The 121,231-nt window shown below is 51.5% G+C and overlaps 2 protein-coding genes across 9 annotated transcripts; one reads left to right on the forward strand and one right to left on the reverse strand.

Moving 5' to 3' along the window:
* Window positions 1-1,879: 1,879 nt before the first annotated feature.
* On the forward strand, window positions 1,880-59,842 carry PAX8 (paired box 8). Of its 5 annotated transcripts, none has more exons than XM_004609255.2 (12): window positions 1,880-1,961; window positions 2,321-2,428; window positions 34,066-34,231; window positions 36,224-36,421; window positions 37,835-37,923; window positions 38,187-38,312; window positions 38,549-38,724; window positions 42,666-42,786; window positions 43,243-43,449; window positions 50,959-51,060; window positions 57,281-57,367; window positions 58,720-59,842. In XM_004609255.2, the coding sequence occupies exons 2-12, from the start codon at window positions 2,404-2,406 to the stop codon at window positions 58,794-58,796; spliced, it is 1,374 nt and encodes a 457-aa protein (XP_004609312.1). In that variant the 5' UTR covers window positions 1,880-1,961; window positions 2,321-2,403; the 3' UTR covers window positions 58,797-59,842. The 5 variants fall into 5 exon arrangements, with proteins under 5 accessions (XP_004609312.1, XP_054977975.1, XP_004609313.1 ...); XM_055122000.1 differs by having other exon boundaries at window positions 36,221-36,421; window positions 43,322-43,449; window positions 58,720-58,858; XM_004609256.2 differs by having other exon boundaries at window positions 43,322-43,449; window positions 58,720-58,858.
* Window positions 59,843-72,909: 13,067 nt separating this feature from the next.
* PSD4 (pleckstrin and Sec7 domain containing 4) lies at window positions 72,910-105,507 on the reverse strand. 4 transcript variants are annotated; one of them, XM_055121479.1, is made up of 17 exons: window positions 105,194-105,485; window positions 96,838-96,957; window positions 87,564-88,515; window positions 86,400-86,481; window positions 85,350-85,710; window positions 81,530-81,706; window positions 81,143-81,223; window positions 80,873-80,985; window positions 80,304-80,362; window positions 80,067-80,156; window positions 78,952-78,995; window positions 78,445-78,605; window positions 77,545-77,615; window positions 77,242-77,405; window positions 76,691-76,835; window positions 76,218-76,361; window positions 72,911-73,595 (listed from the first exon to the last, which is right to left on the reverse strand). In XM_055121479.1, exons 3-17 carry the CDS (start codon window positions 88,392-88,394, stop codon window positions 73,338-73,340), a joined length of 2,781 nt encoding a protein of 926 aa, XP_054977454.1. In that variant the 5' UTR covers window positions 88,395-88,515; window positions 96,838-96,957; window positions 105,194-105,485; the 3' UTR covers window positions 72,911-73,337. The 4 variants fall into 4 exon arrangements, with proteins under 4 accessions (XP_054977453.1, XP_054977454.1, XP_054977451.1 ...); XM_055121476.1 differs by lacking the exons at window positions 96,838-96,957; window positions 105,194-105,485 and adding exons at window positions 103,071-103,100; window positions 103,202-103,209; XM_055121478.1 differs by lacking the exon at window positions 96,838-96,957 and having other exon boundaries at window positions 72,910-73,595; window positions 105,194-105,507.
* Window positions 105,508-121,231: the final 15,724 nt, after the last annotated feature.

A 121,231-nucleotide genomic window follows, 5' to 3' on the forward strand; every position in this document is an offset into this window, starting at 1 on the left:
ACTAACTTGAAAGATTAAAAACATTTTAATTAAAAAAAATTATGCATGTGGCATGTGGGTACATGTGTGTGTGCACACACAAGCACACACACACACAGGTCCCTGAAAAAAGGAGGGTGAACCAGTTTCTTTAGCCCTTTGCCCCCCTCTCTCTTCAGCCTCAGTATTCTCTTATTCTCGGTCCTCTCTGACTCTCTTATTCCCAGTATTCTCAGGCTATCTCTCTTCAGCACCTTTAATTTCAGTATTCCAGAACAGTTCCTCCTGGTGGCCCTGGCCTTCCAAGAACTCATCACCATCTCCTACCATAGTCCTCAGATCACAGCTAGACCTCTAGCCTGAGGGAGACGGGGACCATACAGTCCTTGTCTCACCCACTTGCTGCTACTCTAGGACATTTGCACTGAATGCTCTAGGACATTCCCCGAACGCTCCCCTACCCCTACAGAAGAGAAGCCTGGTGAGTGAGGAAGACTTGCCTTGGCCACCTCTAAGAGATTTTGTTGCTGTTTGGGGGCCATTTCTGGAAGTGCTCAGAGCTTACTCTGGATTCTGTGTACAGGGATCACTGCTGAAAGTGCTCAGGGAACCACATGGGGTTCCAGCAATTGAACCCAGGTCAACTGCATACAAGGTAAGTGCTTTATCCACAGTACTCTTGCTGTTGCATCCCTAAGAGCTTTTCTACCTCAAAGGCTAGAGAAAGCAGAGGTCAACGCAGAGTCAACTCAGCCCTGACCACCTCTTTTTCCTTTCCTTTCCTTTCCTTTCCTTTCCTTTCCTTTCCTTTCCTTTCCTTTCCTTTCCTTTCCTTTCCTTTCTTTTCCTTTTCTTTTCTCTTCGTTTCTTTCTTTCTCTCTTTTTTTGCCTGTGTGCAGGCTATTTTTCCCTACAACTTACCTTTTGCTTTTTTGATTTTTGGGGCCACACCAGCTATGCTCCGGGCTTGCTCCTGCCTTTGTGTTCAGGGATGCTGGAGGTGCTCCAAGGACTCTATATGGTACTGGAGTTGACTACATGCAAGACAAGCTCCTTACAGTACAGTGGGTAGAGTATTTGCCTTGCACACAGCCAACTGGGGTTTGATCTCGGACATCTGATATGGCCCCCCAAGCACAGCCAGGAGTAACCCCTGAGCATCTCCGGGTGTGTCCCAGAGTTTAAAAAATAGAGACCCTCCTTAATCTTAGTCCCTCTGGCCTCAAGCCCTGCCCCTTTCTAAGATCCTTCCATATAGAGGGAAAATTTAGGCCCTTCCTACCTGTTCTCTGAATTCTTCTGAATTCATCATCTTCAAGAGCAAGAAAGTAGGCTGGAAACTGCAGGGCAAGAGTAGCCCTCCTGGAAGAGACCACATGGCCTAGGTGCTGTGAAGGGATGGGAACCAAGGGCCTGCTTAGGGCTCTGCCCTGAAAGATGTTCACACCACCTACAGGGTAGGACTTTCTAAAAGGCATAAACAAAGAAGTTCTATCACATTAAAAAAAAATTAAGCTGTCCCCACAGCGCAGACAAGGGGGGCAAGAGATGGACGCAATGATGTCTCTCACTGCTGGTGGCCTGGAGGACTTAGACACCATCCTCCATCCTCAGACCCCAAGACCTCCGTCTCCCCGTTCCTAGAATATTTTCATATTCAATGCGCGCCCTCCGAGTTGGGGCTCAGCTGCCTCCTTCTCTTTTCCGCTGGAAACAGAAGCTCCAGCAAATGTTTCTAACTCCTGAGTCCACTCAGCCATGTCCCCCTTGCAAAATCCTCCCCTTCCCGCACCACCCTGCACCCAGCCAGCCAATCCGAGGCCTGCCAGCCTCTCCAGACCCATCTCTCAGGGCCCTGGCGGGATAAAACCGGTCGGCGATGCCGGGTGGATGGGAACAAACTTCAGAAGCAGCAGAGACACCCGGCCCAGGGCACCCTCCGGAGCGGACGCCAGCAGTGAGCGCTGCGGCCTGCCTGTCAGGTATGCGGCGCAGAGGATGGCCAGAGAGCGGACCCGGGGAGCGAGTGATTCCAGAAGGGAGAGGGTCCCAGCAAACCTGGCGGCCCTTCCTCTCCCAAGTTAAACTGGGTATGGCTGGACCCTGTAATCCTCTGAGCTGGAGTTGGGGTGGGGGGCTCCTTAGCTCACCCCCAATCCAGGGTCTCCCAGATAGGCATATTTTCCTAAGGCCAGCCTGAGGTCGGTACCATTTTACCTAAAATTTTAAAAAAAAATCCTCCAACTCTTGCCACGCGATGCGCGCCCTCAGGATGGGCCATACGGAGGGGGTGTAAGGCAGCCGCCTTCCAATCTCATGCCCCTTCCCCGGATCTGTGCAGGGCAGCGGCGTGGCGACGGGTGCGGCGGGGACCAGCGCAACGAAGCCCCGAGCCCTGTGCGGGCGGTGAGCGAATCCCCGGCGATGCCTCACAACTCCATTCGATCGGGTAAGGACGCGGCGTGGCCGGGACCCCCGAGCTCCCGCTTCGCCCGCCGTGCGTCGATGCGTGCTCTGGGCTCACCGGGGCCAGGGAGTCTTGGCTGCGGACTCACGGAGCGCCCCTCCCTAGCGTGGGGACGTATCTGGGGGCGCCCGGGGCCGCGCTCCAGCTCTGAGGACCCCTGGCCAGGAACCCTCCGCCCTCCCGAGGCCTTGATCTCTGAGGACTGCACGAGCGGTGAGGAGCCCCCGTGGGGGATCGGAGTGATGCCCTCGCGCCCTGGCACAGTCTCCGTGTAACGTGGCTAAGGAGGGTGCGCAGCCTGTGCGCCCCCCGACCCCTAACCCACGTCCCAGGGCGCGCGCAGCCCTGGCCCATGGCGTCCTGGCGGGACCTGGAACTCCGCGCGCCCCTTCTCCAGCCAACGGGAACGAGCATTTGATCCGGGGCCTGGAAGCCAGGGGCGCATTCGGTGCTCAGGAACCCCCAGCCCAGCACAAACAGGTGGAGTCACCGCGCGGTGCGGGTATTCGAGCACCGCACAACCCGCGGGGCCCGATCCCCTTTCCACCGGCGGCCCGGCCCAGAGCCTCCAGGAAGGATGGGGACGCCTGGCCTCTGCACCTGCTTCCCCTCACCTCGGGGTCAGGCCGGGAAAAGTGGGGGGAGGGTCTATGCTCGGAAGGACCCCCAGGGTCAGGCCGGCTGGCGCGCAGCAGCGTGCGGGCACGGGCAGAAGCGACGCCCGGCCTGCGGTGATGGATGGAGCCGGGCCGGCCGCGGGGAAGGCGATTTATGGGGCCAGGGCGCAGCGCTATCGATCGGGCCGGCGAAGTGAGAGGAAATCAATATTTCAGATGGATTCTCGACGAATATGAAGTCCCGTTCGGCAAACGGGACATTTGTTATAATAAGGAGGGTCGGCTCGGGCGCGGCTTGAGGCTGAGATCTCTATTGAGCCGACAGCGCCGGGAGCTTCGCGGCGCGGCCCCTGGTACCGAGGTTCCCTGCGGGGCGTGCGGCGACCCTCCGTCCCGGGCGGAGGAAGGGTCCTATTTCCGCCGCCGACTCTGGGGCCGGGGCAGCGGCCCCGGCAGTGCCTGCAGACCTTTGCGGGTGCGCGGCCGCTGCGCGGGGATCAGAGTGACCGCCTCCGGCCCTTCCTTAGGGGCCAGAGAAAAACACCTTCGCGTCCTTCACCCAGCGCGCCCCGGCTTTATTTTGATCACATTCCCGGGCCAAAACCGATTTTCAGCCCCCTTTTCTGGAGCCCAATCGGGGTTCGATGTTGCACTTCGTTCCCACCTCGACATCCGAGCGCTCTCGCGCCAGCCTGGGGCCGCCCCCGCCAGGTCCGGCTGGTCCAGCCGCTTGCACTCCCGCATCTTCCTTCGAGGTCGATCTTTCCCTTGGCCCCGACCCTTTCCCCGGACCTTTCCCGGAGTGGGGTGCGCTCGGACCTCGCTTTTACTGTGCGGGACCAGACCCCGCGCGCCCCTGTAGCGGCTGGCGCGGGTCCTCGGGTGGCTGTGTTTTGTTTTCGCCACTTATTTTCGTTCTAGAAGCACTCCTTAGCAGCAAGGGGAGTAAAGGAAGAAAAGGGAGAAAGAAAAGAGCACAATTGATTTTCACTTTATTTCTAAAAAGCAGAGGCCGAGTGTTGAGTCGCGAGCTAGCCATCTGTTGGGACGCAGATCACCCTTGGCCTTGGGAAAGGCAGCCGAAGGCAAGGGGTGCAGCGACTTGTCCCACCGGGGTAGTCAGAGGGGCTCCTTCGGCTTCTGCTGTCCGCCCTACCAATAAGGAAATCAGGCTTCGAGAGGGTGAGTGAGGGACAATGCTAAGGGAACAGAAGGAAATTACCTCTACAACCCAGGTTCAAAGTTTCCATGCTGTCCCGGAATTCTTTCGAAAATCTGCTCTTGGCAAATTTGAGGGAGAGGGATTCTCTTTAGCTGGGGTTGTGGCCTGTTTCTCGCGAAATTCGTGACCTCGCAGATCACTTCTGTTTCTGTTAGCCCGTTTGCCCTCTGGTTTGGGCCAGACCCCCGTCTTCTGCAGGCACTTCCATTTCTGCCTGCAGAACTCCTGCTTGAGGTTTTTCTGGGTTCCCCCTCCCAGAACTCCCCCCTCCCCGCCCCAACCAGGTACAAGCCACTGGGGATTTTCTCGGGATCGAGACCGAAGGTACCGTTTTAAAAAATAACCCGCGGCGGGCGCTGGAGAAAAGTTTCTGTAAGCCGCTTCTGTCCAGGCCGCTGCGATTCAGAGTTGGCTCTATTTTGGCTAAACTTGTTTGTAGAGAAAGCTTAGTATTTTCCCCGCTAAGGTTCTATTCTACAGAGCTGTGAAAAAGAACCTCAATTTTTTTCTGATAGGCGTGGGTTCGGAAAAATCCATTAGGAATTTTGTAGCATGGGGGAACAAAATTCCTTGAAAACAAAAAGATTTAAAAAAATGTTCAACAGTGTGTGTGTGTGTGTGTGTGTGTGTGTGTGTGTGAGAGAGAGAGAGAGAGAGAGAGAGAGAGAGAGAGAGAGAGAATGCCACATTCATATTAAAATGTAAGTATATGTAAGTATTACTGTACTGAGGAAGAGAGTTTGGAAAAAAAATGAGCTGGTTGTTGAAAGTTGTGTGCGATAACTTGCTGCTCCTGAAAATAGAGTATTCATGGTAAGATGCAAGGGAACATCAAGGAGGAGCGTGCCTGCTTCTAACTTCCCAGATCCGAGATGTATGTAGCAGGGGCCCTGGCTTTTAGAGACATGCTTGCTTTAGAAAGAAGCAAAAGGAATGATGGGTTTGGAAAGGATTATTTTCTTCCTCCGTTTCTCTTCTGACTTAACAATAACATAACGTCTTCTGGGGTTGAACAACAATCTTGAGGTGCATAAAGAGGTATTGGGGTAACTCAATTCATCTTTGTTTCAGTATGGTCCATCCTCCCACCCAAGTTAATTAGGAGATAATTTAGCTACCTTGTGAATTAGCTTTAAGATAAGTATCTTTTCAAGCTTTGTCACTTTAATTGCCCCACTGATTGATAAGAAGTAGTTATTTCTAATTGACACTTTTTTTGATGTCTACTAGAAGCATTTATTTGGAACTTTTGGGGGTTGGAAGAAAAGTTAATTAATTTTATCAGTGTACCTCCCCAAAGAACTCTAATTTTACTGGAAAGGACAAAAAAGGAAGTAAAAGAAAACACACATGAATCAATACTGTGGAATTTTAGTTATTAAGTGATATTTCGGTTCAAAGGAAAGCATTAACTAATATTGTAATATATCAAAGTTTTTTACATTTATAAATAAAATATCTCATTTGAACGGGCTACACATATTTTGGCTATGTATTTTCCGATTGTTATACTCCTTTATGTACAGACTTAATTTTAGAGTACTATACTCTGCTTAGTAAATAATTTGGGGGCACAGTAAAATCAATAGAATTTAGTGTGCTTGAAATAAATGGCGTTTTGTATGAGCTAATTGTAAAAAAGCTCTGATGACTAATAGTCATCGTGTCCTGTAATAATTGATAGAGTTGGGTATAAAGGTGAAACTTTACTTACGGTGACATGCCTTTTCATACCTAAATCTCTAAACCTCAGAGTAAACAGCTTAATCATTCACATCCTCCAGAATATTTTACTCTGAAAGAAAAAGAAGGGAGAGAAGAAAACAGAAAAAAATTAAGACGTGAAAAGAAGGCAATGGGCAGGGAAAGAGAAAGAAAGAATGTGGCTGGACAGAATAAGAATGAAAGAGCTTACTTCAGAAATGAAGATAGCCAGGTACACAGCACTATACTGTTTCATATGGGGGGGAAAAGGAAATCTTCCTTCAAAACACATTCTTTTGGATTCGTCCCCTGCCACCGCTCCTAAGCAACCCTTAACCAGTTCTGGAAATGCACTTTTCTCTATAGAGAAGGAGGCAGGATCTTCACAGCAGCTGTTCTAGCTTTGGGGTGTCTAAGTATCAAAGTCTTGATTAGGGGTCCATGAATAAGAAGGCATGAAAATACACATTGTGCTGTGAGGTTTAGAATGCTGTTTATTTTTTATCATCAGAGCCCCAGCGTTCTTTATACCCAGTTGTGTACCCACAGTCTTTTCATGGATAGATTTGTGACTCACTGACATAGGAAAACATTACACATTAACCCCAAGTGGAGACACGCTTTTGCACACTCCTGCCTGAGAGGAGAATGACCCAATCAGGAGACATGTCTTCTGTCAGGTCGCTTTCATCCATGCTTTCTTTCAGTCACTGCTGTATAAAATCTTTTCTGCTTATAATGATTTTTCTCCCAGATTATGTAGAGCTCCAAGAATGAGGAAAACATTTTTAATGAAAATGAAATTTAAGACATACAAACAGCAGATAATATCACATACCAACCTCACTATTAATGAAACTGAAAAAAATATATAAATAATGCAAAAAACATCAGCAAGGGAGAGTTAGTAATGGAAAATTCCTCTGCAATTAAATGAAACAGTAATTTGGTGGGGATATGCCTGAATGAATTAGCATTTATTAATTGGTTCTCATAAAAAAAAACTATTTGTGTGCGCGTGTTTAGAAGCAAGTGTTTAACATATAATTTTCCATCAAAAGTTTCTCAAATTTGTATGGCAAATTGTATAATTATTAGAGTTTTTAAGCGAAAGATCCCAGTTGTCTCACTGGAAAATTACATCTGCACACAGAGAGGGTGCGTACAGAAAGGGAGTAAGGGAGAGGAAGATACCCTTTAAAGCAGGGGGATGACGCTATTCCCTCTTCTTTGGGGGCATTTCCAAGTGTAGAACCAAGAGTGGGGACATGCGCAGCAGAGTCCATATTACTTAGGATCAGCCACATATGTCCTGAACAGGTTCCCAGGTAACCGTTTTTTAGGAGAAGGCAAAGAAGTCTGCTGCGGGGCACTCCCCCACCAACCTGTACCAAGCATCCTCTCAGCAGCCTAGACAGGAACTGCAGTTTGTAATCTCAGCGAGGAGCTCGCTAGGGTTGACTGGTGCCTGGATGTGTTTACTTTCTCTCGCCACAGTTGGTCTGTTTTCAGTTCTAAGCATTTTAAATCTGCTCTATTTATCAGCCCAAGAAGTGCCCAGTTCTTCCGTCTTGCTTTGAGCTTTGAGCTTTGTGGTTCTGAGTACACCCCAAACTGAAAGATAAAAGAAGCCATTTCCTTTTAGAAAAGAAGAAGGCTAAGAGGAGGGGGCAGGGAGGATGCGAAATTTGCTTTTATTTTTGTTGAGATTTGGGAAAAGACTGAGCCAGGGCACCCACTGGCCCTCACTCCTTTCAGAGATCAAAATTATGGGTGTCAAACATCTTTGAGCAGAGGGGAGTGTTCTCTACGGCCAGTTCTTTGGAGAAGAGATATTTTTCTGGCTTCAGACCGAAACTCCTTAATGTAGCTCAGGTTCTTTTGTGGATGGAGTTAAAAAAGACATTCTGTCAAAGAAATGTGGCCAACAAGCACTTCCAATGGGTGCCCAAGGTGGAGTAAAAAGAACAACAATCCAGGGAATCCTAGCTTCTTGAACCCCATCGATTATGCAAATTCCAGTTCACCCCTAGCTTAGTGAATGAATGGCTCTGGGAGAGGATTCATCCCAGGGATGGCAGAGGCTTCCAGCCCTCTTTCATTTCCTGAGCTCATAGAAGAATTCAGTAGCTCTTTGAGGATTTGTCATCATTTCTTCACCTGGTGTTGGGGCTGAATAGCTTCTAGGTTTTTTGAAAACCCTTCCAGATCCTACCACCCGCCCTTGGCCACGTAGGGAACTTTGGAAGTGCTAATGTCTCCTCGGGATCATTAGTCAGAAAGAGTCTTGGGAATGTTTCTACTTTACCCGACTCAGCTCATGTCATCACGTCTGGAACTGGCCTTCCCAACAACTCCTAACTCAGGCATCGGTCAGCAACTCTGCGCTGAGGTGATGCCATGACACAGGGGAGAAAGTGTGGGGACCCAAGAATGTTTGGGTCGTGCTTCTGGGAATCCTCCTATCAGCCTGGCTGTCAGGAAAGATGTTGAGTGTAGCTGAGATTCAGTCAGAGGCCCTCCAGCTCTGCCGTACCACGTTTATATCCACAGCAAGGGCACCCATACTCTAAGAGCTAAGCATGCCTCTGCATACGATAGCTAGCTGTTAAGATCATTGTTTGAGAATGTGATTTTCTGGTGGGAGACGTTACAAGATTTCAGATCCCAGTTAAATTTCAGAACTTGACCAGGCAGGTATTTGGTTTGAGACTTCTTTTTTTTTTCTATTTTGGGCCACACCTGTCAATACTCAGGAGTTGCTCCTGGCTCTGCACTCAGGAATTATTCCTGGACATGCACAGGGGACAATATGGGATGCCAGGGATAGAATCCCGGTCATCTGTGTGCAAGGCAAGTGCCCTACCTGCTGTACTATCTCTTTGGGCCTGAACAGGCAGGTATTGTAATTGGAGTATTCACAGAAGAGAAGAGAGATCTGCTCAGGGAGGCAGATCTGACGGTTTGCCACCCCAAAGGCCACTCATCCAAACTACAAGGGGCAGGTGAAGTTTGTCACTCCACAGAGAACTTGGGATAGGCATTTTGTGGAAAGGCACAGGGTCTGGAATGTGTTGACAGGCAGGGACTTAAGTCTGTCAGTTTGTTTTCTTCCTTGGTGTCTCGGGATCTACAGCTCAGCTCAAACAGCCTCCTATTGAGTTGGCTCTTACCCATCTTCAAGCGAGAGACAAGGTCCCTCTTCCTGAAGATCAGAATGGGACATGATACTTCTCACAAAGATTGAGAGAAGGGCCTCAATACAGTCCCCCAAAGCTGCCATGTCTACACTTGTTTCCATTAAACACCCCAAAATGGCAACTCATGAAGGGTTTCCTCAGCAAACCATGGTCCAGCCAGGAACTTGCTTTCTTGGCATCTCCAAATCACAGGTGGTCTCCTGCTAGGGTTCTTTTCAGAGACTGACACCTGACACCTGTTCTTGGGGCCTGGGGCTGGCCTCAGACTGACCGGAAAGTCTTTCTCCCTAAAACAGGGGCCACTTCCCGAGGATACTCAAGGTGTGAGATGCTGTGGCCCAAGTTCTGTTTCCTCTCTCCTGCTGCTTCCTCTGGCATCTGCCTTTAGAAATCCAAAAGGTCCTCAATGCCGCTGCCCAGGTTCCACCAGGAAAAGTAGTTGGCAAAGGGCCTAATTTTAATGGTCTGTTTCTTCTTGTGGAGGTTCTTCACATATGTCTATTTCTTAGATGAATACCTGTCTTTGATTTAAGGGGAGAAAGAGAAGAGAGAAAGAGACAGAGACAGAGACAGACTGGGGTTGTAGTTCAGTGGTATAACACTTGCCTTGCATGAGAAGACCTGGGTTTGACACCTGGTACCACAAAAAAAGGAGGAAGTGAAGGAGGAAGAAGAGTAGGAGGAGAAAAATCTCAAGACTATAGCATATCTTGTCTCCATTCTTTTAACTCTTTTTATCTTCTGCCATTAACCACAAAGCTCATCTATGTTGTCATTTGAACTCATTCTCCAAAGTGGCCTTGGAGTGACCTGAATAGTTTGTGCTAATTATCCCATTGGGATATATTGTTGCCCTCACACTGGCCTAGAGGAGCTATTTGGGGAGCTGACTGGGTGACACACCCCAAGGAGAAATGCCCTTACAGCGGATTTCAGGAGACTTCTCCTTGCACACCCTGTAGGGCTTGCAGATTGGATTCCTTGGCTTCTCTGGGAGGACAGAAGAAGCACTCCTAGTATAAACTCGGGGGCAGCAAAGTATCAAGAGGGTAAGGAACTTTTGAATTCACAGTCAAGCCAGGGCCATGTGGCATGGCCCCCAGCCCCATCCCTGTAAGCAGCAGGCTGGGGCTCAGCCTCAGAGACCTTGACATTGATCTGGACATTGCTGCTTTCTTTCTTCCTGTGCGGCCTTGGGCTCATCACCTGTCTCTCAAACTAGGGTTTCCTTCTCAATGTATAATGTGATGCTTCTGCAGGGCTTCTAGGCAGGGCTGAAAGTAAGAGTAATATTCTCCTGGAACAAAGCAGCTGCTCAAGAAAATGTATCCTGTTGCCTGTAGTGCTCACCTGGGAAGAGAGTCTCCAGCAGTTCTAGCTGTACCTGTAGGGTGGTACCTGCATATTGGGAACTGAGTAGGTCCACATTTTTAGACCCTTTCATTGAACCATCTGATCCAGTTGGATGAGAATTGTGGGAGTGACCCCCAGGTCACTTCTGAAGCCCCCTGGGCACTGCTTCTTCGAGTCCCCCAAATAAATAAAATGTATGACAGATCCTTTACTATTCCACATGGAAAAAACAATGGGCCTGCTATTTTGAGGTATTGGCATAGATGAAAGAAAACATGAAAGGGCTGGCACTGGAGGTCTCACTGCAGCCACCATCAGCTGCTACCCCCAGCCCACCCTGTGAAAAGATTTCTCTTTCATTTCACCAGGAAATCCCATACTAGGGGAAGCAAGAGGATCACAGTAGAACAGGGTGCCTACAGACTTTATGCTGGAATCTCAAACATTCTGAGTTTGAGTAAAGTAAGGGTGGTGCTAAGTGTTGTGTGTGGCTAAGAGGGGACAACCAAATGTCTTGTCCTGGGCACTGGCTCTTCACTGACACAGAATCATCTGTTTATTGTAAAAGAAATAGAGATCAGTTAACCTGGTCTCCTCCCTCCCCTGCTTACTCCCATCTTCTCTTCCCCTACTCTGAATAATAATCCAGCTTTGGCATGGCAGCCAACCATGGTTGACATTTAAAGGCCTATGTGATAGCTAAGCACCAAATTGCTGACTCGACTTCTCTTTTGCTCTTCCACTCTGACCCCGAAACCCTTGTGGGGGATGGTAAATAGATGTGGCAAGAGTGCAAGAATGAGTTGATCTCCTGACATGTTTTGGGCTTCTGGATATGAACCCTAGTTGGGAACAAAAAAGGAAAAATGAGGTTTGAGGGCATCGAGGCAGGAGAGGGACTGGAGTCAAGCCAGGAGGCAGCTGGAATCTGAGGGTCAAGAGTTGAGTCCAATTGTGGTGGATTGCCAGCTGCCGTCTACAGTGTTCATGACCTGAGGAGTTAAGGGTAAGAGCCACTTTCTCAGGGCAGGGAACTGGAGTCTTGTGATTCCCTTTGAGAGGAGAGATCCATTACATCAGGAGGCAAAGTAAGCTACAAGACAATCGAGTGGCAGGGCAAGCACTAATAAATCCAACCCAGCTAGTCAGAGCATCAAACATTATTTTTATCAGCCAACACAACACGACCCAGCCAGGTTTCCTAGTCCCTAGTAGCTGACAGACCTCCTTTGGCTTTCCTGAAGCTAGCTGGAAGTCCAATCAACCTGGTCCTTTATCCAGGAAGCACTCACTACTCCAGAAAGGCAGCGTGCGAGCTGTAGATCAGCCAGCCAGTGCCATCATGGTCTACAATGGAGAACTTGATAGTGGGTAACTATAGCTACCTGACAGCAAAATGTTGCCCAACTGTAGCAATGTTACAAATGCCCAAAATATGGGCCCCTGAACTTGATTTTTTTCTTTTTGTCTTTTTGAGTCACACCCGGTGATGGTCAGAGTTACTCCTGGTTCTGCCCTCAGGAATTACTCGGGGGGATCATATGAGATGTTGGGATCGAACCCAGGTTGGCGGTGTGCAAGGAAAAATACCCTACCTCCTGCTATACTTTGATTCCAGTCACCCCTGCATTTGATATTGCTGGACACTTCTAATGTTTCCATGACTTTATACATTTGAAGACTTAATAGAGACTCCCCCCCACTTTCTCTCTGGCTCCCAAATCCCAAACTGTGAAGGCCTTGGTTTTTCATAGTCCTAGATCTATGATATTAAGTACCCCCCCCAAAACAAAAAAAAACAAAACAGGAAGACTCCATATGCTCAGGGCCACGCGCTCCTACTAGCCATAAAAGCATTTCCATAGGGTGTCAGAGACAGGCTTGCACCAGGCCTGGTGACTCATCCCCCTCCTCTCCTGAGTCCTGCCTGCATTATCACAGCCACTTTCCTACCCGCCAGGCTGGATCCTGCTGGCTGGAAGGTCTCCATCGCCCCCGGAGAGCTGAGACTGGGATCATATCATGCCCCTGCCCACTCTCCTGTGTCCCGAGCTCTCTGGAAATCACTCTCTGTACCGCAGCAGAGACACAATGCATATGGGCTTCTGTTGTGTGCGAGCAGTTTTGTGTGTGTCTCAACCAGTCCCCTGTAGATGTGCCTGTCTCAAGAACAAGGAGCTTGTCTTTTCCCACTGATGGAAGGTAAAAAAAGATTTGAGCTTGGGCTCAGACTTACCTGGTTTAGACTCCCTCTGTTCTACCCCTCACACCTGCTTGATTTTGATCGCAGAATCCCTTTACCTCATCAAACAGACTCATGCTTCCTGCTTCAGTCATGCCCACAAATCAGCATTCTTTCCCACCCCAGCTCAAATGTCACCTTTGCCTGAAAGCCTTCCAGGATTCCTCCCCTCACTCAAGGCTCTTGAGCTTTCTTCATATGGCATGTTTGGCAGTTTACTTTGTGTAGGAATATTTAACTCTGACCCCCATCTTTGGGACTTGAGCTGCCCATCCTGCTGCTTCTGAGGATATGTGTACCTTTCCCATCTCAGGAGCTTCATTGGTTTCTGTTGTGCCACAGTCTGCCAAGCCTCAGAAGTTATTCAGGGCCCTAGTGTCACATTTTACCCAAGAGGAATGATTTACCCTTGAGCTCAGAAGTGTTGTGTCAGGGCATGCTGATCACCAAGTCTTTCTCCATGACATCATGGCAACTTTCAGAGCATGGAATCCAAGCTGAGGAAGCTCTGGCTATGTCCTGTTCAGAGTGAGCACTGACCCAAGAGAATGAGCAGGTCCTCACACACATACTCACAGGCCTGGCCATGCCCTAAGACATTCTAAGATACAGATACACAAATGAACACATAGTTGCATATGCATATACATTCTCACACATATATACTCAATACATACTACCACAGACACAAATATACAGAGATACATGCATATTCCAGGTGTGGCACAAAGTTAATCTGGGTGCAAAATTTAAGAAGTACGGGGCCAGCCCTGAAAGAGAGCACCTCACCTCCTTCAAGTTCATGCCCTGGCTCCTGCGCCTGTATGTAGAATACACATCCACTCACTGGTCCCACACACACACACACACACACACAGAGCTACATACAGTGCCTACCTCCCACTCACATAAACACATAAGAAGAAGCCTTCCAAAGTATGCATGTGTACAGAACACCATTCAGATAAAAAAAAAGAAATTCAGTGAAAATTTTAGTGTCAGAGACCCCGAGAGATGTGCTCCTAAATTGACAGGCATGATGGACAAAACTGTGTAGTCCAGCTGCTGATAAGGTCCTGGACATTAACAGGATAGGGAAAATGAAGTCCAAGAAATTTTGAGAATCTGTCTTGTGCCATAGACCGTGAACCAAGTCCAGTCAGTGTAGGCATGAGGCCGTGAGCTCTGACCCTCCTGCTCTTAGAGCCTATGATTTGAGGTCTGAACGGAGGAACCCCTCGTTCCAGCTATGCACCCAATCCATGCCCTGTTTTAAACTAAGGGACTTCAGTGGGTCTCACTGAGAGCATGTTTTCTCATGAGACCACACAAAGTGCATGGGTCACTCATCTAGTCAGTGTCTGAGCTGTTAGCAATGCTATATTTCTGGGGTTTATGGTAGTTCATCCCATAGGGGGACAGAGTTCCTAAGGGAGTGTGGCAGCAGCAGGACTCAGTCTTTCTTAGTCCCCTGCGCATGACAGAGCTGAAGACAGGTGCTATGAGCGCTGACCCACAGCACACTCCCTCCCCGCTTCATATAGTGAGGTTACCTTCTCTAACATTCCAGAATTTAGGAGGCTCTGTCCTGAGACTCCTGGTCCTCACATATAGCCTCATGAACACGCATGTCAGTACTCACCCACAAAAACTGATTATTACAAACAATGTGGTATCATCATGAATATCCTGTTTGTTTGATCAAAAAATATTTGCATAGCTTTCATCCATCAGTGATCCTCGGCAACACTTTCCTGAAGAGCAGGCACAGAGGTGCTGATTGAGATACTAAAACTAAGCAGTTGTGGCAGGAAAAGTACATCTGTGGATAGAATAGCTTCATATGCAGATGCTGTTTCTTTCTACTGAGGCCACTGCCTCAATTTTCCTTAGTGTCTTGGATCTGACTTAGCAGCAAATTAGAATGGTGACCATGTCAAGCTAACTGCTGTGGTGTCCCTGCTTGTGACTCAGTGTCAGGATCCCTGACAAATATTAGAATAGCTGGTTGATGGGGTTGGAATTACCGAATCACCTGGAATTACTCTAGCACCAATACCTAGGTGTCCTGCACCTGTGAATGGGATAATACACATACCTGTGTCAGAGGCATCTTGAGAATTTTCACTGTAAAGAATTTATATGGTAACCATGAAAAATTGGGGGGGGGATGGGGACTTATCACACCATACCCTTCCTCTCACCTTTACTTTCCCAGACAAAACCCCCTTCTTTCCAAGCATGGGGTAGACCACAAGTATGCAGTCACTTAGGGAGCTTGATTAATTTGTGGATGAGTAAGGTCATGCATAGAAAACGTGGCTCACAGGACCAGGGTCACTGTTACTCAGTGCCTCTAGCATCTGCTTGCTTATCACAGATTGTGTAAGTTGCCTCTTTGTTCATTCTCAGCTTCCCCGGTCGTGACACCTATTCTTAGGATTTGTTTGTTTGTTTGTTTTTGTTTTTGTTTTCTTTTTGAGGAGCCTGTCACTTCACAATTCCTATCCCAGATACCTATCTTGGCCAGCTCAGTCTCTCACAGCAAAATGCCATAGACAAAGTGGTTTAAACAGAAGACAATTTCTGTTGATGGTCTGTGTGCTGGGCCCTGAGGTCGGGGATGGCATGAGTGCCCTCTACCTGGACACCTGCCTGCCTTGTCCTAGAGTGATCCTTCCTCAGCATTTGTGCAGGGTGTCCTCTTCTTATTCTTTTGTTTTTATTTGCAACAGGGGGTGGGACTGAGGGAAGGGGGGAATTGGACAATTCTTATATGGACTCAGGGGTCCTAAGGCCACAACTGATAATACTAGTTGACTTCAGTACTGAGCGCTGAGGATGTGCTGCTGCTCAAACCCTGCAGTGCTAAGGAGCACCAAGGCCACCCCGGCATTGCTCAGGGGCCTCCAGGCCCAGCCAGGTGCTTAGGGACTTTCTGGGCTACATCCAGTGATGTTTGTGGGTCCACATGGTTTGTGGGGGAGGCTCATCGATTTTCTCGAGCGGGTACCAGTAATGCCTCCATTGTGAGACTTGTTGTTATTGTTTCTGGCATATCGAATATGCCAGGGGTAGCTTGCCAGGCTCTCCAAGAGGGGCGGAGGAATCAAATCTGGGTTGGCCGTGTGCAAGGCAAACGCCCTACCCGCTGAGCTAGTAACAGTAAACAATGCATGTATCCTATCTCCCAGTTCTCTTCTTCTTAACAGGAAGAGGAAGTTTGGCGTTACCATGAGGGCCACTCTCTTATAAGCTTATCTGATCCTAATTATTTTCAAGACCCCATCTTTTAGCACCACCACATTAGGAGTTAGTTTCCACACTAGAGGGCTTAGTCCATAACAACAACCATAGACAGCTTTGTTACCTCAGGTGAACAGACCACTCCGTCCACTTACAGAGATGCTTCTATCCAGTTTGATTTTGCCCATGTGAATCTGTTTCCTACCCTCATAGTTTGTTTTTCTCCTAAGTGGGTGCTCAGTCTGGACCATGTCCTGGCTCTCCCAGATATTACTCTAGCTCCTAAGGAACCCACCGGTGTCCCTTTGTTCTGTGACCCCCAATCCTAGTGAGCTTGTAGACCTGGAGGTGCCCTATGCAAGCATCTGTCACACACTCCCCTCCAGTGCCCCTTACCCCAGTTCTTATGCCATGCTCTTACCCAGACATTTATCTCCTGGCCACAAAGATGCAAGTTCTCACTCCAAACTGTTCCAAAGGACAATCACTCTCACATTCACTAAGTAAATATTTCCTGACACCTCCAGTATGGGCCGAATTAGGCCACAAATTAGAAAGAAAAGACTGATCCCAGTAATTGCATGCAAAATACTGTGGTAAAGAAAAGGGGGATGAACTGTGCTGTGATTCTGTGATTAGGGCAGGGTCGGGGTGGATTCTGCCAAGTGACTCCAAAAGGGACGAGTAGGAGCAGACATATGAAGCCTTATATGTAAATTCCAGAAACTACTCAGCTCTAGGCAATAGAAAGAGAGGTGGCTTCAGACAACCTCGGAAAACAGAGAGCAGGCTAAGGAGTTAGTTCTAACTCCACAAGCAGGCACTCAGGGTCAAACCATTCAAAGTACCTGTTAGGGATCCTCTCACTGTGCATAAAGCTTCCATAGTCTCTGTTTTGATTTCACATGCCTATTCATTTTTGTCCTTTTTAACTCTCTTGGCAGAGACACATACTTAAACATTTGGTCTTCTTTGGACTCGGTGTTATTTTCATTAAGTAGGAGTGATAGCACAGCGGGTAGGGCAAACGCCCTTGCACGTGGCCTACCTGGGTTCAATTCCTCTGCCCCTCTCGGAGAGCCTGGCAAGCTACCAAGAGTATCCCACCCACATGGCAGAGCCTGGCAAGCTACCTGTGGTATATTCGATTTGCCAAAAACAGTAACATCAAGCCTCACAATGGAGACGTTACTGGTGCCCACTCAAGCAAATCAATGAACAATGGGACAACAGTGCTACAGTGCAGAATATAACCCTGAAAATAATCTGTAACAGCTGTATTCCTTATATAATCAAAATCAAGATTTCTCTTCTCCAGTCCTGTTTGAAGGAACCTGAGCCTAGTGATTTTCCAAAATAATCTTAGTGTCCTGCTTGTACTTCCTTTTAATCTAATCATTAACAGCCATTTGCAGGCAAGTGACTGGTGTACAATCAGAGAAGATTCCATCCCACCTCCCTGGCTCTATTTCCCACTATTCCTGTATGCAGCCCATGTTCCAGCCAACTAATCTTTGTTTGCAAAACATACCACGTACAATTACACCTCCATGAGTTTGCTCATTCAATGGCAACTTTCTGGAACACCATCTCCACTTCCATCCTCTTGAAGCTTCGTTCCAGTTCCACCTCATGAGACATACCCCAGCTGCACCCCTACCTTTAATGACCGTCATGTTGGATTCCCAGTGCTGCCCTTCTGTCCCTTGCACTTGGTATGTTACCACCAGATGTCACTTAGATGCTATATTTTTTTTGTTTGTTCATTTTTTGCTTTTTGGGTCACAACTGGCAATGCACAGGGGTTACTCCTGGCTCTGCACTCAGAAATTACTCCTGGCAGTTCTCAGGGAACCATATGGGATGCTGGGAATTGAACCTGGGTTGGCCGCGTGCAAGACAAACGCCCTACCCGCTGTGCTATCGCTCCAGCCCCTAGGTGCTACATTGAAGTCCTACTCTAAGCTAAGAACAAGCACTCAGTTCTTTCAGTTTCTCCAGTGCTTGACATCAATCTTATAGACAGTGAGGACTCCACAAGTGCCCTCGATGGCACTTTTACATATAACTCTCCAATAATGTTTTATGGCTTTACTGCTTGACCTAACTTGAGCATTCAAGTTTTGGAAACGAAGTTTTCCCATGACAAAGTATGATTGTTTCACACAAGATTTCTATAATTACTCTTCTGCTTCCTTTACAATAAGTGCCCATGATGGGGCTGAGAGAACAAGGTGTGCAGCTCTGGAGAAATCTAATGAAGCTATGGAGAGCTGAACTATCCCCTGCAACATTGGCCCTAGTCCAGGTGGCATCTTACCTGCCTGGGCTTAAATGCATCCTCCTTTGGTTGCGTGAACCCTGGAACATAGCAAACCAGCACTGGCCAGACACAACTGGCCCAATAGAAACCTTCCTGGTGAATGTTGAGTGTCAGTTTGACACAGTGATCATATTTAGGAAGTCCAACAGTTATAAGCTTCTACGATTGGCACTAGAATTCCCCAGAAAATATCTACTACAGAGTGAGTATACATGAGGAACTTCAGAAATATCTGGCAAATTAAAGAGCCCTTAAAAAAAACCCAAAGCAGAGAGAGAGTGAGAAGGAAATTGTCTGCCATAGAGGTAGGGGGTGTGGGGCTGGAGCGATAGCACAGCGTGTAGGGCATTTGTCGCATGGGTTCGATTCCCAGCATCCCATATAAGTCCCCCAAGCACTGTCAGGAGTAATTCCTGAGTAATTCCTGAGCCAGGAGCAACCCCTGTACATCGCTGGGTGTGACCCAAAAAGCAAAAAAAAAAAAAAAAGAGGTAGGGGGTGGGATGGGATGGGGGAGGGAGAGGGATATTGGGGGTATTGGGGGTAGAAAATGTACACTGGTGGAGGCATGGGTGTTCAATCATTGTATGACTGAAACACAAACATGAAAGCTTTCTAAGCGTATTTCAGTGATTCAGTTAAAAAACTGTTTCTAAAGGTTTCTAATGATTCTAAAGTGTGGCCTTAAGAATCAGAGTTCATGGGGCTCTACGTGGAGACTTGGAAGCTGCATTCTTCACTAACTCACAGTGATTCTACTTTAGACCAGCATTTAAGGCCCATTCAAAGGAAAAATCAGGGGCTGGAGTGATAGCACAGTGGGTAGGGCGTTTGCCTTGCACGCGGCCAACCCGGGTTCGATTCCCAGCATCCCATATGGTCCCCTGAGCATTGCCAGGCTTAATTCCTGAGAGCAGAGCCAGGAGTAATCCCTGAGCATCGCTGGGTATGACCCAAAAAGAAACAAAAAAAGGAAAAATCAAATATGAATAACTGAACTGGAACTAGGGAGATAGTACAGTGGGCAGGGTGCTCACCTTGCATGTGACGGACCTGGATTCATTTGCCAGTACCCCGTATGATTTCCCAAGCTCACCAGAGCCAGGAGTATGTCTTGAGTACTGCTAGGTATGACCTCCAAACAAACAGACATACAACAACAAAAGAAAAAAATAACTAAATAAAACTCAGAGAAGAGTGTAGTTCTTTGTCAGGGGACAGAAGGGCTGGGGGGTGATGCAGAGTGGGAGGGTGATCAAGAGGAAAAGAGTCAATTGTAAAATAAATAAATGACAGGATGTAATGCTTAGCATGGGACTGGTAATACTATGTTGCAAAGCTAAATGTTGTTAAGAAAAAAATTACTCTTCGAAAAGATGACTGTTCGTAAATAGAGATATGCTAATGATCTCACAATGTAGACACGTTAGATCACAGTATTGTATACCCAAAACTAACAGTATTGTTATACAAAGTATTGTATGTCTTAATATTATTAAGCATAATATTGTATATCTTAATATTATTAAGCATAATATTGCTTTAGTTTAGAGAAATTTAAAAAAAAGTGTAGGTCAGAAATAGACCCTGTCTTAGGACCCAGTCAGCAAACCCTTCTGTGTGGAGCTTCTAATGCCCACAGACAAAACAGCCTTCTCTCTGGACGACATCCCTGACTCCCAGAGATGGACGGTCTGATGGGAGGGAGTGGATCTAACGTGGCAAGGAAAGAAGCTGTGGTGCCAGTGGACCTCCCGGGATGTGGACGTCACTGGAACAGGAATCAGAAAATTTAAGCTCAGTTCTGGCTGCACCATGATGTGAGTCTATGACATAAGACAGGTCTCCTGCCTTTTCTGATTCGGGATGCCCTCAATCATATGCCACAACCCCAGTCACATGTCTCTGAAGCGTGTGTGAGCCAGAGCAGCTCACTGGGCTACCGTCTGACCACATAGCAGCCATCACTCTTCCTCTCGGACCCAGCCTCTGCGCCACCCACCACTGGGGCTTTTCTGCTTGGGAAAGTCACGATGTTTTCCCACAGAGTTCTCTGCACCCGTTTCTGGAAGTTTCCCACTGCTGTTCCCAAGTCTGAGGGCAGTCCCAGAGTTGTAAATATTAGGACTGGGGGGAGGGTCAGAAGTCTCTTGTCTCTTCTAGGTGAGAGGGTAGGTGGAGAAACAGTCATGGGCAGGCAAAGAAAGGCAGAGGCCACAGGACCCGTCTCCTAGTTTTCCTTGCTGACCCACACACTGTGTTGGTTCCCCTCTATCCCCTCCGGTTTCCTGAGACCTCGGTGAGTGGATGTGAGTTTTCAAGTGGATAATCTGCTTCCCACTGCTTTCAGGCTCATGGGGATTGGTCATTGATAGGTGTGAAAATGACAGATTCATGATATTGTCACAAATTTTTCTTGGTATGTCAGGCTGAAAGAGGCACTTTTTCTTCAGATATTCAGTTTAGTTTCTTGGGACAACCAGCCAGGCTCCCTCCAAGTGCCTCTGTGGGTTGTGCAACACCCGCCCCCCACCCCTGACAGACATGCACACACACATACCTCCAAAGACACACGCAGACATATGCACATGCGCATGCACACTCCCACGTGGCCTTTTCCAACTATATGCCTCAGACATCGGCCAAAGTTCACCCTTCCCAACGGCCTGCTTGTGGAGCTGGTCAGTCACCTCTTGTTTTAGTTAAGATCTCTGCAAAATAGAGCTCCAGAGTTAGAAGCAAAAGGTCATTGAGTTTAACCATCAGGGTGACGCAAGAATCTCATCTCAGCTAGTTCATGTCATTTCACTTATATTCCAGAAACCCTTGATCTTCCTGTTGTTCAGATTAGCTGTTGCCCATTTTCCCTGCTTTTTCCATCCCTCTCCTGACCACCTCACCTTCCTTGCTTCTTCCTCCCCTGCCACACTCCCCACCCCTCCCTGGTCCTGTTAATATTTTCCCTTCCTCACCAGGAATCCTTCCACTTACCTCTCTGTCTCCTCCCCTCCCTATCTCTGTGCGATTTTCAAATCATACAAGTTTATGATCGTGTGACTTTAGCTCAAGAACCTGGCAGTGTGTTATGTTAAGGGGATAGATATTATTTATGACCCAGCTCATCCCCAGCACACACACACACACACACACACACACACACACACATTTCCACAGTCAGTATTCCACAGGACTGTAGGAGATATTGAAGGAGATAGTGCATGTGAATGGATTTAGAAACTTTAAGGTTCTATAATGTGTCGGGGGTTATTAACTCGTACCTTTCTCAAGGGCAAGGACTGTGTCTTCTACTCAGAAACCGTCTCCCCACATCCGTACAGGCTGGAATATTATTAGATAGAGAGTGGGTGCTCATTGAATTCAAATCTAATGAAGTGAAAATTGCTTTAATGTATACCCATTTTTTTTAAAAGACAGCGTTAATCTCCCCAAGCCTCTGACCCCAGGGGGAGTGGGAGGGGGACTCTCCTCCCATCTTCACCTCCATCAGTGCCGAGGCCCCGGCTCCTGCAGCCCACTTGTGTGATGCTGGGAGTCTGGAGGAACTAAGAAGCCCTGGAAGAGAGCTGTGACTCTAATAAACCTCTAACAAGTGCTGCAAAGTGCCACGTGTAGCCTCTGACCAGAGGTTCATGCAACATCAATTAATTAATGCTTTCAACAGATATTTCTAGCCCATCTACTGAGTAGATATAAGCCCGAGGGGAGATTTTTTCAAAAACAGATTTGTGGCTACATGCCCTGTGACTCTGGTTGAACTGATCCTCTGCAGCTAGGAAGCTTCTGGCTGCAATGAGCCTCTGGTGTAACCAGAGTGAAACATTGTTCTCTCCCCAGCCAGGTAAGCGCCCTCTATCCGTGTGCTATGACCCTGCACCTGCCTCCAAGAGGGCTGAGTGACTGAGAGCAGAGCACTAGCCCAGGAAGGAACAGGGTTCCCTGGGGAACAGGGTACTGTGGAGTTCTTTAGTGTCTCCCAAAACCATATCCATGGAGGGAGATCTTCACCCCTTCAAGAAGGGAGGGTGTGTGCCTGCAGTTCGGAAAACTGAGAAGAGAAGGTACCAGTGTGAGGCACAGGGCCTAGGGGGCTCCTCTCTTTTAGGCATATTGACAGAACAAAGGATCCCGAGGACCCTTGCAGAGGCCTCTGGGATCTTGGAGACTGCCCCAAAGGGGAGCTCAGCCAGAGAATGATTGATTTGGGGACCCTTCAGGACTAAATGCAGCTTAGGTGCACACATTGCCACCACGGTTCCACCACCCAGTACCCAGCACCGTAGTTTCCGAGGCCTCCAGATTGACTCCAGAAGGAAGCAGAACCTTTTGCTGTTAAGACTTTTCTTAAGGAGCTCAGAGGTTTATTGGCATTTGTAGCAGCTTCATCCCTGAAAATCTCTGCATTGGGTCCCTTCCTGGGAGGGAGGTGACAGGGTTAATCTAAGGGCTGGGGGAGTCAGAGAAAGGCCTTGAAAACACACTGCTGAAGCCAACCAGATTAATAGAGGAAGCGAGAGGGGTGGGGGTTGGGGGTAGACCATTAGAAAGACAAAGAGAAAATCATGCTGGAGCAATAGAAAGGGAAATCTAATATCAACTAGGGAAAAATAAATGGAGATTAGGGCAAACAAATTAGCTTTAATGGGTTCAATGCTAATACAAGAATAACAGCCAGAGCCTCGGATGCCTTTGAGGGGAAGATGGGATAAAGAACCTGAGCAGTCATGCAGGCAATAAAGACTATGCAGGAGGGGAGGGGGTGGCCAAAGGGGGGTGGTGGAGAATGGAGAATTCAGGGTGCATGGTGAGGAACAGTGGCATAGGGGAAGAGTCTGCCATCTTTACGGGAATGGAGGGGACTCAGAGGAAGACAGGGCAGAGGAGGATTGGAGGACTCTAGATTTTAGTTTTAGAGTCAGCTAGGGTTGGAAATAAAAAAAAAAAGCAAGGCAGATGGAAGGCACCTGGGACAGAGAAATAAAATCCTGGAACTGGCAAGACTGGGCAGATATGGATTGGGGATAGATGGAAATAAAGAGGATAGAAGATAATAAACCAACAGGGAAGAGTGGTGTGGTAGTAAGAAGGAATCTGGTTCGTTCTGATTAAAGAACGGCACACAAAAGGAAAAAATCTGCCCCCAACAAAATGCAAACTTGGAGAATTTGAATCCACAATGTTTTGAAGTGGAGTCTTGGAAAGTACCACAGTAGGTAGGCAAATGCATAATCTGACTGATGCACTGCCAGGGGAGGTATAAGAGTGGACTGGTGCTGTGACACCTGGAAGCCTGAAGCTTGAACTTCTTTTCAGAATTGCCCCCTGTATAATGACTGCAGCCTTGGGCAGAATACATACAGTCTCTGCATCTCACTTCCTCATCTGTAAAATGGGGACAGTGCAAAGAGCTGTTATGAAACCAAAATGCAAAGAGGCATTTACAGCACAAGAAAAGGATCTCCCAGCAAGCTGGCTATAAGCTTTGTTCCTACACATTAATCAATGGGTTAAGGCTGTAGAATGTTGAAAATAATACTTGCAGCCTTTCTCCTTCCCATCTTTGCTCTCTTTTAAACTCAACTGTAGCATTGTAGCACTGTTCATCAATTTGCTCGAGTGGGCACCAGTAACATCTCCATTGTGAGACTTGTTGTTACTGTTTTTGACAAATCGAATATACCACAGGTAGCTTGCCAGGCTCTGCTGTGCGGGTGGGATACTCTTGGTAGTTTGCTGGGCTCTTCGAGAAGGGGAGAGGAATCAAACCTGGGTCAGTTGTGTGCAAGGCAAACACCCTACCCGCTGTGCTATTGCTCCAGTTTAAAATCAACCTTGATAAAAATTCCAGCCAAGTTTGGTTCTTTCCCAAATAGAGACTAATCCTGAGGAAGCCCCTTGATCCTTCCTTTGTTCCCTTTCCTATGCTCCTACCAGCCTTTTCCCCTATTGGGGATGAAAGAATAATACTAAACCCTCCCAGGCTTGAGGCAGGCTGACCTCAGAGCAAAGCATCCAAGAAGTTGCACTTCTTAGCCTGCTTTTCCAAGGGCCTTTGAGCAACACTGGTTTGCTGGAAGTTCAGAATATAGGTAGCGAGGGGTTCAAATTGGTCCCCAGGGCCTCACAATTGGAATCTCTTGGGCTATATTCAGGATCATAGAGGACCTGACAGACGGTAAGTCCAAGAGACCAGGGTAGTAATCAGTAAGAACAAGGCCAGGACTCAAGGAATAAGCCCTCGTCAGGGGAACGGGGAGAGAAGGTAGAAAGCCAAGTTGTTCGCTGCCGGCATTCCTGTGTTTGCTCATGACATTCCAGACTTTTGGCCTTTTCTTATTACAAGGAATTTTAGAAAAGCAAGAGCAGAAAATGAGTCAGATGGAGTGGGAGAGCTCTGTCATTTGATGCAAAATAAGTTCATTATATTGAAGTCACTCATAAAACTCTTCCCTCCAGAGGACAGAGGCCCATCTTCTTGGTTCTCATACATCCGAGACTTGAACAGTGCCTCACCAACTAGTGTGATGGTCAAGTCGATATCAGGAGAGTGTTTGAGGCAAATCATGCAGTCCGTTCATGAGGTTATTCAGATCGCACCACAGTCCTAAGAGAGGCAGAGAAGTGAAGCAAGTGCCAGCGTCTTAAGTGAGTTAGAGATGAAATTGGGATTCAGATACAGGCATGCCTGTCTCCCTGATCTCTGCCCTCCATAGCCCCAGTGGAGGAACCAAGTGGATCAATGAACCTGACCACCTCTTCAACCCCAGAAAGCAGATTTTAAAACTCCTTATCAGTTTGGGTATCTAGGAGGGATTGGTAAACAGGCCACCTGTCAGGTAATTAAAAGTTGAAGGGGCATCATTCTTACCATGCTGAGTTGCGGCTGCCTGTTCCAGACCAAAATCTTCTTGAGTAAAGTCATATATATATATATATATATATATATATATATATATATATATATATAAAACCAAAAGCATTCCAAGATTCCAATGCTGGTATTGATATATTAAATCACCTATTTTACCAACAAACCAAAATGTACATGATCAGTATTATATATATATATGTACATATATACATATATACACATATATATGTATATATATATATATCACTGTATCACTGTCATCACTGCCAGCCTGCTGCTCATCAATTTGCTTGAGCGGGCACCAGTAATGTCTCTGTTGTGAGACTTGTTGTTACTATTTTTGGCGTATCGAATACACTGTGGGTTTTTGGCATATCAAATATGCCATCTCTTTCCCCCTGTGGGTAAGATACTCTCAGTAGCTTGCCAGGCTCTCCTAGAGGGATGGAGGAATCGAACCTAGGTTGGCTGTGTGCAAGGCAAATGCCCTACCCACTGTGCTATTGCTCCAGCCATATATATATATATATATATATATATATATATATGTATATATATATATGTATATATATGTATATACATATATATCTATAAAATGGTTTAAAATTTCCAAGTGAACGTCAGTGTGAATTGTGTGGGCACAGCGAGGCTGCAGCAACTCTTGGTTCTGGTGCCTCTTTAGCTCTCATGTAGGCCAACGGGTCACATGGGTTTTTGTCATCACTCTCTGAACAGCAGTGGTTGGTCCAGATTCCTGCTGTCCTGGAAGCAGTCTGAGGTGCCCCTCCCATATGCCCCTCCTTCAAGCATCAAGCTTCTTGCAACTTTGCTTCCCCAAGGCCTAGTAGCAGGATTTCTTTCTGTAGTTTCCATCTCAGGGTAAACTTCGTGCCCTTGTTGCGCCTAAATAAGCTGTTCCCTGCACACAAGACCCTCTGTTGAAGTAATTAGAAGTGACTTTTCTCCCAACTGGACCCAGACTGCCAAATGGTCTGATGCCAGAGGTCCTCTGAGGATACAGGACTCTAGATGTAGCCCTGTCCATGGTCTGGAACACAGAAAATGGTCTGAGCTCCCTGGCAATGAGAACCAGAGAACCAATTATTTTCACTCCTTGGGTCCTTGCACACAAGAAGGAGGAGCACAGTTCTGTCAGCCCAGAGAAAGGAATGTCTCACCCAGTGGCCTCCAATGGATGGGATGTCCACACTCACTGGAGCTTCTGTCGTCAGGCCATAGTCCTCCCTAGTTAGTGATCACTTGTGCCTCTTTCCCCCAGGCTTGTTGAAATCTCCCTTCCAGTGCTGCAAAGTGGGAAGAGCCCAGTGTCCAGGTCATCTCACATTCTTCTCCATGGAACTTCAATGGCAGGGGCAAGAGGAAAACGTTTCTTGACTTCAAATTCTAGGACCTGAATTGGTGACAACTTCCTCATTGGCCAACACCATTAGTGTCTATTGATCTCACAGAATGGTCCCACATGTGCATCTATGCACCCTAGTCACCCTTACACAGATGTGAGCCTGCCAAGTATTTGAGTATTTACTGTTGACATTGAAGCGTTCATGTAAAAGTCTCTTTTACATGAAGTCTCTGAATTCCTCCCCAGAACACTGCAGAAGAAGGGCAAACTTCTCCTTTGCTGGGCTGTGATATTTGTTTCTCTTCCACTTTTAAACAACTTATGTCTAAGATTATATGTGAGGGATTTATTTGTGAGAGATTATATTTGGAAGACAGACATAATTGCTTCAGGCAAATGTATGGACTTGACTAAACTTGTTTGGGACTTCCCTCCCTCCCTCCTTTCCTTCCTTCCTTCCTTCCTTCCTTCCTTCCTTCCTTCCTTCCTTCCTTCCTTCCTTCCTTCCTTCCTTCCTTCCAATAATGAGCTCACCCAGCTTTTGTTGAGTTCCTATAGTATACCAAGCATTATATTAGATATTAGGGTTGCACAGATAGAGAAATCAAATCATCCTGAAACCACACGCACTCTCTGAAGCAGGACCTTCAGCAATATACAGAGACTTTTATGTGCTGCTAAATATAGTAGTAGAGTCAATGCCCCAGAGAGCAGACAGGAAAGTCAGGGAAGACTTCCTGTAGGAGGTGGTTTCCTAAACTGACTCTGGGTATCATCATAGGAAGGTGAGGGAAAGGCATTTCAGGCAGGGAAGGTAACATGAACTAGGACACAGGAGGGATTCCTATACTATGAAAGCACAGCTAGAAGTTCTGTGCTGGCAGGCCAGGACATCAGATTCAAGGCTCAGACATAATATGAGGATGAATAGGTGAGGCAGGGTCAGCATGTGGTAGGACTTATTCACCACATTTAATAGTGTGACTCTCACCGTGAGGGTGCAGGAGATGGCACTGTGCCCTGGATTGTCTCTTTTACCAGGTAGGGACAGAGGCAGACTTGGGTGTTAGATGGGTTGCTCCCCAGTTAAGGGTTACCTGTGGAAGGTTGGGTGCAGAGTGCAATGAGTCCAACTGCCTAGTTAACCTCTGCTCACCTCTGTCTTGGATTATACAGCATTTAGAGAAGTTTCCTTTGGTCATCTGGAATTAATTCTGTCTCCTTCTGCCTACCCAGTGCTCTTGAATACCACGTTCAGTTGTGTTCTTCCTAACACTAATCCAAGATATAACTGTTCATTTATTTGTGTGTTCATTTTTAAAATCTATATCTAGGCCTTGGCTACCCAGGCCTAACCTGGAAGCTCTATGCAGCAGTAATAAACTCTATGTAAACTCTAGTAGAGTGACAGGACTAAGTGTTTAATGAATACTGATCAGCTGAATAAATGAATGGATGCATGTGTGAATTCTGGGATTGGCGAGGAAGGTAGGTCATATTTAAGAGGCAAAAGTGACATGGTTTTATGGGTACTCTATTAGGGGAAAATAAAAGAAGCTAAAGGATATCAGTTAATTCTTACGGCATTTATTTATTTAAGTATTATTAGGCATCTGTATATAATTTAAGAATGAACAGAAGTCACCTGTTCCTTCATGGAATTTTCAGGGCAGTGGAAGAATACAATCACTACCATAACCATGTGTAAATATAAAATTTAAATAGAAAGAATGCCAACATTAGAAAGAGAAGTATACTGTGAGAATATTTCTGTGAAGGCCCTAACAGATTTTGCATTGAACTGTGCATGATGGGTAGCTGCTGACCAGGTAGGAGGGTAGAAAAAAAAAAAGTTGCAGGTGGAGAGAACCACAGAGGCAAAGGTCCTGTGACAGGAGAATATTTTCACATCTCTAGGGACATACAGAAAGCCCAGACAGGTGCCAAGTAAAGCATGTGGTGGAAGGTGGCATGAGATGGGGCTCAAGAGTGAGGTGTTTTGCTTGCACGATCGCTGGTGCTGGAAACAACCCGAAGGAAGGGCCTCTTTCCACTTAAGATACTCCTTCCAATATAAAAGTGGGGAAAAGATTCAGGCACCTGGGATGCCCAAGAGTAGGTAAAAACAGTGAGATGGATGTGGTGGTGGCTTGGGGGTGGGGTTTGTGACCAACCAAGAACAATTAGATAGAGAGGTCAAGCACCATGTGGGCTTTGAGAGGAGTCTTTATAAAAACACAGGACGATAGGGCTGCAGAGATAGTATAGCGAGCAGGGGGCTTGCTTTGTGTGTTGCCAACCTGGTTTTGATCCCTGGCACCCCCTAGGGTCCCCTGAGCCCCTCCAAGAATGATCCCTCTGCACAGAGCCAGCAATAAACCTGGAGTACATTTGAGTGTCCAAATTCCAAAATAAAAGAAAAAAAATTTTTTTAAGGATTTTTTTTTTCTTAATACACAGGTCTGATGGAACAAATGAGGGCAAAATGCCTATTAAGGAGAACTCTAAGCATTATCTGTGAAACAGAAGGAAGAAGGAACCTTTAGGAGGTGCCCTTATCCTCCAGACCTCTTCAAGAGGGAGAACATAGCACACCCCTTACTGGCCACAATCCACCCATTACCAAGTATCTGAGCACATGCTAAGCCTGGGGCATGTTGAGAGGGGAGAGGAAGTGGAGGAAATAGGAACAGCATGCATGGCTACTTTTTGAGAAATTTGGTTGATAACAGTAGGAAGAAAGGTTTCATAGTCAAGGAGAAAATTGGGGGTGGGGCTGGGGGGAACAGCCTCGGTGCATTGGTAGTTCCAGGGGAAGGAGTGAAGAGAAACGGAAAGGCAAATAATTAAAGAGACAGGACGGTAATTTATGGAATAAGGTCCCAATGCAAGTGCAAGATGAGTGATCAATGGGAAACGAAAGAAGCGGCAGCTTTATCTGGTTACTGCCTCTCTTCTCCAGTTACCCTTGGGAGGAGAAGTGCAAAGACCAGAGATAGCAAGGGTCATGCAGCACCCCAGGACAAAGCCCCAAAAGCAAGATGCTGCTGCTCAGCATGCCTGACCCTTTGTCCTGCCCCAGGGGGTCGAATGTGTCCCAGGAACCCATAACCTCATAGGTATTGGGGTAATCCCATGTGTAGGCTTGCGGCAGAAGGGGAGGAAAAGGTTGGAATCCTAGCTTGCCCATGATCGGGGACATGTTCTTTAGGAGTAGGAGTAGTTTCTGAGGCAGAGGCCCTGGCTCTTATTCCAAAAGGGCACCAAGCCAAGAGAAGCAGCTGGGAGATTACAGTGGGAGGTCACAGGCCTGGAGGGAGCACGGCAGGAAAGACAACACAACCAGGCTGGGAACGTGGACACCACTGAGCAAATGTGAACACTAGCAAGAGCCCTTTTGCAGATGGGGAGAACGAGGCTCATGACTTAAGGGACCCTCTCCAGTCATCCCTGCATGGTCCCTTGTAACTCTGCTCAGGCTCAAACTCCCACCTCGATATTCCCTGGGAATAAAGCAACCCCCCTCCCCACACACACACACAGACACACTCCCCAGGTAGAATCTGCAAAACAATACCTCGAACCAACATCCCTGTAGGACTAAGCTGCAGCATCCAAAGCTTTTTGGGATCCAGTAGGAGAAAAAAGAGGAAATGCCACCACCTGTGGGTCCCTGTGGTGGGGCCTCAGCAAAGAGATCATCACTACAGCTCCTGGCATTTATAAGGCATTTTGGGGTCATGTGTATGCACTGACGTTCTACTTAAACTATGGTGACAGGTGCTAGGGGGACAGCTTTGGCACTCACCCTTGAGAACTCATAAAGGACTTGGCAGATGAGGTCACTGATCAATGTGAGCAGAGCCATGACAGAGACTTGTGCAAAGGATGCAAGGGCACAGGGAACATGCCCCCAACATCCTAAGAGGTTGAGGACAATGCATATATTATGCGCATTTAGCAACGAACAGTCTGTGGGGTTAAAAAAAAAAAAGTTTTTTTTTTTTTTTTTTACAAAGCAAGTTTGTCTTGATGGTCTTTTTTCAAATGAGACATATTTGAACCACAGACTTGGCCTCTTAGAACCATGTGAAGTTGGGACCCCTGTGTGGAGGGTAAGCCCTCTCTGGCCTGCGAAAGTTGGTGGTCCCCCCTCTGGAGGACCTTCTCACTCTGCCAAACCATCTCACTCATTCTTGCTTTTCTCTTCCTCCCCCCACCACTCCGCACCCACCACCCTCCAGCCGTGCCAAGTGCCTTCACTTAGGAAGCTTCAAATCTCTTCCTGCATCCTACCTTTCCCCACAACCAGGACCCGGCAGGGGCTCCCACTCATTTCTGGTTTCCAGCCTCAGAGTTCACCGTAGTCGTAGCCACAGGCATGGGAGGTCAGTCATGTGGGTGGCCCTTTCCCCTTAAGAACAGGAAGGAATGCTGCACCCACCTTTGGGTGCTGGGTACTGACTCACCCAGCGAAGTCCACACCTCCACACTGGACACAGAAAGGACAAAAGTCCTTCCCTCGTAGGGACTCAGCTCAAAGCCTCAAAGCAGAGAAGCCATGTCCATCTGCAGCCTGGTCTCTTCCCTGGCTCCTTCCTGCCCATCCCACAGTCACAGGGAATGTCTCACAGTTTCTTTTTTTTTCCCCCTTTGAGTTTTTGAGCCATGCCCAGAGACACTCAAGGGTTACACTGGCTCTGCACTCAGGAATTATTCCTGTCAGTGCTCGGGGGATCAAACCTGGGTCAGCCAAGTATAAGGAAAATGCCCTACCCACTGTACTATAGCTCTGGTTCCTGTCTTGCCATTTCTTTAGAGCTCCAAGAACATGCAGTCTTCTTCTTCTGTGGAAACTGCTTCACCTCCTTGCCCTCTCTGCAGCCGTCCTCTGATCAGTTCCATCCGAGATCTTCCAATTCTGAATCTGGTGACACTTTGTTCAGCAGTCTGTGTTTTCACCCTCTCTCACCTTTGGCCACAGGGCCAGACTTTCAATGTCCAATGAGGATATTGAAAATTAGAAAAGCTTTACATTTGGGTCACCAAGATTTCCCACTCGCCAAACACTTTTCCAGCCATACTTCCTCTATCTTCCTACACAGGATGTTATGGGTCAGCAAGAGGCATAGCTATGTCAAAGACGATGAGGTTTGACACTATTCACTGTCATCCCATGGCTCATCGATTTGTTCGAGCGGGCACCAGTAACGTCTCTCATTGACAGACTTATTGTTACTCTTTTTGGCATATCCAATACGCCACGGGTAGCTTGCCAGGCTCTGCCATGCAGGCGAGATGCTCTCGGTAACTTGCCAGGCTCTCCGAGAGGGGCGGAGGAATCGAACATGGGTCGGCCGCGTGAACGCTATTCAGAGAATGAAAAATGTGACCGTTTGAGGGGGAAACCCTGACTCTCTCCAAAGATAAAATTTAAACAAGCTGGGGCCTGGTCCATGGGCTCTATGCAACATAACTCAAAGTCAATCAGAAAGCTAGTAAAATTAAATAAAACCCCAGAGACCTCACAGTTTAGGAGCCACGCTCCGAACATATTTCCCTCCTCCTCTCAACATTGTAAATAATATTTCAGAAGGGTTCCTGAAGGTCTGGGTTTCTATGGTTCAAGCATTTCCAGGAGATTTCGGGCAAAACCCCACACGTAACTACAAAGAAGACGTAAAAGTACACTTTTTAGGCACATTGTTCAATTCATGCCACTCCAAAATGACCTTTGTTTTTCTTTGTGTTTTGTTTTCAAACTTGCTACTTTTCTGGGGCTGAGCACCCTACCTGCAGGAAAAGTCACTTCCAAACACTGAGGTCCTGAGACAGGCATTGAAGACTTGGCAGTGGCAACCAAGACAAAGCAAAATGCAGCCAGGTCTTGTCTGTGTTTAGGTGACTTCTAGCGCCCCCTGGCGTTCTGTATTGGGGCACAATGAGCCACAGGGCCACAGAGGATGCAGCCTGGGTCCATGGACTCCTCCACCCAAGACCTGTGGCTAGCGAGTGAGAAGTGAGCGTAATGGGCTCACCTCCTTCTGCTAGCTGTCGGGGAGGAACTGGAAACCTCTCCAAAGGCCTCCCCAGCCTTTGTGTGGAGAAGCACTGGGCACAGGTACCTTGCAATGGGACAGGTGAATACATACCAGGCTCACCCAACTGACTCCACCAGAAAGACGGATCATTGTGTTCCTTCTGCTGGGTATTTGGTTGGGGAATTTTCCTCCTGACTTAATGCCCAGGCCAGAGGCTTATAGCCTCTTCTTTTTTTCCTCAAGGTAAATTTACTGTTCTGTTGAAAACAGCTTGAGCCCCAAAGGAGACATTACAAGGCAGTTCTGAATGTGCTAAGTCAGTGGGTGTTAATGGGTACGGCATGCCCACTCAGGCTCTTCTCACCCCTGGCCATAAATAGTCTTTAATGGGCTCACCCAGAGGGCCTGTCATTGGTTCTTCCTTTTCTCTTGCCTGTTCCTCCAACTCCCACTCCAGGACTAGATCCTGGGAACCACATGACCAAGCTCTGCCCTGGTACCTAAAGATACCTTCCTTGCCTGGCACCCTCCGCACTGGGCCACAAAGCCAAAGTCAAGTTCCCCCCCACCCCCGTTAGTCCTGGCCACAAAACAGGATTTCCCCCAACAAACAGCATTGAACCTTGGTTTATTTCTGGCTCCTCTCAAAATAGCTGGGCCCCCCTAAGCCATAGAAATAAGTCACCCCAGGCTCTCTCAGACCCAGTTTCCTCCTCTGCAAATGGAGACCTCAGACCTGAAACAAGTTGGACCTGGATCAAAGGAGGAGTCTGCCAGGTCATATGACAGGCCGCCAGGAGAAGACTGTTTGTGTAGGCTGTCCCTCTATGTGGAGTTCTCCCTCCCTCCCGTCACCAACCTCACACGACCTTCAGTCTCCAGTTGGGTGGCTCCAGGAGCCCTTTGGCAATGCCCTGAGCTTGGGCTGAACTTCTTCTGAAATTCCCATTTACCCGGTGCAGTCTTCGATTTCAACAGTGATGTGAGAGGGTCATTGGAACTTTGCTGATTGGGGTCCCCACTTAGTCCCCATGGAGACAAGGGGGTTATCATCTTTGTCCATTCCTCCCTACTTCTTTTTCTCCTTTTCCCTTTCTCCCCTCTTCCAGGTCTCATTCAGGCTTCTTCTGCTCTAGGGTTTTCTTCTCCCAAAGCAGGAGAATCTTTCACAAAGTGTCCCCTGGTGAGAACAAGAGAGCTGGAGCTCCCCACCCCCACCCCCCAAGGAGGAATCCCACTAAACGGCTCGGCCTTAACCACTCCAGCCTCCTGAGGGCTTGTTGGCGCCATGCCTGGCACAGAGTAGCCACTTCCCTCTGCATTTGAGCAAGTGGGGGAGCCGCGAGCCAAACACAGACAGGAGCTGGAAACTGCCCTGCCTGGCCCTGACAATTCTCCCTGCCACCACTGTCTCCCCAGGCCATGGAGGGCTGAACCAGCTTGGAGGGGCCTTTGTGAATGGCAGACCCCTGCCGGAAGTGGTGCGCCAACGCATCGTGGACCTGGCTCACCAGGGCGTGAGGCCCTGTGACATCTCCCGCCAGCTCCGGGTCAGCCATGGCTGCGTCAGCAAGATCCTTGGCAGGTAAGCACAAAATTCACCACATGTCTGTTCATCTGCAGGGCTTTGTCTTCCACAGGCCACCTGCAGCTACCCACCCTCCCCGGGTCTCAGAGCCAATGGCAATGTTCAGTTTGGTCCATGGGGCGGTGCTACCGCTGGGCACCCACCTACGCTTACTGTCTGTTCTTTCCCTGCCTTTGTCCATTCCTCCTTCCTCCTTTTTCTCCTTTTCCCTTTCTCCCCTCTCCCACGTCTCATTTAGGCTTCTGCTCTAGGGTTCTCTTCTGCCAAAGCAGGAGAATCTTTCACAAAGTGTTCCCTGGTGAGAACAAGAGAACAGGAGCGTGCCCCTGCCCCTCCCCCCAGGGAGGAATCCCACTGTAAGGCTTGGGGTGAAAACCCTGCAGAGGGAAGCCTGGGTTGGTGCGTCTCACACCATAACTCTCAGAGCACCTGCAGCAAAAGCTCTGAGGCTATTATTGGAAAAAATGCAGACCCCGAGGCCTGGACAGCATCTGCCTTTCTGGAATCCATGATATTATGGCATGCCAGTGGCGCTGGGAACAGGAAACCTGGGGAATCAGTGACCTACCAGGCCCCAGACCTCTAACTCATAGCTCATTAGGAACTGAACCAAAAGAATCTTGGCCCCAGGGCCCTCTGATTAAAGCAGAACTTGCGGCAAGTGGGCTCAAGAGTTGGTAGAACAAGAAGGTCCCCTCGAACAATTCTGATTTTCTGTTGCCAGAGTTGAGACACATTGACCCATATGTACAAGAGGGATCAAGAGTAAGCCTGGTCTGGGGCTGGAGTGATAGCACAGCGGGTAGGGCATTTGCCTTGCACTCGGCCAACCCGGGTTCGATTCCCAGCATCCCATATGGTCCCCCAAGCACCATCAGGAGTAATTCCTGAGTGCAAAGCCAGGAGTAACCCCTGTGCATCGCCAGGTGTGACCCAAAAAGAAAAAAAAAATAGAAAGGAAAAAAAAGGGAAAAGAATAAGCCTGGTCTGACCTCACTGCATGCTCTCCTCCGACAGCCACTCCCATCAGAAATACTCTGGCCTGTGGGATCAGGGCTTGGCCCAGTGTGTTTGCCTCCTAGCCCAGGACTTTCTTAATCAAATAAACACAGGGCAGAGGTCTGTGGTCTGCAGCTCTGACCTCCTGGTTAAAATTTGTATGGGACTGTGTGCTCACGTGTCCCGACCATGCAGACAGGAGAGCTCGCCATCTGGGCTGCAGGGTCCCACGAAGAAGGGACCTGCATGACGGGGAGGACCATGACACTGAAAAAGCCAAATGACATTCAGGGCAGCAGAGACCACGGTGCCTAAGAGACCAGATGGCTTCAGGGGCCAGAGAGTGTCCCCCACAAGGAGAGGGGCATACCCTAATGTCAGACACTGATCTGCCAGAACAGCTCATTGGGGACAAGGGGACTTTGGGGAAAGATGTGGGGGAGCTTAAGGAGCTGGATGTAACCAGAATCTAGTGTCTGCAAGGAGTGACCTCAAGGTGAATTGTGTGACCTGGTAGACAACCAGCGAGTGGAAGAGGTTTTGGTCAGGGTGAGGAGCAAGAGGAGCACTTCAGCCCAGACACAGGGCCCCAGGAGCACAGCTGGCTGCTTCGGGAAGGTCAAGGTGGGATGGCCAAGAGAGGCCAGGCAGAACAGAGCACCATAGTGGAGCTGGGATCCACACACAGCATGCAGAGAAGACAGATGCTTCTAAGGTGACTCCTGCCAGGCCTGAGGGGAGGGATGGAGCGAAGCCAGCACCAGGTGAGGGCTCCGGCAGAGGGTTCTGATTTGGCAGCAATATCAACCTACCCAAGCAAGGGGAACGGGCAGTGCTGGGAACATCAAGCACTTGGGGCTGGTCTGCAGGCATGTTTGACCCCCAGGCTCCTTCCCGGAAGCCTCGGAGGAGGACAAGCGGCTGCTAAGTCCCTGCCCAAACACCCCACCTGCTTATCGGGTAATTCTTCGGGCTTCTCTATTGGAGTAGGTACTACGAGACTGGCAGCATCCGGCCTGGAGTGATAGGGGGCTCCAAGCCCAAGGTGGCCACCCCCAAGGTGGTGGAGAAGATTGGCGACTACAAGCGACAGAACCCCACCATGTTCGCCTGGGAGATCCGAGACCGGCTCCTGGCAGAGGGAGTTTGTGACAATGACACTGTGCCCAGTGTCAGCTCCATTAACAGGTGAGAGATGGCAGCTGGTGCCAGGATGCTGGAGCTCTGGAGGGGTTGCGGGGGGAGACACACAAAGGCCTGGGAAGGGATGGTGCTGGAGTCAGGCAGAGACACCCAAAGCTCAGGCCACTGTGTCTCAGCCTCTGCCACCTTGCACACACCCTGCCCTAGCCCTGTGCCCTTCTTCCTCACATGCTACTTTCTCTTTGGGGAATCATAGAATCTTCTTCAACCAAGCCTTTCCTAGGCCACAAGACCCCTAACCTGGCCTTCATTCAAAAAATGACTCATTTGTTTGGTCATTCAATTATTCACTGCCTCAATCAATCATTTACTCCTCCATTCCCTCATTCATTCATTCATTCAGACATAATTCACTTATTAGGCATGAGTCACTTACGGCCCAGAGGACACACAGTCCTTGTCACTTGTCCTTGTCAAGCCTACTGTCTAGAAGGGAGGCAAAGCCGAATTCACTCCTCACATTAGACAGGACTTAAGCTGTTAGTCCTGCTAAGGAGAGAACATGGGTAGGAGCTAGCCTAGGGTGACTCACATTGAGGAAATTGGAAAAGGATGTCCTTATGGAAGAAACAATAAGCATGAGTGTACTATCTGAAAAATGGGAGCAAATAGAGATTTAAGACCTCCTGTGTGAGCACCCACTATCTATCAGGAATTATATAAGAAGTTAAAGCAAATCCAGTAGACAGGGAGCAGGGGAGTATGAGTCAGACTGAAATGGTGATATCAACACAAGCTCTCTGGGGACCGGTGGCCTGGTGGTGCAATCTTGTCCCTGACAGGGACCAGTTTTAAGCAGGAGGCTGGCTTGCATCTCAGACATTTACTTGGGCTACAGCATGGAGTCTAGATTAGAAAAGGAGGGGTGACAGTGGATTGGTGTGAGCCAGGAGTGACTTCGGAGGGAGACAGTTGGTGTTGGGTAGACTTGGGTATTGACAATGAACTTCAAAGGGAGATCAAAATGCCATAGCACTCTAAAAAGACAACCCCGCAGAATTGGACGATGGCTTGGATGGGTGGAGGTGCAAGACAAATGTTGAGGCCCCCCAGTACTTAAATCCTGTGTGACCTATGGTGCCAAATCTTGAAACAACTGGGGAGGGCCAGATGGGAGGTGGTCATGAATTGAGAGTGGGCAGGTTGAGTTTGAGGGGCTTTACTGGGTTTGTGTGGGAGCCACAGCTAAGTGGTGCTCAGGGGGCCATATGTGATGCCAAGGATTGTACCTGGGTCAGCAGGGAGCAAGACAAGAATCCTACCCACTGTAATATTACTCTGGTCTCAAGTTTGAGGGGCTTGTTAAATGCCTAGACAGGATATCAAAAAGATGTTTGGATCTGGGCTAGCAGGAGTGCTGTTTTCTTCTCTTCTAATAGTCTCTATCCTGCCCTGTAGAATCATCCGGACCAAAGTGCAGCAACCGTTCAACCTCCCCATGGACAGTTGCGTGGCCACCAAGTCTCTGAGCCCAGGACACACGCTGAGTGAGTGCGGAGGGACAGGCACCTCACCCCCTTGCACACACATGCCCTTTCGTGCAGACGTGCTCCCAGCTGGGACAAGCATTGTCAGGCTCTTACAGTCACTGACCTATGTCCAGGCTGGAACACTCCAGAAGCTGTTGCCTCCAAAAGGCCTGCCCCAAGCAGATGCTCTGCCTCCTCCAAGCTAGCAGCAGGAAGCAACAAGCAGGGGTGCGGGGAGGGGCAGGTGACCACCATGTCCTCACCCTCTCCCTCCATTGCAGTCCCCAGCTCAGCAGTTACACCCCCGGAGTCACCTCAGTCAGACTCCCTGGGCTCCACCTACTCCATCAACGGGCTCCTTGGGATCGCTCAGCCTGGCAATGACAGCAAGAGGAAAATGGATGACAGTGAGTGTTGGGGAACCAGAAGGACGGCTGGCGGTTGGGTGCCAGAAGGCAGTGGGCTGGGTCTGGGATGGGGCGGCAGGTGGTTGTTGCGTCCAAGCTCCTATCTGTAACTCACCCCTCTATCCCTGAGTCCCCCCAAAGACTCCGAGGCCTCTCCCTGCTACCTCCATGGCTGAATCTGCTCCTTCTCTTGGGAGATGGAGAGATGAACACTTTCTCCCTCTCTGGGACGCCAGGTGACCAGGACAGCTGTCGGCTGAGCATTGACTCCCAGAACAGCAGCAGTGGCCCCCGCAAGCACCTCCGCACGGATGCCTTCAGCCAGCACCACCTCGAGTCACTCGAGTGCCCGTTTGAGAGACAGCACTACCCGGAGGCCTATGCCTCCCCCAGCCACACCAAAGGCGAGCAGGTGAGGAATGGGGTGGGTGCACGGTGCACCCCGAGAGATCAGGGAAGAGGGAGCGACTTGGCGGGGTTTGGCACACACACTCCACGCAGCTCCCAGCCAGGCCCAGCCTTTATTTCACCAGCCGCTGCCATGTTCCCTCCTCCTCCCCACCCTAAAGCCCTCTGACTTCTGCTCCCTTTGTGCTTAGTCTTTTTAGGGGGGGGGTGTCACACCATCGTCCCCTCACCACCCAGGGCTTCCTCCGCAATGCATGTGTCTTGTCCCATAACTTCATCCCTCCAACACTTGGACCTCTAGCTGCATTCTCTCCTCCACCCCGCACCCTCCACAGCCCGACATTACTCACATCCCATCTGCACTGCCTTGCCCTGACACACAGCTCTCCCACTACGCCTTTCATTCCACTTTTCTGCCTGCACAAGCACTCCTTGGCCACAGGTGAATCTGCTCAAGCATCTTGGCCCCTGCATCTTCCCTGCCCTGCTGCTGTGCCTGGAAACTGTGGCTTCAATTGCATCCCACGGTGCATCCAAGTGTTCTAGCGGGAGTGGACAGAGGTGGGAAGATGGCTGTGGATTCCTTACAGATAGGGTAGCATCTTGAAAAGTCTTTTTTTTATCTCCAGCTTCTAACACCTTCGCCCTCTCCTAACAATAGGTATTCAGTAATGAAATATTGAATGAACGTACAAGCAAGTTGAGAAATCCAAGCAAGTCCTGAGAGATATTTGATTGTTTGGCAGCCACCCTCAGTAGTGCTCTGGGACTATTCCCAGATGTTGCTTGGAGCTTGCTCCTGGTAGTGCTTAGGGGGCCATGATGTGTCAGGGACTCAGTCCTGGCCTCCCCTATGCAAAGCCTGAGCTCCAGCCCTCTGAGCTCTATCTCTTGGCCCGGGGATTCCTTTCCTTCCTGTGATCAGGACAGTGACGTGGTTTCTAGTGGGTGGGTTTGGAGGAAAAGCTGGCAGTGTCTCTCTCCATGCATGCTGTGAGTCAACAAGCAGAGGAATTTCTTTAGGCGAGTGTCCGTGGTCACTCTTTGCCAAGTGGCAGGTAAGCCTATTCGCCTTTAAAATCCTAGCAGAACACTGTCCATGATGCCAATAATTGGCTGCACCATTGCCAATGACTGCGTTTCTGGGTTCCTGCCAGCACCCACAGCTGGGCAGGCAATGTGCATCAGTGATTTTATCAGTCTGAACCGTGGCAACCAGGAGGGCTGCAGAGAAAACGAGGCATCAGCAGATCTGGGGAGAGGGCCAGGGTGCTTGTCGCAGTCGGCCAAGGGAGTCTGGGAAGAAGGGGTCGTCAGGCGACATGTAGAGAGTCTATTGTGGCCGAAGGAGGCTGCCTAGCCAGTGTGCACACCCCAGGGGTCCTGCTAAGGAGCCTGTGCTGAGCAGCCACTGCGTGGTTCCATTCCTCAGTTCCTCCAGGGGGCCTCTCTGACGACATCCCATACTGAGCCTAGCACCACACTGACCATGAGCTGGGGACTCCTAGAGTGTGAGCAAGCTCAGTGTTTCCACTGACGCAGAATTGCCTCAGGGCTAGGGGACGGGGCGGAAGCCAGGTCTTAGGGAAGCTCTGTTGGGAGCCAAACCCTGGATTTGTCCCAACTAGCCTATAGTCACCTGTTTCAGGTAGGTCACTTCTACATCACTTCTTGGAAAGCTCAAGCCAAGGAGTTTGAAAGTTATGTAACTGCTCCAACTCCTCTCAGCCTACAGATAAGGAAACTGAGACCCAGCACCGTGACATTCACAAACCACCGGCTCCCTCAGTCAATCATTCACTCACTCTCTCACTTGCCAGCTGGTGAGGACCGGGGAAAGCCAGGCAGGGTATGGGTCCGAACCTCGTCTCTAGCGTCAGTGACACTGACGCTGGCACACGGCCAAAGGAACACTGTCTCTGGCAGTGCGTACATCAAAGTCCAGTAGCCTGGAGAGCCCAGAGAGAGCATATGTCCCCAGAGTTGACCTGGGACTGGGGGAGACACTGCCATATTTCCTACAGAACTGACCGGGACAGGAGCAGAAGTGTCATCGGCCTCATTTCTGGTTGCTCTTTCATGGCCAGAGTCAGGACTCAGCACAGTTCTTAATCTTCTATTATCCAAGTGTACCGACAAGCAGGTCAAAAGAATGTAACTTACGTAATGTTTGCTTTTGTCTTGAGGCCACCTCTGGTTGTGTTCAGGGCTGACACCTGGCTCTACATTTAGAGATGACTCCTGGCAAGGCTTGGGGGATCCATATGTGGTATCAGCCTTTCGAAGCAGCTTTTCTCATCCCTGTTACGCAGGGAAATCAGGGCTCAAGGAGAATAAGGAGACTGCATGGCCCCTGCAGAATCAAGTCTTCAAATCACCCAAGTTCTGAAGCAGTGGGCCATTCTGCATTCCAATTCATTTTCAATATCAGATTAAAAGAAAAAAAATCCAGTTATCTTTGGAAAGTGTAAGATTCCAGTGCTATGTTACCAACTTGTTTGAGTATGTAGATATAAGGGAATTTTTGTGGATTTTCCCCCTAGTAATTTGCCTGAATTTCGAGTAGATAGTTCGATATTGAATCAACACATCTACAAGGCATTTTAAACTTTTCTTACATTCTGTAGAAATGAGGTATTTTGTTCAATTTCATTAAGCCAGCCTCTAAAGCAACTCTACCCTGTCTGGAAGCAGGGTCCCCTGGAAGGCATGGAACCAGAGCGCCATTTAGTCAGTAATTGCTGCTATAGGATAATGGTGCCCTGGTGGCCTCCAGAATTGACTGTCGCTTCCAAAAGTGCCCGGCATGCAACTGGAGAGTATGCAAGCTCTTTGGAGTAGCCGGCTCTGTGGAAATCACTGAAGTGATGCCTTTTGTGAAGCGATTATATAACCATGGAGCATTCCTTGGTTTTAGTTTTACACAGTTTCACAACGCGAGTTTGGGACACCTTTGACCCTCATGTGTGCGTGCATGTGCCTATCTGAGCAAGTGTGTGTGTGTGTGTGTGTGTGTGTGTGTGTGTGTGTGTGTGTGTGTGTGTGTGTGTGTGCTGTCTCTTCCCCTGTCAGGTAATGGTTACAGGAAGGGGTGGCAGAGCATGGCCTTTGATTGTACAACTTCTACTTGGAAGAAACCTTCTCAGAAAACAGCCCTGCCCATGTCTGGAAACTTGGGTGGTGTTTACAATGAGATTTTAATGAAAAGAAAACAAAACAAAACACCAGAAACATGGGTAAGAGTCTTGCAACCACAGTGAATCCAAGTATCATCTCGGGCTTGAATCTGCCTGTCTATCTTTCTTCTTGAATGTGGAGAAGAAACCCCCCTGTTTGGGATGGGGTTCCAGGTCTGCCGAATTAGGAAGAGCTGCCATGGGGTTAGCTCCCGTCCCATTATGCAAACTAGTCTTTGCACAGACCTAACATAGTTTGTCACGGTGGTGGGGCGCGTTGCATCAGGATCACGGAGGCAAAGTGCCAATGCTACTGTGCCAGAGCAGCAAGTGTCAGCCAGCTTAGGGCTAAGCATCAGAGCCAAACGACTTGGGTTTGCGTGCTGGCTCTGGCCCACACGGAATCGTGGTTCTTTTGCTCCATGTCTCTGTGCTTTCTCCGTGCATGGAGAAAAGCACTCGGAACAGCCAGGTCAGCACCCTGTGTCCTGTGGCCCAAGGGCTGTGAGGAAACCAGGAGGAGCATGGTTCTCACCCCTGAGCCTGGCTCTCTAGTCCCCACCCCCACATAGCTGGGGAAGCCCTGAGCCCAGGAGCCACGTGGCTCAGTGAAGATTCCGTGAGCTGCGTGCTATCAAGGCTGAGCGGGCAGACCCAAGACAGGAGCTTTCCCCAAGGAGAGGGGCTTAGCTCAGTGCTCAGAGGGCCCAATGCTCTGAGGAAAGTGCTCTGGGGGCTCTCTGTATGCTGACTTCTTTTTGTTCCCCAGGGCCTCTACCCACTGCCCTTGCTCAACAGTGCCCTGGACGATGGGAAGGCCACCCTGACCCCTTCCAATACACCACTGGGGCGCAACCTCTCGGCTCACCAGACTTACCCGGTGGTGGCAGGTAAGATGCCCAGATCCAGGGCCTCTCTGGGGCCAGCCGTGAGGACCGGCTAGAGGGCAGGCCTGGCTGAGGCCGGGCAGGCTGTAAGGAGGAAGGTGCTAGGCGGTGGGCCTGCAGAGGACAGGTGGACGCTGCTGGTGGGTCGCAAGAACAGCAGAGAGGGTCTAACCTCCTCCCTCTCCTACCCTGCTGAGGGGACTGGGATAGCCGCAGCCCGCCCTGCGTGGCCAGGAGCTGCAGCTTCTCCCCCCCTCACTCAACCCCTGCAACAGCAACAGCCCGACCTGCACTCTGGGGAGCCCCCCTCCCCGCTCAGAGAGAAGCCCCAGCCTGCCTGCCCCCGCCGCCTGCTTCCCGCACCCCCACACCCCTCCCCGCTCTCCATGGCTTGATGTGTGCATGTGCCCACCCTCATCTCACACCCCTCTCTCCTTGTTGTCTCCCTCCCTCCGGCAGATTCTCATTCACCCTTCGCCATAAAGCAGGAAACCCCCGAGGTGTCCAGTTCTAGCTCCACCCCTTCCTCTTTATCTAGCTCCGCCTTTTTGGATCTGCAGCAAGTCGGCTCCGGGGTCCCAGCCGGTGCCTCGGTCCCGCCCTTCAATGCCTTTCCCCATGCTGCCTCCGTGTACGGGCAGTTCACGGGCCAGGCCCTCCTCTCAGGTACGACAAGGAGGTCCCGGGCCGTGCAGGTGTCGTGGGGGGCGGGAGGGGGGTCCCCAGGGCCAGTCCCCAGCCCACTGCTCCTTTTCCCTGGCCCCCAGGCTTGTCCTCCATCCCCCCAACCCCTCATTTCCCAATCCCCCCCCCCCCCCCGCAGCAACCTTTGTTCTTACCATGTTGGCAGGTCAGGCAGTGGGAAAAGCTGGCACGAGGGGTGGGTAGAGGGGGTGTTCCTGGAAATGGAGAACCAAGGTGCCGTCAGAGTACAGGGACGTGGGCCTGGAGCCAGGGTCTGTGGTTGGGGGTGGGGGGGGGGGTGGTGATGGTTGGCAGGGATAGAGGGAATTAAAGAATGAAACTCTGGGTGGGGGTGGTGGTGATGGTTGGCAGGGATAGAGGGAATTAAAGAATGAAACTCTGGAGGGGGAAAGGCTCTGACTTTGGGTCCTGGTTCCTGTTGAGTCAAAAATGTGACAGTTGCCCTACCCAGCTCACCAGGGAACCCCTTCCCTAGAGAACTCAGGACATTGAGATGTGTGAGGTCAAGAGGATCACACACACACACAGATACACACACACACACACACACACACACACACACACACACACACACACACACACCCCAGAAAGTTCATTGGCCTCCAAATATTTAAAGCTGGAAGCCGCCAGGGGGAAAACCTAGGACTAAATATGTGCCATTCCTTGTAGGAAACAGTCTCACAACAGAAGGTCTGAGGAGTTGTGGGCAGAGCAGGAGTTGTGTGTGTGATGTGACGGGGGAGCATTTGGCCCGCCTGCGGTCAGACCTCTTGGATTTCCCTGCAGAGACAATTCCCTGCTGTGGATCTAGGACCTGAGCAGTGGCAGGAGGAGCCAGCGTGGTGGCAGATGGCCTGTCTCCAGACCTCTGGATGGCTTCTGCAGATAGAAGGCTGTTTCTGATGCCGGGTTAAACCCACACCCAGGGAGGAGGTCAGAAGCAGGGCAACCCTTCTGGACCAGTGGTCTTGAAACGTGTCTTGAGAGTTCATAGCTCTGCAGTGAAAGGAAAGTCTACAGATGCCAGACTGTAGGTCCAGAAATATAGGTCCAAATCAGGTTCAGAAATGTTTGACGTCAGGGTTCAGCCTTTGAACGCCTGACCCCGGAAGGACCAGGTGTTCAATTGCCCAGAGCTCAGACACTGCCATTCACCCTTTCTTCAGTGACCCCATGCTGTGTGTCTCTAGAGCACTGGGGTTTTTCCTCTTCGCATCTAGTGGAAGGTCCTCTTGGAAGAGGTGGGCACAGAAGCAAAGGGTTAATGAAGGAAGCCCAGTCTGGCAGAGAGGCAGTGATGAGCAGAGAGGAAAGTGTTGACTCAGAGTTCAGAATTTCAATAGAGGGTGAAATCAGTAGAGATGGGCCATTTGTTTTGAACAAAGTGATTAAAGGAGGGAAATCTCTCAGCCGAGTAGAATGATATCATCCAGAAAAAAGAAAAAAAGAAAAAGAAAGAAAGAAAAAGATGAGGAGGACCAGACCATGAGAGAAAAGCCTTATCCTATCTTTTACTTTTGCTGGATTGGCCTGACGGTGAGGCAAACCTTGGAGAAAGCAGGCTGGGGTCAGGGGCTACTCTGATGCAGGTCTGGCACAGGGGCATGGAGGAAGCCGAGGAGGAGGAGGACCAGTTTCTCAGTTACTGTTCCAGCTGTGGATAGGCTTTGAGGAACAGCTGAAGGGAGAGGGAAAAACAGATGGCAGATGGCGTGGGAAGCCGGTACATCAGGCTGGGCCTTGGGGCAATGATATAAAGTCAGAACAGCTCAGGACAAACTCGCAGCTCCATTTACTCCTCTTTGAGCTTTTCTGTTAGGGCTTCAGGTGCTCCCACCAACACACACACACACACACACACACACACACACACACACACACACCACATATACACACCTGCACACATACATGATACAAACAAATCAGGGTGGTACCACCAATCCTTACCAACATCTAGGATAAATGCTCACTCAGTAGACCAGCTGTTGGACATAGGCCCCCTCTGGGGCAAAGCAGCTGATAGCAGATACCCAGAGGTCATTGAGGCAGGTGCTCCCCAAGCCAAGTACTGCTGATAATGCTCAGGATATATCCCCCAGGAGGCCGGTGTTTGGCCACAGGGTCCAGCCTCAGACTTAGACACAGCATGAGTTGAGAGCCCAAAGGAAAGCAGGAAGGGGCAGGCCTGAAGGGACTGGGTCCTGCTAGGAATAATACACAAGATACGGGGGTGACCCTCCCAAACTCAGGGAATTGGCCTGGAGCTTCTTAAAGAAGGTCCACCTGCAGTCTCTGATCTAGACACTAGCTGAAAACCCTCACCTATCCAGCTTTGAGCTTATGTATCTATAGAGAGAAAAACTGTAGGACTCCCCCAAGGAAGAGGACCATGAAGAGGCAATGAGTGCAAGAAGCTCTGTGGGGCTGGAAAGGAGCAGCACTGTCCTATGGAGCAACCTGTCCATTCAGGGGGCCCGAGGGAATTTGAAAGAAGGGAAAGGAAGCCAAAAGCTCATTTATCTCCAGGGAATTCTGCCTGTGATGACCGAGGTAGGCAGGTCAAGTGACAAGGTCAGGACAGGCAGGTCTCCTTCCTGAGTCAGCTTGACCCTGACCCATATGAGCTCTCCATGTCTCCTCATGGGAGAGGCTTTCACCGCCTCCATCATCATCCCACCCCAGAGTACCTTTGTAGAGTCTCCTCCTGGGCCTTTGGCTGTGAGATTGTGATGCCCATGAAGGCTGTCCCTGCTGGTCTGAGCTCTTCTCTGCTCAGCCAAGAAAGAACTTTAGGGTGTAGAGAAAATTATGGGCTTGCACCCAGAATTTTTTTTGCTTTATTTTTTGGGTCACACCTAGCGATGCACAGGGGCTACTCCTGGCTCTGCACTCAGGAATCACTCCTGGCAGTGCTCAAGGGACCATATGGGATGCACGGGTCGGCCGCATGCAAGGCAAATGCCCTACCCACTGTACTATTGCTCCAGCCCCAACACCCAGAATTTCTAATGATTCCCTTCAACTGTTCCAGTCTGGGGTCCGAACACACCGGCCAAGGGCAATTTAGAGGACAGTCTTATCCTGACTGTTCCAGGGCCGACGTCAGCTCTGCTGATCAGAAAGCTCTGGCTTTGGTTTATCATCAATGATAAACCTTTACCCACCTTCATCCTTTTGTGCAAAATTATATTTAGTCCTGGATTGCCATAAATTTTCCTTGCAATCTGAACAAGTTAAGGAATTGAAAAGGGGTCACAGTGGGGGCAGACATCAAAGGGGAACAAATCAAATGTTCTGAAATCACCTATGCCTTCTGAATTCCTCCAATAAATAGTTTTCTGATTCTTGTCTCTAGCATCATTTAAAATATTTACCAATATTTTGGGGGGTGCAGGTGTTTTTCTTGTAGAATCCTTATTTCACCGCCATCACAGACCTGTGCCTTTGTCTCCTTTTTGAATGTAAGGCCACAAGAAGTGTGTTTTCTTGAAAAGGAGGTGAAGTAACAAGCCAAAAATAAAGTTATAGTGAAGAACCTTCAAAGCCAGTCAAAGGGAGTAGGAATGGCCTCACTTTGACTTCACCCTATCATGTCTGTGGTCTAATATCTAAGATATGGACTGGAGCAATAGCACAGCAGGAAAGGCATTTGCCTTGCACGTGGCTGACCTGGGTTCGATTCCTCCATCCCTCTTGGAGAGCCTGACAAGCTACCGAGAGTATCCGGCCCACATGGCAGAGTCTGGCAAGCTGCCTGTGGCATATTCGATATGCCAAAAACAGTAACAAGTCTCACAATGGAGATGTTACTGGTGCCTGCTCAAGCAAATCGATGAACGATGGGACAACAGTGCTACAGTGCTACAGCGCAGTGCAGGAAGCTTTCCTTTGGGGAAAGAACCCAAATGTCCAGGGAAATGAAGCCAAGAGTCTTGTGAGAATGATCAGCATTTATGCTATGTAGTCAGTGAGTTCCATCTTGAAGACAGTCTTACCAGACTTCCTGAGAGGGGGCCTTCAGGGTCTGGGTTGGAGTTGCTTCTGAAGGCTCTCCTCACTGAGAGAAAAGCAGGTGACTGAGGAAACAAAGATTAAGATCTCAGAATACTGTGGAGCGACTGACAAATTTCCAAGAGCAATGCGCAGGCTCATTCTCACAGATGGAGCCCCCAGAGGAAAGTAGGGTGGAATTGACTTGTATCTAAAGGGGACTGTGTGAATGGTCCTCTGCTCACTGAACTGCAGTGCTCAAGAAGCTATCAGGTCAAGTGATGGGAAAGAGCAGAATGAAGACAGCAGGATAGGGAGTGTGGAAGCTCAGGACTCCCTGAAACTCCAAGTTCCTAGACCAGCTCTAGCAAACCAGTGGCCTGAGAGCTACGATTGACCGCCCTCTGCCGAATGCCAACCATGCTGGACTCTGATGCAGCCTTAGAACATTTTCCGGCCACATGCATCTACCATTTTCCAAGTAGATGAGGTTTGGTGGCGGGGGTATGGGTTATCTACTCATTAGTCACAATCTGATATGGATTTAAAATTCTAGAAAGTCTCTCATTCTCTCTCTGTCTCTCTGTCTCTCTCTCTTCTCTTTTACGTTCTCTCTTCCACTCCCCACCCTGCATCCCCCAAGCATTCAAGCATTACTCTCCTGTGAAATCACCTGTCACCCTCAGTACCTGTGCCTTCACAGACTTTTTCTGTGTTGCTCATGTGATCCAATAGCTAGCTAGCCAAGTGCTTCACCCAATGACCAACGGATAGCATCTGAGAGCTGGCAGTATCACAGTCTTCTTCAAAGAAAGATCAGATTTCACTGTTGTCCAAATTTCCTTTCCTCTTCTATGTATCCAATCCCCAGTCCCTTGTTTGCTTGATCCCTGTGCCAGGTGACACTAACCACTGCCAAAGGCTCCAGACTCTGCAGCACAGCACCAGCCATGGGCAGATGTGGCATTGAAAGTCCAACAAAGAGAGGGGTCCTTCTTACTCAAGTGCTCATGTGACCCTAAATAACAAATGCCAATGGCTCATTTCAAATCGGACATATTCTATAGGGATTTCCTTGACATGTGACAATTTATAGAATATACCCATGGTGCTGCTCAGTGCCCACCTATAGCAGGGAGCCCTGGCTCAGAATCATTCTTATAACACTATGTAATAGCAACAAGATACATGATATGGTGCATCTGCAGTGTGAAGAAACCGGCTTGTAGCACAGATCAGGCTAAGGATAAAGGTACTTGGAAAATAAAGTGCTGAAGCTGGATAACTTAAGTCCTGTGATTCTGGGACCCTTCCCTTCAGGAACAGGGCAGAAGCTTAGTGGGCCTTGTCTAGCTTGGGGAACCCAGACTTAGCTTCAAATGCCCAACCTAACCTATATCCTATTTGAGATTAATGCCTGAGTCTATGAAATCTCCAGACAGAGAGGTAAGAAGTTAGTCATTGTGTCATTGCCAGCGCAGAAGTTTCACTGGGGCTTCTTTGATTATATCTTTGGTTAAGGAAAGGGACTGGAGGGGCCAAGAAATGAAGGAATTCAAGGAGGAAAGTTAGATAAGCAAAGCCAATGGGCTCAATAAGGGGATTGACAGGGACTCTTAGAAACCCTACAGAATCCTGGAAAGAAAACCAGTGTGGAAGAGGCAGAGAAATTTTATGAAATGGGCATTTCCTAACTTGGTAGTTAGCAGAGGTGATTTTGCTCCCTTGGGTAGATAAACATCTGGAGACTTGGTTGTCACCTTGGGTGAAAATTCCTACTGGCAGTAGTGGTCAGAGGGTGGGATTCTGATGAGCATCCTATATTGCACAGAACAGTCCTCACAACAAAGGATGGTCCAGTCCCCAAATGTCAAAAGTATGAAGGATTAGGAACTATGCAAATATTACCAAGAACTAGGATGAACAAATGCTTATCTCTCAGATGTAAGGATTTTGAGAGTGAAGTGGGAATTATTAGTAAATACACAGGGAGAATAGCCACGGCCCTGGCAGACCAGGATGTATTGTCACTCTGCCAAGAACCCCTCATTGGAGAAGAATCTGGTCTGGGCCTGCACAATGGACATTAGGAGAAGGGGTATGGGTGAAGGGATGTGGCCACTGGCATGAGGGATAAATGAAGAGAAACTCATCAGTTAATACATATCTCCAAAATGGGAAGTTTGAGTCTGTGATATCAAAGAGAGCCAGGGGAATGCAGGTTTGGCATAGCTGTCCCCACATCACCAATACTAGTAATATTAGGGTATTACCAATACCCTATAAATTATCAGTAGCCAAGACAGTTGGGTATAAGTTTTGCGGAAAGTGATTCTTTTGTGTAATGGGGAGTGGGGGCAGTGGGGGGTCATAGCCAATGGTATTGGGGATTACTCTCAGCAGTGCTTAGGAAGGACCTTGTGGTGCCAGGGATCAAACCTGGGACTCACACATGCAAAATTGCACTCCAACCCTATGAGCCATTCTCCCTGGCTCTGAAAAACGATTCTTTCCAGGAGTATAAATTATAGATAATATAGTTTGTGGTCATATGTTGACAACAAATATTCCTTAGTCTATATCCTCTTTGTAGGACAGAAATGGCAGTGGGTGAAATATCCCTATCTATCTGGAGACTCAGCTGTAGAGCAGAAACACCTTCTCAAGCCTAGTGGGAAAGGTGCAGTGATTGATAATTAATGTTTACCAAGCTCCAAACAAGATCCTGTGGGCTCTGCCTATGCCATCTCTTCCTTCTTGATTTCCTCAGAGTGAGAACTGATGAGGATGTATGCTCTGAGATTAGTGGTTTCAATATATTTATTTATTTGTCTAATATATTTATTTTAAATTTGGGGGTCATATCTGATGATGCTCTACACCAAGGGGATTGAACCATGATCAGCTACAGCAAGATTCCTACTTACTGTACTATTTTTTAATTTGATTTATGACACACACCAGTGGTGCTCAAGGCTTACCTACTCTCTCTGTGTTCAGGGATCATTCTTGTGGGGCTCAGAAGACCCAGGTGGGGTATCACGAATCAAACCCAGATCTGCTATGTGCAAGGCAAATGCCTTACCTGCTGTACTAGCTCTTCAATCTCTAAAGTAGTTAGTCCTGCTATGTTGACTGACGTGTTGAATTTTGTGGATGCAAAAAAAAAAAATCAAGATATAGCCCTCTACCTCCCTCTAATACCATAACTATTTTATAGATAAAAAAAAGATTTGTATAAATCATTGGCATACAAGGAACAATGTAGGCTGCAAACTGCATGGTGGATCTTCTGTTCTGTAGAAGACCAGACAGGGGTAAAAAGAGACAGGAAGAAGGAAGGAGGAGGATGGGTTTAGAGAATGGCTTTGGAGAGATCAGGGATGCCACAAGGGAAGATTTACTGAGTCTCAGGGCAGCAAAACACCAACTGTGTAGCCACTGTGGGTCAACTGATGACTCCTTGCTGTATTTTTCCAGGGCGAGAAATGGTGGGGCCCACGCTGCCTGGATACCCACCCCACATCCCCACCAATGGACAGGGCAGCTATGCCTCTTCGGCCATCGCAGGCATGGTGGCAGGTAAGGAGGAGAGGCATTGGAGAAGTGTGGGAGAAAAGAGGGTCAAGAGAGGACAAAAGGTAGTTGGGTATGTCCCGTGCATAAATTTCATGGAGAGGGTCAAAGAATGAAGCAAAGAATGACTTTTCTCAGAAATGCCTGAAGAGAGTTTAGTGCATTCTTGAGTCTTTAACTCTCTGTACCTTGACCTGCTCCTTTCCAGAGGCTCCCCACATTCCCCACTACCATGAAAGACAAGGGCATGACAGACCATGTTTAAATGGAAGCCCTACCACTTTTACCAGTGATTCATTCAGTGACCCTTGATAGAACACTCTCTAGCAGTCAGCAGATACATTCATCCAGCTTTTACAGTGCCCATGGTCTCCAGTAATTTAAGTCAGATGAATCTCAGTTGACCTTTCTAAAAAAAAAAAAAAAAAGAATAGGAATGGTGTTGATAATGATAACGATGATAAAGAGAGTTGAGATATATAGCCTCCTTGACCGTCACACTCATTCAACTCTGTATAGTCAGGACCCACTTTCTAGGTGCCCCAAAGTACTACTGAAGGTAAGGCAAGTGAGGAAAATTGCATCATTGTAAGGATTGTCCTGGAATACTCTCTGTCAATCACTTGGGTCCCTTTGTCTCCAAGAATGATGGTCACCCAGTAATCTGAGGTGTCAAGGTCTAGATAAGTGAAGAAGACATGAGAATTTCTTTAGGTGAGTTTCACCCTTTTAGAAATTATATAGGAAGGACCCTAGGTTGGAGAGAGAGGAATTAACTAATTTCCACTGTCCAGAGAGGCCTAACGGGTCCTGGAATGGGGGTGGGGGTGGGGGGCATCTAAATTCGCAGTGTCTCGCCTTGACAGCCCTGGCCAGCCTTCCTGACTCTGACCCAGAGACTTGGAGTGTTCACCCAGCAGGGCTCAGTCTTTGCCAGCCACCCACTCTGGGTGCCTTGTGTGGAGGCAGGTGGGCTGGCTCTCCTGGGCAGAGGCAGGGGAGGGAGAAGTGAGGGATGGAAGGAGGCTCTGCTCCCTGGGAACCTGCTGAGCTGGCACTTGTTGCTGCCTGGTTACCGTGGCGATGTGCTTAATGCACCGTTGAAAATACAGAATACTGACTCCTCTCTCCCTCCTGGCCCCGACTCCCTCCCTCCCTCCCTTCCTCTTCTGGAGCGTGAAATGAGATTGGTCAAGATAAAAAAGGAAAAGATTCGGTTATTTTTTTAAGAGTGTGGATAATGGGGCCTCTCAATCAAAATCCCAGGCTCCAGTCGGCTCCCACCCATCTCCCTTCCAACCTCTCCACCTTCCCCTGCCGCCTGCCTCAAGGAGGAGGAGGAAGGAACATTAAAGCACAGAGCTTTCCTCTTAATTATGAGTCATTCCCCAGAGGCAGGTCCAGGGCAAGGGGTTCCTGGGGCCCAGAGTCTAACCCATGAGGTAGTTTGGGCCTCTCTTCAAAGGCCCCAGTTTGTTTCCAGAAATATCTCATCTAGGTTGGGTGTTGTGGGAAAAAAAAACATAATAGCCCACTACAGGATCCATTGCAACAAATTGCAAAAGGGAGGTCTTGCCTTGCAAGGTGAATGAGCTTCCTTCCAATAGTTATATACAAATCAGTTTTCAGAAAAGGCATTACTCTTTAAATATATCATCTAGGACTCAAGAATTCCATGGTGCAGATGAATTATCTAGGAATGATTTTGTAGAATTTTTCTTGTGTGTGTGCATTTCTTACCAGAGACTGCAATCTCCTGGCTTCTGAGGGGGTTCCATCCATAAACATCAGCAAACTCTCACTGAGTACTATGTCTAGGTATATATCATAAATACTCAAAGAAAGGCTCGTCCATGACATTCTTCACATGTGGAAAAAAGGAAGATCATTCAATACACTCCTTTGTGCCTGATTATTTAGAAATAGAATTCTATTTCTTGTTTCATTTTCATATCAAACTGAGCAGCTGATATTATCCTAACTTTATAGAGATAAGGAAACAACTGTAAAAACAAAAAGCTCTAGGTTCTAACCATACAAAGCAGAATGAGTTATTCCATTGTAGTTCTTTTAATTTTAAATCTGTGGTTCCATCTGTTACTCCATATCAGAGGTAAATATACAAGTAATAGAACAGTGATGAAGGAAGGAGACCATGACAGGGATTTCTCGTGTCCATTCATCTTCTGTTTTGCCTACAAACCGCTGTTATTCCTACACCATTAAAACAGTTAATCATCCTCACACCAGTTCTGAAGCTGAACTGAGAGATCCAGAGAAATAGATCCATCCATCCATTTATCTTTGCATATATGTTTCCACATACATCATTTCATCCATCTTTCATCCATTTGTCCTTCCAGCCATCTCTTCTTCCATTCACCCATTCATCCTTTCATCTATCCATTATTCCATCACCCACCATCTTTGCATTCTTCTCTCCGTTGACGACTTTTTATTTATCAGAATATGGTTTGAGTATCCCCTGTCTAGATGCTGAGGTTACAGCAGTGAAGAAGACAGGTACCTTTGTTTATGGAGTGTACAACCTAATTGAGTGAAGCACAGTAAAAGAATGAATAATAAAGGAGATAATTTCAGAGAGTGGTGTGCTGTGACGATTATAAAGTAGGATGATGTAATAAAGAGCCACGGGGAGAAGAGATAAAGAGTTTAGATTGGGTGACTAAGGGAGGTCAATCTAAGAAAATACTCAAGGTGGTCAGCCAAGTGGTAAATTGGGGCAGACAATCCCTAGCTCAAAAGAACAGCAAGTGCAAAGGCCCCAAGGCAGGAACTAGTTTAGCATGATTGCACATAGAAAGAGGCTGAGTGTATGGAAGAACAGAGATTAAGGAGGGAATGCACTATGAAATGAGGAGATGTTGGTTGTGACTGGTTATTTTTTTCCCTTTCTTTTTGGGCCACACCCAGTGGTGCTCAAGCATTACTCTTGGTTTTGCACTCAGGAATTACTCCTGGCAGTGCATAGGGGACCATATGGGATGCCAGCAATCCAACCCAAATCAGCTGCATGCAAGGCAAGCACCCTACCCGCTGTACAATCATTTGGACTCCATGACTGGTCAATTCTTGAGACTATTCAGGGTGGTGGAAAATGGATTTTAGACAGTCAAAGTAAAAATGTCAGAGCTTGGTTAGGGTAATGACAATTGTTGTACTTCATGCCAGAGATGAAAGTGACTTGGGCTAAGGACAGAAACATGAAGAAGGAGGAAAGAAACACTGACAAGATACTTTGGTAGTAGACTTAACAAAATTTTCTGGTGAATTGTCTAAAAAGATTCAAAAACAGAGAAAATAAGGAAGATGCCTTTGAGGTTTGGGAAAGTGCATAGGTGGTGGTAACAAGTTTCTGTGTAGAACAGTCAAAGAAGAAAAGGTGGAAAGTATTAGAAATGGAAATAGAAGTTCTATTGAATCATGTTGGGACTGAAGTGTCTCCTGTGAATCTAATTTAATAAGTCAGTAGTCACAGGGTAGATATCTGAAGGAAGAATGCCAACTTAGAGTGTACACTTCAACCATTGTACAAATTAGTCACTTAAAACCAAGGGATTAAACAAGATCACTAGGATGAGAACATGGGTGGAAAGTCACATAATGTGTATAACCTGTCAACTCTGAGGTTCTTTAGCATTTAGAGTTCTAGTGGAGAAGGAACCACCGGCCAAGTGAATGAGTAGGCAAGTTCAGTGGGAAGCAAACCATGAGATTGGGTATTTTGGAACACAAAGGCAGAGAGGGAGTGATGATTTGACTCACTTGGCAAAGAGCTTGAGGGGGCTTAAGGAGATCTATATTGGCTTGACTAGGAAGATAGAAGGTAGAGCCTTCTCTCTATGCATCAGAGGATGGGGCTGGTAACCAAAGAAGAGAAGATATCAGAGAACAAGTTTGTAATCTAAAAGGCATGATGAACTAGAAAGGGTGAGATTAATGAAGCAGATAAGAGAGGGGGTAACCTGTAGGGCAAAGTCCTTGGAAAGGTGAGTGGAGAGGAATGAAGAACAAAGGCTGGGTTGACCTTCCCCGAGTGCAGAGATATTTTATCTGCACTTGTAAGCCGACAGAATTGAGGATGGGAAGATGCTGCAGCCCTCCTGGGTTCCATCCCCAAGCCTAACTTCCTTGTGACCGAAGCAAAAAAGGTACTTGGTAAACACATTGAACACGCGTGTTCAGTGACCGAGTAAGGCATGAGCGAGAGTCAGTGCTTGACTAAGTGACAAAATGAGAGGCCAAACACATTCTAGTTTTCTCCTAATTTTCTTGTTCATGAAAGCTGCAGTGCAGCACTGGTGGGGTTGGGTGAGGTCCCTGCTCTCTGTCCTATAGACTCAGCTGTGTTTGAAGGTGCTCTGAAGCCAGGGAGGTCTGGGAAACACCACCAGTGAATAGGATCCTTGGTGAGTGAGGTACAAGACAGAGCACTGGAATACTAGAGAGCCTAGAAAGCCTAGAGGCCATGGGTTTTAGTCTTGTCTCCAGCTGATTCTGTGGCCTGGGCTGCTACCTTACCCTTTCTGAACAACAACTTCTTCATTGGCGAAGTGAATGGTTGGATTAAATATATATTTTTAATTCTCCCCCACCCTTCTTCCTCCACCCCTTTTCTCCTCCCTTTTCCACATGTATTTTATTATGCTTGATCTGTGTTCACTGAAGTTCCTGCCCCTACGGAATGCCCATGTCATTGTTAATTTTTCAACAAGGAAGGGGTCTAAGGACTTTTTTCCTGCGTCAAGCTCCTTCACCTATTTCTCTGTCATGTAAGCTGTCCCTACGGACACTAGCCCAGACTGAAAAGCTTAGAAGATTATTTTGGCTTCCATGGAGTTTTATTTGTGACCCTGCTTCCTAGGAAATTTACAAGACCCAGCATTTCTTGGGTGATACCCCTTAGTGAAGCATAGCTATAAGCATTTCATGAATCTTAGCGAATCCCTTCTACTCAGAAAATCCCTGGAGATAGAGACAAGAACTTGCCCCTGTTTACAGAAAAGCTCAGAAAGGTCAAGTGGCTTGTCCAAGGTTCCACCCCCAGGAAGCAGGAGCTCCAGGCAGGCCAGCCCCTGAGCCTGGCAGTGTCCAGCGTCCCCGATCAGACAGAGCAGGAGGGCAGGAGTTGCTGGAAGCTCTGGCAGAGGCTCTGAAGAGCTGTGCAAACAAGCATCTGTTTCCAGTCTGGCTCACATCTGACTTTGCGGAGGGAATTGTCTCAAAAGTGCATGAAGGGATTATCTGGAATTAAGAGTTAAGAGTCCTAAGGTCAAGTTCTGTGGTTTACAGGCAGTGCGAGCTGAAGCCACCTTCTTAGTCGTGCTGCCTCCACCCCCACTCCCACCCCCCAGTTCCTCCTCTATCAACTGACAGTGTTGATAGAGGCCTCACAGGATCTAGTGGGTGAATAAAGGGGCAGCATGCTTGGTCAGCTCTGAGTGCTGGGCCAGCTTTGGGAGGGGGATGGGTGGGGGGTGGGGGGAATTTGAGGGGGGACTGTGGTGAGCGCTGTTGCTTCAGGGAATGCTGAAGTTCGTTCTCTGATGAAAGAATCTTCCAGTAAAGCCAAAAGAGTCAGCTCATAGAAAGAGGTGATCAGATTCATTTTGTGTTCAATTCATGAACTGGGTTTACTTAAAGTGACAGACTTAGTCTAAGACAAACAACTCCTGAGAATGAACGCCAAGGACATGGGTGCCCAAGCCAGAGGACAGTATTTTTGAGTCCCTCCCTTCATCTTCTTTCACCCTTGATCTTCAATTACACACACCCACCACACCCACCCACACACCCACCCACACACACACACACACACACACACACACACACATTCACATGTGCACACGCACACGCATGCACACACACACTCACACACGCACATGCCCTGTGTGCAGCTCTGCAGACACTGAAGCTTCAATTCCTACATCTGAAAAATGACATCACAGTAACTTATGCCTCTTGAGGTTCCCTTGAGGGCTGAGCTTGACAGGGGGGTTGCCTCAAGCACCTGTTAGAGCCACATTTTCCAAAATCCTGTGGACTGAGAGGCCTCAAAGGACTTGATGGAAGCCTTCTGGGTGTCCACTGTCCCTGTCCTGCCTCTTTCTGTCCGCCAGCGCTTGCCTATAGATCCCACTCCCCATCCTTAGCCGCCATGGATGCTGCCCACCTCACCAGCCTCTCACCTGTATGCCTCCAACAGGAAGTGAATATTCTGGCAACGCCTATGGCCATACCCCCTACTCCTCCTATGGTGAGGCCTGGCGCTTCCCCAACTCCAGCTTGCTGAGTAAGTCATCTCGGGGATCACGCAGGCCCTCTGCTGTGTGGGGTGGTGTGGGGGTGAAAGGCTGGGTCAAAAGTTGTCTGAAAACTAGGAGGCCTCTGTGCGAAGGAGTGCTGGGGCTGGTGTGGGGGGAGGAGTTGTTGAAAATCCAAGAAGGCACAGGGAAAGTGGATTCCTTGTCTTGTTGTCTGAGGGAAGAAGGCAGAAGTGAGAGACTCCTGCCTGGTTCTCCACCCACTACCCAAGTCTTCGCCTTGTGGCAAGATTTGGGGCTCAACCCTGAGGAGTGAGTACAAGGATGCTCAAGAGAAGAGTAGGGGTCAAATTCCTGCCTTTAGGGCTCAGATGGCTGCAGAGAACAGGAGAACTCTCCCACCCCCACCCCACCCCAAACCCACCTTCTTCCCGGAAGCAGAAATGCTAGCCCATTTCCCATACTGACTGCCCGAATGCCCCACAAGTACACATGACTCACCCCTGGCAGGAAAATCCTTGGCTCTATCCAGCTCTTGAGATTTGACTTCAGAAGTAGACAGCACCCAGGACTGAGAGGCAGAGCCCTCTCATCGTCAAGGCTCCCAGTAGGGAAGAGGAGCCTTTTAGGAGCCCATTTATGGGACTCTTGCCAGCAGCACTGATCTGTTGCCCAGAGGAAGAACCAGATCAGAAATAAGCAAGGGTTTAGGGACTGCTGGCCTGTGCTCCACCCACCCATTTACCCCCAGCCTTCTAGACATACTGACCGGGGTAGCTGCCCGGGGCTGATTGAGCAGATGAGTCCAGGTGGAAGCTACATTTTTTGCTGTGTGTAGCTAGGAAGGACACAAGCAACCAGGCAGGCCAGAGTGAGGACCCATCCGCCCAGCCAGCCCAGATGTCCAGCCTGCCAGCACGCAGCACCTCACTGTGGCTCCCGCCAGACACACACCCCACCAGACCAGTTGTGGTTTGCATCACCGGGGCGCTGTGTGGAAGCTCCTCGGGCACCACACAACTGGGGCACAGCTGGATGAGACACTCCTCAGGGTCCTTAGCGCTTGTGCTTCCCGCTGTCATAGCTGTGTCATCCCTTCCCTCAAAGTAGGATTTTGAAGGTCGAATCAGTCATGAAGGGGGCTGGGGGAGTGGGGTGGAGGGCAAGAAGTGACCATTCTCATTCTGGCCAGGAACTCCGAGGTGAGGCCGGAGAAGGCGGAAATAAGGCTGGAGAGGAGTTAATCTTTGATGATCAGATAGGCTGGGGGGATGAATGATTAACTCATGCTGTCTTAAAGGTTAGCAGATGCCAGAGAAGGCTCCGGTGCAATTTCCCCTTCTGACCGGTGGTGTTGTTGTTTTTTTCCCAATGTGTCCAGGTTCCCCATATTATTACAGTTCCACATCGAGGTCGAGCGCGCCGCCCACCACCGCCACGGCCTTTGACCATCTGTAGTTGCCATGGGGACAGTGGGAGCCTCCAAGCCACAGGAGGACTTGGCCGGGGACAGGCCCCAGAGAGTCACACAAAGGAATCTTTATTTATTACATGAAAAATAACCACAAGTCCAACATTGCGGCACACTCCCCGTGTGGTTGGTGTAACGAACCATGAAAGACAGGATGACTTTGGAGAAGGCCACTCTGTCCTCCAAGACTCCTGAACAAGGTGGAGGGGTGGGGTGGGGGGAGTCCCTGGGAAGGAGCAGCGGCCCCCGTTCTGGGCAAGACTACACTGGAGGAGAAGTGTGGAGACCAGAGGGAACAGCTGAGGAGCTGCTGGGGGTGGGGTGGCAAATGGGGCCCCCGGAGGGGCTGAGGGACGTCCCAGGGTACCTCCCTGGCTCTGTGGCCTGCACTCACTGATTACCATGTGTGGAGCACTTCCAGCCCTCTCAGGGGAAGGCTCCCCGCCCCTGCTCTGAGAGGTTCGTACGTGCCCTGGAGTTGAGACCCCAACTGTCCACCTCGACTCAGCCTGCTTGGTCTTCCTGCACCTCCTTCCTGGCCACTAGCCAAACAACAGCTCCGCTCAGCAGATCTTCCTGTGGCCACTGCTGTGACCACAGCTCACCCCCTGATCCTCCTCCTGCCTAAAGCAGATGGAAATGGACATTCCCAAAGATCCCCAGCTCCAGGGTGGGGGGTTCCGAGCAAGACAGATTGCTGGGACCCACTTCCCTCTCCCAACAGCAACCCCTCCCCACCAAGCTAACTGTACTGCCTGCGACCCCAGCCCACCGCAACCGAAGCACCCCCCCGAGGCAGCCTGGAAGCCAGCAATGGAGGTTCCCTCTCTGGCCCTGTGGCTCCTGCCCCCCAAGGCCTGACTGTAAATACTGTAAATGAAGCTTGTGTGGGTCCAGCATTCCTCTTTCCACCTCCCAAACTCTGGCCTTTCAGTGACTTGTCTCCCTCCTATGTCGGGCTTTGCTCCTTGATAATGCTTTTTTCTTTTTTTTTTTTTAAAGAACAACCACTCGTCCATTGCCATGTGACTCAATAAACCATTACTCTTCGTCTCAGGCTCTGAGGTTGACTGTGGAAGGAAGTTCCTGCAATTGGAAGGAGAACCCCCCTCCACTCACCCCCATAACCCAGTTGTCACAGAGCTCACAGTAGGGCAGGCTTGTGGGGTGGGGGGTGTCAACCACCGGACGTGCTCCAAAGCTCTGATTTAGCTTTCCCCGTTTGCCCTTCCTAGGCAAGCCATGTACATCCTTTGATTTCTCCAGCTCGGAGTAAGGGGGAGGGAAAAGTGAGAAGAGACAGTGCTGAACTCATCCTTGGCTCCCAGGTTGTTCTGTGGCTAGTTACAGGATGCCAGAGAATGAGCTGATGCAAGATCCAGCATAACCATCAAGGGGGCCCACGAGACTGGGATGCTTGGTGTGAGGGGGAGGGAAAGAAGAAGATATTTTCCTAGGCTCCGTAGAGCCAGAAAAAAAAATGGAAATAACTGGCTCTTGGAAGCACTTGGGAAATGGTGGAAATTCCATTCAGTCTTCTGGTCTCACATCAATTCTACGAACTCACCTCCCTGCCACACCCCCATCACCGCCACCAGTGATGCCTGCATGGTCAGCACCCCATAGAGATGGTGGCCTGTGAGGAGGGTCTGTTTGCTTTCGTTTGATCCCGAAGATTTGACTAGACTGAACAGTGAAGAGGTAACGGGAGTGGTGAGGGAGCCTGGACAACCCCTTTCTATGGAGTTTTCGAGAACATGAGGGGAAATACACTAGAAAGAACCTTCTAGGGCTCTGTACCCGCAGCAGCTGTCAGGAGTCTACACGGGCCCTTTCCACATGTTACCAGCTGGAGTGAGGGGCTGGCCCTGGCTCCAGGCCCAGGTTAGTTAATAGCTCAGTGGGGCTCGTCTCAGCTGAGGCAGGTGGAGGCAGGAGTGGCTCGTCCCAAACCCCTCCGCGACCCAAGGCTACACAGGCAGAGGCAGAGATCGGCATCCCCAAAGGAGGGCCCAGAGAAGGGGTGCCAGGGAGGGTGAGGGGCGCAGGTTGGGAGACCACAGAGAAAGCCCAACCCTCATACTTCCCTCCTGAGAGGGACTGAGACAGGGGTCACTTTTCAGTGGCAAAATTTATCTTAGGGGGCACATGGATCCCATGATCACAGACTGATGTCTGTGTGACCCATAGTCTCCAGGCTCCTGAGTGCCCTCAGACAGACCCACTGCTTGTTCTGGGGCTGGAGGAAGCCCCTATCCAAGACTCACCTTGAGGTGGATGCACCCCACGCGTGCAGAATGATCCTTTGCACACTTAGCCCCACCCTCCTCTAGGACTGCTCAGTGCCCACACGGGCCCACCCCAACCCCTAAATGACCAGAGTCTTGAGCCACGCTTTCCCCATGGGCTGACCTGGCCCAGAAACAACTGTCTCCTTCTCTGAGGTGAGCTGAGCATCCCAGGACACTGCAGGTGAAGTACAGACCCCTGGGAGCGGGGGGACATGGGTGCTGACCAGTACCCACCCATCCTTGTATCCCACCATCAGACCAGTACACACCCACCCATGTATCCCACCATCATCCAACCAAGGGGTCCCAGCATCGGGGGCAATGTTGACAGAAGTTGGGGTAGCCCAGAAAGTGAGGTGGAGAACTAAGAAGTGTGTGTAGGTGTGTCACACACTGAGGTAGGTGTGTGACAGGCACACACTGAGGTAGGTGTATGACAGACACTTTCTCTGAGGGCGCAGGAGTGGTGTTCAGTAGTGCCACACACTGAGGTAGGTGTGTGACAAACACTTTCTCTGAAGGTGCAGGAGTGGTGTTCAGTAGTGTGTCACACACTGAGGTAGGTGTGTGACAGACACTTTCTCTGAGGGCGCAGGAGTGGTGTTCAGTAGCCACTGAATGGCTGTCCTGAGGCTCGAGTGTGGAGTCCCATGGCACAGGGAGACAGCCCCCCTCTGCCTGGGTGGAGGGGTCTCCTCAAGCTGCCCCCCTTCCTCTGTTCTCTAGCCCACAGTGCCTCCAGCTCCCATCACCTCGCAGAGGTCTGGGTGGGCTTCTCGCTAATACACGGAGCTGCCTGAGGCCAGCCTGGTCGCCCAGCCCTGGCCCTGAGGCGGGACTCATCTATCCTAGGAGGGTTGAAGCCCGGAGCGCCAGTGAGTGTGGCGACGGTGGGGTGGGGATCCTGCCTCCCAGTGCTGCTCCCAGGACTGATGCCTGCTGTGCTTGAGCTGCCCTGAGCAGCCCTGCGCATTCTGCCCCCGCGGTGCCCAACAGGGGCTGGGTCGAGGGCTCAGACCGGAGCAGCTGGCACCTCGGTGCTGACAGAGGGGAGCTGGAGGAGATGCTGAGCAGGGCGGCCCAGCTGCCCCTCCCTGGTCTGCCTCCACCTCCCGCCACTGCCCAGCAACCTAAGCCTTCTCCTGGAAATTTAGGAAGACCTTGTCCTTTGGGGCTGAGAGCAGAAGGAGGGGCCTGGTGGCCTGAGTCCAGGACAGAGGGAGGCTGGCTGGGACTGGCACCCCCACACTTCCTTCCACTCTCCTCACCCTCATCCACACCCATTTCTCTCTCAACACTGAGCCCCACTTCCCATTCAGGGGCACAGAGAAGAGAGGACTCAGGGCCACTTGGAGGCTAAGGTCTCAGCTCCCACAGCCCTCAGACCACTGCTTTGTGAAGAGGGACAGTGCCCATAGACAGGGCCACTCAAGGAAGTCTCACACACACACAACTTGGCTTGGGGTCCCGGCCCCAGATGGATGTCTGCGAACCGGGGCTGGGTTGAGTGTGGATTCCTCCGTTTTCCTGAGCCTCGCTTTCCTAGGCCCTCCCTGGCTCCCCTCACCACACCCCTCCTCAACTTTCAGTGCCATAGCTACCTGCAGGGTAGCTGAGTGACCCTCTGTGCCAATGCTTGTCACCTTGTGCCACTGAGTGACACTAGAGGGAATGCCACCTCCACAAAGGCTCTCTCTCTCTCTCCCTCCCTCCCTTTCCCTCTTTCTCCCTCCCTCTCCCTGTCCCTCTTCTCTCCCTCTCCCCACCTCTCCTCTTCCACCTTCCTGTCTTCACCTCTTGAGGATGTTTATGCCCAGGCCTAAAGTGGGAGGGGGCAGGGAGTGGTCCGTGGGCTGGGGGGGGGGCAGAGGTGGTGGACCTCTGTGCATCTGTGCCTGGTGGCAGGTGGCCAGGCTGGGGAATGAAGCGCTGCCCCACCCTCTTCTGCACAGTCTGAAGCCATTTCTCCCCCTCACCATCCTTTGGGACCTTAGTTCCCAGGGGTGTGGAAAGGGCTGCCTGCCCTGATCTTGACCCTCTCCCATCACCTCGGCTGTGTGTCCACAGTCTCACAACTTTTTTTCTCTCCTTTTGGCTCCTGTGGGGGCGACTCCTGTTCCCTGAGCCCTGAGATCTCCTTCCCTGCAGCAGCCCTCACGTCTGTCCCTCACCCTGAGCCCCCAGAGCCCCCAGCCTGCATCCCTGGAGAAAGCTGGAGCTGGTGGGGGGGGACCTCCTTCAGCCTCAGCAGCGTCCTGGGGCTGCAGCAGCCGCCTAGGGGCCGCCTGGGCGGGGGCGGGGGCAGGGAGTGGCCCGTGGGCGGGGGCGGAGGGGGTGGACCTCTGTGCATCTGTGCCCGGTGGCAGGGGGCCAGGCTGGGGAGTGAAGCGCTGCCTGCAGCCCTCCCAGGGAAATGTGATTTCCCCGTGAGTGAAGCAGACTGTGCAGTGTGGAAATTGGCTCTTTCTGAGCGAGTGGCGGCTGCTCCGGAGTTGGCGGGCTGGGGCCCGCGGGAGGCCGTGCCGGCCCCTGGAGTGAGCTGGGAGCAGCCATGTGCTGAGAACTCATTAGGGATAAATCAAAGCAGCACCAGCATGAAGCCAGCACCCTCCCCCCACCCCCTCTGCGACCCCCCATGAGCTTCCCTCCTCCCTGCCAGCCTCTGTGTGTGTGTGTGTGTGTGTGTGTGTGTGTGTGTGTGTGTGTGTGTGTGTGTGTGTGTGTGTGTGTGTGGTGGGGTGGGCCCACCTGCACGCCATAGTCTCTGGCTTCCCAGGTTCAGGAGGTGGCCCCGCGGGCAGCTGGCCCCTGGCAGTGAGAGCTGTGCCCTGGCGCGGGTGCCTCTTTCTCAGGTTTGTCAGCTCGGTGGGGGTGCAGGGGTCGCAAGCCTCACTCCCAGCCCCAGGCCTGGCCCCCAGGAGCAGGGACAGAGACACACATTCCACCTCAGCAGACCCACCTTTCCATCTCTGACTTCCTGGGGAACCCCCAGAGTGAGGACCCCAAGTGCCCCTTGACCCCCTCCCCCATCATATATGATTGTGAGATGAGGATCCCCGGGCCCCTGGGCCGGACTGTATCATCAACGGTTCCTGTGGCCAGTGTGCCCCAGACCCCGGGTTCAGAGCCATGGCAGAGGGAGCCAGCAAGAGACCAGCAGGGTGCTTCCAAGCAAGCACCCCAGCCCCCAACACACGGAAATGGAAGAGAAAGAGTAAGGCCTAGTGACCCCCCCTCCCCCGCCCCGCTGGTGATCCCCACCCCCACCCCCATTCTACTCCTGCCTGCCAGTCTCAGAGCTGAGTTGTGGGTCTGGGGATTTTTCTGTCATGACCAGGCCCCACTCCTCCCCTGGGAGGGTGTGAGTGACACTGCCAAGACCCCAGGGCCCCGCCCTGCCACCTCCCCACGGGTCAGTTTCCTCAAGTGTAAAAGCGTCTGACTGGGGCCCGGCCGTGACTCAGTCATCACCCGGGTCAGGGAAAGGTACTGCCGTCCTCATCTGACTGGTTCAGGTATGAGGCCTTCTCTCTGCGGAGTAACTTTCCACCAGGCAGACACCCTAGCTCCCTACTTGGACTCGTCTCTGTTTGGGGAAGGGGCAGGGTAGTTTCTGGTGCCATGGCCCACCCAGGGCACTGTGTTCTGCCTCAGCTCGCTGAGTGAAGCCAGACTGCTGGAAGATTCCAGGCCAAGCAGGGGCTTCGGGGGAGCTGAGGCTGGCTGCCATAAAAGAAGTTGAGCCGTAGAAGTGGTGGGGTCCCACATGAAGGGGTCCGTTCATGTGGCAGCCCCCCGGGAACACCTAAATGTGAGGGATCACATGTTCTGACAGGGCCCCAGGAGAGATGAATCGGACCAAGTTACCACCTATTTGGGGGGTGGGGGGCGGAGGGGAGTAACCTTAAAGATGCCCCCAGAGCTAAGAAATGAGACTATTCTGGTATTCATTGTAAGGCAATGAGTGAACGCCTGGCTGGGATAAGGGAACCAAGCACGCGCACATACACACACACACACACACACACACACACACACACATACACACACACACACCAGTCTAAGGTGCCAGCAATTCCCAGAGTCTTAGCAAGCTCCTGTTGCTTCCCTCAGCCCTACCTTGGGGTCCAACGTCCTGCTCTGGGGAGGGGGGAGGAGGCAGTTGTCAGCCCCCTTTCCTCGAACCCCCAGTGAGTATCACGGGGAAGGGGAAGGTGACTGCCTTTTCTGCCGCCTACTGGGGTTCGATCCCCAGCACCACATGGGTGCTCTCGAGTCCCTGGCAGGAGTATTAGTTGTGAAATCAAAAGTAAGCCCCGAATCCTGCCCGGTGTGACCCCCAAATGAAAACAAAAACAAAATCAGAAAAACAAACGAGAGAGAACCAGCCCGCCCCACCCTGCCCCACCCCTGCCCACTCCCAGGGTCCGCCTTCCAAGCCCACTGCAGCTCGACAGGGCCAGGGGGCGCCGAGGGGCTCTCTGTCACCGGTTTCTTTGTTACCTCGAAGGGTGGGGGAGAGAAGGTGAGATTCATTTCTTCGGTAAGACCCCCCAGGCTTACCTCGACCCCTGCTTCCTCTCTCCACGCCCTCCCCCCTGCATCAGGCTAGGGGCCTGGTCCACCACTCCAAGGGGCTGGAGGGAGCACAAGTCCAGAGCAGAAAGGAGGCGTGGGGAAGCAAGTGGAGGTCGAGGTGATGTTGGGGTTCTACTTCCCTGTACGCGCTCGTGCTCGGGGCTCAGGGCTCTGGTCTGGGCCTTGGGGACAGGCCCTACCTCCTGCCTGCGGGGACCAAGTCTCCAGTCCCACATGGAGGCTGGGGGAGGGGCGGGCTGCAACACAATGATGGGGAAGGGAGCCAGTCAGCAGAGGGGGAGCAGGTGCTGGCTCCCACTCCCCGCCCCCCCCAGCCCCGGTGGGGTGGGCCAGGCCCAGGCCAAGGCTTGGGGCCCATGGAGCATGTCGCCTGCTAAGGAGGAGCGGGGGCGGGGGAGGGGAGGGCGGGGAGGTGAATAAATAATAGGAAATAAAACTTCATGAAGCAGAAAATAAAAGGCAGATTATACAGATGTGGCAATTTGAAGGATCATTGCCTCTGTCCTCTTTTTAACTGCTGCATCTGGAGTTTTGAAGCGGCTTATCCTCTCCCCCCCTCTGCCGCCAGGTCCCCGCCTGGCTGGAGGCCCCTGCTGGGCCAAGGCACACACAGGGCCACAGGCTGGCACCTCAGTGGCTTCGTCCTGTTGGCATTTCCAAGCACCAAGCGTGCAGCTGCCCTGCCTGGGTGGAACCCAAAGGGCTGAGAAAGGGGGCAAGAGGGTGGGCTGAGGACTTCGGGGAGAGGGGCAGCCCCGAGTGAGAGGTGGGGAAGGAGGTTTGGGTGGGGAAAGGAGGGTTCTGGCCAGGGAGCGCAGAGCTGGAGAGGCTGACGGTGAGCGGGAGGATGCCCAGGAGTGGGGGAGGTGAGTCCCCCGGTGCAGGGGGTGTCGGCTAGGGGCAGCGAGGGGCTAAATCTCAGTATCTTCATGCAAGCAGCTTCCTTCTCCCTCTTCATCAAAATTCATTTGTTAAGCCTCAATTTGACACTGTGCCAGGTGCTATATAAACAGACATGGTCCTTTGCCCTTAAGGAATTTCCACCCTAAGACACACTCTGACATTTTTGTTTATCTTATTTTAAATATTAATGTATTCCCCACCTTATTCCAGAGAGGATTTGAGACAGCTCATAGGAAATGCATGCAATAAATTAGCAAAAGACAAATAAGAAAGCAAGTGTTGTCGTTGGGGTGGTGGAAAACACCGGCTAGAAGGGCAGAGCAGCTCCTGAGCCGTAACTCGGCCTTGGGAATCCTGGTGGCAGCATGGAAGGGCCACGGCAGCCACTGACCAGGTGGCAGTTCCCAGGTGGCGATGCTCTGGGTCTCGGGAGCAGCAGGACCTCCCTCTCCCTGCCTCTCAGCTCTGAAGGACTCCAGTCACCTGGGCCCTGAGTCCGGGACCACGAGGCGTTCCATTCTGGGGTGTCCGCAGAAGCACAGCAGGAAAGCATCCTCAGGGGGAACGTCTTGGGTGGGGTGACTGTCGAGAGGCTGAGCAGGTGGTCGGCATGTGGGGGTGGGGTGCAGAGTCGATCTCCAAGCACAGATACAAGAGTGGCTCTTGGGGCTGGAGCGATAGCACAGCGGGTAGGGTGTTTGCCTTGCACGCGGCCAACCCAGGTTCCATTCCCAGCATCCAATATGGCCCCCTGAGCACCGCCAGGGGTAATTCCTGAGTGCAGAGCCAGGAGTGATCCCTGTGCATCGTGCCAGGTGTGACCCAAAAAGCAAAAAAAAAAAGAGTAGCTCTTGTGGGGTGGAAGATGCATGCCAAAAGTAGATAATGGACCAAACATGCTGACCTCTCAGTGTCTGTGGTGCAAGCCATAGTGCCCAAAAGTAGAGAGAAAGTATGGGGAATATTGTCTGCCATAGAGGCAGAGGGAGGGTGGGAAAAGGGGGGCTATACTGGGGATATCAGTGGTGGGGAATGTGCACTGGTGGAGGGATGGGTGTTTGATCATTGTGAGATTGTAACCCAAACATGAAAACTTGTAACTGTCTCACAGTGATTCAATAAAATTAAAAAAAATACTAGGGAAAAAATGATAACACTATTATAAGTTACCCAAACTATAATAATAAAATCTACTAAAATTAAAAAAAAAAAAGAGTAGCTCTTGTGCACTGTCACCTGCGTAAGCCCCCACGGGCAGAATACCTTGACCCAAGAAGGCCTCTGTCTCCCTCGCCTCCTCTCTTTTGTGCTAGGATTGTCAGAACTACCACGGAGGAGCACGTGGCCTTGTCTACAATGTCAGAGGCCACGCCAGCAGCAGGAGTCAGGCTTCCTGAGCTCCAAGCCAAGGACTCAGGAGACCCTGGGGCCCTAGGCAGGGACACGGGAGACAGGGAAGTCAAGGGTATCATCATTTATGGAGAATCTAGTCCCGTGGCTAGAACTCCTGTCTGGAGTTCAGAGCCGAGATCTGGCAGAGCCGGAGTTCAGCAGAGGTTCCCAGAGGCCGGCCCCAAGGCTGAAGTCGGCTAGGCCAGCTGGCCAGGCCTGCACCTCCGGAAAGGCAGAGCCGAGTGTCGGGAAAGGCGGGCAGAGGAAAGGCAGAAATGAAGCATACAGGAAGGCTGAAGGGCTGGGAGAAGCGGACGGATGTCCGGGGAAGATAGTCTCGAGGTCTGAGGCTTTTGTATTTCACCCCTAGGTTTTGGGCTCTTGGCCAGGGCCTGCCATGGAAGGGAAACTAACCGCCACTAGAGGTTTCCCCATCTTTGGGAAACTTTAGGCCCAAGCTTCCCTCCCTCACTGCCGTGTCTTGTCCCCAAACCTCCAGCCCTGGGGACATCCCACTTGCTGCCTTCTCCAGACTTGGAGCCCACAAAGGAGGGAGGCCTCTGGGAGCTTTGGCTTTTCCCTGGCACCAGGCCATAGACAACAGTCACAGCAGAGGAGATGCTGTGGAATCATGAGAGAGAGAGAGAGAGAGAGAGAGAGAGAGAGAGAGAGAGAGAGAGAGAGAGAGAGAGAGAGAGAGAGAGAGAGAGAGAGAGAGAGAGGAGAGAGAGAGAGAAAGGGAGAGGGGAGGGAAAGGGAAAGAGAGAGGGGGAGAGGGAGAAAGAGAAAGAGGGAGGGAGGAAGGGAAAGAGAGAGAGGGAGGGAGAGAAAGAGAGGAAGAGGGAGGAGAGAGAGTGAGGAGGGAGAAGGAGAGAGACAGGAAGAAAAGGGAGAGGGAGAGGGAGGGAGAGAGGGAGGAAAAAAGGGAGAGGGAGAGGGAGAGGGAGAGGGATCAGAAGAGAGAGAGAGGGAGATAGGGGGAGAGAAGAAAGGCTCCAAGTCCCCTCCCCTGACCTTGGTGGCTGGCTCCGAGATGGGTTTCATGGCTTAAGTTGAGTTGTTCAGAGATTACTTCTCTGGACTTAAACTTGACACTCTTAAGAAAGAGATACATTGGGCACTGGATGCGTGCCTAGGAGATGGAGGGCTGGGAGCTCCCAGGGCCATCTTGGTGTCTCGCAAGAGCGGTGATCCTGCTCCAAGGCCCAAGAGGTCAGGCCTGGAAGAGCAAGAGACACCTGGGATGGCAGCGTGGCCCAGTGGTGCAGTCCTGGATTAAGTCAGTGGTGTCAACGGCTCAGTGTGGAACCTCACCTGACCTGGACAGATCAGTTATTGGAGACAACCAGTCTTTTCCTGCTGACGTCCATGAGAGCTAAGATTAGTTACTGCAATTCCCAATCGGGTGGGTGACAGAAGGCAGAGGCCCAATCCCAAAGCAGTACCTACACCTGGCCCAGCAGTGTGTGTGTGTGTGTGTGTGTGTGTGTGTGTGTGTGTGTGTGTGTGTGTGTGTGTGTGTGTGTGTGGCAGTGGTGTTTGCATGAGGTGAGGCCAGAGGGGTTGGATCATAATAAGTAACCTGCCCAGGTTTCCTCTGTGCCAAGCATTGTTCTGGGATGTTTACTTGCATAGTTTTTCTTAATCCTCATGAAACTCCTATGAGGTAAAATGCATTATTATCCCCTTTATAGAGAAGAAGCCAAACAGACTGCGGCCAGACAGCTGGGGTGGGTACCCTGGGGCTCAGGCCCAGAGCCTGGCTCCTTGGGGCTGATGGCCCGGGGCCTGCTGCAGGTCTGGCGTCACGTGACCACTGGGAGCTGAAGGCTGAAGACTCCAGCAGAGAAGAGCCAGGGTCTAGCTCACCCTGAGGGGTGGAAGGTGTGGATAGGAATGGGGGCAGGGGGGGGAAAGTTAGACAGATGCAGACGTCCACCGTGGCACGCTGGGGGAGTGGAGAAAAGGGAGGAAAGGCTGGATTTTCTGCTGGTTTTTGCTTTGGACACTGATGCACTTGAAGTTGTCTGCGAGGTAAGATCACGGAGTAGAGAGGAGGAGGCTCACAGACAAGGGCCTGAGGGAGGAGTGAGAGGTCTCTGGAGGGAAAGGGGGAGTGTGCCAGCTGGGGGCGGGGGGTGGGGGCCAACCCCAAAAGGAGCACAGGAGCCCCTCGGCCTGGTCTCCAGACAAGGGAAGGAGGGAGGGAGGTGGGCGGAAAGCATTTGGCTGGTGAGTGGGCACCACACCCAGCAAAGCAGGAGGCAAAGGTGTTGGCAGAGGGTCCTAGGGGTGGTCTCCAGTGATTCCCAAGGATGAGCACCCCAGAGGGTGGGGGTAGCAGGAGGAAGGAGCAAGTAAGGAGCCCCAAGATTCTCTGGAGGTTCCGGAAGTGTCTGTTTGTCTACCATTGGGGCCAGCAAAGGTGAGGCATAGCTGGATGCTAGCAGCGGGCCTCAGTCACTTCACTTCCATCACTCGAGGTTCCCAGGCGGTCTCCCGAAGGGTGGGCTTGGAACCCACACTCCACACCACACGGGGTGCAGCCTCATGCCCCGCCCTCCAGCCCCTGCTCATCCCACTGGCTGTCTCCCCCGGATTCAGAGTCCACAAAGGACCTGTGATCTTTTGTGTTTCCCTGGCACCGGGCCATAGAGGACAGTCACAGCAGAGAGATGCTGTGGAATTGGCCTGCTGTGTACCGGGGCCCGAAGACCGACCCCCCCCCAACCCTCCAGACCCCCTGGAAAGGAAACTCCCCGGCTCTGACCCCACATTGAGGAGGAGGTCGGGGTGGAGACAAGGTCAGAAGCAGGCTAGTGGAGTTCCATCTGGCCCACCCTCAGCACTGGGCTTGGAGGGAGCAGGTCTAGGGGTTTCTCGGTTTTCACTTTCCGTGACAGCCTTCCGTGTACCGGAGAGTTCTGTTACAGGCCCCACCGTAGGCTGACCCCACAGGCTCCGGAAATGTTTCTCTGTCCCTCTCCATCTGCAGGGTGATGTCAAAGTCTCACCACTTGTCTGGTAGAACGTCCCCAGCTAGCAGGAGGTCTGGTCTGGGCCACTGTGGGTTCAGGAGTGTGGGAAGAAGGCCCAGGTTCAGGCTGCCTGGCACCAAGGCTTAAGCCTGACCAGGCCGGTGGAAGTCAGCAAGAGGCAAGTCCGCCCCCTAGTGGCCACATGTGCCAGCGGCAGTTCCGCAATTGCAGACACAAGGCAAGACCAGTCAGCTCTGCAGGTCTCAGGTGAGCCTCGAGGGGCGTGGTCGGCGATGTCAAAGGATGTACTCACGCCCCCCCACCCCCCCGCATGGACGCCTCAGTTCCAGGGCCACATCACGTCTGCCTGATGCTAGAGACAGGTGGACGTTGCTGTGGCCATGACCCGCCCTCACACACTAGTAACGGGAAGAACTGCATCAGCTCCTGGTCCTGCTCGGCTGAGTCAGACCCTGGGAGAGGGGGGGCTCAAGTGTCTCCTGCTGCTCCGCCACAAGATGTAGCAGTCTCTGCACTCATGGCTGGGCAGCACAGAGCCCGGCATCACCTCCTCCTGGTGGTCAGGGGCTTATTTCAATCATGGCCGAGCTCCCAAACCCTGCCCCGGGCAAAGTGGACCTCCTCTGGGGCTCCTCTGGGGAATGCACCAGGGGCTGGACGGAGGATGTGGGAGCACCCTCCAGCTGTCACAGATCTGTGAGTGTGGGAGCCATGAACAATCGTGAACAGTCGTGAACACGATATGCAGACATGGACTGGCGTATTCAGCTGCACACACACACACACGTGTACACACATGCATGCATACAAAGGCTGGCGCATGCATGCACACACTGACACGTGCACACATGCAGACACATGTGCAGACGCACGCATGCAGATGCACACACACACACACACACACACACACACACACACACACACACACACACCAGAGCTACTCCGGGGACAAGGGAACAGCCTGCAGCCACGCAAGGCCCCGTTTCTCAGGCCCACCTGCCGCCCGCCCCACACACCTGAGCGGCCTCCTGGTTGTCAGCCCATCTTTATTGTGCATGGCCCAGCTCTGACCCTCCTCGGGGCTCCCAGAGCCAGCACCACCTGGTGGCGTGCCAGGCCCCGGGGCTGCTCACGGGCCTGGCAGGGAGGAGGCAGCCCAGCAGGAAGGCCACAGAGGCCATCCGTCAGGCAGCGGGCAGCGAGAGGCCCCTCTTGGCGGGCGGCCTGCCTGCACACTTGGCTGAACAGAGACAATGGTGGCTGCTTCTCCGGCCCAGCCTTTTTCCCACAGGGAGGGCTTTGGGTCCTTCGGGCTCCAGAACACCCCCGGCCCCACCACAGAGCAGGGTCAGCTGAGAGGCAGCCACAGGGCAGCCCATAGGACCGCCCAGGGTCCTGTGAGCTGCCCGCTGGGGAGGGAGGAGAGGCTGGGTGCTGGTGCCCCTCAGAACCGGGGCTCTTAGGGATGGGGCATGCTGAGAGCCTATGCTGACCCTCTCACACTCCCCACCCAGGGCCTGAGCTGCTGCTCCCATCTCCCAACCTCGTGACCCGTGCCCTCCCCGGGGCCACCAAGGCCCTTATTCTGCTCCTTCCAGCCTCCCCACCCGTGGCCTCACCCCGAGTGGGAGAGGCTGGCTATCCCCCTGCCTGCCTCAGGAAAGGCCCAAGGCGGGCCAGAGGCTCAGCGAGGCCTGGGGGTGAGACAGAAGTCCTGACTAGATGCAGGAGTCCTAGAAGAGACCCTTGTCCTATGTCCTGTGCCAGAGGCGGACTGGGGGCTCTCAAAGTACCTTGCGAGGGGCCTCCTGATTCTGGAGCGAAGGCCACCCTCAGAGCCGAAGCTCCCCTGCCCTCCTCTTCCCCCCTTCTCCGGCTCTCCCCTGTCTATTTCTGTCCCCCCAGCTCTTCCCCATCTCCCCCCCCGAATCCCCTCTCTGGTCTCTGCCTTGCCCCATCTCAGTCTCCTCCTGTCCCGACTCCCCATCTTCCCCCCCACCCCCCACAGTCCCACACAGAGGCCTCCACTTCTGGGTGCTGCGTGTCCGAGGCCGGCCCGGGCCACTGAACTGACTCACAGACCAGCACACAGCAGCTGGCATGGGCACTGAGGTCCACCAGACTCTGGAGAGGCCGATGGGCTACACACAGTCTGGGAGAGTGTCCTCACGTCCCGTCTGGCTCCCACAGGCCAGGGCTGAGTGGGCAGGGCAGCTGTGGGTGCACAGCAGTGGACACCCACAGAGCAGTGTGCAGTGTCCTGTGGAGAAGGGCCCCGAGGGGACTCGGACCCTCAGGCCGGCCCGGCCAGGCAGGGGAGGGGGATCGGGGGGGGCCACCCGCTTCACAGCTGGTTGCGGTTCCGCTTGGGGATGATCTTGCGGTAGGTCCTGCGCTCTGAGATGTTGCGCTTCACCTTGGCCGTGGTGGGGGCCTCGTCCTGGTGCAGGGACGGGCTGGAGTGAGACTTTTTCAGGCTGGACTTGGGCTCCCGGGTGCCGCACGCTTCCTGGGCCAGCTGCTCCTCCCACAGGTCCAGGTCCTCATCTGGGAAGTGCAGACGGCTCAGCAGCAGCTGCACGTAGGTCTCATAGCGGCTTTTCTGCAACACACCCGCCCCGTCGCCTTAGCCACACGCGGGCTTCCGGTCACAGGTCCCCAAAGGCGCCAGAGGGGGCGGCTCCGGTGGGCGCTGTGGCACACGGAAGCAGCCGGGTCTTGCAGAACCCCCGGGACCCCGTGAGGACCCACTGTGGTGACGGACATGCTTAGGGCTTAGGCCACATCCTGGGAAGACCATCCGAACCCGCCCCCTCTGCCTGAGATCGGGGCTGCCACCACCCCCCGCCCCCTTCCCCAACACATCCACACACAGTGCGCACATCTGCACTCAGCCCTAATTGGCTTGGAATAGCATTTTAACAATTGACATCTGGAGAAGCTGCCGCCAACTAGCCTCATCTGTCTGCTCCTGAGGCTGGTAACCACCGCAGAGTCTCCCCACGGCTGGGCCCCCACTCCCACCTCCCGTGCCTTGGGCCTGGTCCCTGGGAGGTTCAGCGGCAAGCATCAACTCTGCTTTGCAGAGAGGGGCATGAGGGGCATGAGGGCCGGGAGGGGCCGGGCTTTGATTCTCGGCAACTACAGGTGCAGCCCCAGAGGCCCCCAACCACCCCGGGGTGCAGCCCCAAGGCCCTAGCGCCCCCTCCTCCAGTCCTGGTGCTGCACCCATGGCCCAGTGGGTTCACCAGTGCGGCCCCCTGAGCACCTTGGGAGGCCCCAAACTACAAGTGAAAACTTCAAAAGAAGGAAAACACAGGAGGGCCAGGCACTTGCTAATGATTCTAGCTGGTCGTGGGGAGAGGCTGGGTTTCTGCAGGCTGTGCCGGGGTCCCTGGCAGACCCCCATAGCTAGACAGGGGTGAGCTCAGCCAGACAAGCCACCAACAGGCCAGATGGATGGGTCGGCGGGCAGCAGGGCACAGCAGGACGCACCCCTGATCCTGAGCTTCCTTCTCTGCTTGATGCCTTTGGATGGCCGCTGACCCTCACTCCTAACACACCCTTCACGGGTCCCTCTTGCTTAGGGCCCTTGAATATGCAGGGACGTGAGATGGTGGGTGGCAGCGAGGCATTTTGTCCTTCGTCACTGAGCTAAGGAAGATCATTCCAGAGTCACGACCCCCCAGGAATCCTGTGAGGGACTGGAAGGGCGCATGCTCTAATCTGCTATGGAATCTCTCCATCCTTCAGTCCCCAGCTGTGAGCTGGGAATGAGGACCCAAAAGGCAGAGTTGTCAGCAAAATACATGAATAATCCACATAATCAATACCAGCTCCCCAAATATTACCTATTGTTACTAGGGAGATATCAGGGGGACTAACTCAGCTAGGGGGGTGGATAAGAGCCCTCCCCGCCCCAAAATACCCAGTCCCGGCAGCCGACCTCTACTACCCAACTGCCACCACGCTTCAGGTCGCTTTTCACACGCTCGGGCTGAGGCGCACACATGAGTGAACATGTTCCTGGACTGCGTGGCTGCTTTGCAGCCGTGCGACACATCATCATAAAGGGAAATATATATGTGTGTGCATACACACACACACACACACACACACACACACACACACACATATGCCTCTCAGAGAGCCCGGCAAGTTACCGAGAGTATCCCACCCACCCGGCAGAGCCTGGCAAACTCACCATGGTGTATTCGATATGCCAAATACAGTAACAATAACAGGTCTCATTCCCCTGACCCTGAAAGAGCCTCCAATCATTGGGAAAGGTGAGTAAGGAGAGGCTGCTAAAATCTCAGGGCTGGGATGAATGGAGACATTACTGGCGCCCGCTCGAGTAAATAGATGAACAACGGGATGACAGTGATACAGTCATACAGTGAACTCAGCTAAATTTCTAATTTAAGGAAAATCAAATTCAAGTTGCCTCCTAAATAATGCAGGGGTGAGGTGTGCCCATGTCCTGCAACCTAAAATACGTCAGGTGTCATCAATAGCTTCCCTCAGCGCTGCTCCTGCATATACACAGGGCCTGTATCTCTGAATTCCAGCTCACTGAATCTGAGAATGAGGAACCAGCAGACAGAAAATTATCTACTCATAAGTGGACCTGCCCAGTCCACATCCCGGTTACTCAAGGCCGAACTGTCTACTCTTAAAAGTATTTTGTATACACATGTATGGACTGGAGCGATAGCACAGTAGGTAGGGCATCTGCCTTGCATGCAACCGACCTGGGTTCGATTCCTCCATCCCTCTCGGAGAGCCCGGCAAGCTACCGAGAGTATCCGCCCACATGGCAGAGCCTGGAAAGCTACCCGTGGCGTACTGGATATGCCAAAAACAGCAACAAGTCTCACAATGGAGACATTACTGGTGCCCGCTCGAGCCAATCGATGAGCAACGGGATGACAGCGATACAGTGCTGTGCTATACACATGTATGAACTATGTACATATATGTACGAGAACATCTACATAGCCCCCGCTAAGAGTATCTCCAGACACGCGGTGCTCTGCACTCCCAGGGCAAGATGTGAGGGTCTGCCGCGCAGAAACACACACTCCCCGAAGTCTGGCCTGTGCCTCGGGAGTTCTCCTCTGGGACCCTGGGGCCCGGCCAGCGGTCACAGGACTCCCAGAGCGCCGAGGCGGGACAAGGCCACAGGAGGGCGGCAGAGGGCAGCAGTGGGCTGGGCCATCACCTCGTACTCCAGGTACTCCTTCCGCAAGCGGTACTCCTCCAGCTCGCGGCTGCGGCCCCGCCGCTCCGGCAGCCTCCTCTGCAGGTCCAGCAGGTCGTCGGCGGCAGCATCCAGGCAGTTCTCGTGGGCCCGATGCTGCTCCTCCTGGGAACAGAGTGGCCTGGAAAAGCTGGCCCGAGTGCCCCACCTGGGCGAAAACTACAGGGCCGCTGGGAGGCGCTGTGCACACGGCCCACCTGAGTTGCCCCCCTCCCCCCCCCCCCCCCCCCCCGTACCTCATTTGGGTCTCCCAAGAACCACAGGAGGGAGCCCTGAGCATGGCCAGGCATCCCCCACCCCCACCATGAAAAGACCCTCCCGCCTGTGCTGTAGGTGCAGAACCTGGGGTGCCAGGTCCCCACATCCCAGTGTGCACCGCCCCCCTCCCCCCAACCCACGTTCCCAGACCCCTTAGCGGAAGACGGGAGGAGTACCAGGGAGCTCTGGGCAGGCCCCATGGGCAGAATGGGCCGGACAAATCTGCGCTGGGAGCCCACTGCAGCTGGGAAGGGCGGTGCCGAGTGTGTGGCCGCAGCCAGGTTGATGCGGGCGATCCAGGAGCCCATCTCCTTGGCAGTGCTGTGGGCAGAAGAGGCTGTGGGGCCCTGCCCCTGCCAACTCCACCCTGAGCGCCCCCCCACTCCCAGGCTCTGCCAGCAGAGAAGCTTGGAGCCAGCTCGCCGCAGCCACTGTCTATCGCTTGCGGGAGTTTCCTCTGAGGTGGGAAGCCATCAGTTTTTACAGCAAGTGCCAAGCCACGATCCCTTGTTAGTGACTTCCCAGAAGCCTCTGGGCGGCGGCGCCTGCTCTCCGCAGGAAGAGGCTGACGAAGCACAGGGAAGCAGGGAGCACCCCCTTGCCAGGTGAGGCTGAAGGTCTCCGGCTGCAGAGTGAGGGGCTCTCTGCGTCCCCCAGCCCAGCCAGCAGCAGGGGGCAGGGGAGCCCAGGGGCGAGCCGGTAGCCACTGCCCACCCACCCAACTCACGGTGCCTGGAAGAGGTAGAGGCGCCAGTCGGCCGTTCGCAGCTGGAAGACGTGCGCCTTCTTGGTGTAATGGGTGGCCGGGGAGGCCAAGGAGTGGTGCACCCCCACGGGCTCATCCACCATCTGCCTGATCAAACTCTCCCCCTCAGGGCTGCAGTCCTCTCCCTGCCACACAGCACAGAAGGGGACCGTCACAGCTGCCCGCCCTTCCCAGGCCGCCCCCTCCATACACACACACACACACACACACACACACACACACACACTCCACGCAGCCCCGAAGAGGCCAAGCTGCCTTCTGTACCTTCAGGAAGTAGAGGACCATCCCGCGAAGCAGAGTGTGGAACATCTTCCAGCCACGCTTGCCCCAGGGCGCTGTGGGGAACAAAGTGGGAGGTGGTGAGCGGTGGTCCGGGCATGGTCAGCGGCCCTTCCGGACACTCACAATCCCCTCTGGGGGCCCACAAAGACCCAGCCAGGGGCAGGCAGGCACACGCCTCCAGGCTGACGTGCTTACAAACTACCCATGATGGGGACATTTTCACAGACAGGCACATGTCCCCTTATACACACACATACACAAACACACACACACACACACACACACACGTGTGTGCACACACCTGGCCCAACCTCAGCTGCACTCAGCTGCTCCCTGGGCCCTTCTAGGGATGCCCAGGGTCTGGGTACTCCTCGGGCAGGACAAGGCCGGCCTCCTTCGAGCACCTCCAGCTTTACCCATGGTCAAGCCTCATGACTGGCTACCATGCCCCATGCCCCACGGCTTCCCTGCTGGTCTGGCCTGGCCGCGGCCTACTCTGAAACTTCCTGCCATGGAGGAGGGAGGCCCCAGATGCGGCAACCTGTGCTCAGAGCAGAGGACGCCTGCTCTGCCCTCAGAGGGGGATCCCTTTTCCCAGCTCCAGATACCCAGGCCCTCTTGCCCCTCAAAAGTTCAGTGTGGATACCATGATTTCTTGGGGAGCCTTCACTTTGCTGCACCCCACCTCCCACACCCCATTTGGGAAGTGGAGCTTAGCCCTTCTGCCTACCCGTGGCCCTGGGGTGCAAACTACCTAGGCTTGCTTGGTCTGGCAGCCTTGGGAGCTGACACAGCAGCCCAGGCCACAGGTGAGGCATGTGGGTGCTGCCCTGCACCCTGGCCACGGCCTTCGAGGCCCCGAACAGAGCCGCAGACACTCACTCTTCTTGCCATCGGCGTCATGGTGCATCTTCCGTGCCAGGATGCCCTTCTTGTAGGTGGGCGCCGTGGGTTCCTGCGCCAGCTGCAGGAGCGGGCTGCATAGCTTGCCAGCCAGGGACGAAGTCTGGGCCTTCTCAGGCCTGGCTGCATCTTCCTCATCCCTGGACACCAGAGAATCCAGCTGAGACTGGCCGCGGTCTCATGGGGTGCGAGCCCTGAGGCCCTCCTGGTAAAGAATTCCTCCGAGGGACTCAACCAGTCTGTTCATTTACCAATGGCTACAGTCACGGGGGGTGTACCTCGGCCCAGCAGCCTGCAGCTCTTCCACATGGCTGCCCACCCCTGCACATCCTGTGCCCCAAGGCTATGCCTTGGGCTCCCTCTCCCATCCCCCCACCAGCAGAGGATGCCCCTGTCCAGGGTCCCAAGCGTCTTGAATGTTCCAGGGGCAAGTGCATGGAGGACAGGCCCCGAGCTGGAAGGGAGGGGCTGGGGGGTCATACTTACACGGCCCACTCGAGCTTCTCACTCCGGATAGACCAGTAGAGGGCCTGGAATAGGAGCAGAGAAGTGGCAGGGCTGAGTGAGGAGGGGTATGTAGTCTGCCTCTGCCCCCTTCACTGCTGCCCTGTGTCTGTGTGTTTGATCAGGGAGGGACTGAGGCTCGGACTAACAGGTGGATGAACGACCAAGAGTCTCTGCCACTTGCTGGGCCCAGACTGAGTCCTAGAGACAATGGCGGGACGAGAGCAAGTCTCATCCTTCATTCTCTGGGTGATCCCACCTGGAGGTCTCCCAGAGACAGACCAGCCCACAGCAACCCAGTGGGTGGTGGGCAATGAGGGAGTGAACGAACGAACGAACGAATGAATGAATGACCTAAGGAAGGAAGAGGACTTGTGAGATGCATTGTGTTGGCTGTGGTCCTGGCAGTGCCACGTAGCATGCCTGGCACTTTCTAGCGTTGGAGGGAGGTTCTCCAATGAGACGCAAGCACAGGAGCTGTGGCCCCTGAGAACAGGCAGGCTGTGTGCTGGGCATCGGGTGAAAACAACGCGGCTGGATAGTGACCATCCCCAAGGGAGCTGCGGTCAGCAGAGGAGAGGCAGCCTGAGACTAGAAATCAAACCAGGTACAAAACCCAAAGCTTCGTTCTGGTTTTTTGTTTTGTTTTGGAGCATCTCCAGCATGCTCAGGGCATACTCCTGGCTCAGCACTCAGGGATCACTCCTGGAGGGGCTAAGGGGACCATATGGGGTGCTGGAGACAGAACCCAAGTTGGCTGTGTGCCAGGTAAGCGCCCTACCCGCAGTACTATTGTTCCAGCCCCTGAAGCCTTTTCAGGTGCCCACCTAGAGACCCGAAAGCTGGTGCTTCTCAAATGCCACAGGCCTCCGTGTCACTCGGGGCCTAGTTAAGCATTGGGGGGGTCTCAGGTGCAGAGATTTGGAGTCAGCCAGACTCACAAGTCTGCACTGGCTCTCGGAGGCACCCTTGGAGGAGCCTTCCCACCAAGCTCCTTCCTGCTCCCAGGGGGTTTACGCAGAGCTGGTCCCAAGCTCAGCACTTCCCTTAGGATGCCAGGGGCAGGGGTGGGCACTGAGCCCCCCCGAGGACTGTACCTTCAGCAGCTCCTTGGGGAAGTTCCCGCCGTCTTGCAGGCCGTGCAGGTTGGTGATGAATTCCTGGCAGCTCATGCTCTTCCCAATGTTCTGTGGCCGCAGGGAGAGGGGGGAGCAGCTCTCACCCCAGTTCCAACAGAATAAACACAGCCCCCCAGCCTCTGGTCTCCACTCCCCCCTTTACAGCACCCACAGCCCTGCCTTGGAGCCCATGGCTGAACCCCACCACACCCTCACCTGTCCGTGCAGATCCGTATTAAGTAGCATGATGGCACAGGTCAAGGTGTGGACGCAATCTGGCCGGAGAAAGCTTGTTGGAACAGGGATGCTGCCCACACAGATCCCAGATGCTCTGGTTCTCCTCAGCCCCACCTCCATGCCCGCTACACACACACACACACACACACACACACACACACACACACACATACACACACTCATATAAAACAATTGTGTTTATACAATATTGTATAAACAAATATACAATATTGTATGCAATACACAATAGACAATACACATACACAATACTCACACACTCATTTATATACACACTCATACACATACACTCACACTCACACAATACATATACTCACACACACTCCTATGCACATACACTTTCTCTCTCACACACATACATGCATGCATGCACATGCACATGTGTGTGCACGTGTGTGCACACACACACATACCAGACATTACGCAGTGCATTCCACAGACAGACGACACATCCCAGCCATCTTCCTAGAGGCCCCATGCCTGGCCTGTGCACCCCGCCCCGCCGCCGACCCCGGCCAGCCGCCACCTACCCACAGAGGAGAAGAGCCCCGGGTTGCAGTAATGGAAGCGTCGGGAGAACTGGTAGAGGATTCGCTCCCGCTCCTGAGTCTCCCCACTGAGCACAAGGGCCTGCAGGAAGCCCCTGGACAGACAGAGTGTCAGCCAGCAGTGAGGCTGGAGCCCGGGCGGGGACAGCCAGCAGGCCCCAGGGCCTGGCGGATTCCAGCCTGGCTGAGCCTCCCTGCTCCGGCCTTCCCCCCTCCCTCCCTGGCTGCCCCAAACAGGCCCTGGACGCCTACCGGAGGGCGCGGTCCAGGCTCTGGCCTCCAAACTGGAAGAAAGACAAGTACTCCTCGGCCACGGCCCGGCTGAAGTCATTGCTGCAGGGGAGATGGGAGATGACGCCACCCACAGTCCCCACCCAGCCGACAGGCCAGGGCTGCAAGGGGAAGGCTCCTGCATCAGCCCTAGGACTCATCTGCATCTACCTCTGTGTGTGTGTGTGTGTGTGTGTGTGTGTGTGTGTGTGTGTGTGTGTATACACGCGTGCGCATGCGTGTGTCCCGGTGGAGTCAGGGTCAGAGGGGCTGGGAGCACTGCCCAGCAGGGACAGTGGGGATGTGGGCAAGGAGGGGTAGCCCGAGTGGGGAGGCCCCCACCCAAGTCCCCTGGGTCAAGCCCCTTACTTCTTGCGCAGGTAGGCGGCCACTTCTGACTTGCGGAAACCCTCCAGGTGGAAGAGGCGCGACGCCAGATTCCAGGCCCCCTTGTCGGGTCCCACCCCATTGGCCAGCTTGTCTCCCGTCGGCGGCCTCTGGTCAGCTTCTGGGATGCAGACCTCGGGCACGGGGTCTTCAGCAAGCCTGAAAAAGGCCACCATATCCTTAGACACCCCCACAAGGGATGGGGAGGGCGGGGAGGGGGCCCTTGAAGCACAGCTAGGAATTCTGGGGAGCAGCTGGGGGTGGGAAGGGCAGCGGTCAGGGCCTGACTGGCAGGGAGGGGACTGAGGTGTGGCCTAGCTGCTGTGTGACAACCCAAGAGGGAAGTGGAAGTGTCGCTCATGGCTCAGGACTGAGCACTTCCTCAGGAGAACACCAGAAAGGTTCAGAGCCTTGGTCACCTAGGGTGGCCCTTTGAAATACTGCTGGGATCAACCCAAGCAGGGGGCTGTCTCCCCACATTCCGGCAGACCACTGTCCCCCACACTAGGCCTTCCATCCCCAGGAGGTCTCCTGGCCACCCCCAACACAGAAAGGAAGGGCCCCAGGAACGGGAGAGCTGGGGGGGGGTGGCAGAGGGACAAAGTGTGTGCTGGACACACGGGCCTGAGCACTGGGCATGCAGGGGACTCTCAGGGCCGTGCACGGGCCCAGGCAACTGCCAGCAGGGGCAGACACACCCCAAACCAGAGGTGCCCCAGCCCTCGCTCTCCTGCTGTCAGACAGGGCATAGGGCGTCCCTGTTACCTGAATAGTTGTGAGTCTGGGAACCACAGCGAGCACTGCAGGCCAGCAGAGCAATCAGAATAGACAGTGGTCACTGTGAAACTGACCACTTAGAGAGTAAAGCCTCAGCAAATGGCCTGCCCCACTCTGTGTGGACACCCAGCTCTGCGCTATCTTGACCCTCCTGTACACCCCCACGCAGGGCACACACGGAGAACCCCAGAGCGAGTGAGGGGCAGTCAGCAAACTGATGGAGAGCAAGCCGAGGGTCTGGGGCCCAGAGAGACAGTGAGCGGGAAACCTCGCATGTGGCTGACTGGGTACCAGATGGCACCCCGAGCCCTGCCAGGAGTGAGCACAGAGCCAGGATATGAGCATCACTGAGTGTGGCCTAGAAGAACACATCAAGTCCAGGGTCCACCTGGGAAGTGTCTGACCAGTGACAGGGTACAGCATGGTCCCAAGAGCAACACAAGAGGAGAAAACAAAAGTGAGGGTGGCTGTCAGAGAAAGAAGTGGAAGGGCCAGAGTACACCACTGGATCCACCAGGGGTAAAGCACTTGCTCCACATCCCACTGACCCCCGGTTTGATCCCCAGGGTCACTCCTGAGCTTGGAGCCAGGAACAGTCCCCCAGCACTTGCTGGGTGTAGCCTGATTCCCCTTCCTATAGAGAAAGACAGACAGACAGACAGACAGACAGACAGACAGACACACACACACACACACACACACACACACACACACACACACACACTGAGCGAGAGAGAGAGAGAGAGAAAGAGAGAGAGTTGGATAAAGCACTAAACACTTTCTAAATATGAATATGACCTGGCCCATTCGATTGACCTAACAACGTGTCCAGATGCAGAAGCTGCAGAAATGAAAACTGAACCTTAAGTCTCTGCTTGACATGGGTCTGTATGTAAACAATTATGGGAAGTGAATTGTAAGGTGTGCGACCTGTTCTCCCAATCAAATAGTTTTAATAAATAGAATAACGACTTAAATAACAAGTAATCATGGAATAATTAGGCAAATAAACTGGAAGGAGAAGGACCTGCATGATTTCACTGTGAAAAATCAGGGCACCTCGCTGGGTCTGGAGCATGAAACTTGGTTCCCCGGTGTAAAAGAAAGATCGAATCAGCCTACTGGTGAAAGAGCGTTATCTCTCTGCGGAGGAAAGCCTCCATGGAGGAACCTTTCATCACGGTGTGCCGTGAGAGTCCAGCACTCACTCTAACCCAGCATGAACTGGTCCTGTGTTCCATGGGTGAACCCTCTTTCCAGACCCTGGAGGCACACGTCTGATGGCCACACCTCTGTACAGCTCCTGTGCATGTTTTCCCAGATGCCTCTTTGAATCCTGGCACTGACAGACTGGCTCTCTCCCCACGAGATGGCAACAGGATTAACCCCCAGTCAGTGAGCAGAAACCAGGGCAGCCATGGTTCTGTGTCTGCAGTGACCCCATCCAGCTGCCCAGAGGGTGGGCAGACATCCAGCTCTCCAGCCTCTCTTCTTGGTTCCTGGCTGTCATGGGTTGGGGACAATACTTGTCCTGTTATAGGCCATAGGATCAACCAACCTCCGCTGCTGGCCTGAGGTAGGCGCCAGGCCTGGGCTGCTTCGTCTGTGACTTAGTCGCATGCAGTGCCCGGGAATTCTGGGGCTCACGGTCTGGGGAAGACGCCTCCCCCTCAGCTCCAGATGGCCAGCCTGGCACGCAGCTTGTGGGGTGCTGCTTCTGCTCACCCCAAATATCCCCTCTAGGGGCTCCAGGAGGAGAAGTCAGGCTTGCTAAGCCCACAGGAGGCTCGGAGCTAGGTTTGCAGCACCGGGCCTACCCATTGCAACTTCTGAACTGTCAGGTCACACAGACAATGTGTGGGATGTGACCCTGGCCTCTGCTCTGCCCCATCACCACAGCTGGTGCCCCAACATACATCACAACCCCAACCGCTGCCCTGCTGCTCTGTTTGGCCTCCTGTGCCTCCAACACTCCACCTGTAACTGGGATCAGTGGTCTCACGCCGAACTCCCCGGGAATCAGCACAGAAAACATCCAGAGGGACCCGGCGCAGTGGTGCAGGGGCGTGAAACACCACCTCACCGGGGCTCCATCATGAGGCCGAGCCCCTGGTATCTGCAAACGGCGACCATGCCTCATGATGCTGGCAATTTCTGGCTACACACAGCCAGGTGTGTGTGTGGCCCTGTCTGAGCAGAGTCACTGAGGCCTGCACTGACCAGCACAGCCAAGAAGCGTGGCTGAGTGTGACTCCTGGACAAGCCCCACAGAGACACCCCCCCGCCCCCCCGCCAACCCTGCCCTGAGCACACCCACTTGCCCTGCGGAGCAGAGCTTAGGGGGACTGTGGCTGATGGGGACAGAGACCTACTGTGTGACCTCAGTGACAGTCGAGCTGAAAGCATGCCCAGCCAGGGCATCCCCAACAAAGGGGGTCACTGTCACTGTCATCCTGTTGCTCATCGATTTGTTCGAGTGGGCACCAGTAACGTCTCTCATTGTGAGACTTATTGTTACTGTTTTTGGCATATCCAATAAGCCATGGGTAGCTTGCCAGGCTCTGCTTGCGGGCACGATACTCTCAGTAGCTTGCCGGGTTCTCTGAGAAGGGCGGAAGAATCGAACACAGGTTGGCCGCGTGAAAGGTGAACGCCCTACCACTGTGCTATCGCTCCAGCCCAACAAAGGGGGTAAAAAATAATAATAGACTAAAACAAAAATAAAATGGAATCATTTCCAGTTTTTTTTTGGGGGGGGCACACCTAGCAGTGCTCAGGGCTTACTCCTGGCTCTGCACTCAGGGATCACTCCTGGCAGGGCTCTGGAGACCCTCTGGGGTGCCAGGGACCTAACCTGAGTCAGTGGCATTAACAGCCAGCATCCTTCCCATGGTACTGTCGCTCTGGCCCTGAGAACGGAGTATTGTAAAATAAGTAAGCCAAGCCCCAATACGCCCTCATCTGGAGCTATGAAGGCAGGACAGCATCTGCATTCTCAGACGCCCACAGCCGAGGTGGCACTTACCCCAGGGCAGGCGCTGCAGTGCCATCTGGGTCTGCACTGGTGACCTCGGTGCCTGGGTCTAGAGCCTCCTCTGGCTCCTCTGTGTCTGGGGAACTCGGTTCCATCACATCGGTGGTCAAAAGCGCCGGGCATGAAGCATCGAGCATCCTTCTGGGAGCACCATGATCCCAGGGCGGGCTCTGGGGCTGCAGGCTGCCTGGCTCGGAGGTCACCAGGCTGGACCTGGAACCGGCATCTCTGCTCACGGATTCGAGGCTATTGGGCTCCGGCGAAGAAGCTGAGCTCCCCCAGGGGCCAGGGGACAAGGCACAGAAAGCAGACTCTTGGGGGCCCTCGGCATTCTTGTCCCCCGAGGAAGAGCCTGGAGCGAAGTGGGTGGGGAGGAGAGAGGGTGGAGGGCTGAAAGCTGACCTGTGCCACCCGCCCCTCCCCAGAGTCGGTGGCGTGTCCTGTCCCTCTGCAGACTGTGACCTCCCACACAGGCAAGCCGTGGGCAGAGGCTTCCATGAGGAGATAACCCGAAGTTCAGGACGTGCTAAAACCACCAGTCATGAGAAATGCTGGACCACTGGCACATCTTTGTGTGTGTGGGGTCACCCCTGGTGGTCCCCAGGGCTTATTCACAGCAGGGAACCATAGGGCCATGGTAAGCCCTCAAGGGAACCCTGTGTAGTGCTGGGGTTCAAATCAAGGTTAGCTGTGGGCAAATCAAGAGCCCTACCCACTGTGCCATCTCCCTGGCCCCTGGCACGTTTGTTTCATTATGAGTATTTCTGGGGTCAGGGGAGGCTCCCAGAGGTCACCGCCCATGACACTCGACTAACCAGGATGGAGGGTTCAATGCCAGGGCTCCTGGGTGCCACAGCATGGGGGGTAGCCCACCAGGGCTACCCTGGCAGTGCCCACTAGATCCTTTAGGATCTAGATCCACTAGATCACAGGTCTAAAGGATGCCTGGCTCCGGCCAGAGGAGCCTCCTGACACCCAAAGTTCCAGAGCAATCTCCGTCCCTCCTGCCACCCATTTCCATGGTCTCCCTGCTGGGCTCACCTCTGTCCTCAGAAAGAGGCCGCTCTGGGGACGGCCAGGAAGGATCCTCTTCTCTCAGGGTGCCTGGGGAGCAGGGTAGGGCCTGAGGGGACAGGAGGAGAGGTGGCTGTGAGCCCGAGGGGCGGGGGTGGGAGAAAGGTGGGCAGGGATGCTCTTCCCAGGGGCCTTCCCTCCCTCCCACCCGGGGGACTGGTCAGACGAGGGATCCTGGCTAGGAGAAGACCCGCATTCTCTGGGTGCTGGTCCCTGCAGCTCATCAGATTCCCCTTTACAGCGGTGAGGCCCAGAGAGGGCGAGTGACCAGCACAAATTTGCACAGCCTGTGGGGCAGGCGGAGCGCAGGTGTCCTGTACCCCCCAGCCAGTCTCTGCACATCCCAGGAGAAAGCCCTGTGACCAGGGGAGGCAGCAAAGGAGAGGAGAGCAGGAGATGAGAAACTAGGGCTGCGGTGGGCCTCCTCCCTACACCGCCATGCCCCACCCACTGTGTTCTCCTGCCTCCCTCCACAGCCCAGAGGGGTTAAGTCCCAGAGAGGACCAGGGGGCAGGGGCTGGGCAGGGCCCAGGAGCCGAGGGGTCCCAGGCTTCTCCTCTAGGCCACCCAGGGCCCCCGGAGCAAGAAGGGCCAGGACGCTGAGCCTTCTGGTCTGCGGGAGCTGTGGGCACTGTGGCAGAGCGGGTGTGATTAGAAAGTTACAGGCCGGGCCCTCCTGCTCCCCTTATCTGGGCGGATGCCTCCTGGGGGGGCTGTGCTGCCCACTATCTCCGACACATGCATTCCAGCTTCCCACTGACTCAAGGACAGACGCAGGGAGGGATGGGAGCCTGTGAGCTCAGAGTCCCGGACACGGGAGCAGCCCTCCGGGCAGGGCAGGGCGACCCTGGCCAGCTGACTGATTCCTGGCCTCTCCTGTGAGGCCCATCCTGCAGAAGTGGGTGGAGGGGGAGGTCTGCACAGCTCTCAGGGCTGGGGGCCTCCACTGCTGCGGTGACATCGGGACGTGCCACTCGCCTGCCACGGCCCTGCAGTGGCCACTCCCCAGCTCTGTCACTGCAGCACCCGCGTGCCACAGTGCTCAGGCCCCTGGAGATTCTTCTGAGCCCCCTGTACAGCCCTGCGGGGTGAGGTGGGCTCCCCCCACCCCGCCCCTGGGGCACAGCTCACCTCCCTCTCCTCCCAACTGGGAGGTGCTGTGGGAGCCCCCTCAGAGGCGTCCAGGGCAGCCCAGGAGGAGTGCAGCTTGTAGGTGGGCACAGGGAACGGTGGCGTGGCCGAGCCCCCAGAGTCAGCCGGGACGTCCTCGCCTTCCAGCTCACTTCCGGGCACCCCCAGCTCCCCAGCTGCGGGGACCAGGGCCTCCGGCATCTGGGGGCTCCCCGGCTCTGGCCTCCCTGCCTCAAGGCAGTCCGGGAAGGCCCAGGAAAAGCACGTCCCGGAAGTACTGGCGTCGGAGCACGGGCTGTCCAGAAAGAGCGGGTTGTCGAAGAACACGCTCTCCTCTTCGGCACTCCAGGCTGGGGACAGGCCTGCCACCTCCTCTGGCTGGCTGCCCGCCTCGGGCCCACTGCTGCGTCTCTCTGCTACAGAGGCCTCCTCCCCGGGGAGGCTGAGGTCCTCGGGCGGGACGGGCACGCAGCGCCTCAGCTCGGCCCGGAGCCCGTCTGTCTTCTCCAGCTCCTCCTCCAGGTCCAGCACACACATCTGAGCCTGCAGGATACCCGCCCAGAACACCACCTGCGTGGAACTGGTGGAGCCGGCAGTGGGGGACGGGGTGGTCCCTGGGGCATCGAGGCTGGAGCCCCAGGTTGAAGCATCGGGCCTGGCAGAACTGAGAGGGTCCAAGGCCCAGGTCTGTGCCCCTGGTGGTTGAGAAGGGCCACAGGGCGCCCCAGCCAGTGATGCGGGACATGGTGGCAGGCCGCCTCCCACGTAAGCGCTGAGAAGTTCTGTGGGTTCCGCGGTTTCCGTGGCTTCGGGTAACCGGGGGTCACCCATCGTCCAGCGTGCGGGGAAGCCCTCCAGTGGCACCTTCACACTCCCATCGGGCCCATGATGACAAGGACAGTGGCGATGGAGGCAGCTGGGCCTGGAGGGCAGCGGGGAGCTGGCATCGACCCTGCAAAAGGCCGCCAGCAGATGCGTGTTAGCCACAACAGCAGGAGGGTCTGCACAGGGGGGCCCAGCCAAGGGGAGGCGAACCCAACCAGAGTGGCAGGAGGCAGATGGCCAGCGGGTGTGACCCCGAAGTCGCAAAGACCTGCACCCTCCTCAGAGACACCCACCCACCGCTGATCAAGGGGCTGGGAGGAAAAGAGAGGGGCTGGCTCTGCTGAGGGTCTGGGCTGTCAGCGGGGGCCACCAGCCGCAGGCAGAGATACACGGACAGAGCAGCGACCTGGCAGGAAGTCCAAGACCACACGGGGACAGGAGGCAGCTGAGCGGAGGCTCGAGGTGTGAAGAGGGCAGCCAAATCGTGCATACACACTTGCTCCCCCCTTGCCTGAGTGTGGCTTCCCACTTCCCTGGGATGGCAACCCCCCCACTTCCCCGACCCCCCAACACCCAGTCCCAGCTCCCACACAGAAACAGTCCCTCACAGGGTGGACCCGGTAGTCAGGAGTCAAGGTCACTCGGTGCCTGGCAGGCCCTGGTGGGGACAGGAAGGGTGCACACGAAGCACACTCTCACCCAGGCCCTGAATGCAGAGGTGAGCTGAGGCTCTCAGAGGGGGTCCCCAGGGAGCCCCTCTCGTCCCTTCGAACACTCAGGCTGAGGCCAGGCAGGGTTGCAGTGCTGAAGGTCACCCAGAAATCAGGGCCTGTTTGGGGCCTTCCTTCAGCGGGAGGGAAAGGGGTCGGGTTCTCACCACTCTGGAAATACTCAGCCCAAAGCCCCTCAAAACAGAATCCTTCGGGGTTTCCATAGACCCTCCTCTGCCCCCAGGCCGCACCCTCCCCTCAAGAGCTCTCAGCAAAGTAAGACTCCGACTCCAGGTTCTACTCTTCTCCAGAAGGGCCCAGCCCTGAGGGCGCATCCATCCTTGGGTTCCAGGACAGCCCCCCCTCAATTCTGGGGAGTCCCATGCCAGGCCGCTGATTTTGCAGCCTGTGTACCATGGTCTGGTCGAAGGGACTGGAACACACCCTGCTGACTCAACGAGGGAAAGGGGGCGGTGCACCAGACAAACTGGCTCACCTAAGGTTAATCGGATCTGATCAATTTCTTTTGATCTATTTATTTTGACTTTGGAACCACGCCTGGCTGTGCTCCAGGCTTATTCCCGACTCAGGGATGACTCCTGGCAGGTTTAAGAATGGAACAAGGTAGGGGCTGGAGCGATAGCACAGCGGGTAGAGGGTAGGGCATCTGCCTTGCACGCGGCCGACCCAGGTTTGATTCCCAGCATCCCATATGGTTCCCTGAGCACCACCAGGGGTGATTCCTGAGTGCAGAGCCAGGAGTAACCCCTGTTCATCACCGGGTGTGACCCAAAAAGCAAAACAAAACAAAACAAGGAATGGAACAAGGTTATGGGGCAATCCTCCTGGCCCTTTTCTCTACTGTCTTTGGGTGTCAGCCTCATGTGATGTTATTCTATACTCCACAAATGAGTGCAGTCCCTCTATGTCTGTCCCTCTCTTTCTGACTCATTTCACTTAGCATGATACTCTCCATGTCTATCCATTTATAAGCAAATTTCATGACTTTATCTCTCTTAATGGCTGCATAGTATTCCATTGTGTAGATGTACCAAAGTTTCTTTAACCAGTCATCTGTTTTAGGGCACTCAGGTTGTTTCCAGATTTTGGCTATTGTGAACAGTGCTGCAATGAATATTATAGGTACAGATGTCATTTCTACTGTGCTTTTTTGCATCCTCGGGATATATTCCCAGAAGTGGTATTGCGGGGTCATGTGCACTGGTGGAGGGATGGGTGTTTGATCATTGTGTAATTGTAACCCAAACATGAAAGCTTGTAACTATCTCGCAGTGAGTCAATAAAATTTTTTAAAAATTTTAAAAAAAGAATGGAACAAAGGGCTGGAGCAATAGCACAGCGGGTAGGGCATTAGCCTTGCAAACGGCCAACCTGGCTTCTATTCCCAGCATCTTGTATGGTCCCCGAGCACCGCCAGGAGTAATTCCTCAGTGCAGAGCAAGGAGTAACCCCTGTGCATTGCCAGGTGTGACCCAAAAAGCAAAAAAAAAAAGAAAGAATGGAATGAGGTCAGTGGTTCCAATCTGGTCATTTTAATCTTCCCGACCAGAAAAGGTCCACAGTTGAGAACAGAGGATCGGCTGACTATGGTGGGAAATAGCAGCAGAATTAATGAAGCCCCAGACTAGGCCCCCAGGTTCAGTGCCCAGACAAAGTACTGAATCACGCCGGGCTCAAATGCCCAGACAATGACAAGGTACTGAGCACAGGAGTCCCACCCACAGGCACGAGATTAAGGATGACCAAGACAAGAGACAATCAGGGGGTAAGCCCAGAGGCTCAAGATTTCAGATTAGAAAACACTGGGTAGAAAATGACAGGGAACAGACAAGATCATCACAGGCTGGAGGTGGCCAGATTCCAGGCCAGAAAGAGAGACAAGATTTACACAGGTAAATAATAGAGAGGTGTGGACTTTGGGGATGGGGAAGGGGCTTGGTCCTATCGATTCGAACTGAATCAATTCTGACTTCTTAAGCCCCTGAATGTTGTATGCACCTTGCTCATACAATTCTCAAGAATCCACGAGCGCCGGAAAAATCCACCTTCCTGGTAACCATACCCCTCCAGGGTCTGCCCTGTGCTGGCTCAGGCTTGCTTGCTTTTTCCCTCTCTCCTTCTCTCTCTCTCTCTCTCTCTCTCTCTCTCTCTCTCTCTCTCTCTCTCTCTCTCTCTCTCTCTCTCTCTCTCTCTCTCTCTCTCCCCTTCCTCTCTCCCTCCCCCCTTCCCTCTCTTCTCTCTCTGTCAGCCTCTCTCTCTCTCTTTCCCCTCTCACTTCCCCCTTTCTCTCTCCTCTCTACCCCTTCTCTCCTTTTCTCTCTCCCTCTCCCTCTCCTTCCTCTCTCCCTCCCTCTCTCTCACTCTCTTCTGTCTGCCTCTCTCTCCCTCTCTCCCCCCTCTCTCCCTCCTTTCTCTCTCCCTCTATTTCCTTTTCTCTCTCCTTCTCCCTCTCCCTCCTCTCTCCCCTCTCCCTCCCTTCTCCCTCTCCCTCTCTCTCCCCCCTTTCTCTCTCCCTCTCTCCCCCTTTATTTCCTTTTCTCTCTCCTTCTCCCTCTCCCTCTCCTTCCTCTCTCCCCTCTCCCTTCCTTCTCCCTCTCCCTCTCTCTCCCTCTCCCTCTTCCCCCTTTCTCTCTCCCTCTCTCTCCCCCTCTCTCCCTGTTCTCTCCCTCTCCCACCTCCCCCACCCTGGGTGACAGGCTGAGGATTCTTAGGGTTCTGCTCCCCAAGTTCTCTGCCACATGCAAGGAGCAGCACTGGGCACCTTCTCCTCTCAGGCAGGCAACACGCAGCCTCTGCCACTTTCAGCCCTCTCACCCTGCCCTCTTCCCAAAGGGAGGGATGAGGCACCTCAGACTCAAAGATCAATGCTCAGGGTCAAGTCCACCCGCAGCTGCCCCAGGTCTGCTTAGCAGAGCTTGACCAAGAGTGAGCAAAGACACCCGCAGTGGCACCACAGGAGAGAAGCTCAGGACCCCAGCCCGGACACCAAGGGCCCTTCCCTGCCTGGCCTGGACTTGGCTGTGCTTCGGTCTTCATTCATGCCTCCACCCCACCATCGCGTGTAAGTGTGTGCCAGCCTTTGGGCATGAGTATCTGCCCAATGGTGGCCAGTTCACCTATACTCACAAGTAAACAGACAGGAAAAGTTCAGGTGCCAAGAAGGGGAGTGGGGGCGAGACAGCTGGGAAAAGGGAACCTGCAACTTCTAACCCTGAGTCTCCAGGGCCAGAGAGATGGCACAGTGGGTAGGGAATCTCCCTTGCATGCAATCAGCCCTGGTTTGATCCCCGGCACTGCAGATATCTCCCCATAACCAGGACTAATTCCCTGAATGCAATTACTCAGGGTAATCCCTGAGTGCCACCAAGTGTGTCCCCAATATCCAAAAAGCAAAACAAGACCCAAATCTCACTTGAGTCTGTGTCTGCAAGTCTGTGGACATAAACACTTAGGCACATGTGCCTGGGCAGCCACCCAGGCGAATGACAGCAGGTCAGACTTGGAAGCAACTTCCACGGGCTGTCACCAAAGGGAGCAGGTGGAGGGAAAGGGGCAAGAATCAGAGACTCAAGTGGACAGAGCTGCCATTGCAGGGCAGGGCAGTGACAGACAGACCCATGGCACTTGGGGACATCAACTAACCCGCTGTCCCTTCGCAGCCTTGGTGCTACTGCACAGTCCACCTCTCCCGCCAGAATGCAGCTGCTACCCTGCACCCGTCCCCACTGTCTGCAGAAGAGACGCCAAATGCCCACGTGTGTGTGATGTCCACTCTTGATGGAGGAGTTTGGACGCTGGTGGGTGGGGTGGGTGGGGGCAGGGTTATAATACGATGCCTCAGACATGATGGGCGGGAAAGGCAAGGCTTAGGGTTGACTGGAGAAGTCCAAGGCCACCATGAGTGGGGTTCCCGGGGTAGAGTGGTGGGGGAGCCCTGCGTCCAGGTTGGTAGTTCCATGGGGGTGGCACAGTCAATGTCTTTTGAGAGGCTTCTCTGAGCATCACAGTGCATCAACACAACGCTCCTACAAACTCACACTACACTTTTAGGAGTGTTCACATGAAACTCACATTTTCCAGGATATTCGGTGGCGGGCTGGAGCGATAGCACAGCTGGTAGGGCGTTTGCCTTGCACGCGGCGGACCCAGGTTCGATTCCTCTGACCCTCTTGGAGAGCCCGGCAAGCTATTGAGAGTATCCCGCCCGCACAGCAGAGCCTGGCGAGCTACCTGTGGCGTGTTCGATACGCCAAAAACAGTAACAACAAGTCTCACAATGGAGATGTTACTGGTGCCCGCTTGAGCAAATCGATGACAGTGACAGTGATTCTGATTTGGTGGCTCATCTGCAGCCCAACCTCTCCTCTGGGAAGGCAAGTGGGGAACACTGCCCTCCTACTAAGGAAACTGCAGCCCAGCTCAGAGGGGGCTGGGAAATTGCCTGGTCAGGAGGAGTGGGGGAGCTGGGGCCTCCTCCCTGGCCTGAGGTACTCTTTTTTGTCTTTCTTAATGATTTCGGGGGAGGGGCAGTGCTCAGGGAGGACTCCTGGCTCTAGGCTCAGGGAGAACTCGTGGTGGGGCTTAGCAGACATACTGGGGTAACAAGGGATGAAGCCCAGCCTGGCAGTGTGCAAGGCAGGTGCCCTATCCACTGTGCTATCTCTCTGGCCCTCGAGGAGCTCTCCTATCTGTGTAAACCCCAGGAGTAAATCCCTGGGAGTATCTGCAGATTCCCTCTCAGTGCCTCCAACCCAGGTCCCCTCACGACCCACTGCTGAGCCAGCTGGGTTCTGGGTTTGACAGAGAAGTTGGTGAACATGAGGAAAGAGGGAGAGAAGGGGGGTGGGTGCAGAGAATCCTCAGCGGCTGAGGGCTGGGGCACAGAGGCCCCCTGACCCTGGAGGGTCTCACTTTTTAGCAACTAGTGATTTAGCAACGCACCCTCTTCAGGACAACAGTCACTCAATGCCCCGCTGGAAAGCCTCCACCAGAAGGAGCCCCGACTGTCCCTGCACTGACGCCTGTCCCTGGGACCCTTCCAGGACCCCTGGGGCAGCACCACCCACCCTGGGCAAGACACAGATGTGGAACTTCCAGGGCCTTATTTGTTCCTCATCCTGAGGGCCCCCTCTTCTGAAATTGTTTGGAATATCCTAAGAAGGGAGATGGTTTGCCACCTTCCTCTACGGGTGGGGGGGGGGTGTCCTGGCACCTCTGAAGCCATCTCGCCTCCCACCTTGATGGCCCAGGGGCAGTAAGGTCAGCTCCAGAGAAGCACCGAGACTCTGAGCTCCCAAAGATCCGCAGGTGCTGAGGTTGGGGAGGAGAGGCTAGGCTCCCCCCACCCTGCCCCCCCCAACCACAGAACCCCCTTGGAGCAGCTGCCCACAAACAAATAACACATTTCAGAGAACTGTCACCACCACCAAGGGGGGCTTTTCACGAAGGGGGAGGGGAGAGATGTCGCTGATGAAAGCTGCAGGGCTGTGCGTGGTGGGTGCCAGGAGGTGGAGGGACCCCGGAGCGGAGCATGGCAAGGTCTCTCTGGAGATGCGGAACTGAGGCGCGGCCTGCACCTGGGCCCAAGCACAGGGAGCCGGGCGGGCGAGGGGAGGCCACATCCTGCCCGCAGCAGCGAAGGCACTTGCATGCAAATGAGTAGCAACCAGCAGCACCAGGGCAGGGCAGAGAGAGGCTCAGTCCAGCCTGCTGGCTGCCTACAGCTTCTCTGGTCTCTCCTGTCCCTATCGCGGGAACTCAGCAGCCCAGGGCCCATGCCGGGCAGGATAAGGGTGCCCCGGGGTGCGCTACAGCTCTGCCAGGCTGCGCAGGCAGCCTGCTGGGGGCCTGGCTCAGATCCCACAGGCATATAGAGGGCATCAGCGGGTGACAGGCCCCCTTGCCAGACTCTTAGCAGAGGCAGGGGTGCCAGCCCGAGGGTGAGAGGCAGCGGCCAGGCCTTCCCACACGCAGTTCTGCCACCGGGACACAGCCAGCCTCCCAGGTCCCAAGCAGGCCGCTTCAGAGAGAGAATCAGTTCCTGCTACACAGACCAGCAGGCCTGAAGCCAAGCAGGCTCCCTGGGGTGCTGCTGAGAGCCCCCTTCATGGCCCGGCCTGCATCTGTGCTCACACACGGGCCTGTCTCTCCCCCGCCGAGGTCTAAATCTAGGTACCGGGGGTTATCTCTGGCTACCAAGCCCACGGGATCCTTAGCCATGGTCATCCCCCAGACCTGGAGATGTCACAGGATCACCAAGGCTCAGCAAGGATCTGAGCCTTCTGCACTGCAGTTCGTCCCCCAGGGCTCGGGGAGGCTGGGGAAGGGAAGACCCTGGGGAAGGGGTGTGGGGCCACCGAGATCTGCAGACGTCATGCACTGGGCCACACAGCCCTGGCTCCTCTGCCCTCGGCCCCTGCCCCAGCACGCCCACTGCACTCACCTCAAGAAGGGGTGAAGGGCCAGGTGCCCAGGGCCACTCCTGCTGCAGGTCGGTCTGTCTGTCTGTCCACCCCTGAGTGGCAAGAGTGGCGGCGGCAGCTTCCGACTTCCGCTCTTCTCCCCAGCCCGCACTCAGAGCAGCCCTCCCCGCCTACCGGGGCTCCCTCGCGCTCTGTGCCTCACACTTCCTGTCCACAGGAGAACCGCTCACCGCCAGGCCCTGGCCCGTGCCCCTGCCTCTGCCTCCGGGCACCCCACCCCGGGGGCTCTGCCCAGGACCTCCTTCCCTGTCCCCATCCTGGAGTGGATGGGCTGCCCACCCGCCCCCAGGCTCCTCTGGGGCCCACCCCCAACTTCTCTCAGTTCCCTGGAGGGGTCCCAGGTCAGGCAACTTTCCCTTTCTGTTTTGAATGAGTGACATTTCCTTTTGGTTTGGGGGCCACACCCAGGTGCTCAGAGATTACTCCTGGCATGCTGAGGGGCCATCATGAGGTGTCGGGGACTGAACTCAGATCAGCCGCATACCTTATCCACCGTACTATGGCTCTGGCCCAAACAGTCCTATTTTTTACCGTGGTCTGGTCTGGCAGGTAACAATGGCACCTGATACAACTATCCTGTAGTTACAAAGAGTGGCCGCCCCAGGAGACAGCACCCAGTCACTTCTCTCTCCTGCTTTGGGACATCTTCCCAGCCCAAGGCCCAGAAGGAAAGGCAGGTAGAGAGGGAAGGGTCAGCACTGCCTAGCTGCGTGGCTGGGACGTGACCCACTTGGGACCAGAACTCAGCCTTTGAACATAGGAAGTGTCCATCACCTGTCCCCCCCCCCAAACTCCCAACATCTGTCCCTAAGGGACACTGGCCATGGAACCAAGGGCCACAAATTCTTGTTCCACATCTCTCTTGATACCACCTGCTGCTCCAGTCTACACTGACATCTCTGCTGAGGGGTAGAAGCCCTCACAGCCCGACTCCGGGAGACAGGAGTCCCAGTAGGTGGGGAGGGATGCTCTGAGTTCGGGCTGGGGAGAAGAGCGAAGTCGGAAGCTGCCGCTGCTATACTTGCCGCTCAAGGGTGAACAGACAGACAGACTTACAGCAGGAGTGGCCCTGGGGACCTGGCCCTTCACCCCTTCTTGAAGTGAGTGCATGTCCATGTCTCTCCTAGCAGCATGCTCAGACCTGCAGTGTAGATGGCTGGTCTGTGCTCATCCCTGAAGCTGTGCTTCAGAGACAGGCCAAGAGGACACGGGGAGAGGTCACTGTAGGATACTCACTGTATCCTTCGCTTCCAGGATACTCGGAGCCACCTTCCCAGCTCTGGCCTCCAAGAGCGGCACTACACTGGGGAGGAGTGCTGGGCTGGGCTTAAGCCTGAGGGCCACGTGTGCCCTGCCCTGGTGGGAGAAGAAGGGAGAAAGGACACTCAATTCGTGTGCACTGAAAACCCACACCAGTCAGCACAGGAGGCAGTACCAACCACGCTTCAGAATGATGGGTCAGTGGCCGCAGTGACAGCTTTGAACTGTTCAGGTATAACCAGGAGGGTCCCACTCTCTAGGGCTGCCACTTGCGAGGGTCTGGCTAATCTCACCAGCACCCAAACGCAATGCAGCTCCAATCTGGCGCATGAAGAACCACCCCAAGCCACTCTTCCTGGGCTCTTAGAGCATCTGCCCAACTGTGCAAGCCAGACACGCGAAGTCAGGGAGGTCCATCTGCAAACCCTGCCCTCTAGCCTCCAGCCTCTCAGTGGCTCAAGAATCTGGCCCTCCAGCGCCTACTCCAGGTGCCCCAATGCAAGAAGCTGCTCACAGATCAAAAGGAACACATCAGCCACGGCCCCTTCTCCGAGCTTTCCATGAGGTAGCAGGGACTGGAAGTATATAAGCAGCTAAATCACCTACACCTAAAAAGGGGACTCAGGTAGGAGAACAGAGCAGGGAGAAAGGAGGGCTCTGTGTGTGTGTGTGTGTGTGTGTGTGTGTGTGTGTGTGTGTAAGAGCAGGGGAAAGGGAAAAGGGAGGGGTGTGTGTGTATAAGAACAGGGGTAAAGGAGAGGCATGTGCATGTATGTCTGGGCAGAGAGAAAGGAGGGATGTGCATGCATATGAGTGTAGGGGCAGGGAAAAAGGAGGTGTGTGTGCGTGTGCATAGGTGTGTGTATGTGTGCATGCATGTTTGCATGTGTGCTTATACGTGTCTGTGTGTGCATATGTGTGTGCATGTGCGTGTGCATGTGTTTGTGCATGTGCATGCCTGTGCGTGTGCAGGACTGAGCAGAGGACAACAGCCCTGCGGCGAGCCACCAGCCTCTAAGTGTGGGCAGCACTCTCAGGAGAAAACTGTGTGTCTGCTTCCTTCCCCAAGGCCAAAAAGATCTGCACAAGTCAGGAGGGCAGCCATCGTGTGGGAGGCTGGGCCGGAGCCTAGACAACCCGGAGGGGAGGCCGAGTCCGTGCTCAGGGAAGGAGAGACAGGCCTGGGGCCAGGGAGAAGTGTGCCTGTTTCTTTTCCTGATCATCTGCTGGGGGCTGGAGTACAAAGAGCAGAGCACTAAGTGAGCTGGAGATCAGCGGAGGGACGAGGGGGCAGTGGGGTCCTCGGCTTGGTGGCAGCAGAAGTGGACAGACAGAGGACTTGGGGCCCGTGTATTGTGGGTCACCGAGAAGACAGGAGAGAGACTCGGGGAGAAAAATCAGGAGCCACTGTAGCCAATCCCAGTGCTTGGGTTTGATGTGAGGTGCTAGGCGCAAGTGTGTGTGTGTGTGTGTGTGTGTGTGTGAGAGAGAGAGAGAGAGAGAGAGAGAGAGAGAGAGGAGAGCGAGCAGGGGAGAGTGTGGGGGAGAACGAGAAGAGCAGTGGGGGGCCCAGCCAAGGGCTGCTGGGGCCACAAAGGTCTGCAGAGGCAGGGATGGACGTGTTGAGGAGGGGAGAGCAGCAAGTAGTGTGTGGTCACCAGCCATGAGAGAGGAGATAAGTTTAGAAGGAGGAAGCGGTCAGCTGTGTTGAGTGCTGCCGGAAAGTGTAGGTGGGGGGTGCAAAGGTGCCCCTCGAGAGTGGCACCCCTGGTGGCCACAAGATGAGGAAACCTGGGCCAGAGCAATCACAGGCTCATGCAGGGGATAAATGGCCAAGCTGGGTGCAAAGGCAGGACTGGGGGAATGTGGAAAAGACCATCTGAAGAGCTGTGTGCTAAAGCTTTGCAGGGAAGGTGTCCCAGTGGGTCTGCAGGGACCGCAGGTGACCTGAGACAAACCGCCCCACCACTCAGAGCCTCTGAAACTCACCCCAGCTAGCTCAGGACTGACGCTCAGGGGCACCAGTCACTGGCAAGGCTGGGGCAGGGCCCAGAGGGTGGCTGCTAGGCTGCTTCACCTGTCTTTGGGAACACCTGCCTCTGAGGAGGCCTGAAACTAAGGAAGACACGTGTCCCTACCTCCAGCAAACACCACTTCCCTCCAGGTTCTCAGACCTCCACAGTCTGGGCCCCAGGGGAGCAGAGTGGGGGACCCAGCCTCCCGATACACTCTTCGGTCACATTAGGTATCGACAGCATTACTGGCCATGCTGGCTCCTTGGGCAAGGAAGGAGAGAGCAGAGATTCCAGGGACAGAGGCTGAGGAGGGACCAAGGGCTCATGGTAAGTAGGGCCACCAGCGACAGAGCCTTGGGAGCCCCTCCTCTGTCTCCCGCACCTCCTGCGAAAGGGACACCAGGGGTCCCCAAAGTGAATGCTGTCTCCTGCATTCGGTTGCAGGCCTCAGGGTGTCATAGTCACTTCCCTGCCTGTGAAAGGACAGAGCCCAGGGTCCCGGTAGCTCTGCACCATGCATGACCCAGCCCTGCTTTCCAACGCTCCCTTCTCAGCTCCCTCCCAGGGTATGAGACAAGTTCCTTTCCTGCAGCACCTGCTGAATTACACGCGATGCCATTATTGATAAGGGCAAAGAAGCTGCAAGTCCATACCCACACCCAGGAGAGCCATATATGTCCCAAAGGGTGGTACATTTTGTTTCCCAAGAACAATGAAGTGAAAAAGGCGCTCACTAGGTATTATAAAGAAAACTAGTAACATATTCCATATGATCTCAAATTTGTTTGGTTTGGAGGTCATACCTGGTGGTGCTCAGGGATCACTTGTGGCAGGTTTTGGGGGACCGTATGTGGTGCCTGGGATGGAACCTGGATTGACTTCATGTAAGGGAGCGCCCTGCTCACCAGGCTATCTCTCTGGCCCTGCTCTCAGATATTTAAAAACCTGTGTACTTAGGCAAAATAATGATTTAAAAATCCCCAAGTATCAGGTTGACAGTGGTAATCAGTAAATGACAATGGCACATTGGCAGAGAGTCTCTTGCCCGAGCACCTGGTTGTCTTCCTCGGGGCCCCTGGGAGGAGGTGGGCTTCAGTTTTCCTCCCTGCCCCGAGCAGAGCTCCTGCGGCCGAAGACCTCCAGAGCCTAGTCACAGCCACGCTCAAGGCCCCTCTCTACATGTTCAGACGAGCCTCATGCATGAAGATACTGGCAGAGGAACCCAGGTGTGTGGGACCCGGGGCTGAGATCTCCAAGCCTGCTCGGATTGGGGCAGGGCCTCTTACACCCAGATTTCCCATTTTCCAGTAGCTAGGCGATCACACTGAGGGACTGCCCCTGGTGCCCTATAATCCCACCAATGACCAACATCCAGAGACTTAAAACCAAGCTCCCGGAAGACATCTTATAGCCTAGTTTTCCCTCTGGGAGAACCTGACAAGTTACCAAGAGTTTCCTGCCCACATGGGAGAGCCTCACAAACTCCCCATGGTGTATTCATATGCCAAAACCAGTAACAATGCTGGGTCTCATTCCCCTGACCCTGAAAGAGCCTCCAAAGTAACATTGTTGGGAAGGATGAGTAGAGAGGGGCTTCTAAAAGCTCAGGGATAGGACAAATGGAGACATTACTGAGACTGCTCGAGAAATTCGACAATCAACGGGATGATGATAATGATGATGATGACAATGGCACATAAGATTTTAATCTCCTTATGCTTTTACAGCAAAGAACTCACTTTTAAGAACCTGGGGGCACTGGTGCTGGGAAATGTACACTGGTGAAGGAATGGGTGTTGGAATTCTGTATGACTGAACTGTAATCATGAACAGCTTTGTAAGGGTCTATCTCACAGTAATCCAATTAAAAAACAAAAAGAATTAGTCTGTAGGATGTTTATCAGCAGTTAAAAGCCATACCAAAACTTAAGTTGGTCAAATAATGACCAGCTCTCTCTTCCCACCCAAAAGGCCAGGTGGCCTTTCACAATGTCCCATAACCCTTGTCGGGATGGGCTGAGAAGCAGGCTGGACGGGGCCTTGAGGGCCCACCTGTGGCAGCTGCTCACGGGTCTGGCGTCTGGCCCTAAGTGTCTCCACTAACTGCCGGTGACCTCTCTGATGTAGCTGTGGGGACCCACTGGATCCCAGAGTTGACCTGAGATTATTTGAAGGTGAAGGTGCAAAAAGGAAACAAAATTAAGAGTCTCTGCAAGACATGCTTTATCTCTTTATCTGCCTAAAAGCAGCAACTTGTGGACCTAAGTCAGCACGAAGCCTTCCCAGGGCAAAACTATGCTCAGTGGAGAGAGGGCCCCACATAGCCCACTCACACCCCTTCCCCAGGAGAGAGATGGCCCTGCAAGAGACTGGAAGAGCATCAGACCTGTAGATAGGCCTTGACACACAGTTCTCTGAAACCTGACGTGTCATTCTGAAAGAAACTCATTCACTCTTCCCACAAAGCCCTATTTTCTCCTGGTCCCTCTCCTCCTCAACCAGATGCACAACCAGCCTTTTCCTTAAACCACCGGAGGCCAAGCCCAGAACCTTCTCCTACCTTGAACCTGCCTTACCTCATGTTAATCTGCAGATCCTGGCTCTAGAATCTAAGAGTGTAGAGGTCTCGTGTTTCTTCCCTGTCCTGCCTGGCAAAGAAGACCTCCTCCAAGAATTCACCACCCAAGGCTGTTTTGCCTCTGGCATGTGACGCACACAGTGAACATTTGCAAGAGTTAAGCATTTATTTGAATGTGGTTAGGAAGATCTGATAAAGATGAACCAGAGATTTTAGGGATGGCTTTCCAGCGAGGATCCTGCTCAGGACCAGGCCAAAGTTGATCCCATGTATCTATGCCCCTTGTGCATCTATTCCAAAACAATATTCAAGGAAATCACCTTGGTGGAAAACTCGCAAGTGAAAAGCTACTACAAGGAAATGGAAAGGAGGAGATGGCTTTGTACAGCTGAATCTGACCTTTCGAGAGTGTATCCCTTGAGAAAAAGAGCCTAACCTCTTCCTTATCGCCTTCTTCGCTTTGGTCAGCCATTAACTTGAGCAATTCACAGGCTTGAAAGAGCAGGAGAGCAAACCTCTGGTGTCACAGAACAGGCATACGTGGACAGGGTAGAGGAAGAAGGAAAACTCTGACGGGCATTTCCTGCAGCACCTGGCCACAGATGGGCCAGCAGCCCTCTGGGGTTCCGGGGCCCTCTCTGTGCCAGCAGGACTCACTCCTGGCTGTATCAACAATCACCCACAGAGACTGAGGGGCAGGCTAGCTTGGCAGCTCCCCGGGCCACAGTCTTCGAGCTCATCTCCCCAGGACCACCTGGAGGGAAGCCCAGGCCTGGTGCTTCCGGAGGCCACTGCCTTTCTCTCAGCCTCAGCACTTCCACTTTCTTGCAAGGCGGGATTATGCACTACTCAGAAGGCAAGGAGCCTGTGTGAGCATCCAGGTTGCCATGGAGAGGATGCTCTCCCCGGACCATGCAGCCAGCAAAGGGCAGAGTTCACAAGTGCACCCGTGCACTGAGTCCCCTGAGCAGCCGGCGTGGCCTGTCTGTCCACTTCGTCCTACGTGTCTGCCCAGGGCTCTGTGCCAGCCCAGCCTCTCTTCCGTTTTCTCTCTCTCTCCTGGACTCACCTTGCCTCTATGGGCCATGACTTCAGCTTCCCATTCCTGTCGGGAGGTTCACTAGCCTCTCACTAGCCCTTATAGCCTCAGGCCTCTAAGCAGACGTCAGCAGGGCTAGGAGTGTGCCCAGGTTCTGTGTCACGCTAGCCCCCTACCCAGGGCCCTGTTTGTGGGTCACATCTGCTCAGCCTCCCCAGATGGCAGGCTCAACCCTCAGGTGCCAAGAAAGGTCAGTTCTCCTTCACTAAGGATCCATGGCTCCACCCACCCAGAACCTCACATCTGGGGAAACATGGGGGGACTTCTGTGTCTCAGGTTCCTACTATTCGCCCCCGCCCCCTCAGCCCCCACCATATCCCCCTCCCAGAGACCTCCTCCTGTTCTTAAGAACCTTGACTGGCTTATCAGTCACACCTGGGGCCTCACTCCTGAACGCTCCTGGTAGCCTTGCACAGGGACATGTCTGGGGACGTGTCCTTGGGCTGTGCTCCTGGAACATCTGCCCCATTCTCCTTTCCACCAAGCAAATAAATCCTCTTCATCCTCCCAGGTTTACCTCATGAGCCTGCTTCTCTTATCCACCTTTCTGGAACAATCCAGCAAGAAACAAGTGTGAGGACGGGTTCCCGGTTCCTAGGCTGGAACCCAGCACAGCCACCAAGAACCACCGGCCAAGCGTTCACATACACAGTCGTCGAACCTATCACCAGAGAGCATCGGGTTTGAAAAATGAGACCACAATTTGCCGCACACCACGATTAGGGAGAGAAGAAAGGCTTGGATATATAAACCAATGCCTTCCATTCTTCTTCTTCTTTTATTATGGGGGAGAGCACCGCTGGCCATCCTCAGGGGTCACTTTGGGCTCTGTGCTCAGGGCTTACTTCCAGCAGGACTCAGGAGACTACTCATGGTACCAGGGATTAAACCCGAGTCGACTGCAGGCAAGGCAAGATCCTTCCCACTGTACTAGCGCTCCAGTCAGAGGTCATCTATTCTTCTATAATAGGTTGAGCTCATGAGATAAATATGAGTAAAGCAATGTGTTGGCTGCTCACAAGGGCAGAGAGGGTAACAGGCCTCAGTGGAACTGAGGGAGGAAAGAAAGAAACAGTAAACATGAGGGAGAGAGAGGAAATAATAAAATCTTCCCGTAACTGGACCCATAACTGGCCAGGACACCAAGTGTCCACAGAAAGAGAATAACCAAGAGCTTCAAACATAAAACTTGTGAGACTCATAACAACCCCATTTGCTACACAGAGGAGTGGGAAGCCAGCATCAAGTACCCAAGTCTATGCCTCACCCCTCTCTGTGACCCGACCAGAACTGTTGACTGTTTCTTTCTCACCACCAGGAAAGATGCTCTGAGGGGAAGGTCTGTCTTGTTTATCCTGAGCACCAGGGGTGGATCATACAAGGACCTTCAGTAACTGTTTGTCAAATGAATAAACAAGTGTATGGGTTTTCTTGGGACGCTTAAATCTCTGCTTTAGATGTAAGCCTCTCAATAAGAAATAGTCTCAGGAAAGGGGTCTGTCCTCTCTTTTCCCTCACTGGGTCCCCTGCAGGCAGTTCAAAAGCTTTCCTCATGGAAACAGAGCTCTAGAGCCTGGAAATGTTCCTTTCCCATCTCCTTGAACTAAGGGGCAATGTCTCTGTTTGCTTCCCTGTCACGCCCAACATCACCTCGTTGGTTTGTTTTAGAGCAGTTATCACTCTGAAATGCCGTGATTCATCTGCGTACTGGCTAAGGCTCTCTCTCCAATAAGTCAGATATAAAAGAGCAGTATTATTCCCAGAGCCTACCTCCCTGGTTGGTAGTTGGCGGGAACTCAGTAAAGTACCTGCTGAGTGAAGACCGGATGAATGGATGGACAGATGGACGGATGGGCAGATGAATGACTTTTCTTCATCCCTTCACACAGAGGAAGTGCCATGTGTGGAAGCAGCGATAAATCACTCTGCTCTATCTGCTGTCTAAACTTGACCTTGGTGTGTTACTTATGCAGAGGGGCTCACAGACATCCAATTAGTTGTTAATTATATTCAATCAGCTCTGGGTCTGAGCAGGCTTGGCTTAATGAGGTTCAAGGGCAGGTGGCTTCTAGCTGCCCTGACCTGCACATGGAGGCCAGACTTCTGACCTGGACATGCATGCTCTGGACACGGGCGTCTCCCTGCACACCCACGGAGGGATCTGGAAGCCTGGGAGTTAAAAGGAAGGGTTGACAAAAAGTTCAACTCCCTTAGTGCCGGTTTCCTACTGAAAGGCCAAGCTAGACTCAGTTCTTCAGCCCTAGAGTGAATGGGAGTAGATCAGCTGAGCAGACACTATTTACCTTCCCGGGAATTTCTGGGCAGCCACAGTGACAAGCAGAGCACGCAAGAGCAAAGGGAAGAGTGGGGGCTTCTCTGCACTCGGGCACTCCTGCGGGGGGCACCGTGCCAAGCCCGCCAGGGCCCACCAAGCAAGGCTCGCAAGAAACAGCGAAGGGGCCCCCCGGCCTGAACACTCCTCGGGGACTGACCAAGCATCCGTCTGCCGGACCCCCCCACACAGCCAGGATTCTGGGATTCCCCCCCCAGCCGTCCCTCCTCCGGCTCTGCCCTCGGCACGCGGGTCCCCGCGCCCTCGGCGAACCCTGCCCAGCCCAAAGCCACTGCGCAGGTGCTTACCGGCTCGCGTCACTGTCGGGGGCGGCGGCGGGGGCGCCCCCAGCCCAGCCCTGCCCTTGCGCCCCAGCCCATTTCCCGCGGACTCTCGCCGGCCCGGGCGCCCCGGGGCGCAGTGCCCGGAGCGGGCCGGGGGCGGCGAGCGCGGCGGGGCGGCGACCGGGCGGGTTGGGCCGGCGGCTCGGGTGCTCGCGGCCCGGGCGCTGGGTTTCCGGGAGGGCGGAGGGGCGGGGCGGGCCGGGCCGAAGCCGTCCGACTGGTCCGACGGCGGCGGCGAGGGGCCGGGCCGGCACCTTCTGCACGCCCCGCGCCTCCTTCGCTCCTGGAACCTCCCGCGGGGCCCGATCCCCCCCGCACATCCCGCGCCGCCCTCCTTCACTGCCCCCCGCGACCCCCGCACTCCCCGCGGTGCCCGGTGCCGCCTGCCTGCCCCGCGCCTCCTGCACCCCGCGCACCCCGCGCACCCCGCGCACCCCGCGCACCCCGCGCACCCCGCGCCGCGCAGTGCTGCGGGCGCCCTGACTGCTCCAGCGCCCAATCCGGAAACCGGGGACAGACCCGGGCGGGTGCACGCCTGCAGCGGGCCCCTTCAACATGAACTTGTTGTGTGTTTCGTGGGTACAACGTGTGCATTTCCTGGTAGAAAAGGAAGCCGCACGATTCTGAGCTCAGCTCCGTTCGGTAATGGTTTGATGCTGACGACCTCTCCGGAGCCAGTTTTATGAACTGGGGGTGGGGGGTGGGGGTGAGGGGGCAAAGATGCAGATAGTTGCGGCTTAAAACTTGAGGATTAGTTTAGCAAGCATGTCCTCAGCCCGTCTTGTATTGGCAAGAAACTTCTGTTTCCCAGTGTCACACCGGTTGGCACTCCCTGATTGCTATTTCTGCAGCTCTGTAAAGCAACATATGTGAAAATCCGACTGAAGTGAGTCCATGTTTCCAAAATAGCTAGTGGTATTATTTTAGCTTCCCCAGAGTTTGCCAGCCTGGAAAAGTTCAGCGCTGTCTCTTTGAACGTCCCTCAAATGGAGCCGGCCAGGCTCTGAACAAGCAAGAACAACGGTAATATGTATGTTGAGTTTTAAGTTTGCGCCAGGCAGTGAGGTTGAACCTGTCTCAACACATTTAATCTTTTGGAGAGCCCCATGAGGTAGGAACATTTCCACATCATGAGGAGACTTAGGCACAGACAGATTAAGTAACCCAATCCAGCTCACAACAGCCAGTCCCAAACCCAGAGGTCTGCAGTACCCCCCTCCCCCTTGGGCTGTTCCTTTGGCCTGGAGCCTAAGCCTATAGCTATCTGATTTATTTGTCCACTCTCTAAACATTTGTTGTGAACCCACTATGAATATGCCAAGCACTCACTAGACAGGATGAGACAGAGGAATGAATCAAATACAACAAGTTTGGGGCTGGAGCAATAGCACAGGGGGTAGGGCGTTTGCCTTGTAGGTGGCAGACCCGGTTTGATTCCCAGTATCCCATATGGTTCCCTGAGCACTTCCAGGAGTAATTCCTGAGTGCAGAGCCAGAAGTAAACCCTGAGCATCGCCGGGTGTCACCCAAAAAGAAAAAAAAATCAAATACACCAAGTTCGCAGTGCAACAGGGAGAGAAACATCAGCATGTGGCTGAAGAAACTCTTGAGGGGATAATTTCTGAAGAGGAGGTGATTTCAAAGTAGAGACCCCCATCACATATCCTTTGCAGACTCCTGACTGTGTACAGCAAGAATTCGAATAGCCCAAAGCAATACAGTAGAGTTGCTGAGGAGACGTTTGTTACCTTATGAACTGCTGGAGAACCTGGAGTCCAAATCCTTTAATACTGGACTAGCTAGAGATAAACTTTAGACCTTTCACTGAAATCTCAGCAGACCACACATCTCAGGATTAAAGAAGACGGAAAAAAAAATCATGCAAAATCTAAAATAGAGGTGAGGTTCAGTACCATCACTCCTGTTAGAACCAAACAGCTCTTTTGGAGAAAACAATAGAATCCAGAGCACTGACCATACCTACCTTACAAAAAAAAGTTATTTGGCATTCAAAGAAATAAAAAATGTGAACTATAGTCAAGATTTATAAATACAGTCAATTAAAGTACACCCTCATGCTGGGGCCGGGAAGAAATTACTAAATACAGGGAAACTGTTTATATCTACAATTTTAATTCTTCTGATACCAAATATGTGTTCTCCTTTAAGCAACTCTCCAATCCTCTGAATACCAACTGGGTAGCCCCACATTAGGCACCCAGCCCCACAAACAGTCTCCCACTTCGATGCTAAATGAAAACTCCAGCTTACCATCTGTGAGGCAGTAACTTCTAACTTACACCATTGACCCACCCAGTCCTATAAATCTAGGCCACTCAGACCTCCATACCTAAATTGGGTGATATTTTAGAATGGCTCACAGAATTCAGGAATGCACTTTCTACCCATTACAGTATGCTGTCATGGATATAACTTAGGTGCAATAGATGGAAGGGATTCAGGGGGAAAGGTGTGAGGTGGCCGGCACAGCTGCCCTGCCTTTTCCAGATGGAGACCCTCCTGCTATGTGGGTGAGCATCCCTGCCCAGAATTTCTCCAACTACTGTTATTGGGAGTTTTCATGGCAGTTCTATTACTGAGACCTCCTTGGATAATCACGTTCACTGAGGACTGAACTCAATCTGAGATTAGGGATGAGATGGAAACTTCCCCCCCTTTCCTGGTAAAGTGGTTTCCTCTGGCCACCAATCCTCAGAAAGGGCTTTCCATAAACACTGGTGTTGCCTAACAAGACTTGTGAATAACAAAAGTTCTTCCTTCACTTTTACCACCACAGAACTGTCTGTGTTCAGGAACTGTGACCCAAGTATTAGAGCAAAAGTCACTACTAGCACACAAGAGATGGAAAATTTTGTAGAAGCTCTGCTGTAAACTAAGGGCAAAAACCAAATATACAATTTAGTTAATACAAATACATAGGTGCTTAATACGAATACATACGTGCGGTATTCGTACTCAATACAAATACATATGAAGTAAGAGAGTCAGAAGTGAGAACGATAAGGGCTCCAGAGAGAGATGCAGAAGAGTTCTGTAGAGAGAGATCAGAAGAAAAGAGATCGGAAGAGACCAGAGGAGAGACTACAGAGACAAAGATAGAGAGATAGACAGAAGAGAGCACAGCGGCACACACAGAAGCAGAGCACAAAGCCTCGAGGAGCCGTCCCAACCTGGTCCATACACAGCAGCTCAAGAGCACCAAATGCGAGCAGAGAGACAGAGAGAGAGAGAGAGAGAGAGAGAGAGAGAGAGAGAGAGTGCTGCCCGGAAAGCCCGCAAACAACACACATCACATCACCCCCCTCCCGTGCCTGCGCTTGTTTTTATTTTTTACAGCCATTAGTCCCTTTGAATCATGTTTATTCCCAGGAACAAAACTGAAACTAAAGTGTACTTAAATCACTTCTCAGGCAATTTTTAACTGACCAAAAAGAAGAGAGAGAAGAGGACTTATACCTGCATAAACAAATATCATTGTAAGCTCCCTTATCTCCCACTCTTCTCTCCTTTTATTAAAAGCCCATCTATCTTTCCTTAAAATCTCATGTTTCATGTTTTATTCCCTTAAAAATATTTGTCCTCTGATTCCTTTCTTAAGTAGCTAAATAAGACCCTATATTTAACAGAGAGTAATATATAACATATATTATGTATATATAATATACATATCACACATACCTCTCGGAGATCCAGCAAGCTACCGAGAGTATCCCGCTGGCATGGGCAGAGCCTGGCAAGCTACCTGTGGCGTATTCAGTATGCCAAAACCAGTAACAATAGATCTCATTTCCCTGGCCCTGAAAGAGCCTCCAATTATTGGGAAAGATGAGTAAGGAGAGGCTGCTAAAATCTCAGGGCTGGGAGGAAGAGAGATGTTACTGGTGCCCGCTCGAGTAAATTGACGAACAACGGGATGACAGTGATGCACTGATATGTGCTCTATCATAATACTTGTGTGCTCTATAACATAGAGATGAATAAAACATCCAAGTCCGAGTATAAGGAAGTAGATATAAAGCAAAAGAATAGACAGCAACAGATACATGACAGGAAAAGGAGGCAGAGAATTTTATATGAAATACCAGTCAGACCCTTTTTACGAAGATGGCGCAAAAGCCAAGAAGGAAACCCCTGCCCCTCCCAAAGCTAAAGCCAAAGCCAAAGCTTTGAAGGCCAAGAAGGCAGTGCTGAAAGGCTTCCACAGCCACAAAAAGAAAAATATCTGCAAGTCACCCACCTTCCAAAAACCAAGATGCTGTAGCTAAGAAGGCAGCCCAAATACCCTCGGAAGAGAGCCCCTAGGAGAAAGAAGTTTAACTGTTTTGTCAAGTTCCTCTGACCACTGAATCAGTCATAAAGAAGATAGACGATAACAACATTCATTGCTGGTGTTTGTTGTGGATGTCAAGGCCAACAAGCACCAGATTAAACAGGCTGTGAAGGAGCTCTATGACATTGATGTGGCCAAGGTCAACAGCCTGATTAGGCCTGATGAAGAGAAAAAAGGCATATGTTCGGCTGGCTCCTGACTATGATGCTTTAGATGTTGCCAACAAAATCAGGACCATCTAAACAGTCCAGCTGGCTAATCCTAAATGCAGTTTTTTTCACCATAAAAAAAGAAAGAAATACCAGTCACCATTTAAAAATATGACCAAGTATTTTAGATTTGCTTCAGGAAGAAGAAAAATTTATTTTTTCTTGTTATGTTACGAAACAATGCCTCACATAGTCTCGTCTCTCTGGAGAGGAGCTATGCAAATTTGCCAGGTGCTCCTATACCAGATTAGGACCAGTCAGTGCTCAGCTCTTACCTGATTGTGGAGGTAGCATCAATTTCTCATCATGCAATCTAGGAGATTTGGGGGATGGATGAGGTTGTGCTGTCATGCAACTGTCTCTGGGTGTCTGCTGGTATCATGAAAATTCATCATCTTTCCAGCAGAATAAAACCTGAGACTCTTTACAGTTACTGACTTAACAGAGGTAAAGAGGAAAATGTTACCAGGATTCAGGGGGCAGACAAAAACCTTGCCACTAGGACACAACAATTGGAGTGATGGATGGATGACTTCTCATCACTAACTATGTTGGTGAGAAGACAATGGAGCCCATGTGCAACATAATGAAAGGAAATAAATGTAACTCAGGTTTCAGAGTACAGTTAAAAATATTTTTTTAAAATAGAATGACAAAGACATTTCTGTTTGCTATTTGGGTGGCCTTCCCAACAACGTTGGGACCTAAAGCTCATTCCCAGATAAGAGGTCCCAGCTGTGTGATCTGACTCCCTGTCCCCAAGGAAAGAAGTGGAAAATCTTTATTAGAGGAGATACATGTAAAATAAACACAAGGTAAAAAACATGTCAACAATTACACTAAACAATTCAAAAAGAAGATAGAACTTGTCAAGATGGTTAAGAGCATAAGACTCCCAATGTATCTTTAGAAGAGACATACTTTAAATACCAAAACACGAAAGAGGATGAAAGTTTAAGGATGGAGGGAGGGACTATGCTACATAAACACGAAAATAAATACATGAAAAATATGGTGGTATTATATTTATTTTGGACAATGTAGATTTAATAGTATGAAATTATATATCAACAGCAGTTTGTTTTCCAGAAAATGTTAATATTGGAAGTAAAATGGCAACTAAATAACCCAGAGTTCAAAGAAGAAATCACAAGGATTATCAGGAAATCATTCCAACATTAACTGGGTAAAGATAAGACAGGTATATAAGAGCTACAAAATGAGAGTTAGAATGTTCAAATACAGCTCCACATAGGGGCCAGGGACATGGCTCAAGTAGCAGGTCCCATGAGTTCAACAGGTACTTCTAGTGGCACCCAAGCACCACTAGATCTGGCTCCAATCAACAATTTTTTTTTTAGTGAAACAAGATTTTTTAAAATGAAACTTACTTAGACCTGAGGGGAGAGAAAGAGGAAGTGTAAGCTCGAAAGAGAACAGGGGCCTCTTCAGGGTAGAAAAAGTTAGCAAAGAAACAAGAGACAAGCAGAGAAAGTCCTAGAAACACTGAAAAAATAGCATGAAGCACTTAGTACAATAGCTAAGCTATGGAGCCATTTAAAATTTTTAAGAATAGACAAGTGGATCATAAAGATGTGATATGAAAACACAATGGTGTAATGTGCAGCTATAAGGAATGGTGAAATCATGAAATTTGTGGCAACACGAATGGAACTGGAAGATATCATGTTAAATGAAGTAAGCCAAAAGGAGGACAAACACAGGGTGATCTTACTGATATGTGGTAAATAGAATAACTGGACAAGGAAATGAAATGCTTGAAAAGGGGAATGTCTAGATTCATTGCCCCCAAAGTATAAGGATAAAAAATACAGAGAAGAAAATGAACTGAGGGAGGAAGAAGAGACAGACAGGAAGGAACGAGGATCAGGAGTCAAGGGGATCCGAGTGTATTTTGTGGTATAAAGGAGTGATATAGTTAAATATCCAAACCACAGAGTCAACAAGATTAAAAAACAAGAGGTCCAAACTCCAACAACCGAAATAAATAATATGTCTGTCAAAATGTCAGGCTGAGAATGGGGGAGGGACTCTGGGAACTTTGATGGGGGAAGAAGACACTGGTGATGGGATTGGGGCTAGAACATAGAGTGTCTAAAATCCAACAATGAATAACATTGTAAATCATGGTCCTTTACTACATTTAAAAATAGATAGCAAAGATAGATTTACATATATGTGACCAATCTTAACCAAAATGTCAAAGTAGTTGAATGAGGAAAGGAAAACCTTTTCATCAATGGTACTGAAACACCTGGGATTCTGTATGATAAGAAAAATGAACCAAAAAAAAAGGAAAAAGAAAAATGAACCTTAGAATTTGTATCTAGAACATAAAGTAAAGGAATCACTCAACTTAATAAAGAAACTATCTTAGGGGCTGAAGCAATAGCACAGCAGATGGGGCATTTGCCTTGTATGCAGCCAACACGGGTTCATTTCCCAGCATCCATATGGTCTCCTGAGCACTGTCAGGAGTAATTCCTGAATGCAGAGTCAGGAGTAGCCCCTGAGCATTGCTGGATATGACTCTTAGCAATAATAATAATAATAATAATAATAAAACTATTCTAAAAAGGGAATAGATGATCTAACAGACATTTCTTCAAATCAGATATACAAGTGGCCAATAAACACATTTCAAAAAATGATTAATGTCTTTAGCTATTAAGAAATGCAAGTCAAAAAGTTGAGGTACCACTTTATATTATTCAGGTAACTGTAATAGTAATAATAAAGAAAAAATAGTAATAGCAGATATTGATAAGTTTATGAAGAAAAATAGTTCTGGAGCCACAAAATCAATGCTCAAGGCTTACTCCTGGCTTTGTGCTCAGAGGTCACTCCTGGCAGCACTCAGGGACTATATGCAATGCTGATAATTGAACCAACCAAAGTGACCCATGTACAAGACAAATGCCTTAACCCCTGTACTGTATATCTAGCCCCAGAAATTTCAACCTTTTCATACTGCTGGTGGAATTATAAAATGATCAGCAGCTTTGGAAAACTTTTCTCAAAGTTTAAACATAGAAGTACCATATGATCTACACATTGGGTATGTATCCAAGAGAAGTAAAAATATATTTTCCACACAAAAGTATATACGTGGATGCTCATAAGAACATTAGTCATAATATCCGAAAACAGAGCATCCAAAAATGGGTGAATACATTAAAAGATGTAACATATTCATATAATGGAATACTATTCAGGTTTACTGATAGGCATTACTACCATATGGATAAACTTTGAAAAAACTATGCTAAGTGAAAGAACTCAGTCATTCCATGACTCCTTTTATATAAGATTCCAGAGTAGGCAAATCTATAGAGGAAGAAAGTAAAATGGTAATTGCTGAGGGCTGGAAGAAAGAGGAAATGAAAATGGTGGAAAGAACAAAATTGGTGTGGCAATTGTTCATTGCACAATGGTATGAATATTCTTTTCTTAGTCAGAGTCATCCAGAAAAACAAAAGCGAGAAGATATAGACAGATACATAGAAAGATAAGCTTAAGAGATTTTATTATAATAATTGACTCATGATCTGTCATCTGCAAGCTGGACAAACAGGAGAGCCTGTGGTGTGAGTCCCGGTCCCAAGGCCTGAGAGCTAAGGTTGCTCATGTCCAAGGGCAGAGAAGACAGATATCCCAGGTGAAGGAAAAGTGCCCCGCAGCCCTTCCTCTGACCTTTCATTCTATTCAGGACTCCTCCATGGCTCCGTTTTCTAAACTGGAATTGGGAATGGGCATCCTCTCTACTTATTCTGTTGATTCAAATCTAGTCTCTTTTCAAAACAATGTTTACCATTGGTTGAGATAGCTTTTAGTCCATTCAGCTGGCACAAAAAAATAAACTTAGGGCATCACGGTACTCAAGGCTATAGATGAGACACTTGAAATGAATTGATTGTAAGGCATTTGAATGATGGTATCCCAATGAAGATTTTATACAAGAAAAAAAATTATGCTTCACCTCACTCTGCACACAGAAACACACCAAAAATTGATCATAGAGCTAAATATTAAAACTACAAAATATCTAGGAGAAAATAGAAGGAAAGTTTGCAGCTGCGGGAAGCAAAGACATCTTATTATTTGGTTAGAAGTGAATCAATTGCATTTTATTCAAACGTTTTAATTGTTGACTAAAATAATTCATTTAGAAAAATGAGTATGTAAGCTCCAGACTGGGAGAAATAGTTACAAAACATATATCTCACGAAAGACTTACATCCAGATTACATCAACTCTTAAACACCAATAATGAAAAAGAATGACTTAATTAAAATAATAGCCCAACATTAGAACAGATACTTACAATTGAATCTAAATGGCGAATAAGCTTGTAAAAAGATGTTCAATATCATTAATGCAAATAACTGGAATGATAGTTCAGGGGTTAAGGAGCTTTTCTTGCATGTGGCTGACTCTGGTTTGATCCCAAGCACCATATATAATAAATATGGAGTGCCAGGGATTTGACCTGAGTATGCCACATGTGAGGCACACTATCCTCTCATACTAACAGGCATACTCACCCCTGTAGTATCTCTCTGGCCCCCATAATAAAATTTAAAATAACAATAATAAAAATTCTAATCAGGGTCCAGGGATGTGGTAGAACATTTTGCATATGTGGGATTTTAGAGGTGAGAGGAGTGGGTAGGCCACACCAGCAGTGCTCAGAGCATACTTCTGACAGTGCTTGGGAGGCTATAGATGACACATGTATAAAACAGGGGTTGGCTGCAGGCCAGGCAAATGCCTTAACCCCTGTACTATCTCTAGATCCATATTCACACACACACACTCATGGGAAACCAAATGCCTTTACCTTTTATTACCTTTAACTGTAAATACTAAATTGCATGTGAAGCGTGAATCGCATGTCTCAGTCTCAAGCCACACCCACTCCTCAGGAGGCCATGAGAGTTCAGCACTGGCTATGAACTTGATGGTGATCGTTAAGTAGAGCTATATTTAAAGAAAGAAGAAAGTCAACTTCCATCTGAAACTTAGTAGTGGGAATGTCAAGGGTCTGATTTTATTGCTCCTGGGAAAAGTGGTTGAGAGGGCAAGTGTGATTTTGATAGTGGATAATAACTGGCCGAGACTTTCTAGGATCTCATGGATGCTCGCTACCAAGGCTGCAAGAGGAGGAGCTATTCCCAACTCTAAGGTACTCAGAGTCTGGACTAAACCCTGGTCTGAATCCTTTGAAAGCTTAGTGAGGACAGTTGAAAACAAAACAGGTGGACCTGAGGAAAGGTGAACATTTGGAAACACATTGAGAAGCAGGTCCCCGTGCCCAAGAATGGGAACAGTTGACTCTGCACTTTCGAAGCAAAGATTTTTCTGCCAGGCTGCCAATGAAAGAGGGGTAACCAGGAGAGCAGCATCTCTGCAGGCCACTTCCTTATGTGTCTTTTTATGTCAGGTTCAGACTACAGTGTACTTGCAAACTGTTCTTGGCTGTGTGCCATGTTGAAACAAATAATCACAGGCTTTTTCCCCACAGGAGCCTTTTTTCTTTTTATTGAATCACCTTGAGATACAGTTACAAAGCTTTCATGTTTGAGTTTCAATCATACAATGATTGAACACCCATCACTCCACCAGTGTACATTCTCCACCACCAATGTCCCAATATTCACCCCCAACCAACCCCTCCCCCTGCCTTTATAGCAGACAATTTCTCCTACACTCTTTCTCTCCTTTTGGGCATTATGGTTTGCAATTACAGATACTGAGCGGCTATCACGTTTGGTCCTTTATCTACTTTCAGCACACATCTCCCATCCTTAACGATTGCCATGGAGAGTACCATGCTAAGTGAAATGAGTCAGAAAGAGAGGGACAGACCCAGAATGACTGCAGTTGTTTGTGGAATACAGAAGTGCTTCTTTTTAAAGAAAATTTGAGGTTTGACTTACAACACTATTGATGACTGGGTTTTAGTAACACAGCATTCCAACACCACCATGCCCTCCACTAGTGTCTACTCACCCTCCCCAGTGTTGAAGGTCTTGCTCCCTACTCCTCCCAAGCTCAGTTCCATGGACCAGTCCTCAGGGTGAGAAAGGCTCTGCTTGTTGTTTTCTAAATGAAGGAAGTCAGCCTCAGGCAGCTTCACTGGCACTTTCAACATCCTCAGGTTACGGATGGTGGAGCTGCCTCCATCACCCCCCCCCCGCCCCCATCTGAACTTCTGACGTCAAATCTGAATTCCTACCTTATCACCCTGAGAAGGCACGAAGGCACCCCTGGAGCCCATTTCTCTCTGGGCTTCTGGCTCCCTGCACTTCTCTTGATTGTCTAGGAGGTCATGAAGACAGCAAACACTTTGACAAGGGGCTTTGCTTTGGTCTCAGAAGAGTGGAAGTCCCAAGAGTTTACGTTGAATTGACTAAAAGTTGAAAGCATTGGCCTCAGGGAGTCCACAGACCCTGTGCTGCTTTTCGCTCTGTGTTTGGCCTTGCAAAGGTGAGCTTTGACCTTCCTGGGAGGTGGTGAGGGAAGGTGTGAGCCCCTTCCTGGAGACAGCAGCAGACACATGGCACAAGAAACTGATAGCTGTAGCCAGTGAGGAACAGTCCTGAGAAGGACAGACAATGGGAGCTAAGCATGAAACCAGGCCTTGGGAATCTTGCCCTAAGTGTGGTGAGGCCTGCCAAGCCCATGGTGATACCTGCTCTTTATTTATAATTGTGCTGCATACTGTCTTCTGTGATCCTTTGATTTCTGGCCCAAACCTTGCTCTCAGTTGACTCTGCCATACTGTCCTCTGTTGCCCTGTTCTTGTTCTTGCTTCTTACTAGAAGGATGTAGAGATGCCCAATTTGTTCTCTAGGATGTCCCAAGAATGAATCCCTATTTCCTCCAATTCCTCCAATGAGACACAGGAAAGAAGACCTCCCCCACTAAAAATGGAAATGCGAACCAATTCAGTAAAAGTACTACCTCTGGCATTCGTATGTTTGAATCTGTTTCCTGACAGGGCTCATGAGGGAGCACCAGGTGACTGCGTTCTTCCTCCACAGGGGTTGACATTGTGCTCCTGAAGAAGACTGTTGAATGAATAATCAGCTGTTAATGTGAGGGGATGCTTATGCCCTAAAGCTGCTTAAAGTGTAGATTTGAGAGGCTGGAGAGATAGCACAGTGGGTAGGGCGTCTGCCTTGCGTGCAGCTGACTCGGGTTCAAATCCCAGCATCCCAGATGGTCCCCTGAGCACTGCCAGGAGTAATTCCTGAGTGCAGAGCCAGGGGTAATTCCCTGAGTGCAGAGCCAGGACTAACACCTGTGCGTTGCCGGGTGTGACCCAAAAAGAAAAAGAAAAAAAAAAGTAGATTTGAGAAGTTGGGGGAGGGGTGAAAATGCTGTGGGGAAAGATAAATAAGTGAAGAAGTAACTAAAGAACAAGTCAGAAGGGAATCATTGTTGGGAAGGAAAATAAAGCAAGGAAGAAAGACTGGGCATTCTATGCCTGCCCACTTACTGATGCAAGTGGCTCTGAGGAGGCCAGGAAAGATCTTCCCTGCCAGTTCAGCCATGTCAGTGAAGAAGAGATTAGAGCCAGGTGGATCTCTAGGATCGAGCAGTCTAGGAAATGATAGTGTACATGGGAAATGTAGATAAAGTGAACATTAGGAACATTTTACAGTGAATTTTAATCAACTGCAGGTATGCAGATTTAACTATCAGGTGCTCAGACAGTTTCAATTATAGTTCACCTTTAGTCTTTTTTTAGACTATTTTTTAATGTATAGGAGCCTCACCCAGAGGTGCAGAACATGGGGACCCTTCAGAGTTGGGGATCAAAGTCAGAGTCTCACACACACACACCAGGGATGTGCTTTGTCACTTGAGCATGTCCTCAGCAGAAGCATTACTGCATTTTACAAAAACAGATCAGGCTCCATAATCACCAGAGGCAGATAGTAGAGGAGGGAAGTTTGTGAGGAGCATGGTCAGAAGGCAAAAATTAAAGGAGAAATCAGAGCAATATTATCTCCGTGATGACTGTAGTAGACATTGCCACTGACAAATAGGAAAAGTATCTAAGAGTTCTCATCACAAAGAGAAATACTTTTCTCTTTTCATACTTTCTTTTTACTGTAGATGTTTGAGATCATAGATGTTGTCTAAACCAACTGTGGTAATCATTTCATAATATATGGAAGTTGCACCATCATCCTGTATTCCTTAAACACATGCATTGCAGTATATCAATTATTTATCAGTAAGACTAGAGATAGATAGTCAAATATAGCACCTGGTGTTCTCTATTAGGCATTAGAGAGTAGTTCAAACCCCCCATCTGGAGAGTTCTGAGACACATGTCCAAGAGGAAGTTTCAAGAGAGCAGGCCATGATGGAGAATAGATGGGTCTTATGTCTTCGTGAGGAAAGTGATACAGGAATCTTGATTTGAGGTGAACCATGAGTTAGGGGTGCAGAGTAGAGTGGTACGGAGTGCTGAAGACGCAGGTTTTGCCATTTCTAAGACTGAATTCTGACCTTTCCCACCCACCTCTTCCCACCCCTGTTTTCCAATCACTGGCCAGGGTGATTTGCATGACCCCTAGGCATGGGCCAAGGGGAGGCGAGGCATGCCAGGAGACCCCATGTGGCACTAGGGAGAGCAAATCTTTTCTTTCTGGGACCTGCACACCTTGTTTCTTGTCAGGAGCCCTCTGTGTGAAAGAAGAGTAGCAATTAGAGGCCACTCGTCACTAAGTTATTCTCTCCACTGGACTCCAGCTCACATCTCCTTGTCAGTGATGCCATGCACTTGGGACTGGGGGATGAAGGAATAAGCTGTCTCCAGGGTATCCACTCCTTCTGATGAGTGTTCTGCCCTTTGAATCCATTTAATGTGAACATCTGTCGATTGGGAGCTCCTGGTCATCATCTGCCAACACAGAAAAAGTGCAGGTAGACTTGCAGCTAGAAACTTGATGGGGTTCTAGTGAGGAGAGCGTGATTTTTCTCAGGATGGAAGGGGTTGGTTTCACCTGTCTATCTGTCATGTGATAGACTCCACTTTCACTTTATTTTCCTATTTATTTTATTGCATCACCTTGGCATACGCAGTTACAAGGCTGTTCATGATATGGTTTTAGTCAGTGTTCCAACAGCCATCCCTCTACCAGTGCACATTTCCCATCACCAATGTCTCCAGTTTTCCTCCTGCGACCATCCCACCAGTCTGTCTCTTTGGAAGACACTTTCCTTCTCTCTCTCTCTCTCTCTCTCTCTCTCTCTCTCTCTCTCTCTCTCTCTCTCTCTCTCTCTCTCTCTCTCTCTCTCTCTCCCCCCCACCTTTGGACATTATGGTTTGCAATACAGATACTGAGAGGTTATCATGTTTATTCTTTTACCTACTTTCAGCACACAGTTCTTATCCAGAGTGATCATTTTCAACCATCTTTGTTATATAGTTGGAAATGATCTCTTCTTTATCCCAAATGCCTTCTCCCTCAACACTTGAAGCAGATTTCCAACTGTGGACCAATCTTCTTTGTCCTTGTCTCTAGTCCTTGGGTGTTAGTCTCACATTGTTTTTTTACATTCTTCAAATGAGTGCAATCATTCTATGTCTGCCCCACTCCTTCTGACTCATTTCATTCAGCTCCACATGCACTTGACAAGGACATTCTAGCTCCAGTTAGGACTAAATAATACCTTGATTTAAATAAAGTGAAAATAAAGTTTCTTTTAGTAAAAAAAAGGAAAGTATGGAGAGGGTAAAAGCTCAACTTTTTCCAAGGGTGTCTTTATACAACTGGATCTTCAGCAATCTGAAAACTTGAATTGGATTAGTTCTTTGAATTGTTTTCCCCAGAGCTGTTGAATGGCCAGCAGAAATCTTTGGGGAAATGCTGGCCTCTGGTGGACCTTCTGTGAATTGCTTTGCACTCCTGAATAACTGGCAGGAGTTAACAGAATAGGAGACTAACAGCCAAGAATAGTAGAGATAAGTACCAGGAGGTTGGCTCCAAGTCTTGGAAGCTGGCCCCACATGCTGGAGGGAGGGGCAGCTCGTATAGAGAAGGGAACACCAGGTAAAGTGTGGTTTGAAGACCCGCGTGGGGTGGGAGATGCACTCTGAAAATAGAATATAGACCAAACACGATGGCCACGTAGTGCCTCTGTTGCAAACCACAACATCCAAAAGGAGAGAGAGAGAGAGAACAAGGGGGGAATGCCCTGCCACAGAGGCGGGGTGGAGTGGGAGGGATGGGGTGAGAGGGTGGGAAGAATACTGGGAACACTGGTGGAGGGATATAAACAAAATGCAAACATGAAAGTTTACAAGTTTGTAACTGTAACTCATGGTGATTCACTAATAAAAAAAAATAAAAAAATAACTGGCAGGAGATCCAGAGGCAAAGAAGTCTTAGAAGTGGAAATTCTCTTTTTGACAGTTCTCTGGTTTGAGACTAAGAACCCCACCAGAAATATTCCACTATCCTTAGAAACTTTTCTGATATCTTGGATTCGTTATCTGTAGCACTGTAGCACTGTCCTCCCGTTGTTCACTGATTTGCTAGAACGGGTACCAGTAACGTCTCCATTGTGAGACTTGTTACTGTTTTTGGCATATTGAATACGCCACGAGTAGCTTGCCAGGCTCTGCTGTGCGGCGGGGGGGGGGGCGGGGATACTCTTGGTAGCTTGTTGGGCTCCAACCCGGGTCACCTCGAGCAAGGCAAATGCCCTACCCGCTGTGCTATTGCTCCAGTCCATTGGAATATTAGAACTAGATTTAGTCTTTTAGAATAGTTAAGTAACTAAAATCAATAGAATAACAAGTGTTGATGAGGATATGAAGAGATTGGAACCATGTACCTTGTATGGGAATTTAAAAGAAGAAGAATTGGGGTTCATTATCAGTATGTCAATATTTACTAGCTTGATTTAGGTTTTTCACAGCTGCATTAAAAGTGAACCCAGCATGTTCTCCCCAAGACTCACAAGAACTTACACCGAGCCAACTCATTAGCATCGCACATTTTTGGACCAAGGTGACTTGAAAAGGTGACTGTAGGAAAGTGTGTTATAGTCTTGTGGCTGAGAAAGTAGACTACCTTCTACCTCCAACCCTAAGTAGCCAAAACACAAGACCGACTTGATGAGCACCTTTCACCAAGAAGTTAAGGACAAGCTCCTCCTTTATGTTTACAGAAAGCACTAGAAGGTTTCATTCTGCAGGGGAGCTGGAAGAACATGGCTTCAGGGTCCCCAAGTCAGGAGCCATCTGGTCCCGGAGTCTCAGCTCTGGGATTCTGATTTCTTCTTGTCTCAGCTCCAGGTTGTTCCCAAACCAGCGTGTGAGGGTGATGGAGTTAGGCATTGTTATCATTATTATTTTTTTAAACAAAATTCACATTTTATTTAGGTTGAAATAAA

Source organism: Sorex araneus, chromosome X (genome assembly GCF_027595985.1).
Source record: "Sorex araneus isolate mSorAra2 chromosome X, mSorAra2.pri, whole genome shotgun sequence".
NCBI classification, from domain to species: domain Eukaryota; kingdom Metazoa; phylum Chordata; class Mammalia; order Eulipotyphla; family Soricidae; genus Sorex; species Sorex araneus.

Excerpts from the sequence above, each read along its gene's own strand:
- PSD4 (XM_055121476.1), bottom strand. Across the intron at positions 76,836-77,241 it reads CTCTACCTCTTCCAGGCACC|CACTGCCAAGGAGATGGGCT; the intron begins GTGAGTTGGGTG and ends TTCTGCCCACAG. Across the intron at positions 76,362-76,690 it reads GGCCTGCCCAGAGCTCCCTG|GAGGAGCAGCATCGGGCCCA; the intron begins GTACTCCTCCCG and ends CTCTGTTCCCAG.
- PAX8 (XM_004609255.2), top strand. The coding sequence starts at position 2,404 with ATGCCTCACAACTCCATTCGATCGG. Across the intron at positions 36,422-37,834 it reads AGTGTCAGCTCCATTAACAG|AATCATCCGGACCAAAGTGC; the intron begins GTGAGAGATGGC and ends CCTGCCCTGTAG. Across the intron at positions 57,368-58,719 it reads CCCCAACTCCAGCTTGCTGA|GTTCCCCATATTATTACAGT; the intron begins GTAAGTCATCTC and ends CAATGTGTCCAG.